The sequence below is a fragment of the Gymnogyps californianus genome, chromosome 10 (assembly GCF_018139145.2).
Source record: "Gymnogyps californianus isolate 813 chromosome 10, ASM1813914v2, whole genome shotgun sequence".
NCBI lineage: Eukaryota > Metazoa > Chordata > Aves > Accipitriformes > Cathartidae > Gymnogyps > Gymnogyps californianus.
Genome location: NC_059480.1, coordinates 6,249,779 through 6,393,957, shown reverse-complemented (window position 1 = coordinate 6,393,957; position 144,179 = coordinate 6,249,779). Strand labels below are relative to the sequence as shown.

At 40.0% G+C, this 144,179-nt stretch overlaps 1 protein-coding gene across 2 annotated transcripts; it reads left to right on the top strand.

The window, feature by feature from the left end:
• The first annotated feature begins 31,004 nt into the window (after nt 1–31,004).
• Nucleotides 31,005–116,629, top strand: PIK3CB (phosphatidylinositol-4,5-bisphosphate 3-kinase catalytic subunit beta). 2 transcript variants are annotated; one of them, XM_050902797.1, is made up of 24 exons: nt 31,005–31,068; nt 55,292–55,411; nt 70,662–70,847; nt 73,712–73,937; nt 75,554–75,777; nt 78,495–78,677; nt 78,940–79,110; nt 80,006–80,083; nt 84,016–84,267; nt 84,842–84,938; nt 85,855–85,985; nt 89,511–89,564; nt 91,573–91,761; nt 97,009–97,130; nt 99,203–99,346; nt 100,332–100,431; nt 102,898–103,076; nt 103,721–103,830; nt 104,148–104,226; nt 111,732–111,899; nt 112,385–112,508; nt 113,583–113,728; nt 115,305–115,437; nt 115,936–116,629. In XM_050902797.1, the coding sequence occupies exons 3-24, from the start codon at nt 70,695–70,697 to the stop codon at nt 116,071–116,073; spliced, it is 3,201 nt and encodes a 1,066-aa protein (XP_050758754.1). In that variant the 5' UTR covers nt 31,005–31,068; nt 55,292–55,411; nt 70,662–70,694; the 3' UTR covers nt 116,074–116,629. The 2 variants fall into 2 exon arrangements, with proteins under 2 accessions (XP_050758754.1, XP_050758755.1); XM_050902798.1 differs by lacking the exons at nt 31,005–31,068; nt 55,292–55,411 and adding an exon at nt 67,707–67,732.
• Nucleotides 116,630–144,179: the final 27,550 nt, after the last annotated feature.

Below are 144,179 nucleotides of genomic sequence, written 5' to 3'. Positions count from 1 at the left end.
TGCTGACATTCCAATGCTGTCTCACAAATGCTTGTGTAACTCACTGTCCAGTGTGTATTCTCCTGGCCCACGCTGAATGTTTCCCTTGTCGTTCAGCTGGAAGAGAGAGTCTGGGAGCAATCTCTTCCTGACAGCTACAAGGTAGAGTCTGGGCTCGAGCTTCACTGATAAATTCATGCAGGAGAAATAAGGAATCAAGACTGTGCCACATGGCGTGTAGAGTAGAGGACTAAGCTGAAGTTGTGTTGGTAACCTTTGTCCTGGCAATCTGTGGGGCTGGTTCTGTTTCTTCAGCATGCATGTAACATTGTACCTTACACATGATATTCTGGAATAGTCATAATCAAGCAAACAGTTTCATTCCATGACTGCTGTGTTAATCTGGAGTTAATGCTTGCTTTTTACCTCAAACCACAGTCAAGCCTGGTTGGCCAGACCACATTAGAGGCAGGTGCTCCTGTAGAAAAGTTGAGACCCCCATTCCCTTGTGTACTGTGCCTTAAGCATCACTGGCAGTGGCAGGATGTTGGAGTTGTTCTGACTGTGCCAGTGACTCAGCAAGGGCCTGATCTGTTTACTCCTACTCAAACAGGAGCCCAACTACTTAGCACAGTTACGACAGCAGTACAGTTAAGGGTAAACCACTGAGTTAGCCACTACCTTGGTCAAGCTACTTTACCTCTCGGTGACTTGGGTTACATGGGAGTATCGTCACTATGAACTTACTCTGTGGTGCTCGAGGATTTAACCAAACAGACTGAAATAGCTAAAGAAAAGCTGTGAAACAAAAGCTGCTTTAGTGATTTACGGTGTAATGTTGGGCATGGCACTCAGGCTAAGGTATTCAAACCAATATGTGATTGAGACATATTTTGCTTTTGGTGCCAAACAGGCACCTGTACTCCATTTCCAGAGATGCCAGGCACCTGCCATTCAGCAGTGGCTTCCTCGCATTATAAGGCAGATGGAGTTGTGGCCCTGTTTTTCTTGTGTATTTTTTTTTTCCACAGCCTCTCGAACAATAGGGATCTAGTCCTGATGGAGATATTTTAGGAGGCACCATGATAGAAATACTTCATGATGATACTGGGTTTTTTTTAATTTAAGAAATGTTAATTTAATTACCAACCGAAGTAATTAAATTAGGTCTAACCAAATGACTCTTGCATCATAAGAAGCAATAAGATTCCATACTGTGAGGATAAGAAGCAAACCAACCAACCCTGCCTTCCATGCAGAAGATGCTATCTGGCATTTGCATAGATATTGTATACGTAATTAAAGCCATCCTTAATGTGTAATGCTGCTATTACAGCCCTTGCTATTTTGCAGCAGTTGGTAGACCTTATAATGAACAAGTATAAAAATATCCCAGGGACTCTAGAAAGCATTACAGTGACTTTGCAGACAATGACTGTCTTAAAGTAAACCCCACAAGCATCCTTGCTTTTTCACAGGGAAACATCTTGTTAGCATCTGTCAGTATGAATGCCATTTTGCGTCAAGAAAATGCTGATCATGGAACAGTCTGGGTGCTGCGCACAGAAAGCTCACAGGTGAGTAAGCCGGCTGGCTCTTTCTGCAGTGCAAGTGCAGTGTGTTTTCAAATTCACAGTGCTGCTTGACTGAGTCTCGGGTCGTGGAGAGGTGAGCTGCCGCGCTAGACAGCCCTGTGTGAGCTGCCCTCCCAGAGGTGCCGCGCTCGGCTGCGTCGCGCAGCAGAATTGTGCAGCGGTAGGCGATCCTGTGTCGGACGTGCCGGAGGGTTGTCTTTCCACTTGAATGCAGCTACTTGCAAATGTTCTGCTGCTTCGTTCCTCTGCAGCCCTGCTTTCAGGATCATTTCAAGGTCAAGGCTGTTAACGGGGCTGTGAGTGCAATGCTTCCTCTCAGACTGCAAGGTCTGTGGTACAGGGGTGATTATTTACGATACACTTGTGCAGTACCTAGTGCACTGAAATGTTACTTTCCTCAGCACTTGCAACCTGCCTAGGAGCTGCACAGTTCATGTGCCTTTTGTGCATGTCAGCCCTGCTGCCTGTCCCCCAGGGTCCCTGAGTGGGCAGCTGGGCTACTCTAGCCTTTGGGGCTCTCACCCCAGATACTGTTCACAGGGAGCAGCTGGAGTGATTGATGCTGGGGATTAAAGCCAGCTTCTGGGGCATCCTTCAGCCAGCCCTTCCCTTTTGCATAGGAAACAGGCGAGCACCCACCTTCCAGCAGTGCCAGCACCCAGAAACACTTTTGGCAACCTTACCCATCCCCAAGGTCTCTCTGTCAGCACCTCTTTCTTCCTCATTTATTCCTTCGTCTCCTGCCCCTGTAGCAGAGGATGCCCCACCACTTTCTCAGCCCCCTTGCCCTGTTCTGTGGAGTTCTGTATTCCCTTTCCAGCACTAATTGAGTCAGGCACAGCAAGACGAAGGAACAGCTCAGTGATGTTTAGCTGAATAAAGTATCACACATAGAACTGCACAGAACTTGCACCATTTCCATCAGCAGCTTACCAGAATATGAATGAGTACGATTGTTCAAAAACCAAGTTAAGAAGGATTTTCACACGTAAGCATTTGGACAGAGATTTGGTATGGCGGCAGATGGATGTGTGGAGTCATGTGTTTTAGGCCTCTACTTTACCGTCTTCAAGGTACTGTATTAGTGTCAGGCTCATCTGGGTCGAGATGGTGGCATTTGCTCCTTGGCAGGAAGCTTGCCATCTGATTGCTCCCTGTATGGATGTTTTTTGTGCAAATGGTGTATCTGTAGTGCTTTAAAGTCAGTGTCGTGCCCAAACTGCACCTAGATAAGCCTTTTCAAAATTCAGGAAATATGTCCATAGCAGGATTTGATTTTAATCATTAAAAGAACCAAAAATTAATAGATACTCCTTTAATCTGCTTGCAACAGGCACTGCACCAGGTGAATGTCAGAGACAGGATGAGTGGGACTGTCGAGGACTGACAGGTGACTAACAAACTTTAGTTGACCAAATTGGTAGTTTTTATAAAGCAGGTGTGTTAGAGACATTTACTAAGTGCTAGGGCTCAAGAAGTGCTGTTAGTAAGATGAAACTTTGAATCATGTACTTTGAAAGTCACAACAGGTCGAGTATCTAATGAAAAATTAAAGAATGAAATTAGTGGGAACAGGAGAGTTCCCACCAGAGCAATAACCTGGTCCCTGAAAGCAGCCGGCAGCCTCTGCAGAGGCAGTTAGCATGCTCTTTTCTCACAGCTGCTTGCATCTTCTCCCGAGACTGTGGCTTGGCTTAGTTTTCATTTTGTTTGCTGTCAGCACAGGCTGATTTGAATATGGTCCAAGTAAAAACAGTTAAAATCTCAGGATCTGCCTCTGAGAGAGTTTCAGCTGTGTTTTCAGAAGTGGCCATTCACGTTGCTGACAGCAAATGGTTCTCCACTAGTAGTCAGTCATCTCATAGCCTAGTCTTACTTTCATACTTCTTAGCTATAGAGCAAGAAACACTCAGAAATCTGCTGCGTTCATCATGTGCAAAGATCAGTTACTGAAAGGGAAATGTTTGGAAGTAACATGCCGGTCTTCCCCTGCATTTCCCTACCCAGGACTTGTGGCTACCAGAAAGGACTGCAAACCAAGAGGGCCTGGGGAGCAGCGGGCAGCTCTGCCTCTCAGCCTGTCGCCTCCTTCCCTTTGCTCGGCCTGGATCGGCTCATGGTTTACACTTAACGCTTCCTACAGGGCTGCTCACTACCTGGGGATTGCTGCTCTGCTGCTGCTGTATGTGAACGCGCGGTTTTGGCTGCCTTCTCCTCTTCCCACAGAGAAAGCAAAATGCTGAGCACCCCCATTCCTCATTCACACAGTTACCCCATGCCGGGGCAGCAAGAGCTCTCGGTGGTATTGCCAGACACTACTCTTAGCACATCTTCTGCTGTGTGTGTGTGTACGTGAGGGGGGTGTTTTCTGGTTTTGGGTCTTCTTCTAAGATTCCAGATCTTTAAAGTTATGTTAATAAAAGAAAATGGCAACCTTAAACAAACAAACCCCACCAAAACCCCAATTGTAGTCCTTATAAAAAAGTAAAGAATTTAAATTAATAATATGTTATAAAATATAATTTTTGCCCTAATGGTTGCATGAAAAAAATTAGAAATGAGATGCAGCTGTAACCTAATAGTTCAGGCAGAAATTAACTGATAATTAATATGAAAAAGTCATACTTTTAAATTCATTTGCATGATTTTTAAATGATAAGTATTGGCAATATCATCTCTTTAATGGCTAAATTCAAGACTCCAATACTGCTTTTTCCTCCAAATAATGTTATAACAATATGTATAAGTATGTTTAATACTGTTAGTTGATTAGAATTGGCCAAGCATAGACAAGCAAGAACAATACAAAGCCAATTCCTTGCGGGCTTTACAGGACCATCAGGACATTCTCACTGCTTATCAGAAAATATGTAAATAGCTCCTGGCTCCCTTACTTGCTCAGATAGTGAGGCAAGATCTTTTTCCATAAGCCTTCTTCCAGGAAACTCACCCTCCTCCAGGTGTGTAATGAGAGACAACAGTGAAAAGAAAAAGCAAGAAGAATAAAAGGCAACACTAGATAATGACAAGAATACAAAGATCCTGGGAAGTGGTGAGGGAGAGGCATGAATTGTCAGGATCTGAAGAATACTAAATACACTGATAAGTGGCAACTAGATGAGATGAAACTGTGGTCAGCAGTATGTAAGTTAGGCCGGGCAGACAAGCTGTCTGCAGGCTGAAAAATCCAACTATGGTAGTGGACATTGAAAATAAGATTTCTTCACAGCAAGGGCAAGAAACTGAGCAAGTCAGGCTTGTCTCTGCAGCACCTTAGTGCTTATTTTTACCCTTTCGGGTGATGCTTAGGTGCCGCAGCTGTGTTCAGTGCATGGGGAACAGCCTTACTTGGAGAGCGTAATCTGTGCAGGGATGGCTGATGGATGGTGGAAGAAGTGAAGTATTAGCCATGCTCTGTGGGAGGAAATTGGAAGTTTGGATTAAGGGGCTGTCTTAGGGACACTCAGTGAAGAATTAGAACCAGCAGTGCCTTTGCTGCTGATTGTTCTCTGGGATTTTTAAGTTGACACATTAGCTCCCTTGGTGTAGGTGGTCATACCGGGGTGTTGAAAGGAAGTAGAGTCCTTTCAAAGTGTGGTTTAACCTACAGATGCCATAAAAGCTGCTGGTAAAGTGCTGTCAAAAGTCGGTCATGGAGAGCTATACCTCACTCAAAATCTGTCAATTCTGATGCAGATATAAACTCAAAAGCACTAGCAGTCTCTGAGACTTACTGGTGGAAAACACTTCATAAGGTCCTGACCAAACTTGTTTCTCCTAGTTGTTCCTTCTCAGCTGCTTACAGGTTTTTCATCACATCTACTGTTGATTTATATAGGTGTTAGGATAGGTGCCTGAATTTAGATTATTAAACGACCACTTCCAGATACCCAAGTGAGTACTGGCTCTTCCATGCTGAAAGAAAGCAACAGGATATATCCTTTTTCCTTTAAGAAGGCAGTTGTTAAGGAGAAGTCACAACTACATTGGGAAAAGAAGCAAAAAGCTCTATTTCAGCCTGGATTAGTTCACTCATCCTATTTGTCCGGTGTGAAAGAAGCTTGCAACAGTAGAAAGGAGGGGGTGATGCAGATAGCACCATGAGTGCGCAAGGGAAGGTGGTATCTTCTTGTGGTGTGGGTTTATGCCAGATAAAATTTTGACTGAACTCTGGCTTTACTCTTTCTGCGACTCCAGGTGGAAGCTGCATGTACAGAGTGCCCTGAAGCACTTCTCCATATGTGAGGGTGATGTTGCAGTATGGTAATATAACTGGTAGGCAGAGATGTTTGTTCAAGGGGAGGGGAACCAGCACCCTGCAAGAAATGCCAAGGAAGCTACTGCTAGCTGGATCTTGTTCTCTGTCGGTGGGGAGGGAGGGCTTTGCTCATTCCAGGGGACAGGGGGAGGGAAGAGCTCTGTCACTGGGGATCCGCAAAGCAAACCCATGAGCATAGGCTCCAGAGGAGCCTGGAAAAGGAAGCTCCAGGTGGAGGCTGCTTCTGTGACATAGGCTTTCCTGCCCTGCTCAGACCCCTATTTGTGACCGGCACAGCTGTAGGAGAGGGTTTGGAGTTGCTATTGTTCGTTGCAACCTATTGCCCGTACCAAGCATTAAAAGGATGTCAGGCTTCAAAAATATAATGTTGTCACATTTTTAGTGGATATTCCAACTTTGTAGGTTTGAAAATTCTCATTAAACCTTTCTGCAAGTACTAAAATTTACAAAAGACCATTAACTCAAGTTCCTCTGCTGACGAACACCATTCTTGCTGTTTATGACAGCCAATAAAACAGGAACATGAGGTTCAGCTTGCCCTGGGGGATGTTCCAGGCCTCCTGCTAGGGCATTTTTTGGATTCAGGCTTTTCTTAGAAGCCACGTTTGCCTTTGGTCCCAGTGACTGAGGCCACCCCTTCTGTGGGGGCTGCTTACTGTCCTCCTTTTAGCTCGAAGAATTGCCTCATGTCTCCTAGCAGACACCCCCTGGCCTTCCCACCAAATACAACCTGCAGCCCGCAGCAGCAGAGCTTTGTGCTCTAGCACCTGACACGTTGCCAAATGTGATGACTGGATTTGCACATCTGTGAACACTACACCTGAAGTTACGGGGTTTGACTTATTAAAACGCCATCTCCCAAGTGGTGGCCCAAAACCTGGTGGCTCTTTTGCTGGTGAAGGTTGGCACAAGATGCTACTGAAGTGCAGAAGAGAGTGCTTTGAGTGAACGTGTTTTGATGGCTAGAGGTTAGCAAGATGTCTGTATCGGCTGTGGGTAGCTGGTTTCTGCTGGTGCCTGAAAAATGTGCAGCAGTACTGTGCTGGCTCAGGCAGGCCAGAGTATCCCCTGGTCTTGCAGGAGGGTGCCTGCGGGATGGCGTGTGTCAGCCTGAGGGGCTGACAAGGGGCTTCTGCATGAGTTTCTGCGGGAGGCAGAGGCCTGTGGCATGCGTGACATTTGTGAGGAAGGCAGGCACCATGGGTGGGTGGCTAGATACACCACCACGAGACCTGGCTGGGAGGAGGAGGTGTGAGATGGCAAGGATGTGGTGCCCTCGGTTGGCTGTGGCAGACCTGGGCCCCGCATCCCCCATTGGTGTCACGTATTACCTGGTCCTTTCCAGCCAGTTCCTCTGGGGGAACTGGAGACTGGTGTGCAATGAACCAGCAGATCTTATTGCAATAATCACCTTTCCTGAGGGAAGGAGATAAAGGGGGAAAAGGCAAGGAATAGCTGGGTAGCATTTAGCGCGACTCAATATTTCACTACCAAGTGCAAAGTCATGGCTGAAAAAATCATGCTTATAAACTTTGGGGGCTGGCCTGCTCTCCTGCCCAGGGCGAAGGTAACTCGCCCTTCTGGAGCACCTGCAGGGCTGCGTATGGCAGTGGCATGCTGGCAGGCCTCTGCTGGGCTCCCTTTTGGCCAGGGGTGCCAGGCAGGCAGGCAGCGGTGCTTCCGAAAAGTGCTAATGCCTGGAGAAAAAAAAAAAAGGAGCTGGCCCGAAGCCCTTGAGGGGGAGCAGGGTGCCGGGAGCCCCGCTGCAGCCCGGGATACCCAGTGTCAAATAACCTTTAGGTCTAAATGTGCCTTTCCTCCGGGGCCGGGCCGAGGAAGAGGAGGAGGAAGAGGAGGCGGAGGCGGCCGCGGCCGGTCGGCCCCGGGGTGGGGCGGGCTGCCGGGCAGCCTGTGCCGGGGACGCCCTGTCGGTGCGAGTCTGCGGGAGACGGCGTCCCCTCCAGCACAGCCAGGTAGGACAGGGGGTCTTATTTCTTCTTTATTTCATTTTTTCCCCTCCCCCCGACCTCGTCCCAGGACTGAGAGCCCCGGGGCGGACTCGCCCGTTCCGGAGCCCGCCGGGCTTTGAGTGCCGGAGCGCGGCGGGCGGCTTTCCTTCCCGGCTGGGTTCTGTCCGCTGGCAGGGCGGGAGGGGGGTTGAACTTTGCTACCGAGCACTGCTCGGCAGAGGATCGCTGGGGCGGCGCTGCTCTGCGCCGAGATGCTGAGGAAGAGCCCGGGCTGAGGGACCAGGACAGCCTGGTCCTCTGCCGTGGCAGCGCCCGGCCGGGCATCGGCTTCTGCGGCGGGAGAGCTGAGCTCCTCCCTCCTCAAACTTACTAACAGCCGGCTCCTTGCTGGCTCCTGGCTGTGTGGACTCTGGTGTGGTCCCCTCCCTCTCGCTGGCGCCTGAGGCTTTTTCATTTTGTGAGAAGCTCCTCTGTCTCACTTTAGTGGATGCTGGTTGAGCGGCTTCCCAGCCCTTCCCGGTGGTGCATCCCCAGGAGGTGAATCCCCCCTCCCTGGAGGTGCTTCTGGGGTCCCTTCCCATTTTCGGAGGGGAGGGGATGAGAAGAGGGGTTGAGATTGAAAAAGATCAGATGCTGCTGCATCAAAAAGAAACCAGGAAAAAAAAAATTAAAGAAAAAGAAAAATCAAAACTGCCAAGGAGATGTGACTACAGAGGCTAATTTATGAGAAAGCAGTGGGAACAGGGCCTCCAGTAGGAAACTTTCAAACCCCGGAAGGTCTGGCAGCTGCTGGGAGTGGGGAAGTGTGGCTGGCAGCGTGTCTGAGGCTAACACCTCCTGCCTGCCAGCATGTGTCAAACAGTTTAGGATGTTAATGGGAAGAATTCACCAATTAAACAACATTTCATCTTTTTTTCCTTAAATGTTTTCCATGTGTGCTGTCCTGAACGGTAACCTCAAACTTTTTTAATGATGTAAAGCATTAAAGTTGTCTGTCTTCTGTAGTGAGGTGTTTTCCTTAGCTGTGATTAATCACCCTGTTTTTCTATTCCAATTAAGCTGCTCACTTGGAGCACTGAGACAAGCAGTGTCTCATCGTATGAGCTGGTCTCAGAATTATCAGCGAGTTTGTCCCTCAGATTGGATTCTTGGTAGACCAGGGGTATTTTCAGTTTCAGGCTATTGTATTTTACTGGCAATTGTAACATGCGGGAGGTTACTTGAGTCAATGACCTGTTAAAGGCATGAGCAGACTGGGAGGGGTCTGATAAGAGCAGAGCCTTGATTGCATATGCATACGTGCACTTGGATTTACTTCTTGGAGACATTACATCCTGTAAGAGAACTCAGACAACTACTGAGGCACTTTGGGCTATCTTGGATCAGAATCTATATTAAACGTTTGAATGCAATGTTCCAGTAATAGTTTTTGTACATTAAACACAAAGATCAGTGAGTTAATCTTTGACGTTGTCAGGGTGATGCATAACATTCCCTGGTGAGCTTAGTCCCTTTTGGCAATAAGAGTGGACAGGTACTGGAGCTGAGATGCTTGAAGAGGGGAAGAAATGGAGGAGGAACAGCTAACTACTTGCAATTCCCAAGCATGGGAAGAGTCTGGCAGTGCCGGACTATGGCTCCTGTTGTTGGGGCCTCCTGTGTCCTGGCGTAACTGGCTCCATCTTTAGCAGTGGCAGCTTCCAGGGTCCCCAGAAATGGTGAGGAACAGACCTGATCACCAAATATATTATTTTGCAGAAAATTTTAAAGCGAAGCATATTACTTTTGCCAACGCTTGTAGTATATTTTTTTAAAGTTTTGAATACTTTTGATTGACAGCTTTGACTCAACTGCAGACTGGCTTCCCTGGCTGGGCTTTATCTCCCCAGTTGTGTCATCATCTCGCCTTTGGGTGATCTCACACTGCCTCGTGGGAGGTGTGCTCTGGTGGGTGCGTCCAGGGTGACTGAACCACAGCTCCAGTGAGGCACTGCTTCAAAACCAAGTTTTTGTTGAAAAACAAAAGATAGTAGATCTTGTGTTTTTAGAAATAAAATACTAGACAGAGTGAGTGCTTTTAGTGGAAAACTTTTTTTTTCTCTGGAGAAAGCTGCAATTTTCAGTAGAAAAACATCATGAAGGGAGTTTTTTAAGCAGCCCCGGGCAGCAGTTATTAAGATCCAATATTAATGGAGGGATGAGAAATGAATGCAGTCAATCTTGTCCGTTTCTCGCCTCAACAGCATCCATGAGTGAAACACTGACTGCCACGTCATCCCGGTGTGGCACTTTCTTCCCTAAGAGTAGGTGGCCTGTATAAATCTTTACGCTTCACTCCAAAAGCCTGCGTGGTGTATGTAGTAATACTAGTCCCTTTCATGCCTTGGTGGATTTTGTACTGTTTGTACACTAGTTGCCTAGTTCCTAGGCTAACAGAGCAGTGAGTGGCCAGGTTTATTTTCCACGCTTTTGAGGCATATATGAAAGTTTTTAGGACCTGGGAGTTCTGCTGGGATGCTGTGTGCTGTACCAAGTGCTGTTTTCAGGGAAAAATGTCATGAGCAGGTTCTAAACTTTATGACTGTGGATGCCATGTTCCGAACAGCAGATCTTCTTTTCTGCCTTGCATAATATTTCTCTAACTTGGTGGTGAATTTTAGCAAAACTTTTCTGGCCTGTCCTGCAGGAATCACATTTAAGTCTGTCAAACAGTGTGGCTGGGAACCTTCCTCTGCAACATCTGGGTATGAGCAGTGCTGGAAACAGGATCCTTGGCAAAAATGAACCTTGTCTCTGAACCATTGTGGCTTTTCTAATGAGATCAGTTTGCCACCTGCATCTCTCTGGGGTGTGACTTTATACGTTTACAATATCTCTAAAATAAACAACCTTCTGACCTTCCTCACTTCCATCTTTTGCTTTATTCTCCATTTCCTTCTTTCTCTCTTCATCCTCTCTCACAGTCCTGTGTCCTTGCAGACGTTCCTTATTGCTGGCTTGAGACATGTTACCAATTGACCATTGTTTCACAGCTACTTCAGACAAGAGGAGGAAAGAGCTTGCACGGCGAGCCGGATAGCCTTCAGGATTTAATGAGCACCCCCTAAATACAACAATCAGCTAAGCTCTAATTTTTTTTTTTTGAAGGCATCACGGTACCCTGGTTCTCACCCTCTGACTCCTGAGCATTTGTGGTGGCTCAGCAGAGCTCAGTGGTGGAACCCCTACGTGTATACATTGAATCAGCTTCTCCATTTCATGAACAGAATGGACTTTAATAAACAGTTGTGAACAGTGAGACCAGAATTCCCCAGTGACACTGTGATTCAGGAACTCAATTACCCTTGACAGGGTAATGCTGTGAGAGGTAGGTTTATTATTATTTTTCATGGAAGTTTATCAGATACAAGGAATTTGTGTTCAAGGCCTGAATATTTGGGATTATATTTTTTATTAGTTGTAAGCAGTCAAAACAACATTGGCACTGAAGCTTCTGTGGGAAGGTTGTTTGTGAACTATTAATTATTTTCAGTCTACTTGGCATAATGTGAAGGATTATTAACATAACCAGTCTTGCAGGTGATGATAAATTCAACAAGCATTACTTCTACTTTTTAAAGAGGTTGGTTTTCATTATTATTAATCTTTCACATAGATGCCCTCTTCCAGCTGACACAAATTCCTTTTAGAGCTCACCTAAACCTTGTAATTTGCCAGGAATTTAGGATAGTTTTTTATTTAAAATACAATTTCCCTCCTTACTTAACATAGCGACCAAAACCAGGGCTTTAATTTCATCTTGTAGAAAGCAATACATCATGACATTATCTCAACATTGCAAAGCCACCTTACATTAAATTCTGTGTCTTACCAATCCATTTTAAGAGAAAGAACATGTCTGTCAAATCACAGGATAATTTTTGTCTTCTCCTTCAATTAAACACCTTCCCTCACCAATATGGCCAGAAGGAAAATTGTTTTCAATTGTTCCTATGTACTTACTTTCAATATTGAGTGTAGCAGCCTGAATCACAGAGGCCAGACTGAGAATGGACTTAATGTTGGTGAAGAGGATGTGTACATTTTGGACCAGCTTGCACTTCTGATCTACCTACAGCCTCCTTTGTCGGGTTACTCACAGCTCTGACATACTATTGTCAGCATATGTGTAAGCATTAAATTGCTTTTGTGGCTTTGATGGACATTTGTTTTGGTGAATATATATAGTTTCTTGCTGGAACTAGTATCGAGGTTGAACTGAAAGACCAGCTGTGTAATCTTACTCATTCTACTGCCTCCATTGCATGTATTGAGGTAATTTCCAAGCGTGTTTGCTGTGCGGTACCATACTGTATTGACTACTAAAGTGTCCTGTGGGTTCAATGGCTTTTGAAAATGGAGTAATAAAACATAAATTCATGAGAAAGTAACATAATAATGTGAATACCTATCTATTATATTGACTGAAATGTATGTGTGAGAAAAGTTAGCCTTCTAATAGTCTAAATAGAGAGCTACTTGTGTGTATCTGTAGGAAAGAAAAAAGTCATGCCCCTCACAGCATTATTTTTATTAATAGTAAATATCTTTATCTTTTCCCTCAGTGAGTGGGTGTGGTATATCTGTGGTTAAAGGAAATTAATCTGTTCTTGGTTTAGTTACTTGCTTGTTTGGGGGCATCAGATGAGTGAGGGTCACTTCATATGGTTAGAAGTACTCAGGTTGTTTTATAATGAGAGCATTACTCTTCTGATGAAAACATACCTTTCAGTATTCCACCCTTACAGCTCTTTTATCAGTGACTTACTGAACTTTCCCTCGTCTAAACAAAGCTTTGGTGTTGCTGTTTGTGTTAGTTGTTTTCATTGTAGACACAATTTTTTTTTAGTTCCACTGAAATCTGCCCTGCATTGTTCTTTTGATACAGATGGCTTTGTGGAGCTTGAAATAAGTGGTCATGAAAAATATTGTTTATCCTAAGCTGAACTTAAACACAGCCTTAGTGCTCAGAGCAGATAGTGCAGGGCATACCCTACAAGCAGTGATGACATGCGTCATCTCCACATGTCCCTAAGTCTTTTTGCTTCCAATTAGATAGACAGAAATGTGTAGCAATGTAAATAATTGCTTATATCCCTCTTTTCTACATGCCTCCACAATTAAAATGGTGCAGACAAGTAAATATTTAAAAGGAATGTCTGTTTCTTGACTTTTTACTCAAGTAACATGTCAATGGCAAAGAAATTTCTCTCCGGCCATTCATCTTTTGTGACGTGGTCCAGCGAGTAACAGTGTAAACTGTATTTAAAAATACCAACTGTAGAGAACAAAGGGATGGCCGAGAGAAGCTGGTATTGTCAGGACACGTTACAGGGCTCCTTCAGGAGTACAGGTGGCATCAGAAGTCAGCAAAGTGTCCTCTCAACTTTGTTTCCTAAAATACAGATTCAGATGAATTGCCTTTGCCCTATAACTAAGCTCTCAAAGTGATGGTAGCTTCCTCAGAAGGGCTCAAACCTTAGTTAATACTGTAGGGAACTTTCTTATGAATGACCTAAGTGACTTTTATAGTCCTCCTTTCAATTTTTTTACTTGCTTGCTTTTCAGATTTTTCAGCTGCATGTTTGACTTACAGTATTTGCACTCTGTTTTTGGTGAGCGAGATGGGAACACGGAAATCCCATTTTTCGTGTTCCCCAGCTGCACAGCCAGTGTATTATAGTTCCACCTGTGTTGGCAGGGATTTCCTGTTTTAGAAGATTAATTAGAGTTGAGTAACTCTGAGTTCCTCTAAAAGAAACGATTTTCCTTTCCTGTACGGCAAGGGAGAGTGCAATCTTCTGAGTCTGTAAATTTGTTCATACCTACCGATAAAGCAGTTGGTACCATTTAGAGATACCTAACTGTCTGGTTTCAGTTCTGTTCTGTTACATGGATGTAAATCTGAGTAGCTGCTGTGGCTTCCTTTACCTCTTTTAGAGGTTGTTGTCCTTGTAGCCAGAGTTTTTCATCCAGCTAGAAGTTTGCCTCTCGCTCTCATTATCTCTTCTTTCCAAGTCAAAAGTTGCTATCTGTATTTTACTACATCTCAGAAAATGACTGCCCTGGTCGACTTCAAAACTTTAATTCAGCAAGTGTGCAAAAGTAGTTTCTAACATAGCTGCCCAGTTTGGATGGCCCTAAGTATTCATGTGGAAAGTTTTCACTCGTTTTCTTTTTTTTTTCCTTTTCTTTTTTCTTCCCCCTCTGTTCAGCTGGTTGAATGGCTAGCACTTCTGCCTCACCCAGTTGGCTTGTCCTCGTCTAGTTCCAAAAGTCAGAGGGTGAGGAAATGGCCTTTTTCCTAGTGAATTTTGCCTCTGACAATTTTTCTCATTCATGTCTACTGCATTACATTGGCACATTTCATACCTTGTTATAAAGTATATTTGAACATAGCTTGCTTGGGAGAGCTAGATTCTGGCTTTGTACTAATTTTGCTGGGTATCCTTGGATGTGTAGTACCATTAGGTTTGAATATTGACATTTGGGCGCACCTGCACCGCTTGTCCTCATCCCCTAGAGATGCACTGTCAGAACTGCAGTACAGTTAGCCTTGCTGTACCAGCGTCTGAGGAAGCTGAAGGAGCTGGTAGTGACTGTGTTCCTGTAAGACTGTCTGCCTTTCATAGCGGGGTGAGGACCTAACATAGAAAGGCGGCAGCGCCAAAGCCTTCTGATCCAAAACAGGACCTAGCAGACAGATAAGACACCTGCAAAGTGAAGCAGCGGGGACATATGCTGGGCTTGTTTTCTGAAACATGTCATGGTGCTAAGTGAACCAGAAAGAAGACTCTTTCCACATGGTTCTGCCTGAAGCTCAGTTGTCTGCCTTTGCTAGCCTGAGCTTCACAGAGACGCTCGGCTTCTCAGGCAGCGGTCGGTGGCAGAGGTGCTGCGGACAGCCAGCGCTCAGGCTGCAGACCAAAAGTACTTTCTCTCTCTGAAGCTCTACAGATTTGTGAAACCACACTGTCGTAACAGAAGCACATGGCACACATGGGATGTCCTTATTTTCTTCACCTCTAAAATACAAACAAGTGTAAGTCCTATTATTGAATATTCTGTTACTACAGTTATTTTAAGGCAGTTATGGGGAGGCATAGGCAGGTTGATTAAGATAAAATAACTGAACCAGAACCTGCAGCAAGGCTGATGAGTTCAGATGTGCCCTGAGAAGGCAGCCCCATCCCTCGGGATTTCTGGCACAGTTGTGTAGTTATGGTTTCTGCGTACTTCCTAGAACTAAAATATTAAAAATAATCCTAGACAGGTTAAGCTGCATCTGTTACTGGCTTCTGCCAGTGTAGTTTGATCACTTTGCTTTAAACTGGGTGCTTTAAACTTAGGCCCAGCCAGCAACAAAGCACCACGCAGCCCCTCGCCCACTCCTCCCCCCTTGTTGGGATGGGGAGGAGAAAATACAACCAAAGGCTCGTGAGTCAAGACGAGGACAGGGAGGGATCGCTCACCAATTACGGTCACAGGCAAAACAGATTCGACTTGGGGAAAAAGAAATCAATTTAATTTGTTACCAATCAAATCAGAGTAGGATAATGAGAAATAGAACCGTATCTTAAAACCACACCTTCCTCCCACCCCTCCCTTCTTCCCGGGCTCAGCTTTGTTCCCAGTTCCTCTGCCTCCTCCACCCCCGGTGGCACAGGGGGACGGGGAATGGGGGTTGCGGTCAGTTCATCACACGCTGTTTCTGCCGCTCCTTCCTCCTCAGGGGGAGGACTCCTCACACTCTTCCCCTGCTCCAGCGTGGGGTCCCTCCCACGGGAGACAGTCCTCCACGAGCTTTTCCAACTCAAGTCCTTTCCACGAACCGCTCCAGTGTGGGCTTTCCTACGGAGTCACGGCCTTCTCCGGGCCCGGCCACCTGCTCCACTGTGGGGTCCTCCACGGGCTGCAGGGGAATCTCTGCTCCGGCACACCTCCTCCCTCTCCTTCTTCACTGACCTCAGTGTCTGCATGGTTGTTTCTCTCACATCCCACTCCTCTCTCTGCTGCAGGTTTTTCAGCAGTCTTTTCCCCCTTCTTAACTATGTTATCACAGAGGAATTACCACCATTGCTGATGGGCTCGGCCTTGGCCAGAGGCAGGTCCAACTTGGAGCTGGGGAAGCTTCTAGCAGGTTCTGACAGGAGCCACCCCTGTAGCACCTGCCCTGCTACACAAACCCCCGCCACACAAACCCAACACACTGGGAACACTGAGGACGGATAACACCATAATTTTAAGCAGTCTTAGGTTTTGCTGTTTGTTTTTGGTTTTTCCTCCTGTGCTTTTTATTAACGGCTTGTTTGGGGGCGGCAAGATGGGAAGGTCTTTTCATAGCTGGGAATTGCCAGATTTCCAAAATGCCAGAACTTGGTGCGTTGCATCTCTGAATCTGACACGTGGTTACAAGTGAACATGAAGTCAAGATGCAGTAGGATGGGAAGAGCAGAGAGACAAGGGACAAGAAGGGGTAAGAGGAAGAAAAAAAAAAATAAAGGGAGCAGTGTATCATCCAACGTGAATAGGAGAATGTAGACAGAAGAGGAGGAGTTCATGAGGGACATTGAGATTTTTAATCTTGTTTCTAATTTAGGCACAAGCTATAAAAACATATGTATTCATATATCTCTCATATGACTTGCTTTGAAGGCTAGTAAGATTTTCCATGGACAAAACTCTTTATTCCTCTCTCTGACCTGTCATACTCAATCTTTTAAAATAGTTACGATTTAGCAGCAACTGTAAGAATATATTTGAACTGGTCTCCTGATTCCACCCTAGCATCTGGAACCAACACAGCTTTAATAAAAGCTGTAAGAAACAAGCAACTTTGTCTGCATGTGCCATGGACGCATAACTTACTGGAGATGGCAGGGCAGCAGAATAAGATGTTGTCCTGTTATATTTTCAACAGATCTCATCAAGCGCAGATCTAGCATTGTTGATTTGAGACTACTGTTGATTTGAGATTAAGAAATAAAATAATTCTTAACAAACACTTGGAAAATACTGTTCAAGAGATGTAATTCCCCCCCTCCCCCCGCCCCTGCTCTATGTCAAGGTGGAATTTTGGCCACGAGCCAGACTTTTGTGTGTTTTTTCCACCATGTACTTAATTTGTCTCATGCAGTTTTAAGGAGTTAGACTAAAAGATGTCAGCTCAGCTAGAGAGCATTTTTTTGATCTGAAGTAACAAAAATCAGTCGATACCGATTTTAAAACTCGCACTGACAAAAATTGGAAAAATAACTTGACAAATGACAGGCCTCTGCCAAGTACCTTTGAAAAGGTCACACTCAGCCAGCCAGTTTGGAGAAACACTGTGGAAAGAAATTGAGTTAAGCTAGTTCTTTAATAAATTTCCCCTTAATATCATTGCAATGTACATCAGATAGGAAAAATTGAAAGGAAAAAGGTGAATTTGAAACCTTGGAAAATCATAGTCAACTAGATGGAAAGGCTATAAACAGATGGGATGAATTGGAAAAGGGCAAAATGTACAGAACCTGACATGCGCTGAGCACGGACTGGTTTGGAAAGATGATTGAACTCGGCAGGATTGCTCGCATGTGTAAGGTTACATGTGCGGGTATGTGGAATCGATCACTACAGACCCAGAGTGTGATACAAATCGTGATTTTCTGTGCATTAAAAAGGCAGATTGCTAATTAAGATACTCGGTATCTCAGTATCTGTCAAAGAACTTGAATGAAGCAACCGCAGTGATGCAGAACTGGCAATAAACTTGCTATACAGGCATTCATTTGTAGTCTTCTGACTTTAGTAGCCTTAAATCTAATCCTAATGCATTTGTGTGCCATCATTTGCTAAGTGCAAAGGACTTTGCCAATATGCAGATTAGTTGTTTGCTACTGAGTGAATCGGTCATGTGTATCAGCTGCAACAGCATGTTCCCATCAGTACGAAATGCAGGTAGAAGAGAAACTCATTTTTAGTGTAAAGACTGGGAGGAGCAATGTTATGATAGCGGAGGTTTCTGATAGTCTGCAGGCAATGCCACAGGCACACCCAGTATGCGGTAAACCTTGCATGTGCTCTCTGAATATGTGTGCTTGAATGTTATGTTAAGAGTTATCTTACTGGGGGTGTGATTTATTCAGAGTTTGCCCAGAAGGATTTATTTCAAAGTACTTTGTTTCAGGCAAGATGTGTAGCATGGGACACCAGTTTGTCCTTTTAAGCTACACTACAAAAGCGCCTTTCAGGTATATCTTAGCAGGGCGTGGAAAAACAGTATTACACTATTACAGTATTCAGCATGCTTACAGTGCTGGAAGGGGCAGGCCCCCGGAGGAGTTGTTACCGGCTGTAATGAGAAACACAAAACATCTTTTGTTGAGTCTCCCTACATTATTATTCTAATTCAGGCTTTACACAGTGCAACAGCCCCACTTCTTTATCAGATACTAATTAGGGTCTGTTCATATTTTTTCATCTTTTGGGGGAGGTTATCACCTGATCTCTAACAACTTGAAATAATCAGTTTTTTAATAGAGTTCATATGGCCAAGCCACTATAGAACTGCATGTCTATTCCCTCAGTTGTCGTGGGGGAAGGAGAGAAAACAACAAAAGAAAATCATGCTCAGTTTTTCAAGGCATGTTTATGGTAAATGATAATTTAGCTGAGCATCATCAATTCTTAGGTTTGCGTAAAATGATTAAGCCACAAAGTGTAATGGCATATTCTTTGATAGAAAACCTGACGTCCTGCAACAGGATCTCATTTTCCATATCTGTGTGTATTTCTTTTTAACATATATCTGTGAAAAATGGTAGTTTGAGATGTGACTAAGATTAGAAGAGAAGAGGTATGCATCTCTCTAGTACTTTACTCAAGACTTTTTCTCAAAGGAATATTTAACATTAGGGTCAGGATTTAAAGGTTAAGTATACATTTTTAAGTTAAATTATTAAAGGAAAGCACTAATGCTAAATTATGGTGTTTTAAGAGGTTATTTTGGATATGTTATATGAAGAAATTGGCATAGGATGGTTTTTAAGTTTACAGGTGATATTTCACGAATAGAGACTTTTTTTTCACTACAGTGTGGAGAAGATTTCTTTTTCTGTATTGTGCTGTTCTAGGTATTGGATCCATTTGTTGTTAATGGTGCTTGAGAACAAAGATGGTGTTTTTAAGGTGCATGAGAGCTGATACTTGATACTTTTTACTGTTGTGAAACACCCCTCTAGTCCACACTACAACTGATTGACTCTAACTGGAAGTTGTACTTGGCAAAAGAAATTTTAAACAGTTTAGTGACAAGGTAAGGATGTGTTTGAACTTTCAGTTTAAATGATTCTGTGTTTGTACCAGTTGTATGGCGGCATTAGAAATGCTGTTGGATTTGCGTGGGATAGTTAAAGGCAGTGTGCTCTCATTTAATGGCATTACATCACTGCTTTGCTTTAGCAGCTCACTGTAGTTTAAGATATGGATCACTGCAACTGAAATAGGCTTGCCAAAGTTCTCTGCTCGAAGCCGTGTGAGTTAGCGTACAGTAGTAAGGATACAGATCTATGGGTAGACACGTATGTAAACATTTCCATATGCCAAATGTGTACGGGCTCTCGTTACCATCCAGTCTTGGCCTTCCGTAGTCATCATTATCTGCCGGATAATGAGTCTGCTCCCAGCTCCCTGGTGGGATGTGGTATATAGGACTTGTGCAAAGAGGGCTAGGAGGCTGCGCTGCTGCACAGGGGCTGCTGTAGGCCTGCCAGGCGCTGCTTTATAACAACAAGGTTGTGGTGGGTGTCAGGCTGAGGTCTGTCGTTTCTTGTGTGTATTAAAAGATAGAAGGCCAAATTGCTGTGCAGTTGCAGGGAGGTGTGGATTATATACATCTATACGTGTGTGCAATGTGCACACCAATAAGCCCGCTCAGGAAAGCCCCTCTTCTCTCTCTCTGTGGTACTGTGTCCTCTTTTAACCCATGCACTGCTGGTGCAGAGGCTGTGGCAGACACCTGCCTCTTCCCCAGGGCCGTGTAGAGATGTCTCCGAGCAAGAGCTGGGGGACACACTTCTTGCTTGCAGATGGTGGTGGGTGGGTGGAGGGGAAAAAGGAGAGTGCAAATGCATTTCTTTTGCTGTCATCACATTCCTCCCTGTATAGGGAGTTTATACCTGAGCTTTGGTGCCCTCAGTGCCCTGGCTGAAAAATAAACAGCTTTTCAGTTGAATATAATTTCTTGAACAGTCTAGAAGCCACGGGTCTTTCTGAGAGTCCACTTAGCCCTGGCAGTAACATTCTTAGAAGTCTGGAAATCAGCAGTTTTGTTAGTCTTTCACCAAGAAAGATTATTTCACAGTATAAAGAAGAATTAAGAATGCAGTGAGTTACTCTTTCTTAGGAAAGCAGCAGTGGCTAGCCAAAGCTTTCTCCAAAGATGTTTGCAGATGGTTTGGTGTTTCCAATAGTTCCTCTTCTGTGGGGGAACTAAAAGCAGCAGGGAAGTAGCATTCAAAAACCTTTCTTCAAAACACTCCTTACTGAGCACTGGCATTCCTGTGATAGCTGTAATGCAATCACTAACTCATTGCTGCATTGCTGGAAACAATTTTCTGAGCAGGACAGGCTCATTCTGGCATGGTTTTTGCTTTGTGCCTGTCCTGATCAGCCCAGACATAAAAATTATGTTACTGAGGTGTGCACAATAGTTTTCATGGTATTGTGATCTGATTTTGCCACAGTGGCTGTAATTTCTGTTTCCCTATGCTTTATTTTCTTTGAATAGTCACTGATACTGGTGCTGCAGTGATCATACAGAGGTGGGAAGCCTACTAAGCGCTGGTGGCCTTGGGGTTGGGAGCTGTGATATTCAGTACCGCTAACCCATTACTTCTCATCCAGATGTGGGAGATCAGGCAAAAAAGGCTGCTGCTTTAAGCAGGGGGAAAGAGAGGGCTTGGAGGAGGTTGTTCTCTGGTATTTCTGCTTTCCATACATTGCCCAAACAGGAACACATTTCTTACTAGTTGCAGTTTGTCTCTGGGAGCAGTCTTGTTGCAACTCAATAATGAAGCCCAGGGAAACTAGTTTCACTTTAAGACAGTCTTCCAAAAAGTTGTGTTGGAGCCAAATGATCAGTAAGCATCAAAACAGATTATTTATCTCCTGTTTTTTGGATGTTATGTCTTGTTATGCCAGAAGACTCCATGTGCGCCATTGCTGATGAACTCCTGTCAAAACCACATTAAAACCTAGTGTTAGTTTGCCATACTTTCAGCTTGGAAGATCAGTTGAGCTTTTTCCTTTTCAAGCATCTTTGTGTACTGAGAAAGATTTTTCAGGATCAGTGAGACCCTTGGTTCTAAGTAATGTTTAGCGCTGCCAGTGTCATGTCCTCAGCTGGGCTGCAAGTTTGATTGCCAGGAAAACAATTCACTTACGCAAAGGAGAACAATCCAACTCGCCCCACAACTCAGCCCTGTGCAGCTAACAGACATTAAAAGAAATAATTTATACTTGGAAAAAGTTATAGAAAATGCGTGACTTTACCTTACTACTTAACAGCTCTGTTCAAAGTTTTTGCCCAAGCACTTTTCAGAGTGGAATTTGGTGTTGTTTCCTGGGGGTTCCTCAGATACTTGACCCTAGATCAGTCTCTCCTACAGAAGACCCGTTGGGAAAGTACAAATTCCAGTGGAAAATCCCAGAAATTTCCTTGAGCAGTTCTGCTTTGGGACTAATGGTTCTCAGTCTTATGGAGGTGATTTGAGAGCCCATCTTCATCCCAGTGATGTTTTAGCTTTTAAGCATGTCCCCTTTGGTTAGTTGGCTCAGAAGTGCATTTGCCCCTCTTGTGGAGTGTCACAGACAGTAAAGGAAAAGGAATTACTGGTATATGCTGTGCAAACAGTGTGCATGCCTAAAGCAATACTAAATTCCAAGGGGATTTCCTCTACCAGATTGAAAAGGACTGTGGCTTCCCGACACTGTGCTCTCACACCCTTGGGAAAAAATATGTGAAAATACATAATCTCAAAATGGGCGGGGGCGGGGAGGAGGAGGAATATTGTTGGACAATTCATGATGGGAAGCCAAGAGTTCATATAAAACATCCTTGGTGGCACGAGAAGAACCCAACTTGTTTCTGATTGGAATTTGTCATTTGTCCTTAAATGTATTACCAGAACTGTAATATTTTTGGGACATCAGGTTACCCCATTGCATAGGCTATAAGGCCAATCAGAGACTTTTAGAGAAGGACATCTCTGAGTAAGGCTTCATTAGGTAAGTTTTCAGGGATTTAAAAATCTATATTGGGAGATAGGGGAGGAGGAAGATTCCAGACAGTGATTGGTAGGAAATGCTTCATTAATATTAAGCTTTAGGTGCAGAAGAACTGAGGAAGTTGCTTTTCCATTATCACAGAGGGAAGCAAGACCAGTTAAGCCAAGGCCTGCAGCAGAAACATTTACTGGAAATGTTTACATGTTACTTAATACCTTGACATGCATTATTCAACTTGTGTAATGTCAGCTGGGGTGGAGCAGGGAGGAATGGCTTTGCAGAAGAATTTGTTTGCTCCCCATGGAATATTTTCCAGAACATAGCTACCTTCTTTGGCAATGAGGTACATTCCAGGAATAAAAAAAATGCTCTTCAGCCACATTCTTGTGAACTGCTGGAATGTGTTCTCTTGCAAAGGTGACCTAACCTTGTCCAGATGGCTAGCCCTTCTCTGAGTGGTGATATCCTGTGAGTCTTTCTTCATTGTAGAGCAGAATTGCAACAAAAGCCCCCTCTGAGCCCCCTCTAAGCAGCAGAGCTACACACTAAATGGTGGAGCCATTTAAACGGATGCGCTTCTCCTGTTGGAAATGAAACCCCACTTTCCCTTTCAGAGGTGTACGCAGCAAGTGCTCTCTCCTGAGCAAACCACTTAAGCATGTGCTTCAGTTTTCCTGCTGTGTCTAAAGGACTTTCTGAACTGCAGCCAAATGGGCTGCGTGTTGAGAAAAAGGCAAGAAGAGTTTGTCTGCTCATGTTAGCAATGTCACAGTGATACCGCGAAGGAGATGGGAAGGAGAAATAGATTGGGAAGCGTGAAGTTAAGCTGGCATCTCTCTGCTTCTCTCTGTGTTTTCTTAGCATCCACACAGACAGTAATTTCATGATTCACCTGCTGAATGATTTGTTTCGCTGACAAAGCTGTGATAAATAGAAACTTGGCATCATTTGCATAGTTGTTTAATCTAAAGGCGTATGAGTCATATAAATGAAGCTTTCAGACTTGTTGTGATAGATTGCCAGACAGAGTGGGTGAAACACACACATATTTTGACTTGGTTAATCAATACCTGGAAACATTGTTGTAAAAAGCGATTTAGCACAAAGCCTGGAGTTTCCAAAATAGTAAGGCAGGCTTAATTTGTTAGTTTTGAAAGTAATAATAATAATAATACACTTTTCCTCTTATGCGGCAACAATCTTTTTTTTTTTTTTTTTGATGGCATCTAGCCAGATTTAGTAACGTGAGCTATTGAGGACTAAAAATGAAGATGATGCATATGTAGCTCGAAGAAACTGTCTAAAATGTGATTCCTAGAAATAACATGAGTCTTCCTGATTCAGGATGACTGGATTGTCTAGCAACAAAAGGTTGTGTGGAGTATTGCTTCAAAAGATGTACTGGCATTTTAGGAGTATTCCCAGAATCTCTCCTGCATTGGTTGTGCAGTGCCCGTTAATAACACTTTGTGGGCTCTGTTCTGAAATGTGTCAGAGTGCTGGTTTTTCTGAGGGTGGGACTCATGGCTCCTGATCATGGGAAGTTAATAGAACTGTGAGCTGAGAGTGTTTCTGTTTGTTCCAGCAGAGCACTGAATATTCTTTGTTCTCACTGATTTCAGTGTGTCTTAGTGACTCTGTTTGCACTGATCTTAGTGTAGAAGAACAGTTTTATAGCAAATGAAACATTGATATGATTAGACGCTCATGAATTAGTATGAGAGAGGTTTCTAGACACTTGGAACATTCTTAATAAGAAATCTATACCTGCCTTTTGAATGCCTATCTGCTAGATATAGGTATTTTTGATAGTCCTTTAAAAAATAGAAACTCATAAGTAGTATTAAAATTGTAACACATTCACCAGAGGGAAGAAGTTCGAATCTGAGATTTTAAATAGGGATTCAAAATAATAGTCCATTTGTAGCTAAGAATTGATATTTTTAGAGGAATGATGTTGCATGTAGTATTTGTTAATTTTCTTGTGCTTACTGATTTTTAAAATTTCACATGAACTTTTTCAGTTTGCCCTGATATGTAGGTATAGATAGATACAGATGTACTAGCTTTCTAGTAGTGTGTAATAATCAATGAGATTAAAGTGATCATGTTTTTCCATGGGCTAGTGAAATGTTAATGCAGTACCTGTGTTTTATGGTAGCAGTAATATATCACATTTGCTTTTATCTCTTTCTTTGGTTTGCACGTGACATATAACTTGTGCGAGATAAAGAAAGATTTGTTTTTGAGCAAGTCTTTCACGGTTCGCAAATGGCACATGACCAAATTCAGAAGTGATGTTCACTGTGTACTGCAGGTCAGTAAATGTATTTGACTCAAAGGGTAACTACATTGGTGTAATTTAGGGGCTAAAGACTCTGTGTTTTCTGTCTTATGGCAGTTCTACACACAAAATGAAGTCTTGCTAACCCTGACTTACACCGTTGTGACTGGACAATGAGTTTCTCTAAGCAAACTTGACAAAACATCAGTTGAAAGTCTTCTGCAAGGCCAAACTCAGAAATAATATAGCATATTTCATATCCATAGTCATTAAACAGTGTGATAGACTCAATACTATTCATGATCATTATTCCTTTTCACAGTTGTTACATCTGTTCTGTTATCAGAATAGCCCTAACAAAAAGGCCAGCTAGAAAATAAATATGTAAAGAAGGTGGGAGAGATACGGGTTTCTTTAAACCATTTGTGTTCTAGTTCCCATAATGAATCTCTTCCTAGTCTTTGCCTCTGGCTGAGAATAGTAATATACCATTAACCCAAGAGATGCAAAACATGCTGCGCTGTGCTTGGAAGGGTGTCAGAAACTCCTCCTGTAAGGATGAGAAGGTTTATTATTGCCTTTTCAATTGTTGGACAGTCTAATCCTAGTAAGCATTTTAGCAAAATGGAACTACTAAAGTAATTGTGAAGCCTGCTGTTTGATTTTCATAATTAGTGTATTGCAAAGACGAACTGGTAATATAGCTGTATCAAGGCAGGTACAGCAGCTATTACACTTGAAGTGCTATCTAACACATTACAACCTGCTGGACATTGAAGCCTATTTTTAGTAAAAGAATAAATAAGCTGGCTGTGCCCTACTTTTTGTCAAAGTGTGTCATGGGATCTTTACATTTGATTAGAAAAGTCAGCAGAAATAACACAAGGGAACGCAGGGCCTCATCTAAAAAGTGGCAATTCTAACAATCCAGTGCTGCTTTTTATTACAAAAATATGTTAATTTTGGGTATGAGGTCAGACCCATAAAGTGGGCAGAGGAGATAATAGCTGGTGGGAGACTTGCCTGTGTGGTGTGTGAGGTTACATGTGGACAGAAGTCCTGGTTCCATTAGGCACTAGCTGTTCAAGATGCTTTTGATGAAAGAAGTTATTTTGTATCGATGAATGGAACTATTTTTGCAAAATCTGTGTTAGGAAACTGGAAAAATGAAAAACTATGTAGAGATATTTATATATAAAGAGAGAACGTAGCAGCAAATTCAGACAGCCGCTTCAGGATGCTGTTGATATTTGTAAAGACCTTACTCTTCCTAATTCAGAGCAATTTTTTTGATCTTCACTGGCTGATATAAGACGGATGTGCACACAGCTCATGAACAAGCTGTCTTGTAAAGTGCGGCCATACCCAGAAACCTCTGTTTGTCATGAGCAGATGCATAAAATAAGCACCTACATATACATTTGCTATAGTATAGAACTAGTGACAACTAAGTACTTTCAACCAGTTTCTCTACAGATAAGTGATTTAAAAAAATTGCTGCTTTATTACAATCGAATTGGCATAAGTTGATCAAGAAGGCCACCATTTAAAAGTATCTGCCTAAGAGCTCCCAGTCATGGAGTTTCTGTGATTTGGAATCAGTATGACGATGTGCCTTCTAGGCATGGATTTACAGGGTAGAGTAGGAGGGTTCCGCTCCCAACTCTTACTGGCACACTTGCAGCCTCAGTACGGAGGGACTCTCCTTTCCAATTCCCCCAGTCCATGGCCCAGATTTAGGGAGCCCGAGAGAAGCAGTTGTCCTCTGTGGGATCACAAGCAAAGCCAGTGCTCCAGAAGGAGAGCTTTGGTGGGTTAAGGCCTCTCTCCAGCTTGGACCTGCTGCTGCACGCCAGCTCACGCAGCTTGCCTAAGCGGGGAAAAGGGGAAGGAGCTGAGCCCACTCATTCACAGCAGGGCTCTGTCTGCCCTGACGGGTGAATCAGCTGACATGCTGGCACTTCTGGTGTGTTACAGCGGCCAGGGGAGGTCAGGGAGGTTGAGGAAGAGGCCCTCTATTTCAAGTGGCTTTACGTCATTTAAGTTAGGCTTAAAATTTTAAAACGAGAGGCCTCAGACACCGAATTCAGTAGGGGGAACAGAACAATGAAGTGCCAGGATGCTGAATATTTGGGTATCAGTGCTGCTGGCTATTTGAGGCAGTGCTGTAGATAACAGCGCGGTTTGCCTCTCTGGCTCCCATACATATGCTGTAAGTTCTCAGAGAACTTTTCCACTGAATTTTGCACATACTAAATAACTTGGTTTAGCAAAGCACTGTTAAAAGCTGCTTGTTCTTGCTGCAGGCTGTAGCTTCATTAGCCAAATTCAGCATCCGTTTTGTCTGACATCTGCATTTGCAGTCACTCAGTCCATTATTTGCTGCTGCCTCCCCCTTCACCGGAGTCAGTGTGAGAAACAAAGAGAAGCTTATTATACACACACACGCTGGTGCAAGTGCAGGAAAAAAAAACCAACGTACTGTACAGAACACCTTTGAGGGAATGTTATGCTTACAAAATTGAGCTAGCGTGTTACACTGAGTTTTTCACCATGCCATTAGCACTTTATTGGTGCACCCTGAGAGGCCCTAATGGCAATGGCCAGCTTTGATTTCACAGATTGGTCTAACATCTGCAGAGATGGAGAAGGTCCAGTCCAGCCGGCCAGCTTTTATTTATCAGCTGAGGCTGTTACAGGATCATGCTGTCTGCATACCATATCTTCTCTATCATATCATTTATATGTGTTATAGTAGTTTAACCTAGTGCATGAAATCATGTATAGACTTAGTAAACATACTTTTAACATACAAAATTCCTTGGGAAGCTCTTAGTATTTCCTTTTTAGGAGATTAAAGAGAGTCTTTGACAGTTAAACCTGATTCCTGTGATTTATTTTTTCTAAACACATGGCTTGAAATAGTCATGCCAAGATTATTCACTTGCTTATTAACACCTCTTAAATTTCAGTGACTAACGAGAGATTCTGTCCCCCAAATGGTAACAAGCTACTACCTTAGGCAACAAGGGACATTTTTTTTCTAGTATAGATGGAGGGACTTAAAATGGGAGATGAAAGTTTTGTTAATTCCAGATAAGCTATTTTTTGAATGTTATAATCCAAACTGGCTTTTCTCTAGTGACTACTTAGGACACAGTCATGTTATTTTTCATACACAAGATGTTCTAAAGCCTTTTATTTGGATGACAGTAGGCAGCACACAGACAAAGGAATGACCGTGTGGTGTAGAGTGACCATTATTCTCTCTACCATTGCTCACACAGTTTTGAATATAACTCTCTTTTCTTTTTTTTTTTTTTAAGAAAAGAAATACTCATGAGAGAGTCTCATGTTATTCTATATTCACCACAAAACACTCCTGTGCATTAACTACCCAAAGCTGATTTGGTTTGTAGATGTTGTCGTTGTATCACAGTATCAGACACTAGCAAGTTGCTATGAGCATTTAAGTTTTGTAATAAATTATTTCTAAGCATCTCCTGCCCAGTATTCAGCTGTATTCTGGATCATTGTCCTTTAGATTTACTAACTTGAATTTTTTTTAGACCAGCTTTTTCTACTTTAGGCCAACCGTCCTTCATGTGGCATTTCCACTTGCATTTTCTTTCTCCCGCTGTCCGGGTCTGCTGCCACAGTTCTGTGATGTCTGCAGATACACAGACAACTTGTGCATTAGTTCCTTTCTTCTGATCACTGCAGTGACACAGGGCTAAAATAATGTAAACCCAGAATGCTGAAAATGACACATTTTCAAGTGACCAGGAATGTGTCCTAGGTGTACAGCTGTTTCACATGCAAAGACATGACTCAGATACAGCCTTTTTAGACAAAACCCTTTTGTTATACTGGGAAAACATGTAACAATAGCCTGGGGGGGAGAATAATAGAACATTTGTTGTTTTGTGAAGGGGAGTGGGAAGAGAATCTAAAGATAAGGAAATTGAAAATTAAAATTATATTTAAAGTCTGGTTTTTTTCACTGCCACGTAGGGTATAAAAAAGTTTCTTTAAGAAGTTTCAAGACAAGTTCCTTATCCGTATTGCACACTGTCCATAACAACTCCGTGTGTGACAAGAACATGAATATCATGCAAGTTGATCAACTATAATCCAAAATATGTTGATAACTAGTGATTGAGATCTCTTTACTCCCATTGCTAAATACTGACGTTGTATTTGGAGGCGTTAAAACACAAAATGGAAAGGAAATTTGAAGTCAGGGATTACAGCCTTACAGAAAAACTCTGTGTGGGCAGATTTTATTGAAGTCTATTCATAGATAGAGCAGAAATTGTCTATACAAGACAATTTTTAAGTGCTTGGGGCTTTATGCATGACAGATACTTCAAGGCATCATTATTCAATTGAAAAGATGGCAGTGCAGTAAACAGATTTTGAAGTTCTGGATTGTAGCCCTCTGCTCAGTCTAGTAAATCACTCGCATCATAGTTGACTTACACTTTACAAAGACTGTGCTGGATCCTGTAGAACAACAACCTAATGTTGCAAGATCCAGAGTAAGTAGCTCTTTTCTAAAAAAACATTATCTAGCCTTTCCAGGCACAAAACCACTTGTCATCAGTGAGGCCAACTAGCGAGCCAAGGTTTGAATATCTAGGCCAAGACTATCTGGAATATTTAATGTCAAAACCACAAGTATTAGAATGGTTTGAAAAGTAACATCTCTGGGACTTTTTGCACTACTGGATTTCATTAATACCTTATTTTTCAGAAATATATTTCAGTAGCAATGTAAACTTTAAAAAAAAAGAGACCAGTGGCTCAATGTGCTGACCTAAACTTCATTATATAGGACACGATCCATAGAGATGATACTGTCTTTGTATGATCTGTACACTTGCCTGATAAACCAGTTAGTTTCATTTGAAATCTATTGGCTTTTTCTTTTTTCCAGGAAGAAGGGAAGTCAAGTGAAGTTACCACACTCCTGCGGTATGAAGAAGCATCATGATATTCAGAAACAATGCCCGTAGTACTGAGCGGCCTTAAAAGAACTGGTTAAAAGCAGGAAGGGAAACTACTAATTGATACACACAACAGATGGGCTGTGAAGGCAACTGACACATGGTAGGCAAGGTTTCTCATTAGCTTCTGCCCTTCCACTGAGATTTGCCTAGATGTTGCATTGCATGCTCACCGTTCATGCAAAAATCCCATTTGCTGAAATAAGTGGGAAGGTCATTGTCCTTCCCATAAATTTCCAGTCAATCGATGTTGTGGTTGGTTGGTTTCTTTGGAACAAACAACTAAACATCCCCTAGATGTTTTCTAATCCAAATTTAATGAATTTTTAGTGCCTTGAGAACTGGTGAGTGAAGTTAATGAGGAAGTACATCCATCCATCTATTTTCAAAACTGGAATAACTGGAAAAATGAACAGAGAAAATAGACAAGACTAATAATACAGCATGATTATTAGCACAGGGATGTTAAAATACGCATAATGTGATCATACTCTTTTTGAATGTGGACAAGGATATGCTATGCCTCGCCCTATTTTCATTAAAGGCAGTAGGAATGTTACTGCTGATTTCAGTGGGTGGGGACAGGGCTAGCTGCATGCAAAAGTAAGTTGTTTCATTACTGGTTACATTCTCCCTCGCTTTTCTTTGATTGCTTCTTTTAAGCCTTAGAAAACCACCAATTTTTTATACGTGCTAGTTTCAATGCAGTTATTCCTAACAGCTCAGGACCAAGACTCTTAAAATGAGGATGTATCACGGAAATCATTGGCAAGGCAATAAGCTGCTATAATGAGGTCTTCCCGGCTGATTTCCAAAAGCCACTTGGGGAAAGCTGCTCTTTGATGAGCCCTTTTCAGTGTGAACATAGACGACTGCCTCTTTCAGTCTTCTAAAACACGGCTGTAATTTTTAAGCCTGGCTGTAGGAAGAGGTGTACGGGCGTCTACGCCGTGCGCAGCAGCAGCAGCTTTACGGGGCGCCTGCCATGCTCGCGACTACGAATGAGAAACGCAGTCGGGGAGTGCCAAACAAGTGGGGGGAAATGAAACTATTCGTAAATAAGCGGGGCTGCGAGGCAGCGGTAGCTGGCGAGCCCTGCGGGACCGCGCAAATGGGGTTTTTGCGAGGGGCTCCGCGGCCCGGCCCTCACAGCGGAGCCCCGGCCCGGCCCGGCCCGGCCCGCGACGGGACGCCCGTCTCGCCTCGCCCCCACGCCCCCGGGGCGGGCGAGCAGGCGACTCCCCCTCACCGCCAGCCCCGCAGCACTGGCCGGCGCCGACCAGAGGCGCGGCTGCTCCCCGGGGCAGGGCGGTGAGACCCCTCGCCGCCGCCCCGCGGCCGACTCCGGCCCTCACGGGAAAATGGACCCGGGAGCGCCCAGAAGGGGCGGGGACGCGCTGCGCGATTGGCCGCCGCCTGCGGTTTGATACTGAAAGCTGCGCCCGGGTTGGCCGCGCGCGCCGAGGGGGCGGAGCGGGACCCGAGGGCGAAGCTATTGCCTAGGTAACCCCCGGCACCCCCTCCGTGCCCGCGGAGGACGCAGCAGCGCGCGGCGCGGCCGTTGCCGGTGGCGGCGTGAGGGAGCAGGCTGCCGCGCTGGCTGAGGGGCGGCGCAGGAAGACGGCGGCGGCCGCTGCCCGGGCAGGTGGGTGTGCGCGGGCAGGCGGGCGGGGAGTCTTGGGCGGCCAGAGCTGGCTGTGCCGTGGGGTGCGTGCCGCGCTCTGAGGGGGACGGGACGGGACAGACCGGTGGGGCACCCGCGGGCGGGCAGGTCTGCGTGGCGGTGAGGGGTGCGGCGGGGCTTCCCCTCGGCCGCCACCGCTGGCTCGTTTCGGTCCCTCCCCGCCCCGCGGCGCCGAGCTCCGCAGGAAGAGGGTACTTCTCGGCTGCCGCTCGTTGCGACACGGTAGTTGCTCAACCGAGCGGGAGGCTCTGCCCCCTCCGCGGCGCGGGGGAGGGTTTCGGCAGGCTGCGGCCGTTTGTCAGCGGAGAGGAGCGCGGGGCCGGCGTGGGGGGGCCCGGGCGGGCGGCGGCGGCCTCGCGCCGGTCACTGGCCGCCTCGGTGGAGCGGGCGGGAGCCTTTGTGCGCTGCCGTGCCGCGAGCCGGCGTTGCGCAAGAGCGCGCGGCGGTAACGGCCGCCGCAACAAGTGGCTCGCGCGCGCATCCTGCGCCCTCGGGACGGCGGGTCGTTGTGCAACCGGCCCGGGACTTGCTGCGCCGTCGCCGCACTTGCTCGGGGTCTGGCGCGGCCTCTCGGCTCCCGCGTGTCGGGCGCGGGCGGCGTGCCCTTGTTACACCTCCGGTGCGGGCCCCCTCGTGCCTCGGGGCGGCTGGGCAGCGGGGTGACGAGCGGCAGAGCCTGTGCGGCCCTTCCGCAGCCTCGGGGACTCAGAGCGGCGCTTGGAAGAGGCTCGGCGGTCCCTAGGTGCTCAGCGCCTTCTCCTCTGTGAGGTTTTGTCTGACAAGCTTGGTCTTTGCTTTATGCCTGGTGATGTTTTTTCTTTAATTTTTTTTTTCCCAGCTGAGAACTCTTAGTGATTGCTTTGTGATTTTTAAGTGACGCTTAGATTATTCGATACTCATGCCTGTTTTCATCTAAGTTTCTGAGCGCTGTTTTCCTTCTGAACCACAGGAATTTGTATGGAAAAGCGGTGTTTATGAAATGTATTTCCAGTCAGATGCTCCAGTTAGATGCTCATTCTCTTTGCAGCCCAGAGTGGGTAGTACACAGAATGATCACTTCGGTAGTGTGTTGTCATCATATACTCTCTTAACAGACAACTAAACTCTTCCACAGGTGAGGACCTGTTTCTGTGTAAGGCAGGAATAAATCTTCATTAGTCCCAAAGAGTTCCTGAAAGAGAAATGGAAAGCTTTCATGCCAGAACCGCTGGTTTGTCTAGCTCCAATGCATGTGTGCTTACAGACTGATGCTGGATACCTTCCAAAATCAAGAAAGCTTAGGGGTTTTTTTGCTAGAACTTTCTGCATTTACGGACTTGTCTTGTCACCAGATATGTTGATGAGTTTTGTTCATTTGGAATTGACAACTGTAGCCAAAGCAAATGTTATGTACGCTCTAAGTCAGTGCTGCTGTTATACTGTTGATATTGAACTTTATTCAGGCGTAGGAAGTTCTTGAAGCTGGACATTACTAGAAACCCCAGTAACACATTATTTATGTTTCAGTTTAGGGTTCGAAGTTGCGTGAATACATGAAGGATGTCATAGAAATTTGATCGACCTGTGGTTTGCAGTATTAGCTAGAGACTCCCACAAGTCTAGGTCTTCAAAGATTAATTAAAAGGTGAAATAAAACATTATAATACACTTGCTTTTAGGAAAAATTGCATATAAAGAAATACTGAACATCCATACACTTGTCAAAGGGTTGCGAAGTCTAGTGGAATGCATTAAGGTGGCTGGGGAATCAATCAGCAGGTCACTTGGAGACTTCGATCTAGAAGCTTCAGTTCAGACTGATGATGGTTTTCCAGGCTTCAGAAGTTTCCGAGCAAGCAGTGCTTTTCAGAAGAGTGAGAGAAAGAAAAGGATTATTGCACAAAAATTCTTTGGTAACTGTTTTTTTGGCCTTTTTTAAAAGAATATCAGGGATATTGGTAATATCAAGAATGTTTTGTTGTGGCTTGACTTGGAAACACGTTTGGGTGGGGTTTCAGCCTGTAATTAAACACTTTTTAAAAATTTTTTAAAAAGGAACTTCCTCCATATGTGGTCTTAATTTTTTTTTTTATGTCTATTTAAGTATCTGTTTTTCTTGAATAAAAATCACTTCCGTTAAGTCAGGTTTCACTTCCTTGGAATATCTGATGTCATAAATTTGCTAGTTCTCCAATTGTCTGTAGACTTTTGGCAGAACTCCAAATTCTAGTGTAGGAAAGCCTTCTTAAAAATAAAAAAATCTTTCTTTGATTCATGTGATATAGGAAAGAGAGAACGTATCCTGCCTCTTCTCCCCGATTTCACTACTTCACTACTCCTTTCCCTTTCTTGGAAGTTGAACATAGAGTCAATAGACTGCTGAAATGTTGCACACTTTTTTTTCAATGTGTCTGCAATATGCTCTGTTTCGCAAAAGTGAAATTTAAAACCAAAATCCAGTAAAAATACAAGCTGTCAGAACGCTATATATACAAGGAGGGTGCAGGAAAAATACTGTTATTATTTAGAAGTTGGGTGGAAATGCATGCTGGTGTTTTGGCTGTTTAGCTAGAAAGCTGGTATTGTGTTTCAGTGGCCAGAGGCACAGAGTTCAAGTAGCTTAAGTGCTTTTTCATAGATCTAGAGATACACATGGAAGCTTTGCCCTTGGTTCTCTAAAAGTTGCCACCAGTTAACTTATGTGAAAATAAATACGTGGGTTGTTGGGCTGTGGAATGTGGCATTGTATTTTATGCAAAGTCCATGGGGCTGCTTTGGTTTGAGGTGGACTTTCTGACTTGCCACACTTGGTAGCAGCAGACCGTTAAGTTATGAAGTTAACCCTTTTTCAGAACTGGCAGTTTCTGTGAAAGCAGTCCAGGAGAGAAAAATCTGAAATAAGCATCATTTACACAGTTACATAAGAAAGCTTGCTTGTTTGGGTTTTTTTAGTAAGTGTTTGTACTCAAACTGATACCCTTGGAGCATTGACACACATGATGTTACGTACTACATCTCAAATCTCAATTCACTTACTTCAGAATATGAGGATTTTGACTCACAGAGGGCTAAAAAAAAAAAAAAAAAATCAGTGTCTGAGTGCATTAAACAATTTATTTTGTGGCAGTGCTGTTGGTCTTCACACTCACCATGTGAAAGTTTCAGTGTGTTTTGTTTTGATAACAAAATTGGATCTGGTGGCAAAAATAATCTTGCATTAGAAATTTAACAATTTTTTAAAATTAATTTTTAGAAATCACAGTAGTAACTTGTAAGCAGGCGGTTTTGCTTTGGGTTGGTAAGGTATATACTTATGGTCCAGAATTAACAGCAGGTAACAAAGTGGTGGTTCTGTCAAAAAATCACAAATTGGAGATTCTGCAAGGTTAAGGTTACGTGTGTTTGTATAATGCCTGAAGTACCAGTTAGTTTATGTGCAACATTGGCCAATCTATTTTACAATCTGTCAAATTTACATGGGTAAATCTTTATATCTCAACCTTTGGTGGAAATAAATTCAGGAATGTGGTTCCATTTACATATATTAGAGTTGCAGAGCGAGGCCCTCGTGCAAATGCTTGTGGATATGTAGCTACCAAAATAATTGAATTTACATACTTGCTTCAGAAGGTTAAAGAAACAAATAGTGATACTCGTGTCAAAAAAAGCTTCCTTTGAGAAGTAGGATTGGAGCAATTATAGTGTCTTCCACTGATAATTTTTTTTTTTTTTGGCGGGGGGTGTGTGTGTGTGCACACATTGTTTATTTGTTTTGGTATGGGCAGTTTTAGGTAGCCAAAGTTTAACTGCTAGCGTGCTACAGAATACGGCCTTTTGTAATTTTGGTTGTACGCAAGTAAGAGGACCCAGACTGTCCTCAGGTACCATCTTTGCTACTTCTGCTTCACGGCTTTGGCTGTTGGCCATGGGGGGAAAAATGCCCCAAATCTTTTCAGTTGCATTAAAAAGGGGGAGGAAAAAAAAAAGGGAGGGGGGCAGCTGTGAGAACTTTGATTATTCAGTTTCTTACCTTAGATACTCGTGACTTAAAATTGTGAATTAATTGAACTCGAGTAATTTTGTGACTTTGGATCTAAATCTACATATGTAGAAATATTTTTTGTATTTACTTTAAAAAAAGCATAAGAATTATGAGTACTGTAGTTTTTCTCTTGATGCAAAATATACTTAATATAAATTTGCTACTCATAGTTTACTTTTGTTTCTTTCAAAATTGTCAAATTTGCATATTTTTGATGTTGCATTAAATTTTCATTATGAAATGGAATTGTAAAGGGTGCTCTTCTGTTTCCATAATATCTTGCTGCTATTTGCAATAGTTATTCTGATTTTTAGAATAGCTTTGTGAATTCTGCATCAAAATATCTTAAAGGAACTCCATCAGAGATATCAGTGCCTAGTTTTATGCTTGTGTAACTTAACTGTACGTGTTGCTGTAATGCTGAACAGTTTTATTTCCCATGTTAAGTTGATAAATGATCCCCAGATTTTTTACTACTTCGGTTTGGTTTGTTTTTTTTTTTAACAGAAAATTTGAACAAGTGAGGTATAGTTCCTTGAGGCAGGGGTGGAATGAGTTGACCTGATGGGATAGATCTGTCTCTAAAAATAAAGTACTTCTAAGAGATCATGAAGAATTGTGAATATTTCACATAAAATGACTGTATAAATACACTTCCCCCCCCCCGAAACTATGATGATTGTATGGGAAAGGTATGCCCTGTAATGGGGGAAAAAAAAAAAAAAAAAAAAAAAAAAATCTGTGTTGTGGGTTTAATTTTTGTGCCTGTATGTGATGGTATCTTTCTTCTTTGCATGAGTTTACTTGTAAGAGGGGAGGACGTGACAACCCTGTGATGTCTAATTTCTTTTTATGAGAACCAAGTAATCAGTGTGTTCTCATTACTATCTTTTGAAGTTCACTTTTGGGGACTACCAAAGGTTTAGACTGAAGAGTCTAAATATCTTTTCACAATGTTCTTCTGAGGCTTTTGTTCCCAGATTTCTTGTATCCAGAGCAGAAAGCAGAGGCTTTTGTTCATGCATTAATTTGGAACTGATGAAATTTTTAAGTGATGTGGAGCCCGTTAGGAGCTTGCACTGTTGGCTCTCTCTTTGGGTCATTCCTGTCTTCCCCTTGCCCCCGGGCACCATATATCCACTGGATTCAAAAAAACTATGAGAGGATTCAAAGATGAGTTAGATGATCTAAGTTTTGAGTTTGCATCAACTGGCAGCATGTGCACAATAGCTTGTTTGGATAGTAGAGGTAGATAAATAGTTTTGTGGAAGTCATGGGAGTGTTTGTGGTTTGTGTTGTCAATTAATAAGAGTACTAGTGTGTCTTTGGTTTTATGATACAGTATTATTATGAAGCATTTGCTTATTTTCAGTGTTTCTGAAAGCACGGAAGGTATCTTTAACAAAGCAATGAAGTATTTTAAAAATAAGCATAAGAATAGTCGTTTATGAAAGCTTTTGTGTGGAATGTGCAATAGCTGGCATTCTATAGGATCGACCTGACATTGTAAGATGCTCACAGTCCTGCTGTCAAGTGGTTTTGTGACAGATTTAATGTGGAAGACTTGTGCTTGTATGTAGCTACAAGGTACTAGAAGCAGTTTAAAAATCAGAGTAGGTAGATGGTTTGGAGAACATTGTAAAAAATTTCTAGAAAATAGAATAACCAGTAACATTTGTAGTGCTTGAGATTCTTGTGGTAGCTGTCTGTTGAGCAATGCCTTTTTTTATGTTTTGTAAATATGGTGCTTGAGAGATGGATTTTGATACATCATTTTATTTTCTAAGAATGAAAGGTGGTATTTTGAAATGTGCTATGTTATTTTCACTTAACAATTTGATGTTCATGAGTATAGAATGTTAATAACAGAAGAATACAAAGCATACCTGATTTTAAAAACTGATTACATTTGTGTCACTACAAACAACCCCCCAAAACGACTGCTTTCAAGTACTGCAGTATGATGGTTTTCTGTCAGTGATGTGAGTGTTGCTACTTAGTATTGGGTCCTCCAGAAGGCTGTAAGTTAGCCTGTGGTTTGTGTATACACACACACAGGTACAGACACACATACACACAGAGGAGAGCCAGGTAAACAAAGGTAAATGTTGTCAGTAGAAACTCAAAGCTAAGTACAAAGTTGATGTGGTAGAAAGCAGCACATAAAATGTTATTTAAAAATTGTATTGGGCACTGTATCCCCTTTCTGATTGGCTTCACACCTCAAATTCCTTCCTCTGTTTTTGAAAAACACTTTGGTCCTTATGCCTGTACTGTTTTCCACTTTATCCACCTTTCAGTATTCCTGGTTTTGTACTTTTTTTTTCTTCTTATAGTCTGTTGTTAAATTTACTACTCCTGCCTTATTCCTTCTCCCCAGATCCCCCATTATTTCCCACCCAACCCCCAAAGAAATTAAGGACCTGTGTGTTAACCATGTGTGAGTCTTCACTCTAAGTGTCTTGTCTTTTTAGACTGCTGGTTCTTGGAAGCATAGGCTAGCGTTCCTTACAGTGCCCTGTGGGGTCCTGTCATGAGGATGTGTATTAGAAATAATTTATGCTTTACAAAGTATAATATTCTGTAAAATGCAATCTGCAGAAGAAAGGACTCTCTGGTGACAGGTGTGGGAGGGAAGGAAACCAGTAGTCACAGCTGAGGTCCAGGCTAGGAAACGAGCGGACTGCCATGGTAAGGGCTCAGCAGGCTGGGACTAGAGGTACACCAGGGAGATGTGGGGGTTGGTGTCGTAGAAATCCTGACACTGGGAGGCCTGCTTTTGGATCCTGTGTGTTTCAGTGCTTGAAGATGGCTGGCAATATTGTTTGTTCTCTGGTGGTGTTGGGATGGTGGTTTTTTGTTTTTTGTTTTTTTTTTTTTTCCCCAGATCCCTTTTGGACGTAAATGGGTGTTGCTAAGGGAGGCAAAGCCTTTGGGATTCTCCATGGTGTGTGGTGTTCTGAAAATCATGTGGGCTTGGAGTATTTGAATACTAGCCTTTAGTGCTTAGTGTCTTCCTTTCGTTTCAGCTGATGCAGAGGAGGACCTCTGAGTTTACTATCTAGTTATCAACATGCCCTGCTAAGGATGCAATTCAAGATGTCAGTGAAGATATTTAAGGAGGATTGTCCGAGTCATAACCAGGGATCCTCTAGGCAAAGAAGGGTTAGTAGTTGGTATACAGACAGCAGTAAAACAGAGATAGTGCATACATATGTATGCAGTCCATATAGGCATATGGAATGGCCAAATGTCAATGAGACATAGTAGAATTTAAGTCCTGTTACTAATTTATGGAGATCTACAAGAACAAAACCCCCAATAATGAGTCCAAACCTAGTAGGAAATAAAATTTGAAATGTAGCTTTATAACTACCTGAAAGGAGGGTGTAGTGAGGTGGGCGTCAGTCTCTTTTCCCAGGAAACAAGTGATAGGACAAGAGGAAATGGCCTCAAGTTGCACCAGGGGAGGTTTAGATTGGATATTAGGAAAAATTTCTTCACTGAAAGGGTTGTCAAGCATTGGAACAGGCTGCCCAGGGAAGTGGTGGAGTCACCATCCCTGGAGGTATTTAAAAGACGTGTAGATGTGGTGCTTAGGAACACGGTTTAGTGGTAGGGTTGGCAGTGTTAGGTTAACGGTTGGACTCGATGATCTTAAGGGCCTTTTCCAACCTAAATGATTCTATTATTCTATTCTTTCAGTTTTCTTATGTCAGGTTTGAATGGAAGTTTCATGGGAGTCTTATGCACCATGACATTAGGATTGAATCATAGGATCAGGAGGTGAAGAACGTTTGTCTGAGTCTGCTGAAGTATTTTAAATTATTTACTCGTAGTAACAATTTAAGTGTGAGGAGGCGTGTGTATGTGTGTGGAGAAGAGCTGTCTTGTTTTTCCTTTCATGGGAGGACTGAAAGGGAGTAGATTTAGATTAGATGTAAGGAAGAAATTCTTTACTACTTTATGAGGCACTGGAACAGGTTGCACAGAGAGGTTGTGGATGCCCCCTCCCTGGAAGTGTTCAAGGCCAGGTTGGATGGGGCTTTGAGCAACCTGGTCTAGTGGAAGGTGTCCCTGCCCATGGGAGGGGGGTTGGAACTGGATGATCTTTAAGGTCACTTCCAACCCAAACCATTCTATGATTCTATGACTGTATTTGGGAATCTGTGATAAATGCTGACGGGAAAGTGAGTGGTAGTTTCTGAACCCTCTTGAGTGAAGAAAAGCATCATTAGTCTGGGAGACTGTCAGCAGCAAATGGTACATTAATTTTTGGCACAAAACTCTTGCTGGCAAAAAAAGAGACTTTCCTTTCTGTTGTTAACAATAAAAATGAAGAGGGACTGATTATCTGTTCTCAGCAGGCTGATATTGTTCAGCTTCTTTTTAACATCCATGTAAGACAGACGCAATGCTTTTGACAAAAGTCCTTTTATATTTATTAAAAATAAAATACTTTCTAGTATACTGATAATTGCATCCATCTACATAACTAATTTTTCTTAAAATAATAACTTTATTATGATTACAAACTATGTATAAACTATTGCAAAATTTCAAATGTTATGTGAAGATAAAGAGATACTACTGTGAAGATGTGTATTAAACTGTATGGAGTATGGTCAGTCTTCATCCTAGGCCAGTTTTACTTCCCCAGCACTTCAGAAGTACAGTTTTACATCTACTACTAGTGGTAGTAATATAAGGAAGTCATATGTTTTATTAGAAATGTTTATTTACACTTGAATTAGGTGATCTCTAGCTATGTTGAAAATTTTAGTAAGCTCAGCGTAATGATCTAACTTTATTTTTTACCTGAGTAATAATAAAAGCATTTTTCTTTACTGAATTGTTGCTTTAAGTGTTAGGGTACCATTTTTTAATACTCAATGTGATTCTGCCTAAGTTCTTAGAGTTCAGCTAACACAAGTACCTAAAAATTGTTTATTTTTATATGGCAGTCTGTTTTGATAACTATAGTAATTTCTGCTTCCTTTGGGTGCTGTAAATAAATCTGAAGTGTAAAGAGCTACAGTGATTAAGAATAGCAGAAAAGTACTGCATAAAAAGGAAAGGTTATTTAGTAGGAATTGAATTCCTCAGTAAAAACAAGATTTGCAAGAATGTGAAGACTTAACTTAAAAAGTTAGAAGTAATGTTAAGACCACAATCAAGTCTTTTCCTCATCATTTCTCATCTGAATTTGTAGTAGGTTCATCAAGATTTGCAGCAGCTCTGTATCTTTTGAAATGGAATGTGTGTATTGGGTGCTTTCATAATTTCTGTCACTGAAAATATGCTGGATTACAACTCGCTTTATATTCGGTTTGCTATTCACCACAAAATGACAGAAATCCTTATCTATTTCCACAAGAACTCATCTCTGTATTTTTTCCTTTACTCCATTTTGTTTAACTTCAAAGCTTCAACATTAATTTACTTGAGTGAGAAATACTATGGGTAGAGCACTGACTAGGGATTTGTAATAATTAGGTTCTGTTCCCAAGTGTGTCACACGGCTGCTGTTGGAGCTTAGAGAAGTTTGGTTATCGTGGTATGTTTTCATCTGTGCATTGGAGATGAGGTGGTTACTTTTTCTTTCTTCGGTGTCTTTGCTTGGTAAACTTTTCTTGTGTTTATGTACTTGAACATACATCACATCAGCTGTCATGGACCTTAAAGTATGTGAGATGCTACTTTAGGGTAAATGTAAATGCTTAATTGAAAAATACTTTGTAGCAGCTATGGTAGTTGAAATGAACAGCAAATAGGTTTTATGTGCATTACGTTAGAATGAAGAAAAGGTAAATGTATTTTTAAGCGGCCTCATTTAAAAAAAATCCATTTGAGTGGCCACATATAATCATCCCAGCTGATGCACAGCCTCACTTTGCCTAATATCTGTGAAAATGCTGTTGAAAGAAAATCTCCTCTATTATATTTGAAAAAAAAAAAAGGAGAAATTATTCATAAAAAGTAGGTAGAAGCAGACTGTAGTACAATAGCTAAAGTATTTTTAAAGCATCATATTAAGATTAAAAAGTTAGAATCTTTAGTATATTGTTGTCATGGGAATAGAAATTTGAATGATTAACCCCCTTCTATTTATAGCTGTTTTCTCTGAGTTAATATTCCTGTTCCAGTTAACTTCTAGGTAAATTTTATGAGAAGGCAGAGCAATTCTTGCATTAGTCTATCACTGCAGCTAATCATTTTAGTGTCCTCAAATTACTTTCTTTTTAATGTGAATTTCACAAATCATGTCGCTGTATTTTTAGATTTATTTGTACTTTGATAACTTGTCAACTTTTATTGCATGCAACTACAGGATTTAGAGGCCTTCAGCATTTGGTGGCTCCTTTTGTCTTCCCATCACTACTTGCTGCTTACTTAAAATACTGGTATACCACAGCTTAAGACTGATCTTCTGGGGTTATTGGCTCATGAGAAGGAGATGCAGGGTGTGTGTGCTATACTGATAAAGGTTGAAAGAGCCAGGCCTAATACCAGTTATTATGAAAATTTTCCACCCTCTTGATGCCAAAAGTTGCTTCTTAGTTGTTAATTTAATTGGGGCTTGTTGGCCAGGAAAGTAGCATGCTACTTCTACTGTGGTTTTTTTAACTCTATTTGTGGAGTAATAAAGGGTTTCTACCTATGTAATGGCAGTTTTCTTGAAAAACAGGCAGTGTGGTTGGTTAGACCCCTTACATAAGAAGGAGCCTTCAGAAACGGCAGCATTCCTGAAACTTTCAGCTCAAGCTTCTACGTTTTGGTGATTAACAGACCCAGTTCACCTGAAGAAAGATTTATTGGGGTGCGCTGGCAAATGAAATGGTGTAAGTGTTGTTTAATTTTCTGTTGTTCTGTGATGTACTTTTTTTCCCTGTGATTTACTTTTGAGAAGTAAAATAGGGTTATAGAGAGGCTTTGTTTTCATTCTGACTTATCATGGGAGAGAATTTGAAAGGAGTTAAGGCAAGTATTTTTCGAGTCTTTCCTCAAGACTTGCACCCCTTGGTAAATCACACTTTTGCTGTCAAGTGTGGTGGTGAGAAATTTTTATCGTGGTCAAATCATTATTGTTTGTGTGAAAACTGAAAAGCCTTTGCTTTCATTTGCAAGAGTTGCTTTTTTGATTTCTGATTTTATGGCATTGTCGTGGTTTAATCCCAGCTGGCAACTAAGGACCAAGCAACCGCTCACTCAGTCCCCTCGCCCAGTGGGATGGGGGAGAGAATTGGAAAAGAAAAAAAACTCATGGGCTGAGATAAAGACAGTTTAATAGGACAGAAAGGAAGGAGGATAATGATGATAATAAAATTACAATAATAATACTAAAAGAATTAGAATATACAAAACAAGGGATGCACAATGCAATTGCTCACCACTTGCCGACCGATGCCCAGTTAGTTCCCAAGCAGCGATCCACCCCTCCCAGCCAACTCCCCCCAGTTTATATACTGGGCATGATGTCATACAGTATGGAATATCCCTTTGGCCAGTTTGGGTCAGCTGTCCTGGCGGTGTCCCCTCCCAACTTCTTGTGCCCCTCCAGCCTTCTTGCTGGCTGGGCATGAGAAGCTGAAAAATGCTTGGATTAGTGTAAACACTACTTAGCAACAACTAAAAGCATCAGTGTGTTATCAACATTATTTTCCTACTAAATCCAAAACACTGCACTATACCAGCTACTAGGAAGAAAATTAACTCTATCCCAGCTGAAACCAGGACAGGCATATTTTAAGAATTGCTTTCTTAACTACAAATGCTGCTGCTCCAGTGCTCTTCTATGTACCCAGGTTTATATACCTTGTATACTACTACTACTGCTGTTGTTTGGAGGTGAAGCAACATGCTCTGGAACAGAAAGTTATTCTGACATAGTGAAGTGGTTGTCAAAAGAAAGTCTCTCTAGTGGTTTGCTCTTGTGGTGGGTTGACCCTGGCTGGATGCCAGGTGCCCACCAAAGCTGCTCTATCACTCCCCTCCTCAACTGGACAGGGGAGAGAAAATAAAACGAAACGCTCATGGGTCGAGATAAGGACAGGGAGATCACTCACCAGTTACCGTCACAGGCAAAACAGACTCGACTTGGGGAACAATTAGTTTAATTTATTGCTAGTCAAATTAGAGCAGGATAATGAGAAATAAAACCAAATCTTAAAACACCTTCCTCCTACCCCTCCCTTCTTCCCAGGCTTAACTTTACTCCTGATTTTCTCTACCTCCTCCCCCCCGAGCGGCGCAGGGGGACGGGGAATGGGGGTTTGGGTCAGTTCATCACATGTTGTTTCTGCCGCTCCTTCCTCCTCAGGGGAGGACTCCTCACACTCTTCCCCTGCTCCAGCGTGGGGTCCCTCCCACGGGAGACAGTCCTTCATGAACTTCTCCAACGTGAGTCCTTCCCACGGGCTACAGTTCTTCACGAACTGCTCCAGCATGGGTCCCATCCACGGGGTGCAGACCTTCAGGAACAGACTGTTCCAGCGTGGGTCCTTGCGGTGTCACAAGTCCTGCCAGCAAACCTGCTCCAGCGTGGGCTCCTCTCTCCATGGGGCCATGGGTCTGCAGGTCCTGCCAGGAGCCTGCTCCAGCACGGGCTTCCCACAGGGTCACAGTGTCCTTTGGGCATCCGCCTGCTCTGGCGTGGGGTCCTCCACAGGCTGCAGGTGGATATCTGCTCCACCGTGGACCTCCATGGGCTGCAGGGGGACAGCCTGCCTCACCATGGTCTTCCCCACGGGCTGCAGGGGAATCTCTGCTCCGGTGCCTGGAGCACCTCCTCCCCCTCCTTCTTCACTGACCTTGGTGTCTGCAGAGTTCTTTCTCTCGCATCTTCTCACTCCTCTCTCTCTGGCTGCAACTGCAGAGTTCTTTCTCTCGCATCTTCTCACTCCTCTCTCTCTGGCTGCAACTGCAACTCCCCTGTCACTTCTTTTGCCTTTCTTCAATATGTTATCCCCGAGGCGCTACCACTGTTGCTGATGGGCTCGGCCTTGGCCAGCGGCGGGTCCCTCTTGGAACCCGCTGGCACTGGCTCTGTCAGACATAGGGGAAGCTTCTAGCAGCTTCTCACAGAAGCCACCCCTGTAGCCGCCTCCCACTACCAAAACCTTGCCACGCAAACCCAATACAGAAGAAGGAGGAGCTCTTTCTCATTTATCGGAGAAAGAGCTTTTAGGTGCCTATTGCCAGAAACTGGTGTAAACATTGATCTCATAATTCAGTGGTAGCAGGAGGAGAAATACATTCTCCAGAATGCATCTGCTGCCTCCTCTCCTCAGTCCTTCCACACCTTGCCTGTGAAAATGTCAGAGAACGTATCGTCAGTCCAGCCTTTGTCAGGTTCCTCTTTAGTCTTGTGGTTTTTAGAGACGTTACACAGAAAGTTAAGAGGGTTGTATTTTATTCTTTCCATCTTGCTGTTCATGGTTCATCTCAGTGTCAGGAATTGCTTTGCAATTTGATCACATTGAATATAGAATTATTCTTCATCTGGTTAGAGCAGTTATATTCACCATAGGGTCTACGATACTAAGGGTAAGAAGTCGTTCACTGTGTTAGAGATCTGCCAAGCAGATTGCTCTCGTTATGGAGGAAGCTTATGCTCCAAGTATTTCTGTGCTCTGCCAATGCTGCTATCACACAGGGTCATAGCTGTTGCTACTCCTTGTGCAAAATTCACTGAGGGGAATACGCATGGCAATGTACTGAAAAGGGTACTTAGAGCAGGTTACAGCTCTAGTACTGCTATAGCTCTGTTCCTTCTCAGAATATAGAAGTAAATTTCTCACTGCAGTGTTCCCCGACACCAGAGAAAGCTTTTACTTCTGCCAGAAATAAGCCTGTAGAAAAGATAGTTCTCTACTGAAACCTTTTCATTAATGAAGGAAGCTGAAAAGTGCCATATAGTCTAAATTACTATGCTGAGCATTGCAGCTGATGAAAAGAGGGTTGTTTTTGTTTTGTTTTTTTGTTTACATCAAGTGTTATATATTTTTATGTGATATGTCTAAAAGCAGTGTAAAACATATGAATACTATTCAAATCTGACTTTTGGATTCAAATCTGACTTTTGGATCCAAATCCAGATTTGAACTGTTGATTTGATGAGAACGAGGGTTGTCTTATTTTGTTTTGTTGTGGTTTTTTTAAACCAAGCACTCCCCTGCTTCTAGCCTGGGAGTAGTGCAAATTTAGGGTTCTTAAATTATATAATATTATGAGTTGTCATGCTGAAATTATGCTTGATATTTTTACATTTTTTTTCTGAAAAAACCCGTCAAAATACCCACCCAAAACCCAACCAAACTTCCATGAGCAGAGCCTGGTAGCTGCGTACTTGTTGAGTTATTTTTCCTGGTTTTTGATATGTAGTAACTTTCATAAGGAAACCTGTTGAAGTTTATTAATATGGAGGGGAATTTTGTTATTTCAAAAAAATAAATTGTTGGTGATGCTAGGAATTATTTATCAGCTCTAGGAAGACAGAATCTTTGATAGCCACACACTTTTTCTTGTTAAATAATGGATGTACCAGATGATTGAGAAGATTATAGAACTTCTATGTAAAGAAGCGTTAAGGGAGACCATCTACCAATATATATTGCATTGCAGCTTTAATTATATTGAAGAAAAAATAGTTAATGAAAGGGATAAAATAATCTTGCTATAAATATAGATATTAATGGAAACGATTATATTAGAACCTGGGAATGTGATTGTTTAATTTTATATTAGAAAGTTTGGTCTCAAAATCACTCCCAGATATGTTATATATTGTAAACTGTGCACTGATTGCCATTGTACTGTCAATCTTAAATTCATACATAAAGGCTAGAAGGAATCGGATATCGTAAAGCGTCTGTCATTTCAATGTTTCAGAGGAAGTATGAGAATTAAACCAAAAGCCCAAACTTGTATTCAGGATTGCTGTTAGTTTTCTGTTCAGTTTTGCCTGTTTTTCCCCACCCCTTTAAATGCCTATCAGGTTTGCTGTTGAGCAGCTAATATGAGCAGGAGGATGGCTGTCCTTGCTTTTTTCAAACTCTGCTCATCTCACTTCCACGTTCCCCTAGTGATACTCTCCCTTTCTGTTTTGTAACACAGTTGAGGTTCTTGGAGAGTTTCCATACACACACTGAGAACCTGAATTTGTACATTCTGACGTATAACGTGCAACTCCTTTGATAACACTGTGAGTTTTCAGCACTGGAGCATGAGGCAATAGAAGTCTCACTAACTGAAAGAGGGGGGAGTGGGGAGCAAGAGCAAATTAAAATACACAGTGTTTCATTACCTAAAAGAGCTTAATAGATTTGCTTTTGAGTGCTGGATATAGCTGAAGGTAAACTGCATTTGTTAGATGCTTGAATTTTTCCTTCTTCAGCACAAGAAATATTCTTAGTGATTACTTTTAGTTTCAGATAGTACTTACTATATACATGATGTTAGTGATGAAATACTGTTGATATTTATCACGTGGTAATATTTGGAATCAAACAGCAAGTTGGACTGCAGCAGCATGTCTTTGAAGTACACATAGCTAGACACTACTGTGTTCGTTCATAATCTCTTGCAATCCACGCTTTGGAGTTTGTTTTAATCATAAAGAACAAAGCTTTTAAACTGGTATCTGGAGCAGAGTGGGAAGTAGCTTCACAAAATGGCTCATAACAATTACTGAAAAACTAATTGTTTAGTCTTGCTATTTAACTCTACTAATGTGTTCTCATTTATATAAAACTAAATATGCACACAACAAAAAGCAGAATTTGGGAAATAAATAGAAGTAAATTTGCATAGTTTCACCATATTAGGCATTTAACAGAATATAAATGGGAAGTGAAACATCAGCATGTGAAAGTAGTGAAGAGAGACTACACAGAAGAGATCACAAGAAACAGAAATCATGAGTAGTCCTATTAGTAATGTTTTAAGTAACTAAATAATTGTGATAAGATCTTTGCAGAGCCAAGATGAAGACTCACTGTTTTATTTCTCTGTTTAAAATGCAAGTAAATATTTATTCATTTAGTAACTTTTGGGTGGAACCAGTAGGGTTTTTTGCAGTGTTTTTACATCTATGACACATTGGTGAGTAGAAAATGCATCAACAATAAGAGCCATATTCAGGTATCCTGAATTCTGAGGAAATGCCTAGTCAGCGAGAGCTATGCACCTTAAGTCTTTCAGAGTTTAAGCCAATCAGAGGGAAATCATGGAGAAGGACTTCATAAACTTTAGAATGTCTGAAAATGACCTTGAGTTCATTAAATGAATATAAGATTTCTTTATCAAAAAATGATGGTGCAAAGGTAATTTTATTCCTTAACAAATCCTTGTGTTCTGTCTTATGCCCAATAATTAACTTAGCTTCAAAAGCAGGTTTTAAAACAAAAGTATGAGGCATAATTATGGTGTGATACAGGTCCAAAAGAGCCAGTGCTTCACTGCCATCTCACAGGTATAGGAATTGCTGTGCTGCTGGCAATTAATGCCCCCCTCCCCAAAACTTCTGTTTTCAAATACTGCGTTAGATGTAATGAAAATCCATGCAGAATCAAATTTTTTGTTATTGCTTGCAATCTATTTTAGTATTCAGGAAGATGAATTTTAGTAGTATGATTGCTGAGGGTGCACAGTGATTGCAGGCCAGTTGATTGGCAGTTCATTAACTCTTGCAAACATCTCTGTAGATGTCACAAGGGCTTGTGCAGGGTGGAAGATTTGTCTACACCTGCCTAAACTACTGCTCAGTGGTTAAGTTATCTCAGCCTCAAGCCTTTGAGCTTCACACCGTGTGTGTGTGCGCATGTGTGTGCACATATAGGTATGGATTTCTTGGAAGAGGAGCACTGCTCTGTGACCACAGCTTCTAATTCTTCACTTCTGTAAGCCAGATTTAGCGAACCAGATTTAGAAAAGCTGCAGCACTGGCCTGGAGGTGTAAGTGATCTGTGGGCTCTGGAAGGAGGTGGGGGAACTTACATCTTCACACGGATGAGTCTGTTCAATCTAAGCTATTCATTTCTTTGGCACCAGCTTTGGAGCTACTGAACCAATTGGGTAATCACTTGTGCTCTAAACTGGATTGGAACTGGAAATGAGCTGAAAAGTGTTACTCATTTGACTCTATGTTTATGAATCAATATAAAGCAAATCTAAGCACTTGTTTGCGAGTCATCTGAAATCATAAAAACACTGCTGTTTTTATAAAATGCTCACACGCAGCCTAGAACTTTGTGCTTTTTGAACTATAGAGTACCCTCAGATCTAGTACATTCTCCAGCACAGAATCTCTCCTAGAATGTTTTGGTGTTCTGCAGTTGTGACAAGTTATCAGCACTGGCAGCCAGCCCTGTCTAATACTGGGCGCATTTGCAGGGTCTCCCACTTACAGAGACTTTGCTAATCTTGATTTCGGCACACCGCTCTCAAATCAGAGAATGATTGGTTGCCTAACAGAATGAGAGAGGAAGAATTTGCATTCTACTAGAGTCTTTTTTTTGTTAAGCTTCGTTAACAATGATGTGTTCCCCTTTTGCTTTGCCCAGAGGCATTTCTTTTGAAGGTGGCAAAGCCGAAGAAAAACATTTAAATCGTTCTGGGAAAATAAAAAAAAAATATTTTTGTTTGTTGATCCTAAATCATGCAGGTAACGCCTTGCCATCTGGAAGTATCTGTTCTTTGCTCCTTTAGTTGCAGGTCCTTCATTTTCCAGTGCCAGTAAGAACCCTAAGTCTTTTGCTCTTTTGTTGAATTTGTTGTAAGGACAAAAGTTTGTCATTTGCCTCACAACTTCAGTCATGTTGAGTTCTAAACTACAGTGAGTAGGAAGATTACTGGGTTACTTAACCCTGAGCACCATCAGGATATACCACTGTGAAAGAGGGATCCCTCCCCCGCCCCCCCAATTAAATTCAAATGTCAGTAACTGACACCCTGTTAGAAATCAGTACTTAAAAAAAAAAAAGGGTTGATGAAAACTTGCAAGATCTTTTTAGTATTGTGTTACAGTTCTAAACTGAAAGGAATTCAGCAGCGTGTGTAACCAAGTTAAAAAAAAAATCTGATTTATTGTAAAGCATATTAGTATGTGCTTGTGTGAGTGTAAATTTCTTTTAAAAAAGCCTGTTGGACACTGAAGGGAATTTCACAGAGGTGAGCCATAGCTTAGTGAGGTTGGCTCTCTGGGTAGAGTGAACATGGCTTTGTTAGAGGGTGATTCATAGCAGTTGAGTGCAGAGCTCCTGCTCTCAATCACCCACTGGATAAATGTAATTATGATACCGAGTTCTTCTTAATGAAGACATGTGACTGAATTCAGCTTCAAATCATGTTTCTAACTGTTATCCATTTAACTTAAAGAATAACACTGACCCACATTTTTTAGTTAATCATGAAAATGCTTTGTGGTCTTTGTTTTGCCTGTCCTAAGGAAAAAGAAAGGCTGTAAACTGACTTGTAGTTCTGACATAGATCTCTTTTTGCAACTCATTTGTCTTAGAGCTTGGTATTCTGCAGTTTCTGTCTCTGCTTGGGTTTGGGGTTTTTTTATTTTCTGTGGGTATTTGTACGTGATGGGAGCTTATAACTCTATGCCTGTTTTGTTTTGGTTAAAAAGATTTTGTATGAGATAGGTGGGTTTCACAGAACAGTTGTGTTCTGCATTTTAAAGTGACACATTTCAGAAAAGGATGAGGCTTTTTCTTAGAGGATATTATTGTTTTTTGACCAACCACCACCACCTGTGAAAGTAGAACACAAGGAAGAACACTGCTGTGTGTGTAACAGTATGATGTCCATTATCAATAAAATACTTTGTCTCTATATTAGTGCAGAAATACGTGCCATCTTTAAAAGGTCAAAACTGGTCTCTGCCATTGAAGAGACTATGGGCACTGCATAACTAGGATGATGCTTATGTACGGTTCTACTGTTTGGATCAGTCTGCATGCAACACTATGCAATATATAGGAAATAATTTTTTCAGATTCAGGTTTTAACTTGCATTTTCAACATTTGCGCTAAGATGTGCAGTATGTGGAAGTCGGAAGTTGCTGTGATTTAGCTAAATGTGCACTGCTGCAAGTTATTCTTTTTCTCAGTTTTAATTCCTGAACTTGGGTTGTAATGGCTTAATTACTGATAGTGAAAGTTCTTGAAGAATTTTGTGCCTATTATTGTTGGAACTTAGGACTGAGGAAGGAGGGAAAAGAATGTTGCTTTACATTTCTCAGTATTTTTTTCATTTGAAGATATTTGGTGCATTTACTGATGGTTAATCTTGTCTCAGACTCAGTGAAATTGTGAGTTTCATTGCCGAGTGGATGCTACAGCAGCTAATTCAGCTTGACATTCACTTGTCCGATCTTCAGTGCTATTGAGAGCGTGAAATGCACGAGACAGCTTTGAGGTAGCTGAAGATGTGAACCAAAAGCTGTAAAATACCCTAGCTGTACGTTTCTCTATGTATCGCTGTCCAAAACATCTGCTAGTGCTCTTGGTGCTGGTCCTGATGCCTTCCTCAGTGCATTCTTCCAGAGTAGGAGATTTGCAGAGAGGAAGATACTCAAGAAACTGCTGTATCATGTCATTCAACCCACTCAGAGCTCCTTATCCTAAAGCGAACCCGGAGTATCCTCTCTGACAAATGGTTTCTTTGTGTGCTCCGGCAGAATTCACAGAGGAGCCTGTCTGGTGGGTCTAGAAATTGTTATAGAGTAGAAGACCATAGGGCCACAATTAGCCCAGTAATTTCTATGTGGCATCTTATATTGCTTATGAATGAATTTTTCTGTTTTTTTTTCTTTTTCTTTTTTTTTTTTTCCCCCTTTTTCTTTCTTTCTGAGTGGCCTACTTCCCTGGCTTATAATTGTTTCTGTTTTATATTAGATGCCCCACAGGAGTTTTAGGCAAAAGTTTCTTGTACATTTTCCCCCTTTCTTCCCTTGTGGTACAATTTTTTTTTTGTCATACATTCATAAGTGTTTCTGTGGACTTAAAGAAGTGTAGAGGGTAGCTACAGAACTGTAGGAAGTTTTTACTATATTGTCACAGGCATTTTGATTGCTATCGCACAATTTTATGACTCCTGAATTATTTCATAAGATTTTTAATGTTTTTTCTGAAACAGTTATAATTTGCATAAAACGAGTATCTATGTGATAAAGGTATAATGAAAGGATTCACAAAAACAATTATTTTGCAAAATACAACTTCTCATGCAGAAGTTGCAAGCTGAAATGGAATAGGATTTCTGTTAGGTCCCTGGTGGCACTTTCTGTAGAAGTGGTGTGGGTGTAGACCCAAGGGCAAATGCCCAAGGTGGTTTTGTGTTGTGTTTTTGGCTGAGCTCACACAGACCCATGAAGGAGACCCCACTGGTAATATCCAGGTGACAGTTCTATTTTTCCCACATTCCCCAGAAAGATGCAGTAGGGAAAAGGTGTGTGCTCATCATAAAGTCCAGTTTGTGTTCACCGCTTGAGGCAGTTGCTTCAAGTCTTTCTGATCTTTACTCTGTTCCCAGAGATTATGCTTGCACGTTTCTTATGTAGTTGGAGTTCTCACTAGCTGTTTATGGTAGTTAAAAGACCAGCAGGGTTTGTACCTTGGTCTGTTAGGTAATGTAGTCGCCAGCCTTCGAAAAACTTTCCACTCATGCTTTGGAGGTAGAAAGTGTACTGGCATATGAAGGGTTGACCATGATGTGATCTGCAGTTATACTGATAACCATCTCTCGTAACCTCTGTTCTGCTGGTCTGAAAAACAAGAAAGGTTGGTTAGCTAGAAAAATAAAGCTGCACACTGTCATCCTGTAATGAAGGATTTGTTTCTAATGCTTGAATATAGTAGTGGGTAGTTTGTATACATCAGAAATGTTTTAAGATCTGGAGGGCTAGCCATTGCCCTAGCTGTCCTCAGTGTACAGTTGGTTGCAGAGGACCAGTAGGAAGCCTATTGTCAATGTAATGTCTGAATTGCAACGGAGATGCAAACTGCTGTGAGAATAGAGGGGGAAAAAGGACAGAGAGCTGTAGGGAAGCAAGCAGAAATCTAGCAAGCAAGAGACTGTGGAGAACACAGGAACTGACAAACTGTGACAGGAGCTATTCACAATGTACTGGCTTGTTAAATGCGTACAATTTATGGACCCTAGATACTTTCTGGGCTTTATGCATGTGCCTAACCCTCAGATTGGATGCCAGTGCATTGACTACTGTGCTAATACATGTTTCTTTTATTTCTCACCAAATTCTGAATAAGGCATGAGGAGCATTAGCTCTCCTTGCCTCGCCAGTGTCCTAGAGATGAATACAGTACAGGAGGTTGACTCTGTCTAAGATAGGAATGATTTGAAGCATGATAGGAGCCTAGCAGCTGTCTCCTGTTCCAGGTCACAGTTTGCACTATGTGGTGTGAAGAGAAAGGAAAGAATGAGACAGAAGAAGGCTCAGAGCAGAAATTGCAGCACTAATATGACTGCCTGCTTTCTCTTCTGGTACTTGAGTTATTTTGCAAAGTGCATTTTATTTTTTTTTTCTAGTGCCAGCCTTGTTTGGTTTTCTTTTTTTTTTTTTTTTCAAATGCACTCTTAGTCAAGAAATCTGACAACACATCTGTGTTACACGTTGTTCCCCTTTATGAACTTAAAATAGGTAGATAGTATGGTATAGGGAAGGAATAAGGTCAGAGTTTTTTCCAGTGTATCAGTGCTGATATTAGAAAACTAGTATTGTGCTTTTTGCCTGTGATTCCCACGTTGCATTTGGGAGGCTTCTCTGTGGATTGCCAACCTCTATGGAAGCGGTTGTTGTTAGGATAAATTTAGATTGTGTATACCAGCAGTGGCATATATGCAATTTCAAAACACCATTCTTGGCTATGTTGGTGCTAGTAGGTTTCCTGTGAATTTAGAATGGTGTGTTAGACTCCCACCATCTGATTTGTCATCATGTGACTAGTTAGCCAGAGACCTCTAGAAGGTTGGGATATCCAATTTTTAGTTAAACTAACATCCTGCTTCTGCTCCAGGGTATGGTACTTCAGACATACACTGTGTCCCCCACTGGCCACAGATTGTGAAAGATTGCTTCCTCAGGTGGAAGTTGTGGAAGTAATGACTATTTATCTTGTATCTATAGTATGATGCATTTCACACCCCCTCCCAAGCTCCTGCCTTCTGGCCACTAGCTATTGATTCTGATTTTTCTGACTCCATAAACACAAATATTGACATGGCTGTAAAACATTAATGCCAGACTGGTACTTCAGCATTGGTTATAAGAGAATCATCCTGTTCCTTTGTCCTTGCAATTTCTAAATCGTGTAAGGGTGTTGTCGTGGTTTAACCCCAGCTGGCAACCAAGCACCACACAGCCACTCGCTCACTCCCCACTGCCGGTGGGATGGGGGAGAGAATCAGAAGAGTAAAAGTGAGAAAACTCATCGGTTGAGATAAAGACAGTTTAATAGGTAAAGCAAAAGCCTCATACACAAACAAAGCAAAACAAGGAATTCATTCACCGCTTCCCATCGGCAGGCAGGTGTTGAGCCGTCTCCGGGAAAGCAGGGCTCCATCACACATAACGGTTACTTGGGAAGGCAAACGCCATCACTCCGAACATCCCCCCTTCCTCCTTCTTCCCCCAGCTTTACATGCTGAGCATGACGTCATACGGGATGCAATATCCCTTTGGTCAGTTGGGGTCAGCTGTCCCGGCTGTGTCCCCTCCCAACTCCTTGTGCACCCCCAGTCTCCTCGCTGGTGGGGTGGGGTGAGAAGCAGAAAAGGCCTTGACTCTGTGTAAGCACTGCTCAGCAGTAACGAAAACATCCCTGTGTTATCAACACCGTTTCTAGCACAAATCCAAAACACAGCCCCATACTAGCTACTATGAAGAAAATTAACTTTATCCCAGCCAAAACCAGCACAGGTGCCTTCATTTTTCTCTAGTCTTCCTTTTTGAGTGTTGCCTGCTATAGGCTCCTAGGCTTTAACCATGAGAAGTTTCTGGACTAGTTCATACCTTTATGCACCACAAGGTTGTTTTCAAAAAAGTTGTGCATGGAGCAGTAACTTAATTTTTTCAGACTTAAGCAGATGGGGCAGCAACTATTTTTCCCTCAAAGCTGCTGAAGAAATCTAAGTTGCTTCACAGTGCTCAACATGCTGATCCCTAGAGAGGTTCTGCTCTTCATGGGACAGAGGGAATGACAGCCCTCGTTCCTGATCACTGTACTGCACTGAGTTCCTACAAGCACAGTGTGGACTACTTTAGTGTGGTTTAGAAAAAGAATTGTTTACGGGAGGAGGAGCGTTGTTACATGCTTTGTGTTTTGTGGCTTGGCCTGGCCTACAAACCTGTAGATAATACCAGTGCAAACTGATAGCACGGCTTTGTTCTCAAGCAGGGTTTAAATATTTTTTGTTTATTTCACTTTGCTGAGAGCCTGGTTTGCAAGGTAGAGCTAAATGGAGATGATGTCTTGGCTCTGTGGAGGTATTTTCTCCTGTACATCCGCAGGATGTTGGTAAGAGGAGACCTATTGAACCTTTCTCCTGCTGTTTCACAAGTTGAAATATGAATAGGAAGATGGGATCACTTGTGTCATCAACTCAAATTCTCCACAATAGAACTACAGATGATGTTACATTATTTAAAAAAAAAAAAAACCAAAAACAAACAAAAAAAGCAAAAACCACCTTACAGCCAAGCGTAAAAGAGAAGATGTGGTTAGGAGAGTGAAGGCAACTCAGGCAACTCTATTTCCCTTTCGTCTTTAATTGCAATGGATGTCTGTTGATCTGATCCAAATTGAGTGTACAAAAGTTTAAAAATATTTGTAGCAGCTAAAAAATGTTTTTGACTGTGTAATTCATTATTATGATACCTATATTGTTAGAATAAAGGGCATCTTCTACATATTTTTTCCTTTCCTTTTTTCTTTCTGGTAACCGAGCATTTGAGGATTTGACATTCATTTAATTGTTAGATTGTGTAATGTGAATATGGTACTGTAGTATTCGAAGAGAATGAAAATGTGTAGTTAATTAGATATTTCTGCACAAAAACTTTATGGAGCTATTAAACGAACTATAAATTGCTGATTTTCTCATTTGGTTAATTACATTGTATTTTGCTTTTTTAGGTCACATTTAGGTCATCTTGTGGAGCCTTCTGAGAAAACAAGGGTAATAGTAAGAAAACAATGTTTAATAGAAGTATCTTCACTACACAATCAGACTGAAACAGGAACAGGTTCTCTGGAGTAAGTATTACAGGTTTTGGTTTTTTAGTTTGTTTTGGGTTTTCTGCTTGTAAAGTCAGTAGCATGGTTATTAGGCTATTATTGTATTTCATGTTGTTATAGCCGCATTAAAAAAAAAAAAAAAAAATCAGTGACTCCGTACTCATTTCAGTTGATCAGCTGGTAATGGACACTCTTTTGGACTCTTACTGAAGCATCTCCCATCTTGGAAGCAGTTGTATCTTATGAAATTTAGATGGGCTTCAGATTTTTCTCATGGGTCCTGTGTATTCTGGGTATGGTTCTGAGCAGGAAGTGGCCTAGTATAGCTGTAATTACATATAAACCCCGATTTGCTGGCAAAAGTTAAACCCCTGCCTGTATCTTCCAGGGAATTTGAAAATATAATTGTTTTTTTGGCTGTAACTTTCCACTCCAGGCACTTTCTGTGAGATTTTGGTGTTTTTGTTGTCAGTATTTTAGTATTCGTCTTGTATTGCAGTTCCATCATCCATCAAACTAGCATAAGTCTTCAATTTATGGATCTCAGATATGTCTTTTCTTCACTTTTTCTAGTTAACTTCTAGCATTTGTGAATTCTGGGCTGAAACGTGTGTCTCATTTATGGTACAAGAAGCTTAGCTACCTAACTCAGGGACTGTGGATTGCACCTTTTGGTACTAGATACCTAAGCATTTATATACTGATACAGTATAATTCTTAATTTTTGTGTGCTTCACTTGCTCGAGATGGGAAATGTAATAATTTTTCTGTCACCTTGTTTGCATCAGATTGTAAGATGTTTAAACATATTCTTGTAGAGGTTAGAAACAGGGAAAAATTGCATAATTTTCTGTCTGATGCAGATTTTACTTGTGCTGTGTGATATGTGAATGTAATTCTGCAGGAGTCATTGGAAATACACTTGAATGCATAGTCAGGAATGACAAATATCTGGCCATTAGAACTGAAACGGGGTGGAAAATGGTTTTAGTTTACAGCAAGTACATTTTGGCATATTGCTTTATTGGTAAGAGGAAATGACTCTTCTTAGCTTCTTCTTTAAAAAGGGATGTGTACATGGTGTCATAATTTGGGTAGAAAAATGTCTGTGAAACGTACTCAGACAAGCTAAACTTTTCCTACTTGGTATTTTTTCCAAAGTGTTTTTAACTGGCAGAATAACACATTTGGATGGATGACTTCTTTTTTCAAGGCAGGAAATAAATTATTATAAAATTTCAATTAAACATGGATTTAAAGAGGTTGATGTGCGTGTTAGTTCCCTTTCTGTAAGTACTTGAAGCAAATGCTACAATTTTAAGTCAGCACATGTAAATTTGTATCAGTTCCTGATCTAGGCCATATGTCAAGTGGGTGGTAAACATACTTGTGAAAGGTTCTTGTAGCACCTGATACTTGAATTCTGACCTCTGAAGTTTTCGGAAACTGTGTTGTATGAAGTTACTTATCTTCTACTGACTTACTAGACAACACAGTAGAAATACAGGCACCTGTCACAATGTCCAAATAAAATAATACCTATTTGCTGCTTACACACTTACTTTGACAAGTTAATTCTTGACTCCAGTAATCAAATTACTGAAACAGATGGGCAATAAAGTTGAAACTGAGCTCTCCAAACAAATGAAATGAAAAATGTCCACTGGAGACAGCTTTAGTAATTTAAAATCATTGTATACAGGCTTATGCCAGGCACAAAACTCGCTCATGTGTTTAGTAGCTGGTAAACTTGTGTTTCCTGCCCCTCTCCCCTGCCCCCCCCCCTTTTTTTTTAAGGGACTTAGAGAATTCAGATGTTATAACCTAACATTGATTCTAATTTGTCTTTTTTGGGGAAATATTTTTGAACCCTTTTTGTTTGTTTTGATTTGGACATTTGTGTATGCTTGTACAGATTTCAGTCATCACAAAGTATTTTGCAATTGGAATCCTTCATTAAAGTACTAAAAACATTAAAATAAAGTCTGAGTAGTGTCTGTATTCACAGATAAAAAGCCAGGTGAAGTTCTCATGAAGTGTTAAAAGCAGATGCTGAATCTCACAGCTGGGGAAAAGTAACCCCACGCACCAGTCAGGCCCGGGACTGACTGCTAGAGGCAGGCAGCTACTACAGCCTCTAAAGGTAGCAGCTTTTCTGGGAGTCAGTAGGTTGAGTGTGAGTCAGCAATGCGCCCTTGCGGCGGCGAGGACTAACCACACACCGGGCTGCCTCGGCAGGAGTGCTGCCTGCTGGTCAAGGGAAGCGGTTATTCCCCTCCGCTCGGCACCTCTGAAGCTGCATCCAGAACACCGTCTCCAGTTCTGGGCTCTCAAGAACAAGAGAGATGCTCACAAACGGGAGAGTCCAGCGGAGGGCTGCTGCTGAGGTGATCAGGGGGCTGCAACATGTGACATTCGAGGTGGGGGGTGTGCATGACCTTTGTTTGGAGAAGACAAGGAGAGAAAGATCTTTACTAGAGTTTTCCACTGCCTGAAGGAGGATTATAGAGAAGACGTGGCCAGATATCTGAGAGGTGGAGGGAAAGACAGAATGCAAGTGGCAGAATGCACAAGTTGCCACAAAATAAATTCCAATTGAACATAAGGAAAAAATTTCAGTGTGAGGGTGGTTAAGCCCTGGAGCGGGTTGCTCCTGGAGACTGTGGAGCCTCCACCCATGGAGACTTTGACAATTAACTCTGCAAACTCTGCTTTAACTTCAGTGTTGAAACTAATCTTAGGACCAGGTGACTCCCAGAGGTCCCTTCCAACCTAAATTAGTCTGTGATTCTTAGATAATCTTAATTATTTTTGGTCCTTGTGATGAATGGCCAGGACTACTTTTGGCTTTATTACCATTAACTTCATTCCAAAAGTACTGATTATGTGCGATTTTTGGGATCATTCTTTTCTACCAAAGGGCATTATATTTCAAGTTGTCTTTATAAATGTCATGAAAAAGATGCATAAAATACATCTAAATATTTGCATTAGACTTGAATTGTTGGATTTCTTTCAATGCGTGTTCAGCATTGAACAGTCCTGTTCATATAACAAACAGCTGTGAACAGCCACCGCTGAATCTCTGCAGTGGGTGAGATTGAAGCTGGTGTTGGAAGAAAACTAACTGCAGAAATCCAGACCAGATTGCTCTATGTAAGAAACTGACCCGATCAGGAAGAACGTCTAGTCTGATGAAGCATGTAAAATTTTTTTTTTTTTCTTTCCTTAAAGGGCATCTTTCTAACTTTTAGTATCCATGGCATCTCTGTATATGAGACTTAAGCACAGTCTGCTTATGTGATAGCTCTGTGTTTGTGTGCCCTCCTTTTAGGAGAAAATTTCACTCCTAATTAATTTTCCACGGTTTTTAATTATTTCACTTTTTTACCTCTCTTTCTAGATGCATACGATCTGTCTGCTGGAGAATAACCCTCTTTCCTAGAGGTTTTGATTGAAATATCAGAAATAATTGAAAAGTGAATCTTTTAGTCCCTGTGTGAAGAGGTATCTATATATAGGAAAAACTCAATTTCTGCTCTTAACTTTTTTTATAGCAGAAAGTCATCTAGCTCATAATTTAGAGTCGTAACATTTTAATAGCTGAAGGGAACAGTTGGCTGCTGGTGAAATTTGATGGTCTAGGTCTCCTTTCCTCCATGCTTACAGTGGAACAAGTAATTACTCTGAGTGGTAGAACAGGCAAGAAAATACTAGAGAGCAGAACTAATACTGATTTAATATTTCCTAGTTTTTTTGTTAGACTATTAAGAATTCTTGTACAATTCTTGTATAGCAATGGGGGGACAGGGACCCTACAGTTTCCTTAGTACAATGAATCAATAAAAGCACAACTCCAGATTATTAATGCATCTTTTCAGATTCATGACAGACACATTACATAGTCTTTTTGAATAATAGCTTGGACTGTTATAAAGCCAGACCTTTAGGCTGTAGTTTTATCGACATTTTTAAAAATGAGCTTAAGAACTGTAAAGTGGTAAGCCAGCCCTGGGGCTGGAAGAAACTGTCACTCTTCCTCCACCACTCATCTTGCTTCTGTTTACATCTTCACTTTGCTGGCACAAGCAGTTATGCAGCTTTGTAGGAAACTGACTCACCTGTGTTAAAATGACATCTTTATTCTGGGTTAAGGTTCAGCTCTTTGTCCTCCTTTCCCCTTCAGGCGGACTGTCTAGTCCTCTTTCTTCCCTTGTGCCAGCTCCATTCACTTTTTTTGTTAAGTTTGAATTGGTTTTTTTTGTTTAAAATATCCATGTGAGCATCCCATCATTTAAATGTTTAGTAGAATCTTCTTCTAATATTAGAACTCGACATATCCTAATGTTTCATGGTAACCTTCCCCTAGCGCATAAAATATCTACAGTGATCTGCATTATCAAAAGCAAATTATCTAGGTTGTGAACTAACCAGGTCTAATCTTCTCCCAAATCTTTAGTCTCATCTTACTATCCTGGAGCATACTATACAGAATGCATTGGTCTTCATGTCAGGTCCCACTCCGCCTCCTGCTATTTAAAATTACCAAAATATCTGAGCGAGCTATTTACAAATTTTCCTAAAGGTGAATATACCAGCTATGTTCTCACAGCCCAATTGACATAGAATACTGAATTATTTGACCGGGCTTTTTGCTTTATTTGAGCTTTTCTCCTTCTTGTCTCCCTGACTCTCTTAGTTAAGGTGTCAAATTAACTGTTACTTACATGACAGTGCCTTTCTCATCTGCTGTTTTCTTCCATTTCTTTATATTCCCTCCCATCTTGAGCATGCAGAACCAGATTCCAGTGAACTGAAAGGGGATGTTTTCTTATAGTGGCCCCAGCTTCAGTGTGATCCAGTGATCAAATGCTTCTAAAGACAATTTCAGACAGTAGCATTTAAATGTGAAAGCAGTTTTTCTTCTCCCTGTAACTCACTTTAACTGTACAATACAAAAAGATGGCCTGAAACGCCTTATTTTTATATATATATATAAATGTATCTATATAGTAATTTCAGGATAGAGCAAAGGATAGTCATGAATTAGCTGTGAGAAGGTGTTATGTTACTTTTGTATTTTGTGTTCGTTATGAATGATGTGCTGCCTGTGAATTGTCTGAAGTCTATCAGAAGCCTGGGACTTAGTTTTATTCATTTGTTTGGTTCATCATGAATAATCTTTGGAGGGACCAGGAACTGTGTTCACTTCCCTGAGTAGAAAGTAATGAGGAGTAAGAATTTCCATTTATCCTCATTGTTCAAACCAGTTCTGATAAGTCTTCCAAGTCTGGAATGTCATTTTAATAGTGTTGTTCTCTACCTGTAGACTTGTTTTGCAGGAAGAATTTTATGAACACAATAATCTCATTGACAGCTAGTTTTAAAATAACACTTTCATTGAATCATAGAATAATTTCCATAACAACGGATGACCAGAGGTAATCTAATCTAACCATCTGTTCAAATCAAGTTGCTTAAAATTAAATTAAATTTTAATTTGAAACCAGTTAACATGTTTGCATTTTTTTTCATATCTCTAAGTCCCGTTGAAGCCAACTGCAAATTCAGGTGCTCAGCATTTCTTGAAAACTGGGCCACTTTTATTTGGAGGCATTAATATCAAAGTAGAAACTTCATTCATTGTGGTTTTAAAATCCTGGCTTCGGTTTTTAAAACTCAGTGCGTAATGCTATGGGTGCAGCAGAGGAATAAAGCTACAGAAGATGAACAGGCAAAATAATCAAGGACCATGGGGAAAAAAACTAACTAAATTCTCTTTGTTTGTGGAAAATGAGCTATATTTCATGAGGAGAATGAGAGAATCTAGACTTGAATAGCTGAGAGACCTCTCTTAGTACCAGTTCGAGCACTGTGAGGGAATGACATTTAAATAAGGCCTTTCGTGTTTTCTATACGTAGATATTTTTAGAGAACTAAATGGTGGTATTTTTATTCTGATTTCTGGAGGAATCCTGACTAAATGGACACTTAATTTTCCATTCCATAGGGCCAGCTCATGTGGCAGTTGAACTAAACTGCTGGGAAATATTTATAGTACCACATGATCTTTAAAAATAACTTACCAGGCTACGCTGTAGATGTCTTGAATTCTTAAAATCTTTGCTATTGTAGATAGATAACCATGACATTCCTGGAGTGGAAAAATCTTAGCTTTGCTGAGTTAGGCATTTGTATTTATAATCAAGTTGTTTGTATTTACTTTTTAAATTTGTAAGCAGTTTAGATTGAAATTCACCTGTGCAGCTGTAGAAGGCCAGAACCTTGAGTGGGTTCACTCTTTAGGGCAAAATAGGAATTTCAGTGGCATGGTATGAAGTAACATACAGAATAAACTTTAATTGTCAGTGCATTAGATCCCATCTTTAAAAGAGGGTCAGTATTGATCCTGTGTGAACTGTGAGGTCTAGTGAACAGAAAATACAGTTCTTAGTAGTACATGCATTCTTAGCATAGGTACTTTCTCTTGTCACCTTAGACCTTTAAACAAAACCTAGGTTGCAATTCCATGCTACACCTAATTTCATCCCTGTGACTACTGCTGGAGGGTAATGACAGTGTTCTCACCCCACCCTTGCTTCAGATATGGTGCCTGCTTGTCACAGGGTGAGGCAGGTTGTTCCCTGAGTTGATGGAAAACTAGTAATGTTTGTTTGTATTGTTTTTCTATTGTGTGGCTAGGGAGGTGGGGGACAGCCAAGAAAGGGGAAAAGCAGAACAGCGCTGCTTCTGACTGTAGACTGCCCTCAAAGTGAGCTACAGATAAGGTGAAACTGCATGCAGGAAACAGAGTGACTAGGAGAGTCAGGCTAGTGTCTGAAGGGATCCTGTTATAGTCAGTATAAATACAGGGGAAGTCAACAAAATGGGAGTCCCGTGCAACACTCTGAAACTGCTGCCAGTGTATTGACTGCAGAACAGTCGTCCTGGAACCTGTAAGCTCATAGGCTGTGGCAGCAGCTGTGAATTTGTTACAATTTTAGGAATAGAAGAGAATGTAGTTCTACAGAGCCATGAACTGGCACACTGATGTAATGTATATATTTGACTTCAGAGTCTTCAGAAGAAATCAAAATTCTTTCAAATATAAAGAAGGAGAAATTTTTCCTTTGATTTTTTTTTTTTTTTAAATGCCTCCTAAGTTTCATAGGGCATAAACCTTCCTGCATATCCTGACTTCTTTTCCGTCTTTGCTGCTAGATTTTTCTCCCTTATTTGTTCTCAGATATTTCCTTTATAGCTTGCTCATCTTTTTATAGTACGAGATGTTTACGTAGTTAGAAAAACGATTACAATGATTATATTGTGTAACTGCTTAGTGTTTCTCCTACTTAGACTATGTGATAAGCTGCTGCTGTTTCCTAGAAAATTACTGTGGTGAGATTGTCATCTAGTCTGTTCTGGACAGTAAGATACTGTTTAAACACTGTTCTTGTGTGTCTGCATAGGGTGGCCCGTTTCAACTGCTTTCACTGCTGCAAGGCTTTTTTTTTTAGCCCCTTGACTGCCACATGACAGAGCAAGCAGTAGATAAAAAGCTGCATTGATCACAGTGATGATCATCTTGAATGTGGTGCTTAACAGCTGTAATAACTTATTATATAAAGCAAAAATCTGGATAAGCAGAGTGGTCTTAATTTTTGCATAATCACACCAAGCTAGTTTCTGATATTTGTCCTTTATGTAAATATTCATGTTTTTAGTGAAAAGAAAAATAAATCCAGGTTTGTATTTAACCTGAAGAGCTGTAGATACTTACGGACCCTTAAAATGCACCCTTGTTTGAAAGAGGTGGTGTAAAAGAAACCTACTTCTTAAGGAAACTGACTTTTTCATACACGTGATTTCTTCTCCCCCCCCCCCCCCCCCCCCTTTGCCATCTATTTGGGATAGCATATTTATTTCATCCTGAGAGAACTGTGACCACATTTCAGGGATAGGTGACATCATTTCAGATGTACAATATCTCTTCTGAAGAATTGTCTGAAGACTAGATTTTCTTGGTGCTGTGAGGCAGCCCAGGAGAATAAATGCTATGAGAGATAACAAGGGCGTCAGAATTTTCCTCTAACACTTTATTATGTGGGTGTTTATATTTACCAGCTTCCTTGCAGCTTCTTTTACTTGTCTTTTATTAGTGTTCTTTCTGATTATGCTTCAGGATAATAGATTGAATGTTGCATTGGATTTTACATTGGTGTTCTTTTAGTAACAGAAAAATACACCTCAAAGGATGAGTGTTCAGGGATTTGTGGTGAGTTCACAAGTAAAGGAGAATTTCTAACTTAATGACATAGTGTGAAATTTCATAATTGGTGCATTCTTCAAAATGTTGGTTTTAGAGGAACTTACCTGACACAGATTAATGTTGGGTGTTGATAACAATCCATGTGGATTTGAGTACTTTTTAACGTCTAAGGCTTTTGCTGATCTGATAAATTATTTTCAAAGGAAAGTTCATTGCATTGTTACTCCATGTCTAGTTTTTTGCAGTGCCTCCAGACAGGCGCTCTCTCTCTGAGCATGCTCTTGTTCAGCTCTTAATTTCAGGATAACCTTACGAAATCTCTCCTGCACTTTGCTTTCTCCTTCGTATCTTCTTGGTTGGCACTGTTTTATGTCAGATATTTGCACCTCCTGGATTTAATTCCTTTACATGAGCAAGTTAACTACTCGACGCAGGTAAAACTGAGTTCACCAACTGTTACAGCAGTGGTGTGAAGCCTTTGCAGCTGAGTGGTCCTGGGCTCTCAGGGCTGTCTTGTCCTGAAGTAGTCACGATGGAATTGAGTTTGCCACAAAATGGTCTTGCCTGCCTTCTCAGCAAAATGGGTTTAGCTTCTGAGTGGCTGGCTTAGTAAGGGGACACAACCCCAACGTGTAACCACAGCTTCTGAAACCCTACTGATCCTTTAGTCTAAAAGATAAGTCTTGTAACTCTTGGGGATGTTCTGAATGCCTGGGTTTTGTTAATTGATATCATGTAATGTTCCAGTGGTTCTGCTGGTGACTGACACTTGCTGGAAGTGTTGCCTACATTGTTTTTACAGACTGCTTTTGTACCTGCACTGTATAGCCCGGGCACGCGTGGTTCTAGTTCTGTGTTTTGGTTAGAGAAAAAAAAATGAGAGGGCCACAATTCACAGAAAAACATATGGAGCTTACTTTTGACTGTCATCTTTCCTGAAACCCTTTTAGGAATCAATGAAGAAGCAGCCTGCTTCTGGTAGCCTTTTTGTTTGTTTGTTTGTGTTTTCCTTTTTTGCTTTCCTAGTGGTCTCTTTGGTTAGATGATGAGATATACTTTTGTTGGGGGGTGGGGGGGAAGCTACAAGGTCTCTTGGCTTCTGAAATAAGGCTGTTAGCACTAGAGCAAATTCTTCTGTCTGCCTAGAGATGGTAAGTCCTTTAAAAAACAAAACAACCCCCTCGCCCCAAACCTCACAACAAAACAAGAACGACAACGAAGAACACTGCGCCTGGAAACACATAGCTGTTCTCAGTAGCTGTTCAGGGACTGTGGTCTGTTGGCTGGTCTCTCCTGCTTAAAATGTCTGATTATCTTGTGATCAAGGTCACAATACAGAGGAAAGAGAAAATTAAATTCTGTAACTTTCACATTGATTTCACAGAGGAAAGTCTGACCCTCTGCAGGAATCCATAATGAAGACAAAAATAGCTTACATCGCTTCCATGGTGAAACAATCTGGTTTGTTGGTGAAGCAGTGTCAAGACAAGTGAATGTTTATGGAAGATATGATGAAAGTCTATGTAACTTACTGTATGGTTCACTAAATTCCTCCCTCCCCTTTTACCTAGCTGGAGCTGTGTTAGTGTGAAATATTCATTTTGCTTTAGGCATTTAAAATTTTAATTGTCTTTTACTTGGGAGTTCTTTCTCCCTGTTGAAAGCAAATGAAAGTGTTATTTCATGTGTTGCTTAAGTTGCTCCAAATCTGGGCTGCTGTCACAAGGGATGGTCCCGCCCTGTTCCCAGCTAAGTGTTACCACCACCTTCTTTCTGTATTCAGGCAGCGTGCCCGCTTAGAAAGCGGTTTTGACTGAGAACTAACTTTAAAGAAGAGAAATACCTAAAATCTCAGTTGGATCAGTGCTCTGATCTTGCTGACTGAAAGGGCAGTATGATCTTCTGTCAGTTTTAGCCAGGTGTAAAACCTGCATCTGGAGGCCGTAGTTAACCTGAAGCTCTATGACACAATCTGGAGGCTTGCTGCTGATGAAACAGGAAGATCCTGCTTCCATTCTTTTCCTTTCAGAGGCTCTGGAACTGTTTAGGTACTTCCTTCTGTGAATTGTTTCGACTAGGTAATGTGAAAGAAAATTACTTGTTGATTCCACCTGGATGATAAGCTGAAATGGTTCATGCGGAGACTTGACGTGTGCTGAAGCGGGTGCAAGGCAGGGGAACAGAACTGGACAGCCCAGAGTCAGGGGAGCAGGAGGGAGGATGTAGGCATTCCCCTCTAGCTATCAATGAGCCTGGCACTGTATCACACAGCTTCACTTGGAGTATATTATGAAAACCATGTTATGGCACAGTGTGGAGGCTTACAACCTAGATGTTAACAGCTTGTAGTGATAGTTGTTCCACTTCAGTCTTAATGCTTCGTGCACATACCAGATGTACAGATTTATAGATAGAAAACTCGCAGGCAGTTGCCTTTGTTTGAGAAATCTTGTTGTATGGCTTTGTGTTTGTGTACATTAAATAAGTAAATACAAAGATGAGCGTTACATTTTCTTTCTCTTTTTCTCGTTCTGCAGATGTTCTACTAACTGTGTTCCATTTCTTTCCATTAGTCTAAGCAGCTCTTTCAGAATTGCTGGTATATTAAAATACAAATTGCGTGGCTTTGAGATTAAGAGTGTGTGTGTCTATATATATATACATCTATATGAATCTGAAACGTGTAAGTCAAAGTTTAGAGAAAATTTACACTTTACATGGGAAGGTTTGAATGCTGTCTATCACTGCTATGTACCTGTGACTTAGAAAAGCATTTAGTATTGGGCTTTGCTGCTATTAAATTCACATAATCATTGATTAGATACTTGAGTAGCCAAGATTAAGTACTGTTTTAATTACTTCCTTCTTTTGTATGAGAAGTTGTTTTTACCGTGACGGTAGGCAAGAATAGCTATGAGGTTAACAGCCTGAAATAGCTTTTATTATTATTTTGATTGTTGTTTTCTTTTCCTTTAGCTGGAAGTTGTTTAAAATGTCTCTGGTGTTATTGCTCCCAATTCAGATGGCTTTCTGCCTTTGTTTCAGTTACTAGATGTGACATTGTTAGTTAGTCACTAGTGCCACCACACATTTTACAGTTTGGCCCATGACTCATTCTCACAGCCATCTTATGTTGGCAATCAGTGTTATTCTCAGTATAAATACTTGTTCTCTCTTGACCCCTGTGATGTCAGCTACTGGTGGAAACTGGGTGCTGGCTGTAAAAGACACTAACCTGTTCCCTTGAGGAAGGAAATATTAAGTAAGTGCCTGAAAGCAAGAATAGCTTCCCAGCATGCTCAAATTGGTGTGATGATTGCTCTTCCCTTTTTAATTGGAAATGGAATTTTAAAAGATTCTGATGTCTGTTGGAAGTCCGTAATAATAAACAAGTATCTTACAAGAACTTTGTAACTCTATGCATTGTGGTGCCTAGGATATAGAGTATGTAACAGCATTTTTAAGTCTTGCTTATTTGAACATTTTAAACTCTTGTTGATGCACTAAAGTGGTTTCAGCAATTGCAAATGTTGTGGAAAAAACATCCGAAAGAGGATGAAAATAGAAAAGAACTTTCCTGAATTAAAATAGAAATTATGAACAAAACAACTACATAGAACAGATTGATGTTTTCCTTGCTGCTGTACCAGTTAAAGTAATGCTTTGTAATGGCGATACCACTTTATTTTACCATGATGACCACAGAAAATAACTGAAAATGTGTGTGCGTCAAAGTATGAAAAATCTTTAGTTTTAGATAATTCGGATGATTTTTCTGTGACTACTGTTGTCAGTTACAACAAAATTGCAGCCAAGATTTTATGGGTAGAAGTAGCTGGATGGAGGAAAAGAAATAATATCCCATTTAAATAGTAGCTTGTTAAAGATATACTGATTGGTAATGAGGAACTACACATTTTCCCTAGATTTTTTGGGTACCTGCTGTGTTATTCTAATGACATGATGGGGTTAAATTTTATTTCTTTCCTTTAGACAATTTAAGAGATCACACATGGTGCTACACTTTCCACACCCACTGATGAGTGAAGGGATGGATTTGTAAAGATCTGGTAATTAAGATAAAATATTTTCATACCTGATTTGTTATTTTCACTAGGTCTACACCCCCACCTCCAGTTCTTTTTGTTTTGTTTCAGTCTGGTGCAGTGTAGTGGATTTTTGGGGGGAATGAGGACCTGATGGTGATAAACTGTTATTTGATAATGATGATGATAGGAGCTCCCTAATTGTTGCTTCTATTGAGGAAAAAATATTTTTCCTTATGTATTTATGCTTTTTGAAACTTAGAGGGTTTTTGTTTGCCTTTAATGAAAATTCTACCATATTTTTATCTAGTACAAGCAAAATACTAAGTGATCCACATATTTAGTGTGGTAACAAGATGCGTTGGCAGCAGTCATGCTTGTGTGGGTCCTCACAACTTTGCTAAGGCTGAATGGAAAGGTTTTGAAATGACTTGGGTCTCGTTATTCAGTGTATTTACATGGCAGTTAGAGGTGAGATTTAAGTGTGTTGTCTCATATCTAAGGCAGTTTTGAACTGGCAAGCTGATAGTAGCCCAGCTGCGGTACCAAATAGCTGCTTTGAGTATTTAGCGGGGCTCCATGCGGGTTTTGGACTTGCTATTCCACTGGTGACTGGTAAGCTTTAGGAGATTTCAGTTCTTTCTAGCCAACCCTCTTTCCCTGCTGGAGATCTTAATCTCCTGAATTTTTCCAAATGTCAGATGAGCAATTTTATATATTTACAGTAACAGGAGGGATAGAAACCAGTACTGAGGAATGAGGCAGAGATGGACTGTGAATATTTTAAAGCGGTGATTTAAATGGTACTATTTGCTTAACAATAATGGTCAGTAAAAGTTAGCACTGAGCAGCCCTCTCTAATACGTACAAAATATTAATAGTTTGTTTGTCAGGAAAAAGTTATGCTTCAGTAGTAGTTGATTTTTTGTGCTGCTGGCATATTCTGTTATCCATTGTAGGCACATTCAGCTTTCTCCTATGCTTGTTTGCTTGCTTATTTCATTGCAAGCTGTCTATATCGAGCAACGGATTACAAAGAGACTTTCTGAAGTACCACTTTTGCATTTCTCTTTTCAGTTAAGGATGATGATGCATATGACAATGAATTGTTTGATTTAAAAGCCTACCAATTTTAAAGAGTTGAATTTCTGTGAAATAGGAGTATCAAACAAATTTAACTCGCTATAAATGAAGTGTTAACTCCTGCATATCATAAAGTTTAGATTTAGTAGCTGGTGGTGTGACTTTTCCCAAACTAGGCTGTTTTATAAAGAAAAAAGATAAGCTGGAGAGGGAGGGGAATGGAACACCTTTGTATGGTGTAGTTGGTCTTCTGGAGTTTTGTGGCGGGTTCAACTATAGTGCGTTATAAAAAGATTTCCTGGTTGCTTGTTTTGGGGAGAAATGGTAATAAAGTGCTTCGGGATTGAAAAGCTGTATTCATAAATGCATATACATTTGGAAAGTTTGCACAGCATGATAATTATCTGTAATTCAATGGCATGACCAATTTAAGCAATCTTGTACTGTGTCTAGGTATACCTTTGTATGTTCAGCACCTGTAGAAAGGGTTACCTTTTGATAATGGATTTTGCCTAGTGTCTTAACAAAGGGGAAAATACTGTGTGTCAAACAGACTTTAGCAATGTAGTCAGCAGCAGTGACTGGATTTCAGAAGGCTGTTATGCTAATTTTTTTTTTTTCCTTTGCCGATGAGCTTGTTTGAACTGTGATGTATAAAGTTTGAACTGCTCTGTGATGTATGAAGAACAGCAGCCCAGTGTATTGGTTACATCCTGCTTTTTCTGTTGGTGCTGTAATAGGGGAAATACCTTCAGTTAAGCAGAACAGGCCTGATTTCAGAGCAGGGAAGGGATCTAGAAGAGAAGGGAAGGCGTGATAAAAGTAGTGGAAAGCTGTAATAGTAGTGACGTTGCACATTCTGGCTTTTTTTTTTTTTTTTTTTTTTTTTTTTTTTTTTTACAAATGGTGATTTCCCACATCTCATGATGTCCAACAAGAATTGGAAAGGTGTAGGGGTAACTTGCCTTTATTGGAGAAGTGCTTTACAATAGTGTTTTACAACACTTCCCATCCCTTTGTCAGCTGAAGAGCATTGTCTGGTTGAAGAGGAAGGTAAATACTTCAGTGAATAGCGATTGAAGGGAAAGCATCTTTAGAGAGTGGTAATCAAAAGATAAGACTTGGAAGGTCAGAAGAACTAGTGGTAGCACTTAAAAGTAAATAAAAATATCTTGAAATACGAAGGACAAGTAATCAGGAAGCCAGTGTAGTGAGTTGAAGTAGATCACACAAAGGGTTTCCCCCTACCCTGCAGTGGATGTAGTTTACACAGTGGGTTGAATTCATAGGAGATGATCTTTCTTTAAGGGTGAAAGCAAATTGAGATAAATATCTTTAAAGGAAAATGTCACTTTCTAATAGAGTTGAAGATGATTTTCCTGCTATTAATATAGACTTTCAAGTTGAATATGTCACTCCGGCCACATTTGTGGACAACTAACAGCATAATTTTGTTTTTGCAAACTTCAACTTGATCATGTGTTTTAATATTAAATATTGCCATGCTTCGTCCAAGAAGCTTGCTTTGATTGTATTTTGTGCAGGTAAATAGAAATTAATTTTAGATTTTCTCGAAAACTAACTTTGTTTTAGCCGACCTCTAATTAGTTAGTTTTTTATCTTATTACTTTGTCTTAATGATAGAAACATCTCAACAGTAGTGCTTTACCAGGCAAGTGCTTTTATTATACTAAATGGAATTAATGAGTAAAACTATGCTTATGTGTTTGCAGTACTGGCATTTGAGACCCCAGACTTGCAAGCTAAGCTGTACAAGCAGGCTTATGTAAACTTTCCAAAGGCTTTAAAATGTGTGTCTAATTATAGAAGGTTAAGTATACTGAATTTTATTTTTTTTTTTTCCCTTAAGGCCATGTGGTTATGATATTATTGAGATTCCATAATGCCTCCTGCCGTGACAGACAGCCTTGACATCTGGGCAGTGGACTCACAGATTGGTGCTGATGGCTCAATATCTGTGGACTTCCTGTTGCCCACTGGAATCTACATCAACCTGGATGTCCCTCGAGATGCCACCATATCTCATATTAAACAGGTAATACCAAATGGTCAATTAACTTAAAAGTTAACTTATATTTGGAGTGAGTGCTGTTTCTGATTTTTATGTGCCTTTTGGCAAATCAAGTAATGAATTTGAGTAGGCATAAAAAATAATGTATTGAAGGCGCATGCACAGCAGATTGATTAATAAAGATGTATTTGTGTCTGGGGGTTTGGAATGTTTTTGGGCAGATGGCAAAGCTTGTAGAAATTACGTCTTGCTAATGGTTACACTTCAGCAGAGATTATTCTAATAGCTCTAGATTAATACTGTATTGCTACATCTAAACCTTTTTATAACACATTGGTAATACGTTGTACATTGATTTAACATTTCTCTGATTAGTGTGCAAACAGTAGACGCTGTGTCTAGTTTGATTTTTAATGTAGAAGTCACAGATTGTGCTCCCACTTCTTTTGGTTGACACCAAAGATGGATGCTTTAAAACCTATGTATGCCACTTCTTAAAGGTTGTGTACAAGTGCCTTGTTAGGGCATCACTTAAAAAGTGAGGGAATACTCAAATCAAAGGAAGGGGAGCATGTAAGGAAATAACCACAGATATTAAAGAATAATCCACTGACCTTTTATCAGATAATGGCCATGTGAGGGCATTTAGACAAGTTACTGTGGAATTAGGTAGTGGGTGAATTACAACACCAGGTAATCTGCTCTTTAAGCATAATAAGCTTCTAAAAGAAAATAAAGAAGTGTGATTTCTCATTCCATTGCATTGCCTGGTAAATAAGTACATTGTTTTTCATTCCTGTTCAGTCTGACAGTATTCACTTCTTTATAGGAATTATTTTCTTTGTATCAGTAGTAGCTTCATATAATTTATTGTACTCCTAATTTGCAACTTTCTAGACACTGAAGTATTTTTTATGCAGTGGACTACTTAGTATTTTAGAAGAAATGAGAGTGCCACTAGAAATTGAAGTGATCCAAGAACTAAGTTTTGTGCTGTACTCAAATACTTGAAATAATTCTGACTGGAAAAATGTTGCTGTTTTAGTAAAAGGGTAATCTGGGAAACTACAGGTTAGTTGATGGGTAAGATAATGGAATAGCTGATAGTGATTTCAACTGATAAAGAATTTAAAAAACAAGTGTGTAAGTGACAACAATAACAGACTTGAACTAAGCTGTCTGATTTTGTTGATGGTTGTGACACATTGAAACTGAATGTGCTATAAACAGATACTCTTGATATTTAGCTGTTTTTCAAAGAAAAGGAATGTTGATAATAACTACAGAGGTCTTTCATGGAAATCACTGTATTTGAAAACAAAACAATAATGAAGAGTTTGACGGCATACTGGATTAGTATCTTTGCTCCCACCACATTGCTGTGACAAGCCCTAATTTGTGGACCCTTGGATGTATAAATAGAGGACTTGAGAGCACATGTAAGGAGTTTATCTTGTATGTGAAACTGTTAAGATTAAAATAAGAGAAAAGAAGAAAAATAGCCAATTATTTGAGGGCTGAAGAATTTTTCATTTCTGTAGACTTTATAATTCTACTAGGCCAGTACTTTGGGTGATGGCAAATGGCTGCTTTCGGTGGAAGTCAGTTTCAGAGACTTCATGGCTTTTTAAAATTTTACAATCATTAAAGGATATAATAAGTACCAGTAGCTGGAAACGGAAGTTAGACAGCTCGGGGGGGGAAGGTACAGATTTTTAATCAATATAATTAGCTATTGGAGAAGAACACAGAGGCAATAATAGATTTAGTCTTTTGATACCTTTGAAGTTGGAATTTTTGCTCTACACCAAAGGTAGTTGCTGGATTCAGCTCTCACTCAGCTAGGCAAAATATACTGGAATACATTTCTGGAAGGCAGACATTTCTGGAAGGCAGAATTCATTGCATAATTCTATGAAATATATGCAGGTATGTTCAGTTTGGCAAAAGGACTTCAGTTCAGCTTCAGTTGTTTGAGAAGAGGTTTTTGCCATTGCATTATTGATCCTGCAGTTCCTGTTTCAAAATAAGTTTCAGAAACAAATCCATAAAATGTAAAATTAGGACAAAAATATTCTCACAGATAAAGATCTGAATAGTATTTAGGTCGGGAGAGCTCTTTTTACTTCCAATTCTGATTTCTGCTAAGGATTTGATATATTTTATGTATTTGATACATTGGTGTTACTTAACATGTAATCTGCTACTTAAGTATTCAGTTCAGTAAAGCATTATTTAGTGTTCTGTGGGTGACTTGCATGTCTTAGTGGCCTGCCAGTAATTTACAAATAAATTTACTTCAAGCTTCTCCAGACAACAGGGAATTTTTTATTCAGGAATTAGTTCCATAGTGGGAACTTGTTGTCTATATATTACAATAATTACTGGAAAAAGAAAGTATAGATGTGTCTTGAGGGAGAAGGATTTTGGTAGGAAGCTATAGGAATGGACGGAGGAGAGTGACAGTTTGCTGGTCAGTGTTAAGAACATCTGCCTCCAAAATCAGTAAGTGCTTTGTTACTGTATCAACAGCCGCGATCCTGCAACTTTACTGCAAATAGGACTATATTTGGTCAATCCCAGGATAAGCGTCAGGATGAGGGTTAGTGCTGCCCTTCTCTCATCACCTTATAGTACTTGTCCCTATGTGTTTTTTACCACTGGGATATTTATGCACACAAGTTGCTGCTTAAAAATAACCTCAAGATAGAGCCTACAAACAAGACAAAGTAAATATATAATGATATATAGGGATAAAAATGAACCAAGTTAGCAAACGTTACTCTTATGTTCTTTTGGGAACATAAATGGAAATTAATGTTATCTTCAGTGCCATAAGACGTGTCCGTGCTTTCTTGTTTTGTTTCCTTTATTTATTTTCTTTGCAGCTGTTATGGAAGCAGGCACATGCCTATCCACTCTTTCATCTCCTCATGGAGATTGACTCTTACATGTTCTCATGCGTGAATCAGACTGCTGTACATGAAGAATTAGAGGATGAAACACGGAGACTTTGTGATGTTAGACCCTTTCTTCCTGTCCTTAAACTAGTGACAAGGAATTGTGATCCAGGAGAAAAGTTGGATTCCAAAATAGGTGTCCTTATAGGCAAAGGTAATTACATTTAATTTTTTTGAAAAATAAGGGTAAACTTTGTTTTGTATGAGGGTCTTAATTGGGCAGGTAACAGTGGGAAAAATTTAAAACAAAATATTAAAAATTAAGTATGACCCTGACAGAATTTCTCTTTCTCAAACTAATACTGATGTAGTTCAAAAGACTTTAAATACTCAAGATGAAACATTTCAAAGTTGTTGAAAGCTACTTTCTGTATTATGTTTTGGCACTGTATTGTATTACTACATCAATCAAGAGCAAATTTTATCTTACTAGATGAGGGGAAAAATCTATACTATTGTTACTAGGTGAAGGAAAGCATAATCCCTGAAAAGTGTTATCATAAAAAGCCTAATAGCAAACTGGATACACAGAAGGAACTAGAAATTATTGTGGTTTTGTTATACATGGTTTCTGAGTTGGTTAACAATATAATTCTTGGTTTTGCTCTCAGTTGTGGCGCTGATTTTCAGCAGACAATGAAAAGCTATTTTTAAAGGTTTCACAGTAACTTGTTCTTGATGTTATTTCAGAATTTTCAGCTTTTAAATCTACTCGGTTATACAACCAAGATTGACAGGGTCGTGTGAGGTCATACCTCTTGTTTTAAAACAATGAACCATTGTTAGCTCTTTTATAAAGACTGCAGGTTTTGTTTAGATTTCAGCAGTACACTGTCTGCCTATTTGTTAAAACTGACAATGGAAACAGTTAGCCAGTTTAACCATTCAGACATATTCTGACAGATTCTGAGAGATTCACATTCTTTGATTGACTATTTTGCTTATTATAGCTGTACCTTACCAGTGGAAAAAATATGTTCCTGTCTAAGCTTCTAAACTTAGTGTTTTGTTCTCAAAAGGTGTTCAGTGCTTTGTGTAATTTGGACAATGTCCTTCAAAGTTCAGGAGAAAAGAAAGAAGGAAACGCTTGCAGGCCCTGTACTTCCTGAAGTACCAAAGAATCACAGCTGTGTGGACTCTCCACTGTGTTTTCTCTCTTTACATATTTTAGAAAAAGAACTTTACAGGTCTTGGATTGGTTGAAATTTCAGTCCTGTCATTTTCACTTGAGTAGCAGATTTTAATCACAAGGAAAATTCAAGAATAAATTTATCTATTTATGGTCCCACTATCCTTCTTTTTTGACTTTTTATGCAAAATAAAAAAAGATGATGTCATCTTTCTGTGGGATTAAAAAAACCAGTTTGCAAACACTTCTTCCCCTCTATGGTCTTTATGATGCATTTGCTGTGCTTTCTTTGCATTTGCTCTTGTGAGGAGAGACTTAAAACTTTCCAAACTATCTTGAACTCAGGGTCAGGTTGACTTTTCCATTTAATAGTACCTAAGAGAGGCATTAGTTCTTGCTGTTTAAACTGAACTCTCATGCCAGGTTGCATGGGAATTGTCCAAGTAACTTTGGAAGTCCACTGATGTACAGGAACAAAGTAGAACCCAACTCACTTTTGAGCACTCATTTTGGATGGGATGTCTGAAGAAAACCACTTATGTAGCCTTAACTTAAAGATAATAAAGGTTTGAATGGGATGGTATATAGATGGGCAGTATTTGTACAGGTATGTATCCTTTTGCTTGCTTGAATTCTTTCAGGTCTCCATGAGTTCGATGCCTTACAAGATCCTGAAGTGAATGACTTCCGAGCTAAAATGCGGAGAATCAGTGAGGAAAAGATTCAGTCACTTGTGGGTCTCTCCTGGATGGACTGGTTAAAGCACACTTACCCACCAGAACAGGAACCTGTTATCCCAGAGAGCTTCCAAGATAAGCTCTATAGTGGAAATCTTGTAGTGGCTGTTCATTTTGATAACTGCCAGGTAGGAATGGTTCTTCATCACATTTCATGTACTGTTCTTGGTCCTGATCTGAATTAGCATGTGATTAGCATGATCAAGGATGTAAATGAAATAGAATACTAACATTATGGTATTTGCTTTAAAATGCAAATTCTTTCACCAGGGTCCTTGACTCTTGAAAGAAAGTGAGGACGCGAACCTACAGTTGTGAACTGAACTTCTAAAGTCAAATTACAGTTCTAAAGTCAAAATGTACAACTTGTATATTCTATATTATGTCACGTTTGTTTAAACATAAAACATAATTCAAAGTTGTCAGGACTTTTTTTTTGTCCAACTGTTACTGTGTTGCTTTACTAGTGTTCAATGTTAGGCTCGGGGGATGCTGGTGAATTGGGAGGCACCATATTCAACACACTACTCTGTGTGTGATTCATTGTTCAACATCTTTGGGGTTGATCTGCTAATTAGGTTGAGCAATACATTTAAAAAAAAAGAGGAATTAGTATTCCCTACGCTAGACATGCATGTAGACAAATAAAACACCAGCTGAGACTTAGAGTTACCTTTTTGTTTCAGCTAACAAATCAGTAGCTTATTTTTAAAATAACAACCCCTTTAGTTTCCACCTGAAATGATTTAGCTTCAGTTTTTTGATGTTGAAGTTTTGATGTTGATTCTACTTGAGTCCAGCATTCCCATTATTAATTTTTGCACTGTGTTCTTTTGGATAACAGTGAGGGATCATCCTTGGAAACCTTAAAAATCTCACAAGTGTGTAAATATATCAGGCTATATTTGGTGTCCATTTTGACCAAGGTGCTAGATACTGATTTTCTAATGATTCAGCTGATTTTATTTATAAAACTATATTATTTCTGATGGTATCTTTTTTAACTTAAAAAATCCAAAATGGTAAAATCATATCTGACTCTGGAAACACGAAGTGCAGAGGCGAATACCAGGTTTAGTCACCAGTAACACTAGCTGATGTTGGATGCATAGGTGTTTTTATGACAAAACCTTTTTCTAGTCCTCTTTGGCTTGGTAGAGGACTCGTAGTTGTCCAGGAGTGAGAATATCTCTGTGTTTGTCAGCTTTTGATTAAAATATTGTACATATATGCATATTATAACAGTACAAAAGCAGTGCAAAAGTTCATGCTGGTGCAGAATGTATTTGCCTGCCACTCTAATAGCTTAGGCTGCTGACATTTCAAATGTTTTGAATGCTTCTGCTGCCAGTTCTGACCTTCAAAGCTATTAACAGTTCAAATCTGAGCTGCTTTTTAAAGCAGTAAACTCTGTTCCAGACTTTACTACTTACACTGAGTACTAGAATCATCTCAGGAGAATTAAATAGGAAGGTATGGGGACTGTTGTGTTCTTTCAGTAGGAACGCTGCAAGATTGAGAGAAAGGAATGTTAAAATACTTTTTGTCTAGAATGCGTGGGTGAGCTGTAAATGCTACCTAGTTGTCTCTGGAGCAAGAGAGAGAGACTGATCCCCATTTCTGTGACATGCGTGTAAAGACCTACAATTTGGAAGTAAGGCAGCTGTCATAGAGCCCCCAGCTTCCTGGGAAGAAAAAGTGTCATTCCCTGTCTACCTGCTATCAGTTATGATAGGAGAAGAAAGCCTTCACAGTTTGGCAGCTTTCTGAAAGGGGGAAGCTGTTGTGAACCGTGCAGAAACTGAGAAAATACAGAATTAATTTTGCCTGACTTCACAGAGTTAGATTTTTTCCATTAGGGCAGCTTGGCTTCTTACCAGTAAACTTCTATATAAATAAAGCACAAGTCAAAAGAATGTAAGCCAGACAACACTTCACACTTGTAAAAAAACCGCTTTTAGAATGCTTACATCTTCAGGAGTGTGTGTGTAAATAAAAAAAATCAAAACAAAAACCCAGAACTCGCTGAATCAACCTTTGCAAATAAGCGTGTGCAGAGCATAATGTGGTAGATGAAAGATTTCACAGAAGACCTTTTACATTAGGAACTTTAAATGAATTTAAACCTTTTTTTTTTAAGTTTAAAAAAGAAAGTAACTTCTTACCTTTACCTTTTTAGAACGCATCAAAATTAGAGATACTTTGGAAATATGTAGATAGCCTCTAAAAGTTTGATTAAAAATTTTCTTTGAAAATGCACAGTCTTCCCATGTTGTATTCAGAATGCTACAGATATTGGCTGCTACCCCTCTTTTCTGCACCCCTCCAAATAAGATGGTGGTTTTGTACATAAATCGCACTAACAGTTTCTTCTGCTTTATTACGTGAAGCTTTCTTTTTCTTCTGAGTACAGTGGTACCTAGAAAGAAGATAACTTGCTAGTGGCCAGAAAGAAGAAAAATTAACACATCTATTACTGCTAAACACCTTGAAATGTATGCATGATTTATTGTCTCCCTCATTCACATTCTAAAATACGAGCTTCTAGGTTAATATCCTGATCTAGAAGTCTTTAAATCACTGCTGAATCAATTAGATGAAGTTCGGTGTTCTTAAAAGTACTTCTGATACTATAAAAGTTTGGAAATTGACCATTTTGCAGCTTCTAGGGTGACTATTGCTGTGATTGCACTGAAGATGTAGATGTTAACTGTAAGTGTTAAAATAGACTGGTTTTAACAGTTAAGTATTTTCTACCTATTTTATTGTGTATGCTATGATTTAAGCCTTGTACGTCTGACTATGACGAGTTTGACATTCAGTATTCCTATTTGTGTTTTGTTAGGATGTATTTAGTTTTCAGGTGTCTCCTAACATGAATCCCATCAAGCTGAATGAGCTGGCAATCCGAAAACGTTTGACTATCCATGGAAAAGAAGATGAGGAAGTTGATCCTGCTGACTATGTGCTGCAAGTTAGCGGAAGGCTAGAATATGTTTTTGGTGATCACCCATTAATTCAGTTTCAGGTACATAAAGCTCTTTGGAACTTACCGTAGCAGTTCTCTGGTGCCTTGGCCAAAATTTGACCTTGCTTCCTGTGCCATTGGATGGTCAGCTGTGCTGAACAGTAATACACTTCCTCCTCATGTCTGCAGCCCTCTCCAATTGTAAAATACATGTGCACCATTTCCTTTGTATCTTTGTAATATACTGTTTCTTTCTTTGCTTTGAAAGTTGCTGTAGAAATAGTCTGCTAGCTGATAACAACTGTTTTCCATGGGCTTTTAGTATATACGCAACTGTGTGATGAACAGGACTCTTCCTCAGCTGACTCTTGTTGAGTGTTGCACCATAAAGAAAATGTGCGAGCAGGAGATGATTGCCATAGAAGCTGCCATAAACCGAAAATCATCCAACCTTCCTCTTCCTCTGCCACCAAAAAAAACAAGAACAACAACTGTAAGTTGATACAGAGAATATCTTAATACCCAAAAGGAACAGTGGCTTGTGAAATTTAAATCATAATGCCTGGGATTTGTGCTACTACTACTGTTTTCCAGTGTAGGTCACCTGGGTCTGCTCGGAGCCTCCTGTTGCTTGCGAGAAGGTTTACATCAGAAATAGCAGACCTTGAGGCTTTTTGGAAACTTCTTACCTTCCCTTGCCTCGTCCATACTCCTTCTCCCCCCACCGTCTCCTTTCCATTGCTATTGATTCTACTTTTAATCACAACCCAGAAGACCGGGTAATAATCTGTTACTAACAACTGGAGAAGTTATTGCGGAGAACCTGGATTCTCCAGCTTCAATGCAATGTGTAGGCTCCGCTAGCTTGGGCAGTAGTGGTCTGTGATCTCTTGTATTAGCCCAGATGTCTTGCATGGTGTTGCCACTTCAGTGATGGCAGCTTTTGCCCTAACGTACATCTAACTTTTCTTTTAGTATGGTGCTTCCTTTATTGCTAAACTTATGGCCTTACAGCACAGTTATAATTTACGTACTGTCATTCTAAGAAATGTAGACAGATTTTGCTCTATTACACACTCTGTGTGTATTCAGAATGAACAATAAATTTGAAGGGTTATTCTGAATTGTCAGCAAGTAGTACTCAATGTATTTTCTCACCCCACTCCCCTTTCAACTGAGTGTTTTTTCTAACTTTTTTTCCCTTTAGGGTATCTTGTATGCTCTTGTAGTTATAACTGATATATTTTTTAAGATTTCAAATTTATATTTTTAAAAATGCATCTTTAGTTTGTATTTATGACTCTTGCTTAAAATGCTTAGCTTATAAAATAGGTCTCAATATGTTACATTGATTAAGAATGAACTTGTATCTTTGTTTCCCTTCTCAGAGTGTATGGGATATTTCTAACCCTTTCAAGATTATTCTGTTAAAGGGTAATAAACTAAATACAGAAGAAAATGCCAAAGTAAGTAACTATGCCTAGTGTCAGAAGACGTTCTGTTCATCGTTTTAATGATTTTCAATGTTTAGTGAACTCAAAATCCTACAGATTTCAGTTCAGCAGAAGTGTAAGCATTTTTAGTTATTCCCAGTTATATTGGTAGTATTGGTTAAAATCTTGCTCTATTGCTAAAGTATTGTTTTATTGTGTGAAGTTGGATATGTGCATTAGAACATTATCAATAATCATGGACAGTATGACACGAATGTTCATATGGCACTTGATTTTTTTTTTTTAAGATGGTATCTGTAAAGTGTGAAATAAGCTTATTCGAACTAAACTGTCATAAACATCTGACAAAGAGAAGTAGATTAAATATTAAACATTTTTCAGTGGAACGTAAGGTATTTTTGTAGTCCGGAATATATTCGATGTGTATCTAAGCATGGACTTCATGCTTATGTACAATCTGTCTTATTTTCTAAACATGCTGAACACAAAAAAAAGCTTAGTATCACTTCCTGTAAAAATGTACATGACTGGGCTACTGACTGTTTTACAGACCACGAGTTGTTAACACATGGGAATTTATTGCACAACTACTTTAAGACCTTACAAGACACTTGCCTGTGAGGTAGAACAACATTCATTTCCTTTATTTTGTTTGGCAATCAGTAAATTATGTAGCCAGTCATGTAGATTAGGAAGAAATTCAATTAGCCATTGAAGTTTGCTGTTCTGATGCTTTATTCAGGATACTCAGTGCGGTTTTTTTCTTTCAAAGCTATTGTTACAACCTCCTTGTATATTAGCAATACTACATTTTACTACATATCTAAATGAGCCATAGTTACAATTTTACTATCTGAGACACTGTGACTGTGGAAATGGATGTCTGCAAAAACAGATGTTTCCCTTTTCTTTGTCTAAACATTGTAATATTTTCTTAACTCTACATTCTGTAGACTCTTAAAGTTTTTAAAAGAAAAGGGAAGGGAAAAGAGAAGGTGGATTCCAGAAGCGACATAGCTATCAAGTTGGTTTGGGGTTTTTTGTTCCATACTTACAAAAAGTGAATTTTGATTAATTTCAGTATGCTTTTAGAGGAAAAAGAAAATACATTGATTTTAAGCTTGAGGAGAAACAGGAAAAATTGGTAGTTCTCTGGTATTGGTGCCTGTGGACGCTTATCTAAATATTATTTAGTATTTTGGATGCTTTTCAGTCTTGAAAACTTTAAAGTCCTGTAGTTACCCAAGAACAAGAATGCATGTAGTAACCTTGCAAGCTTATGCATGTTTCCCTGCATTGTCTGTCTACGCTATTATGGAATTGTCACTATTGAGAACGTATTTGTTTCCTAGTCCTGATTCTAAGGCTGTTTAATTCACTGCCATTGTTCTTTTAGTTTCATTGTGCTTTGGATCAAGCCAATATTCATCCATTTTTGCTGAAACCACCAACAGGGTTCATAAAAGCAGTGTTTGTAGTGGGAAACAAAACATTTGTCAGATGGATAGCACTCCACTAATGTGAGCTGGATTGCGTATTTTCACCTAGAGCACAAGTGACTTCATTCAGCTGCCTAACACCCAATTTTCCAAATACATGACATTTGAAATTGTTTTTCTTTTTGTCTTGCTCTTTGGCTGCACCATCGGTACATACCGTTTCGTTAGTAAAAGGGGAGTGTCAGAATGAAAAGAAGAAAATTAGGATCCGATCCCTTACATTAACAGGATTGGAAATCATAGAATTAAAACTAGCCAAAAGGCAAGCAAATTAGCAATGTGTTCCAACAGTACAATGCTTTGTTACTATCAAATTTTACTTGATCACTTATGCTTTTTATATTAATAAAGTAAAAGAAAAGTCAGGGAAATGTGGGGGCATATAAAGTTATCATATCAGACGATAGCAAGTCAAAGAACAATATTCAAAATTATGCAAATGTGAATTTAAACCCCTGGTTTAAAAAAAACCAAACAGGCAGATTTTAAAATATTTACTGTTGCTGGTGTTAAAGCACAAGCAGATAATACACTAGACGTAATCATGTTTCCATAAGATATCTTTAAGTCAGCAAAGGAACTTGATTATAAATTCAGTTGAACATACAATGAATCTCCAAATGAATTAATAAAGGACCATCTAGTGAATTGTTTCAAGAAGGTTATAAACCAACTGATTTTAATCAGTTCTCTGACGTCAGCCACAGTATTTCCTTTTTGAAGAATATAAGGCTGCAATCTCTAATTACAGAGACATAAAAAACCCTGTAAATGTAATCAACAAGAATTTTGATTGTATATGTGTGTGTATGCATATATTGTTACATACAGGTAGGTACACACACATGTAGTCTGTATACACTTAGATTTCCTGAAGTGAGATTACTTTCATGTGATCTGTTTCATGGATGTTCATGTTGCTGCTCTTAACTCACAGTGGTTCACAGTGGTGAAGCTGTGCATGCCAAAAATAGGTATAGTGGTTTTTATTAGCTTCGCTGGGACTCAAGTGAATGTAGTTTTCTAAACTGAACTTTTTCTTTCAGTGATTGACTGTAAGCTTGGAAATGAAATTGGGATTGTATATGTGTAAGTCAACGAGTCAGTTTAATAATGGATGTTCCTATGGCACCTGTGTCAAGAAGGAGTGTAACCCGTAACAGTGTGTTCTCCAAGGCCTAATACCTCTGCCAGTGCCTATGCTGTGACAGCAGTCTCTTGATCAGTGGTAGCAGTTGTTTCAGAGAAGTCCAGAATGATCAGAGTGGGTGTTATTTGGAGACCATCTGTTGGTGCTACTAATGCCTTCTCCAGGCATTATTCTGGGCTGAAGACAGATTTGCTCTCTAGCATGACCTCGTTTAAACTGTATTACAGTTTGCCAATGACTAGTTTATCTGGGCTAGTTTACGAATGGCGAACTTAGTACTGAGCAGTAGTTGGTGTAGCCAAAAAAGATACATCGAGATTGGGACTGCTTCGATGTTGATCACACTGTTGTGTGATCTGATATTTTGGAAGGTCACCTGAAAGAAGTTGACATATTTCTGTCTCCGTTGTTTGCTCAGGCAACAAAAATAAAGACCTCCTTGTCATTCTTGTTGAAACTATCCAAGAGTATGGATACTTGGAAACATGCAGTTTTCTGTGTACATATGTTGTTAAACAGAAATGCAGAAATGAGCCACATCTTAGCATTGACCTGTAATGTGTTTAATTTCAGTGCCAAAAGCTCCAGCTTCTTTCTCTTCTTGCCCTTCTCCTTTCCTGTTCCTTATTTTTATTGTTCAAGCTAGCTGGTTTTGTTGGTTTCTGGGTGCTAAAGACAAAAAAGAATTCCTGGGAATTATGTACATTGTTTTTATTATTATTATTACAGGTGATTTCTGATGTCAGGGTCAGCAGTGTTCCCTCTGTACATTTTTATAAACAGTTTAAGTAAAAAATGAATTTTTTCTTAAGCTGAAAAAACCCCAAACTTTTCTTAGTTAGAAACACAAATTGGTTCTACCTGGAGATTTGAATTTGTATTCAGAAAATTAGTCTTACCTTTTTCATTCTGCTTAGTTGTTTGTTTCCTACAATTTCCTTCTGTGTTAGGTATGTTAAGTTAGAATCATTTGTATATCCATATATTGTATTTGTTACTACAAATGAGTTGTTATTATTATTAGTCATATGTGGTAATATAAGTAATTCAGTACTGAAAAAATTGGTAGCCAACATTATTTAAACAAATATAATTTGTTTTGGCCAGCAACATGAATAGCAAAGTAAAAAGAATTTGTTCTCATGAATTGTCTGGTTCATTTTAAAACCTCAGAATTAGTATTTCTTTTAAGAGAAATGTTGATGAAATGCATATGTGTATGTTCTGTATAATATTCTATGTAGAATTCTGTAGGTTCTGTGGCAAGCTTAAAATTTCTCATTTCTTTATTGCAGGTTCATGTTAGGGCTGGTCTTTTCCATGGTACAGAGCTCCTTTGTAAAACTATTGTAAGCACAGAAATATCTGGGAGAAGTGACCATGTTTGGAGTGAAGTATTAGAGTTTGAAATAAATGTCTGCGATCTACCAAGAATGGCAAGGCTCTGCTTTGCAGTTTATGCTGTGATGGATAAGATGAAAACTAAAAAGTCAACCAAGGCAATGAATCCTTCCAAATACCAAACCATTAGGAAAGCAGGAAAAGTGGTAATTATTTCATTTGTTTTTCTTGAGTGTACTTCTGAATTATATTGAAATGAGTATTCAGAAATCTTTCGTTGTCCTCACTTTAGTGTTCAAGAATGCAAAATGAAAAAAAAAAATTTTTTTTTAAAAAGAGCATATGTGTTAAGAATTGCACATCCTGGTATGAAAAAAAACATTTCGTACTTCTCAGAGACTGAAAAAGGCGTTAAAATTTTGCTTGTAAGCCAGTTGGCAAATGGCTGTTTAAAGAATTGTATTTTAAAAGGTCAGTTTTGTTCTGAATTCTAGATGAGCTGTGATTGGGAAAACATAAAAAAGTTAGCATCTAGGCTCACATTCAGAGAAATGTGCATTTTTACACTGGCAGAGTGACACCCTTAAAATTAAGTCTTATTGTCCTCCGTGGTACTGGAGTACATACTGAAAACTATACATGTGTTTAACAGCTTTTTTTGAAAGATATCACCATTTAAAAAACCCCCACCCTCTCAATTTTACTTATATTGTAGTGCTTGCTGCATAGTAATGTTCACTGGCATCTTAGTTTCCATATAAAAATTCTTTCCTTTAACAGCATTATCCTGTAGCCTGGGTAAATACCATGGTATTTGATTATAAAGGACAGTTGAAGAATGGAGAACTGGTACTGCACAGCTGGTCATCATTTCCTGGTAAAGTTTAACTTTTAAGATTTGGACTTTAAATACTTATAAGACTAAAGAGTAGTAGTATCAAATAGTAGCATATTTACTATGTGCATGTCTAATTCTCCTGTCATAATCTCTTTACTAGTTATATTTTTTTATGTGGATAAATATATAACGTCTTATTCTCTTTCCTGAAAGTATTGTGTATCAGGAAAGAGGAAGGGCAAGAGTCTGCTTGGAAATAGTATTCTAAAACTTCTGTCTGTTATGGAAGGAAAATCACATAAAAATAGATGCGTGTTTATATCTAGTGTTACGTGTTTTTTAAGATGCAGTTTAGGTTTCGTTTGGTTCCCTGTGCTATGCATCCTAAACTAAATAGATAAGCTGTATTGTATGTGACAGTATTTGTGTCAGCAAAAAATGTGAATTAGAATTTTTTTTTAAGTCTTCCTTCCCTGACATTCAGATTGATTAGTAAGAGTGTCTGAAATCTCCATGTCACTCTTCGTTCCATCCTGAGAAACCCTGTATCAGCTTGGCTGTAGTGCTGAAAGAAAGCTGGCTTAAAACTCTCTTCTTTTTTTCATACTGTTTGATATAGAGGCAGTGTGTATACTTGTTTACGGAAGCTGCAGATCTTACTGGGATTTGGTTCAGTATAGGGATATCTCAGCTTCCCTTGACTGTTAGGTTTATTTGGTAAAGAGAAAATCAGTTTCTCATTGGGTGATAATCCAACATTTGTGAATGTAGGAGGTACGGGTAGTTTATGCTGGAAATGCGGCGCAGCAGCAGGTAGTAAAAGTGCTGCGCAGCAAAACATGCTTCTGTCCATCGTATACAGTAAGCAATTTCTTATTGTGTTTTTGCCTTTCAGATTTTTTAATTTTAATGCAAGCCTGGCCTATAATATTAATTGTTCTGTCTAATGTTTCAGATGAACTTGAAGAAATGTTGAATCCAATGGGAACTGTCCAGACTAACCCTTACACTGAAAATGCAACAGCTTTGCACATTAGATTTCAAGAATATTCAAAACAGCCTATTAATTACCCTCCCTTTGATAAGGTAAGGTATGATGTAGAAGCAGTCGTGAATGCTTATGTGTAAACAGCTATTTCGTCTTTCCTTTCAACGCTGCCTTTTCCACTGAATTCCCCGCTTCCTGCCTTTTAGTTAACATACTGCATTTTTTTAAACTTGCACTGCGTGAGAGCGCCAGTGCTCTGACTGCAGGGTCTTCAGATAGTATTTTGAAGACGTATACTTTTAAAAATACTCTGTACGTAGTCTCTTGAGGGTCAGAAGCATAATCAGTTTCCCATATCAATGATCTTATAAAAAGCGAAACTTATCTGCCATTCTGGAAACCTTCAAACTGTGCTTGCCTGTGATCTGTAAAGATCCGTTATTTCTGTGTACAAAGGTATGTTACCCACTCTTTGGGACACTTCGTTCCTCTATGAGCTAAAACCCTTGTAAGGATAAATAGACTCTTAATACTGTATGAAAAGGGACTTCTGAAGGTCTGCTCTTGAACTAAATCCACTTAAGTTGCCCTGCAGTTTTCTACAGATATGGATAAGAATGTCTGTCTAGAAAGGAAGAATATACTTGGAATACATGTGGTAATGTCTGTAGTGTGAATGCTAGATAGCAAGTTGTTCACAAACCAGCAAATAAAGCTAAGACCAGGAAACAAATAATAAAATAAGTGTTGAAACAGACAGCTAATGATGCATTGAAAAACCAAGGTTTAACTGATACATACATTAGTCTGAATTTTGTTTTTGGGAAGGTTGTTAACCACTTCGAGAACTGCCTTTTTTCTTTTTTTCTTTTTTGAGGGTTTTGCACCTTTGGGGGGCATGAACAAAAAGAAACGACCAAGCTTTGTCAGCTTGATCAAAGAGGGATTTTGGGTTTAAGTTTCATCAAAATGAAATCAAATAACAAGACGGGGGTTTTGTTTTGATTTTGGGTTGGTTTTTTTTTTCTTTCCCCCTCCTCGTCGGCACAGTACTCATTCTTGTATTAAAACAGCACTGGAAATGCCTTAAGAGCTAAAACAGTACTGACTAATTGCTGCCTTAATTATGGTTGACCAGTTTACTCTTCGTACTGGACATATTTTAGTCAGTTTTGTTATTGGTTTATTTGTAATGCTTTAAGTTTTTTGCTCATTACACTGTATGTATTTAATTTCTAAAGAAATTAATGTGCGTATAACATTAATGTTCTGTAAAAGTATGTTTCTTAAGTAATCACATATTTGTTCTAGCTCTCTTGCTCCTTTTATTTGTACCTGCGATACCAAGTTTTCAGTATGTTAAAATGCTGGGGTGAATACAGACAAAAGATTTTACTGAGTAAGTTACCTGACGTATTGGCATTAAGGTAGTGTCTGACGGTCTTCATCATCCCTTGTAACTTTCGTTTGGCTGCTGGCTTTTTTTGTTTTGTGGCTTTGCCCCCTTCTTGAACTGTACCTCAGAAATTCTGCCTATCAGATAGAGGAAAATCCCAGAGCATCTTTATAAAGTGATTGCAGAGCTGGTAATGAAACATTCATTGAAAGCATTCAAATTTGAGGAAATGCTACAAAATGTGCCTTTTTTTTTTTTAAGCAGTTCTTATTTTTTTTTTCCAGTAACTTGTGCTACTTGCAATTCCCTAGAGTTAAGAATCTGTTTTGCAGTATCACTGGGAAAATCTGAGCTCTAAACTCTTTGATAATTCATTCCATTTCTGTGGGTATACTGAAATTTCTCCCTCAGAAAAGAGAGTAAGATACCCAATCTCTGAAAGATTCTTTTGGTGAAGGTACTGTTGAATCAGGAGTAACATTGTAGCTGCTTGAATTATATCAGCTGAGAATCTGTTTTTCAAAATTGTCTAGGTGAGACTTGCTTGGTGTATGGCTACTTTAATTTTCCCAGTGTTGTTGCTTGTTTCTGCCAAGAAAAAGGAGAATTGGATGCCAAATCTTCATTTTAAGAAACGTAATGTGCAAAAATAGATAAATCTTTTTGATCATAGCATCAATCCACTTGCAGTGAAAGCTGTTTGGGGCTGAGTGATCAAAAGTACCTTGACAAGTGATAAGAAAACTGTTGTCTAATGCAGGAGCCGTAGATTGGGCTGGTTAATGATCAGTGCTGCTGACACGCCGAGGGGCTCGTAGTTCAGTTGAACAAAGTTGGACTTGCAGAAACTTTCAAAGTTTATTTGCAAACAGAGTAACTCTAAAAAGCACAAGGAGGCAAGCATCAAACATAGAATTAGGACATTGTGGGTTTGTTTATGCATGTTTTCACGCACAGCATGTAAACAAGCTTTGTAGCCAAGTAGCAGATGTAATATGTCATATTAATAAGCATTCCATACAGAGAAAGAAATAAAACAAGTTAGTATGCCTTTTTAAGGATTTTAGCTGCTGGGTATTTATGCTTTGATTATTGTAGTCTTTTGTTTTTTCTCATATTGCCTGAGTAAAGACAATACAAGTCTTGCTGAATCTGTGTCTGGGGGTTATGTTACATTCCTGGGTGATGGGAGAGGCAGACCTCTGAGGGAAAGCAGATGATGTAGTTCAGACTTCTTTCTTAATTGATATTTCATTTTATGAATTGTTCCTCAAAGCAGCAGCATCTGACAACTGTAGATATACCTACCTGACCAGTTCAGCTGGTCTAATTAGCTTAGGCAGTCACCATTCTAACACATCTCTGTTGGTTGCGGTAGTGTGCAGAATATAGTCTGAAGAACTGTATTTACGTCTATGCTTAACTACCCATCATGACTTATTACATGAACTTCAAAAACTAAGTAGAATGTTCAAAAGGCCAAAAAAAAGGAGCAAGAGTAACTCGGAGCTGAGCTTATGGGGAGATGTTGCTTTGCTGATAACAAAAGTAGCAGTCCTTGTTCCTGAGAGTGGCTGTATGTTAACTGATGCTGAGAGCTTGTTGGTGGAATATTCACTTTATCATTAAATGCGTTCTTGTTGGAAGCTGGTTGTTCATGACGTTACACAAGGGAAGATCCTAGACTTACAGAAGTAACTGGAAATGCTGATTGAGATCACATGGGTGATCTGAGAGGATGGTGAAAGGACTAAGTTTGTGGATTCGTACTGAAATAGAGGGCTGGAAGTGTGGACCTGTGCGTAACAGGTATGAGTCATGGAAGCAGTGCCCTTAAAAATGGCAGAAGTAGAGATGAGAAAGCAAAGGATAATGTAGAGTTGAGGAATTGGTTTGCTGCACTGAAAAATAAGGAGGAAATGCAAACAAAAACAGAAAACAGGACACTATAGGGAAGACTATTTAGCCCAGGAGTGGTGAAGAAGACGACGACGACAATGGAAGTAATTATGAGCACTCCTATTCCTGATCTCCATAGTCCTGTAGATTAGAAAAGGCACACAGCATAGAGGTCCATGTTATACCACTGTATATACAAAATAATAGTGTTGTAATTATCTAAAAGCTACTAAAATTTCCTTATCTGCTTCATTTCTATAATATTTATTCTTTCAGTGCAGTCAGATTTGTTTTTAAAACTAATGTATTTAAAAACATCTTTTTGCAGATACTTGAAAAGGCAGCTGAGATTGCAAGAAGCAGCGACAATGCTGCAATGGCGGTAAGCATCTGCTAAAGACTATTTTAAAATTTTCTGGGGTTTTTTGGTTTTTATCTTCTACATCAGTCTAGAAATAAATGAGTCAACTGCTCAAATAACGACAGTTCTGCTGGCTCTGTGTTCTTATGTAATTCACTTTGGTGAACTGCCTTAAAATTCAGGTATATATCCACTTTTTCCAATGTGTTTTGGACTTCTTGGCTGTTTTTTGTCAAAAAGCACAATTGCTTTACATACTCTATGGATTTGGAACACAGCTAAGATTTACATTAGATCTGGATCTGGAAAACATTCCTAGGCTACATAAAATATTGCTGGAAAATTGCTCAGTTTTATCAAGTATGATGATTTGCTTGATTGTCAGATGTTTTCAAATAAGCTCTCTCAAAAATGGTCATTGATCTGTAAGATGTTGTTTCTTAAATACGATGGTTATGTGCTCTGCTTGAGGAACTGGATAGTTCTAACTTGAGGACAAATTTTGAAAAGATCACCAAAACCTGAAGGTGTTTTCTTTGTATTATATACAAAAATACAGAAGATTGCAATTTACGATGGTGAAAGCACAGTCAGATCAACAGTAATAACAACTGCATTTTATATAAGAATAAAGCAGTTAATTGAAAAATGTGTCAGTTACAATACCAAGTGCCTAAAGTGCTCAGGAACAGTGAAAACTCACCGCTACTTTGCGTGCAAACAACTTAGTGTACAAATAATTGGAAACCTTAAATAGCAGCATGCCAACTTGACAGTATTGTGACTTTTAATTTGAAAGATTAACATTTTCAGATACAAGGAACACCTTATTGTCAAGACTGTTTACTTATTTTGATACAGAAACATTATTTTGATACAGTGTGTACTTAGTTTTACTAAACAAGCATTGCAATCCAGCTAGCTTTTTAAATTCTATTCACTCCTAAAGAATTTATACTTAGGTGGTACTTCTACATGAAAATATTTACTTAAAACATTTCAGCACAATACAAGGCACGTATTTCTAGAAGGAGCTAAACTTAATTTCTGTGTGCCGCAGATATTTTTTTTTTTTGGTCACGTGGGAAACCTGTGCAGAATGTTATTTGATGAGAGCTGTTTGTTTCTGCTGTGAATCTTAATTGATTTTGCCTACCATTTCTTCTGAACTTTCCTTTGTTTTCTTATTTTCCATTAATGTAAAGACCTTTGACCTACCTCTTAATTATGTAGAAACTTCTTCAGCTCTGTGAAGATAAAGTTGGCTTCGGTATTTAAAGCTTGCCATATTGTTTTTCAAAATATGTATTGAAACTAATTTATTCCCTTCAATGACTACCTCCTTACCCAGAAGCAGCAGTTTCTTTTGTCTCCCATTAATTTATGGGATGCTGTTGTTGCTGATATCATTGCTTTAATTTCTGCCCTTGCGGTTTGCATAAGGGCATGGCTGGGAACAGAAGGTATTAACTGAGCCAGTGTGAAGACTCATTCATACAAACTGATTAACATTAGTACCAATTCTGTGAATGTCCCAGGGATATAAAATCGAGCAAAATGTCTGGAAAAGACAAGTCTGGATTAGAAGACAAAAAAATATGTGTTTGTATACTTGGCAAATGTACTTCCCTTTGGTTATTGTTGGAAAAGTATTTTTTGGCTTTCAATTTGAAGAAAAAAACGTACATATATCTATTAAATTTGCTCACTTGAAAAACAAAAGGAGAAAGTATATGCATCCTAAATGAAAGTTCTCCATGTTAGAGTTGGAAAAAAGAAATATTGCCATCTAGTGTCATTAACTCTAAAGTTTAGTTACTTTTTCAGAAACTTCTGTACACTGAATTATGAATCTGTTAGTTACCGATCTTACAGCTTAAGAAATCTGAAAGGAAGGCATAGTAGTCATTCCCCTGTGTTTCATAAGTTTTATCTGGTGGTGGTCTTGGTGTAGGATTTCTAGTATTTGAGCTAAAATATAAGAATCTTACTGAAGATATCAAAACATTATAAATTTCTTATTTTCTAGGGTCGAGGTGGTAAGAAGTTTTATATTGTGCTGAAAGAAATAATGGAAAGAGATCCTTTGTGTCAACTCTGTGAAAATGAAATGGATCTTATTTGGACTTTGCGATATGACTGTCGTGAAAATTTTCCACAATCGCTGCCAAAACTGCTGCTCTCTTTAAAATGGAACAAACTTGAAGATGTTGCTCAGGTAAGGGAAAAGACAATGATGGTAGGGAAAAATGCTGGAGTCAAATCATGAGCAAATAGGGTTTCTTTCCCAAGCATAGACATTTTGAAATAATACTATTGTATAAACCAAAGTTCATTGTATACCTTCTGTGGCCTGGACACATAAGAAAGAACTTATTATCTTAAAAAAACAAAAACCAAAACCCAAAATGCATTTCAGAGGTCCTCTGAATGATGAGAAAAGCACAGCAATTATTTATACAGGCTAATTTTAAAGTCTTGTGATCAACTTTGATCTTAAATGCAAGGAATTTCACAGACCTCTTGAGATCATCTAGTCCAGCCCCTGTGCTGAAGCATGGTCAGCTAGAGCAGGACTATGTCCAGCTGAGTTTTGAATATCTCCACCGATGGAAACTCCACAATCTCTCTGGGCAACATGTGCCACCGTTTGACCACCCTCACAGTAAGAACTTCTTTTATAAGGTTATTTTAAAAAAAAAAAAGTTTTAAGTTTCTAAATCAAGATCTGAAATAAAGCTTCTTATAAAAATTGTTAAACTGCTCAAAGACTATAAAAATCCACATCTCTGACTGGGTAATTTAAACCTCATTGAGGCAGACAGATGATTTTTCAAAGAGGTATGATAACCACTAGTGGTACAAAATACTTCATTCTCATCATGTTGACTGTTGACCAAAGAGAGTCTCTTTAAAGTAACTGTAAGTAATTAAGGAGTTGAAGACTGGTGCTGTGATACAAGATTACATTTTCAGTAAAATTGTATCATTTGTTTGCTGTATAGATGTGCAAGGTTATTTCACTATACTGGAAAGAAGTTGGTGTAGCTGCCTTTTTCTGTATTTACCCAAATAGAATCCAACTCTTGTGACACTTTTTTGGGAATAGGTGGAACCTTGATACAGGAAAAATTATGCGAGTTTATAGTGAGACCATTCCTGCTTGATAGACTGACTTAAAAGTAATAAAATAACAGATTCCTGGATTTGTATTGAAACTTTTTAGTCTGATTGTGTACAGAGCAGGTTGGGCAAAACTCTGAAAGTCTTGGCCAGTGTTAATAAGCACAGTACTCGCTCTAAGGGGTGAACCCAGACGTTCATCTGCTTATCCTGACAGAATTGCACATTTAAATGATGCTCAACTTCTTGCAGACTGTTACACTGAAATAATAGATACGTCTTTCCACGAGCCCCATTTTTTTAAAAATTTTAAACTTTTTTTTTTATTTTAAAAAACTTTGAGCTAAAAAGCATTTGCTGTGAAGGATTATGATTGATAGTATAAATTTCTATTCTAGCTTAATATTCTGATCTTCGCCTGTTACAAACTAGGTGTTCTTGCAAGAAAGGGAAACCACTCCATGAAAACTCGACTTCCGTCTAGTCATCATGTGATTTTTGTGATTATCCAGTCAGTCAGAATCTTAGTTTGCCTCCAGCATAGTGTTTGTTTTCTGTTATATCCTTCCTACCAGCTAGATGTATATGTTCTGTGAACTTCTAAAAATAAATGGAATTTCATCCTAGCTCGTTGTCTGTGCCATGAACACGACACTAACAAAATGTAGCACCCACACATTCCTTGCTCACTCGTGTTCTTTCACGTGCAAGAATCCTTTGTTCCTTAGTAATTCCATTACATGCTTCTGAATTTATTGTTCGTTATTAAAAACTGTAGAAATATAAGCAGGTATTTGTTTACTCGTTAAAATATGTGAAGGAAAAGGCATTCTGATTGCTTGCTAGGGGCTTTGAAATATGGGCTTTGGTAGCAGAGTTTTGAAAAGTTATTTGGAGTATGGATATTAGCTGACAGCTCAAAGTCTTTAAATTTGGGAATATTGAAAAATATGTATAGAGCATTTTATTTAAACAGATCGCTGGAAATACATAGTTATCTTGCTTGTTACTGTGTACTTTCTGGATGGAATGTAGTATTTATGTTTGCTTACGTATAGACAATAGTGTGGTTTGTATTTTAATACTGTTTTTGGCAGAAAGAATAGTCTATCTGAAAAATGAGATCTTATCCTTAAACGTGCCAAATATTTCTGTAATACATAGACATGTAAGTATTCCCACTGACTTACCTTCTCAGGTAAGGCAAGACAGCCTCATGAATTTTATGAATTCCAAAATTAGCAGGACTCATAATTTACCTCTCATTAAAATTAAATGTATATAGTACTAGCTGTATGTTGCAGTATTTGTGCTGCTACAACATGCATGCCATGGTACTAAAAGTTTTTTTTAATGCCTATTGTTAGCTATAAGTATTTCAGGAAAAGTCTTGACACTTAAGGCAAAAGTTTAAAAAAACCAAACCCCAAAAACCAACTAAACATCAGCTCTTTATAAGAAAAATTAACTAAATAATTATATTCCTGTTTCTATTAATGCATCTCAAAAGTAGTAAGGTTTTTTAGAAATGGAGTATTATATTTGATTGTAGACCAATCTGTTGTTCAGTGGTCCATAAAGTAGTTGTACAATGGATTAAAGCAGTTTTCTTGTAGTATTTACCATATAGATTTCATTCAAGCTCTCATTGTATTGCAGTATTTTAGTAGAATAGTTGCACTGAAGGAATTCTGAAGGTGTTTACCCTCACTGTTGCCATAACCTCCTCGCTCACAGAGTAGTAGGGTGGCAGAACTTGTTAGCAGAATTCACAGGCAGTATTTATTCTCAAACCAGAACTTAGCCATTATTTAAAAAAAAAAATCCACCCATTTTCAGTGAAGTGACACTATCATTAATGAGAACTAGAGAAAGGACAGCTAATTTTTGAAATAATTGAAATAACTGGAATAAAAATATTGGCCTGTGCTTAATTGTATTGTCTCTTATAGTAAACTTGTCTTGTTAGGAAAGAAATTGTGGTTATTTCTTTATAGAAAAAATATTGATACACCAAGGCCAAATTTGAGTTTTCTCTAAACCTTTAGATTGTAGTTGAGAATTGACGTTCCTAGTTTCCTCGCAGCTTGTCAGGAGTTGGAAACCGTGTGAGAGAAGTACGCAATATTTCATGCGTGCAGCATTTTAACATGTTTGATATTGCAGAGAAATTTTAAGAACTTGAAACACATACTTTGAAATGTAAAATTTCTTTACAAATGAAATGTACTTGGAAGTTCTCAGAGTTACCTCTCTGTTGCCAAAGCAGATGAGGGCATTTCATGGTGCAAGTTTGTTTTGTCCAAATGCAACAAGTATTTCTGATATCCTTTCACCTGCGCTTTTGAGAAGCGTCCAATGCACCTGGGATGTGGAGCTAGTTGGACTGCACTTCGCTTCTCTCTTAATAAAAGCTCCAAGGTAGAGCGTGAACAGAGCAGTAGGTATTTGGGGAATTTTCTTGGCTGTTCCATAGGTCATTTAGATCTTGCTTCCTCTAAGCTCATATCACTTAACATTTTCTCATTGTAATAACCTCTGAAATAATTTCAGCAAAGTGAGGAGGTCTGTATCTTCAAATAAACTTCACAGTTAATGTACATGCTGTAGACCGTGACTTTCAAAATTCATTGCCTGATATATGAGGCATGTAAGGCCACTTTGACTCATCTTTTCAGACTGTATTTCAAGTTCTCCATTCATTTTGATCATTCATTATTAACAAAATGTTTCTGTATTTTTGTTGGTTCTGCACCTCATTTAAAGTAGGTTGTCTAGAAGTTCCGATATATTTGTTTCGAAGTTTCTTACGTGTGTCTGACAAGCATAGCTGCTGCTTGCATTTTCAACATCTGTTTTATGGTGTTAGTATTTCTTTCAGAATTTCAGTACAAGTATTCATGATATTTAAGTGTTGATGGCTGTAGTTAAGGACCGGTGTCGTTGACCCTTACTGTGCTATGGATGGAATACGTTTCTGCGTGTATATTTCTGTGGGATTATGACAACTATATTTAAAAACATCTTTAATTTTACATTATATCGTTATGAATCTTGCATGTATGTGTTCATACCGGTATTTGCCCGTGAAAGCAATTTAATTGATTCTTTCCTCCACTTCTGGAATTGTAGCTTGGGCACTGGCTTTGCATTGTGATTGATCTGTGCCCATTTCTTGTCTTCTGAATTTCACAAAACTGCCCAGATGAACCAGTTCAGCATCTGGCCTCCTAGGTGTTTGAATAGTGTTATGAACATGCCTGTTAAATGCAGGCTGAGACTATGAACTCGTACGTGTTTGTCATACTTGAACTGGAAGCATTAGTTGAACTATGACATAGTAGAAATAGAGATTTTTCTCTGTTGGTGTAGAAGGATTGCTAAATCAGAAGGAAAATAAGATCTTCCTAATCATTCAGATTTTATAAGTTGCTATTTAAATATGAAATACTTGTTATTACCTAATTTGTAGGAAAGGGTATTTTTATCATGAGTTATGACTCGTTCCTACAGAGAGGAAAAATCTTGTGCTGTTGATACATTGCATTTACACATTCAAGCTTGTTTATTTCGAGTAATACTGTACTGTTTCAGTCATACAACCATATACATACTATTAAAAATATACTCTCAGCAGGTAGCTTCATTAAAATGCAATAAAACTAGTTTATTTTGAGACCTCTAGATGTTGTTCTTCTTGGTAGTCCAAAATAATACACTAGTGTTTTCTGTAATTTTTTCCAGCACATCATTGTCTTCAGTATTGGGAAATTTTTTTTTTTTAATATCTAACCTGAGTCATTCTTTTTGCAATTTAAGCTTATTACCATTCATAGTGCATGTGGGAAAAGGCTCCATCAGTTGAGGTGGATAAATATTTTTGGTAAAGATCTCTCTCAACAAAAACCCTCTTTTTTTTTTTTTTTTTTTTAAATGGAAAACTTTTACCATTATCAAAATGTTTAAATATTTATGAAAGCATTTACAAAACATTATCTAAATTTTATTGAAACTCTGTTTCTAAAACATACATATCTGGGGTTACCTAATTTTTGTTTACTGTGAATTGTGTCTGTGTGTGAAGGAGATTTTTCAGACTAAGTATAAATGAGACCTGGTGCCAAAAAAATAATCTGGATCATTTTAAAGGGTAAGAAACTTAATCAGAAGTTGGCCTATTTTCCCAGAATTATTTCTTTCTCTCTCTCTCTCTTTTTTTTCCCCTCCAAACCAGTATGTAACCTCCTTCTGTTAGTGTGAATGCTTTTATGGGCAGTTATACCCATCTGTTTTCTTAAATAGTTACTTCACCTGTAACCTAATAGTCGTCTTTTTCAAACAGCTTCAGGCTCTCCTTCAGATATGGCCCAAGCTGCTGCCTAGAGAAGCATTAGAATTGTTGGATTTCAATTATCCAGACCAGTACGTCAGAGAATATGCAGTGGGTTGTTTAAAGCAAATGAGGTGAGTATATTGTATTACTTCAGCATGCAAGGACTTCTGGGGTGAAAAACTGCATTCTGTTTGTTCATAGGAAAAAAAGCACCCAAAGAAGAAAGATTTAAACACACTGCCTGCCATCAATAGATGGCCAAATAAAGCAGTCTGATTTCTAGATAAGCACATTGGCAGCCAAATAAAAACCTTCTTATTCTGACATCTTGTATTCGATGATTATTATTTCCTGTGTTGCTAAGAGAACACCAGTATACCTTTGTCCCATAGAGGGTTGTGTGTTCACCCCTCTCTTGGACAAAGGGAGAGCAAGACAGTGTGAGAACTTTTTAATAAGAAAGGAAGAAAGTATTTCTATAGTCGAATACTATAAAAACTGCCATCCAGCCGCCTCACGCTCTGTGTCAGGTATTGGCTGTATCATTTAATAGAAGTGTAAGCTGTAGCGTATAATAAAAAACCAGAGAATTACTGATTTGTTTGTTCTTCACAGTAGCCTTCACTATCTGCAGTTCTTCCTTTATTGCATATAGTTTTGCTCTTCACTGTAACCTAGGGCAAGATTTGTATAACATTGTCATTTGCAGCATTGCTGCATATTTCCTGTCCTTGAATTCTAAATTCTCTGTGGTGAATAGTTTAATGATTAATTTTTTTAATGGTCAAGGCTAGACTGTTGGGGTAAAAAAGAGAATATTTTGACTTCTTTCAAATGCAAACAAGCAATTTAGCTGCTGGGCTATCCTAATAATACTGAATTGTTACATCTGGAGTTATTTCCGGAATTCTTAGGTTCTGGCTCTGAAGCAAAACCATGTTCAGTTGGGTGTCAGAAATCAATTTTCAACTTCTTTAAAAAGTCTGATGAAGGCAGCTGGTAAAACTGTAACGTAAACGTGATCCTATTAGCTGAAATAAAAAAAAATAGGCAAAAATAAATACAACACAGCATAACTGAAAGTTTTTACCAAGTTACTGAAGTTTTTCAGAGTGAGATGGAGAGAATGAAAGAATTCAGTATTTGCATCTCTGAAGTCTTCAAGTGATGGACAGAAGAATTCCTACTGTTTTCCTTTCATCTTAAGCAGAGAATTTGAATTCTGCAGGCCTTTTATAAGAGAAAAGATACTCAAATGTAAAAAGTCACGGAATGTTCACATTTGTTCTAGAGTAACACAATGTCAAGTGTGAGAGGTTTTGGGGGGGGGAAGGGAATACAGGATTTTATAGAAAATTATTGGAATTATTTTTATTATGTCAGAATATTACTTAAGTAGTTAATTAGCATAGAGGCTTTTCAAAGGTATGTTTATGAACTGTGGCTAAATACTTAAATTTGCACTTCTGAAGTAGGAGTAATTTGGGCACTGTTTGGTTTCTCAAAGATGATGTACTTTTCCTTATCCTCTAAAAACCTTCATGGTGTTGGTATGATTTCAAACAAACAAACCACATTTTGGCGAAATGGATCACTTTGTAGGTGTATCTTAATAAATTAACACCTATTAACTGACAGGTAGTAACTTTTAAAGACACATTAATTGGATTGCTTTCAGTGGAATGAATACTATTCTCCCCCTTCTTTGTAAGCTGAGCCACTTTGACAGGTATATGCAATTATTCTCAGTTCTTGTTGGTGCCTGCTGCAGCTAACTGCTAGATTACAGTGGTTCTTTATGTGGTTCCAAAGGTCCAGCTCCTCAGCCAGAGCCTGAGTGGTCAAAGGGAGCCAATGTCCAGTCTGAAATAATTTGAAATAATGAATCTCCCAGATAGTTAGCCTAGCACTCAGGCTGAGATCTTGATCTTGCAAAAGCCCATGACAGAGCACTAGGTTTTTACTTACAGGTTTGAGGGCCTTAAGATTCTGTTAGAGGTATAACTTACTGATTAATTGATCAGTCTGGCAGTTGCAGTAATTTGCGTGTTATTGTCCTTCTCCATGCAACTGAAAAACTGGGCGACGCTCTTGCTATTGAAACAAATCTGTCATCATTGGATTTGTCATTTGCATCTGAATTTCTGGAATATCATTAATCTAGTTACTCTGTTATTAACTGCTTTTATGTACCTCATTCTAGTGATGAAGAGCTCTCTCAGTATCTTCTTCAACTTGTGCAAGTCCTGAAATATGAACCTTTTCTTGATTGTGCGCTCTCCAGATTTTTATTAGAGAGAGCACTCGCTAATAGGAGAATAGGACAGATGTTGTTTTGGCATCTAAGGTAGGAGTTTTTTCCTTACGTCTTTCTGAAACTATTGAGCCTGATTGCACTTTCAAATGTGATTTCTTGAGGATTTTTCTAAATGAGCCATTATCGTAGTCCCCTAAAAGTCCTCTTTATGTTTCTTTACCTTTGGCATTTATAGATCAGAGCAAGCCTATAATTAAAAATATATTACAGTGGTTTGTACTCTGCTGTTTGACAAAAGTATTCCAAACTGCATTCAGCTCCAATTATCTGATAAGTTAGGTTTGTGTATAACCTTACTGTTTGTTTTGTCTGTGTGTGCAGTAAAAGTACAATATTTATACCTCACAGCTGGGAAAAATTTATATTATTGTTGAGAGTCTTAACAGAAAATAAAAACAGTTCTATGTGTGGTTGCTACTTTTGATGACCGGTTCCATGAATGGCAGAAACCTTGCAGAGTGGACTACAGGTTGATTCTGTCTTCAAAGTACAATTTATTTTAATATTTCTAAATAAAAAGAGCAAGTACTACATGAAACTGTTTTGGAGGATGATTGGCTCTGGTGTAAGGTTCAGTGGTTTGTTTCAAAGTGTTTCCCCTCAGGCAAATTTTGGCTTTTCCCTTAAAGATTTGAGAACAGGTGGTTTAACATCAGCCCTGACTGTCAATATCATCTTCTATGACTTATCAGTACTACTTTCTTGAATAAAACGGGTTCCTCAAAACAAATATCCAGTCGCTACCTCGTAACATTACTGCCTCCAGCACAGTCCTAGACCTTGAAACAAGTGGCATACATTGAAACCAGCCAGTCCTCATAGTCTTCAGCACATAAGTGTTCTGTTATTTCTTAAGAAATCTGGCTTTTTGTTTTATCTGCGTGACCATGAGGTGTTTTGGTATTTGGTTTTTTTGTTGTTTTTTTTTTTTTTTTTTTTTTTTTTTAATTTTAATGACTTGAAGAATGCTAATCTGTAAATGCTGTGGTCTGATGAGAAGCTTTTCTTCTTATAGGTCAGAGGTTCACATACCTGCCGTTTCAGTACAGTTTGGTTTGATACTTGAAGCTTACTGCCGAGGAAGTGTTGCTCATATGAAAGTGCTTGCTAAACAGGTATAGACTTCCCTTCTCCTTTAAATCCTGACTTATCCTAGCTTGTAACTCAGATACTTACTCCATTGCTCCTATGGGGCATATTGGTTACCTTGACAAAGTCCATCTGTTGGGGAGCAGGAAGGAAGCATGGGTGAGAGAGAGAAATAAAAGGGCTAAATAGATGGATGATGGAGCAGTCCTCCCTGGCACAGAAAGCAGCTAGTGCTGTGGGGCCTCAGAGGTAGGGAGCTGTTTTTATAGTGTTCCGAGATGGGCAAGATACTTTCAGCAGTATGCGTATATTCTGGATAGAACAGGAGACTGACTGGATTAACAACTGAAGAAGGGTTTCTGTGCACTTGAAACTTGTGACCTTTTTCCCCCAGTAAGGGTGGCTTGTTCAATAGAAACTATTACCTTTCTATCTAAACTTTATCTAGATGACTCCAGGACTACTTCCTGCAGCTTTGGCTTTTGTTAAAAGGTGATGCAAAAACCCCTGAAGTTGTAGTATAATGTAGTACTCCCGGGAAACAGAGGTGTTGAAGTAAACCAAATACTCATTTTAGTGTTAATATAGATGTGCCGTTTACAGAAAAAAGAAATAAGAAGAGATATGTTTGCTTTTAAATACCCTAAAAAGTGTGAGAGGTTTGCTTTTAAATACATGAACAAGTGTATCAGCAGATCATTAAGAGGCACTCACAAATCATGTTTGAAGTCTCTAATGCAGTTTTAGCAAGTTAATTTAGATTGCGACCATAAAAACCTTTGAAAAATGATCTCTCTCTGGAATTAATGTATTTGCTGTACCAGGCCACAAAGACTAACTCAGTAGATACTTGTCTGATGAGTGTTATTTCTAACAGTTTTGATACCGTCTACATTGAAACTATACTTTGAGAGGCATATGGAACAGGAATGTACTGTTGTGCTCTTTATTACTGCAGTTCACAGGACATTGAAAAGACCATCTCTTACACATGTGTGCTTGTTAGTATTGTCAAAATCATAAAAAGATTAGGTGATGAAATGCTTTAAGCAATAGACCTAAGGTCAGTAAAGTTTTTGTGCACTTCACAGGAAACAAATGTCAGTACAATCAAAGAGGGGGCAAAAAAATTCCCAACTGTGCAAACACGGAAGAAATTCAAAGTAGAAATACTTCAAAAAGTTCCTGTTTGTACAACACAGGTTCCATTTTGTTCCCTCGTCACTGATGTTTGTACAGCTCCTAGAATAGTGGAGAAGCAGAGCGCTTTTGGTTTTGACAGATGGCTGACCTGGCAGGTCTCCATTGCCTCAGTTTTATAATCAAACTGCATACAATTTCCACAGCATCCTGCCTGACAGGGTTCAGTCTGTCTGTAGAAGTGGTAAGTTTTGACTCAGCACCGTCTAAGTTAGACTGAAGCTTCCTTGTATAGAAATCAGCTTTTGTAATTATTAAACTGATGCTGTTTGCTAGAGAATATGTGTATTACCGAGCATGTTAACTGTGGCTAGTGCAAATACAGCTGATTGTTATGGCAACTATTTTACATTCGGCTAACAAGTTGCTTAGATATAGATGCAATGCAGAAACTATATTTGTTGTATGTGCTATCTAGGTTTGTTACCAAAGGGCTTTTCTCTGTTAGTGTTACCTTCATTTACATCGCTAGTTTATTTGTTTTCTTAGAAATTATGTACAAGTAGAAAACTTTCTAGAACAGAAGAAGGGGAAAGAAGGGTTAAACCCACCTGTATTGGCTGCAAATAATTGCCTTGCCTTTTTACACATTTTTAAGGTAACAGTATTGCTTAGACGAGATAGTATGATTTGGAACACCTTAATTGGTTAGAGCATTTACCTTATGCCTAACTTCAGCAGGATTTTAATGAACAAACATTTAAGACTGCTCTGTAAAAGTTAAGTATGTGTAGTTATGTACATGAAAATTGTCTGCCAGTAGTCATATGGCCATATTGTATTGTATGCAACTAACTGAATGTGTACAATGAAGTATCTGCATCCATAGGTCATCTCAAGTACTGTTGGATTTTGTTAGAGGTATGAAGCACTCAGTATTTCTGTTAACTTCAGTATGGACAGAGGCACCTATGTTATGTGCTTTGTTGAATTAGTGGACGAAAATTGTATTTTGAAGAAGGATTTTGTGTAACTGTATCATACATTAAAGTACCTCATTCATTTTTTTGGAAATGTTAAGTCATGCTTTAAAAAGTGACTCGAAGCTTAGGAGCTTTCATCCCATCCATGTCTTCGTTACTTAGGAAAATGGGATTTCTGGGACATGAGTGACTTAGAAAAGGCTGTTCTCATATTTTTGGGGGAATGCCGCCTGAATTACCATCTATTATTTCCATTTTTAAAAAGTTGTAGAATTATTTAATACTTTGTTTTGTTTTGAAATGGGATTTTGCGTTGTATTATGTGTAAAATCAGAGCAATAACTTTTAAAGATAAAATATCTCTTTCAGGTGGAAGCCCTTAATAAAATGAAGACTTTAAATAGTCTAATTAAGCTGAATGCCATGAAGCAAAGCAAAGCAAAAGGAAAAGATGCAATGCATACGTGTTTGAAACAAAATGCTTACAGAGAAGCACTTTCTGACCTCCAGTCTCCTCTGAATCCTTCTGTTATACTTTCAGAACTGCAGTAAGTTAAGAATGAGTGAATAAAATTTCACTGTAGCTTTTGCACGGAAACAGTAAAGCAGAAACGCATACGTGCTTTAACTTCCTTTGGCTGTATTGTTCAGCAGATACGCTGTCATAGGGAACTTTTTCTATAGTGAGAGAAGGTCTGTTGGGAATCTTCCTAAGGTTAAGTTAGAAGATTTTTTGTGATCCAGCATGAAACTTAATACTCTCTTAGTCAATGCATTACCATAGCTGAATGTGTTTAAATGTAAGCCTAAAAGTGAATTAGACTGCATTCCTGGCTTCTTTTTATAACAACAAGCACAAAAGCCATTAAAACTTTTACCAGCACTTAAATATAAAGTCTAAAAATTGTTGGGAAAATATATAAAGAAAACTATTTTCTCCAAAAATGCGGATGCTTAATTTAAGCATTAGATATGTGTGTGCCAATCACAATATCTAATACATTCCATCTATAACAGATATGTTCATAACTTGGTAAGCGCTCATAGCATAGTAGCAGAATGAAAGCAGAGATAACAGTTAAGTACTTCCAAACTGGAAGTCGACGGGTTCTGTTGTGTTTCGAACAATGTTTAGACCTTTTCAGTTGAATTAGTCTTATTTGACTAAAACTTCTGTTGTATTTTCTTCTAGTGTTGAGAAGTGTAGATATATGGATTCTAAAATGAAGCCTTTATGGATAGTATACAACAATAAAATGTTTGGAGGAGACCTTGTAGGGATCATCTTTAAAAATGGTGATGGTAAGCAATGCTAAAATTTTTAAATTTTTCCTTTTTCTTCTTCATTCCCCCACTTGCACTTAAGCTGTGTTGCTCGGTATTGCCATAATATAAACGTGGTTTACTCTAACATCAGTAAACAAATTAAGCATCTTCTGACTGGGTTTCAAAGTATAGTCATTGTCAGTCATCATGATGTAATTATGGTTAATCCCACTTTAACCTTTAGGCTTGATGAGTATTTTTAGATACCTTTTTCTGAAGGCCTTATAAACATTAGAAAGTTTGTCTGCAACACACTGAGAAATTGAAGTAGCCCTTTCAACCTTTTGTTATAGATCTCCGACAGGACATGTTGACGCTCCAGATTTTGCGTTTGATGGACATACTTTGGAAAGAAGCTGGTCTGGATCTCCGGTAAGGATCTCTTGAGGGCTAGTTTATTTGGCTGGAGAGTCCACTTTTAGCAGTAAAGCTTTCCTGTTTTTTAAATACCATCCCTACTGTCCCCTTTCTAAACATCTATATCGATGCCCAAAGGTTTCAATTGTCACAGCCAAGGTGAACAGACTATAGAAAGAAGTTGCCTTAACTAATTAGATGGCTTCTCTTTGCATTTCATTGCCTAGATGGCCCACGTTACAAAGGAATTCAGCCATGAAAAAAAATAATGGAAGAAGTGGAGCGAAACTTTGGGATTTTTGTTTATTATCAAGCAGAATATTTTTCCTGGTGCACCATATCTCTTGTTGTTTATCTAAGTTGCCACGCTGATTATAAATTCCAACGTTCTCTTAGTTTACTGTTTTCATCCTTTGAAAATCATCTAGATAAAAAGTATTGTATAAGGTCAGGAAACAGTTCTTGAGTTAAGGGTCCAACAAGCAGGTTTTGTACCTTTGTTTGTTTGTGTCTGTGACCTTTCCAGACGGAAGTGTTTCATAAACTCCTCATGTAACAAACTTACCTATTAATGGTCACTGATTTTGCAGGCATATGCAAAAATGGGAACTTAGTGTGGGAATTAGAACTCTTAAGTTCTAATGCACACGCGCAAGTAAGGTACAAACATAGAACACAGATCTGCCGGCCAAAAGTTAGCTGCTGAGAATTGCATCTGGAATACACCATCAAGATTCTCTAATAGGTAGAACTAATAGGCAAAACCCTCTCTAGAAATTAGTCAGCTTTAAGTACTGATAATTTGGGGGCAGGGGAGTAGGAGGCTTGCGATTCTTTATCATAGAATTTCAGTATCTGGTTGAGATTTACCAGAATTGTAGAATGCACAAATACAGGTGGTTCTTCTTAACATTTTATTTCTCTTGGCCTTATTTCTTAAGGACATGTATGGTTTGTGCTGCTGTGGCCACAAATGAATGTATTACTGTCCAAATAAATTTTATACTTGTGATCTATTTCCTACAGAATTTAACAGGGGAATGTCCGACTTGTATTAATTACAAAACAGGCTTCATGAAGATGAGGGTCTTGGGAGAGGAGAAGTTAGTTGCTCTTCTAGGAGTGCCGCTGCACAAAGAAAATGATGATGATTGGGAACAGTCACTGTGGATTTACCAAGGGTAAACCATGCCTGACTAATCCAATTGCCGCCTTCGAGGGAGGGAAAGAGTAGTGGATGTCCTTACCTTGACTTTAGCAAGGCTTTTGAGTCTGACTCCCGTAATATTCTTGCCTCTTGAGTTAGGATGTTACAGGCTGGATGGGTGGACAACTACATACTCTGCCTGGAGGCTGATGACAAGTGGATTATCACTGGAGTCTATACGGGAATTTTTATATTCTTAGCCTTGTCAGTATCCTGCGGTGAAAGACTTCTATTATTTAAGTATGTATGTAAGAAAAAGTACTTCCATCTGTTTTATGCTTACCACCTGCTAATCTCAGTCACTGCATGTTTTCAATTGTATTTTTGAGTCATGATAAATAGTGGATAGTCATTCCAAAGTAAGATAATTCTATAGTAAATGAGGTTGACAGGAAAGGTAATATATTTAGAACTACTGCTATATTGGGGAAAAAAATATGTTGCAGTTTCCTTAAAATTTCACTTTTCAATGCCATTTCAATGAAGTAGTTCTAATCCAGCCATTATAAAGTCAGTGGAGAAAAAGCGTGATGTCCTAGTGCATTTGTACTGCAGTACTAAAGAGGTTTTTATGGTATTGAACTTGCCCATATTTCATGCTCAGGCTTCCATTTCTGCTTCCTTTGGACAGGTTTTGTGAGGTAGACTTACAGTAGAAATGAAACCTCATAATTTAAGTATTCTGTTAGGGCAGAAATACTCCCTTTGAAAAGAATCTTCTCATTTGCTCTGCTGCTCCTGCAAAGCCACATCTTTCAAAATGAAATAATAAACCTTTCCCAGATACCATGAGTACAGGAGTTTCCAGCATTTGGAAAACTTGTTTCAGAATGATGAGGAGGGTTGTGGGATTTTCATTTATTTACTAGTTCATTAGTCAAGTCTCTAGGACAATATCTCCTCCCATGTAAGCTGGTCACTTTTTAATCGGTTGTGTAAGTAGCAATGAACTCAACTATTTTTTTGTAGTAGCCACTTTTTCTTCCTGCTGTGAGCAGTCCTCTTATCGTTGTTTACACGGAGACTTACAGTCATTGTGAATATCTTCAACATACATTCTGAAGTCCCACTTTGCTTTCTTTTCTTGATGAAAACACTATTTGGATGTCAGAACGCATTTTTCAGATGAGAAATACCTTCATATCTTCCAAAGTCTCTTGCAAAGCAGCTTTCTTACCTTCATATGCTTGCGAAGATAAGCATGACTTCTTTGTAGGAATACTAGAGCATTCCAAAGAGAAACAGTATCAAGCATTGTTCAGTGGTACCATACAACCCCCTAGCACATAGGGAACTTTTCCAGCCAAATCTGTGCACCAGTTTTAGCTAATATAATTCTCAAATTCTAATATATTTTTAGAAAAATAGTTCTAAAGAAGATACTGGGTGTCACATTATTATAAACCATTTGGTGGCCATAAATTCAATTTTGTATGCCTGTGAAAGAGCTGTAATCCTTTGTGTTTAATTTTTAAGTGTTGTTTACAGGGCTAGAAGTACTTATTTAAATATTATTTGAAATACTTCATTTAGATTCTTTGAGCTCATTTCAAATTTTTTGTGGTTCAAGCATAATAGTGGAAGCTTCATAAGGCACATAACATCAGCCCGCACAGATCAGTAAACTTAAACTTATGCTGCTTATGGAAAGATTCCTTTGAGTGAAATATGGGATAAGGTAGGAATGTGAATAATAAATTGTTTCTGGAAGCGTATGTTTGTGATGAGGTGGCTGAGTGTGTGTTAAGTTGAACACTGATTTGAGGAAACTTTAGATAATTTATGTCATTATAAATAGACTGTGAGGAGGCTGATCCAGCAGTTAGGGGCAAGGACAACCTCTGGCAGCTCTGGAATCCCAGATGAAGCATTCTTTGGTTGCTGCCTTCCCAGAAGCTTAGTTTGTGGTTCCAGCCTGGGCCACACACCATGCCTAGCAAACAGGAATAGTGATTAGGAGTCATCAAATATGCTTTTCCTGACTAAGGCATTTTTTTAAACTCAACAAAGGAAGACCAAAAAGTGGCTCTGATGTCCAAGATTTTTCTTAAAACTCTCAGAAGAAAAAAAGTAGAAAGGGGAAGTTCCTAGTGAGAATTGAAGTTCTATAATTGGCCTCTTCCATTTATTTACTTAACTGGGAGCATCTTCCTTCCATTCATCCTCTCATAGTTATGATTCTAAAATAAAGTTCTGGGATTGAGGCAGGGTTACAATTCTGTGTCTTTCAAAGAGAAATTAAACAGGCAGTTGCCAAGGGAAGGCTCTGAAATGCCCCTAATTGAAAAGAGACTTGGACAAAACAGCACTCCGAACGCCTGGAGCATGAGGACGCAGCTAAGAGGGTAAGACTTTGTGATCTCCATGTTTACAGTCTACATGCCTCTCAAGAAGAGGCAACTCCAAAATCTGTGAATGAACAGCAGTGGTAATGAATTCTATTGCCTTGTTCATGAGTCAGGACTTGCTGCCTTGCTTCTTTTTGCTTGGGTAAGAGACATGGTGTCAGGTGAAGAAGTAGTGTCCAATAGATCTGCTTTCCTGAAAAATACAACTTCATATGTCCATACCAATGAGTGGAGTCTTTTTCTTCTTGCACTGTGTCATCCTTTGAGCCTTTAGTTTCCCTGAAGCTGTTCCTTCCCTTTTTCCTTTTGTGGATGTCTAACGGATTTTGCACTTTTCAACTTTTTTCCACTATAGAAAGTCTGATAACTCCATTCAAGTAAAAGCAGGGCTTCTCACTTGTTTCACCAGTGTAAGAACAGAGCACTTGCTGTTTGCCTCTCTCTTCCAATCAATAATATCTTGCCACAAGCCAATTGTACAGCTTCTATGTAATGTGGATCAAATGGCAACCAATGTGCTGCCATTGAGGAGTTTGGGATAGGATCAGTTTCCTTATAATTGCACTGCAATCCGCAGTCAGTTATTTAGTAGTAATTTAAAGTGAAATCTTAGCCCAGTCTGTGTCTAAAGCAAGCACGATATTCCCAGTGGGATTTCTCAGTTCTGCAGAGGAATACCAAATATATATTGGGTTTGAGATCTCCAAAGCTGAAGAAGGAGAAAGGTTGGTTGGTTTGTTTGTGTAACTGTCAACTAATTTGTCTCATGGGTACACTGGCCTCTTTCACACATGGTGTGTTTTGTTGTCTAGGTTCCCGTGTGTGCATTCTGACAAAATACCAGAACAAGACCAGGGTTTGTATCAGAAAAGGAAAGAGGTGTATGCAGGAGGATGCAACCGTGTACTCCAGTAGGCCCTTCATCCTGGGCTATCACTGGATGGACTGTGGAGTGCACAACTGAACAGAACTTCAGATGTAAATTGCATCTGCTTCTCAGTACAGACCCAGCCATTAGACAGCAAAGACCGTCACCCCAGACAAACACTGCTCTGTCGCTTAGAGAAGTCTGGCTCAGTGTCAGTTTACCTTAGACGTCGGTCCGTCAAGTACCAGAGAGAAATGAGAAAACCAAAGAAGCATATTCTTTAATTAATCCCCATACCTATTCATTTCTAAGACAAACTATACCTGAAAATTGAGCAGGAAATAGTTGGCCTAAGACATTAGTATGTGCAGCCAAACTTCCTCAGTTCTTTCTGTAGTTTATCTCTAGTTGGTTCTTGTACTTTAAATATGGGCAATTATGGAACAAACTTGTTAAATTAAACACTATTTATATTGAGGTTGCGTCTGCAGAGTGACAAAATGAGACTTCCAGAGGTTCAAACCCCCTGAAAAGTTAGAACTCTTCAAGTTGTTTTGCTTTAAAAAAAATTCTACGCCTGAAGTCATGTGTATGGGCATAGTCATAGTAGATTACATAACTTTATTATTTCTGTGAGGAATGTTTAAATACTACAAATACAGGAGTTTAAATACTCCTGTCACAGCAGAGGAGCATAACATCTGTCTTCCCAAGCATGCTGTGGGGTCTCCAGTGTTGTACCTCTTAGGAGAGTAATCCTTGCAAAAAGTATTTCCACTGCTTTACCTATATTACAGCATTGAAATTGTGTTAAGGGAGAAATTGGTAAAGTAACAGAACAACAAGTTTGAGGAGTTTAATCTATGTTGAGTGACCTTTGCTGTGGCACATTGTCACAGAAGTATTTAGTACTTCGTTACTTTTTGGACAGATAGAGGGAGTTCTCCAAACTACTTTTTCATTTCACTGCCTATTTATCGTGAGTTTTCATTTTCACCTCCATTAACGTGTGTGAAGTCTGATGTTAAGTGGCTGTGTATGAATGAAATCAGAGTTCACAAACATATTGAAAAATGTATTTGTTACAAGTCTAAAGAATGTCATTATTTTTAAACCATTGGACCTGAAGTTACAGAGGCTGCGTTGATAAATTACCAGAACTTGGTGTTGTATTTGGAAAGATACTGCTTTGGAGAATTAAACTCTTGAAATAAAGAACAGTACTAAATGAAGTGAAGAAGAAAATTTTCAGTCCTGCCCAGGATTGCTGGATTGATCTGTCCGTGGTCTTCACTGGCATTAAAAAGGAGGGGGCGTGTCCTGCTGACAGATGTTGAAGTGCGAAAGATCAGGATGAGATGGAAAGGGCCCAGAGGATTTGTCCCTAACTTGACTCCTGTCAAACTGTCTCTCTGACAAGGATGTTTTTTCCTCCAGTTGTAAGCACACAGTTCTCAAGGGGCTGAAGGCTTTCATCATTGCTTGCTTTTGAAGGGGAAGTTGTTGGACATGTGCCCAGTTAAGCTGCAAGTAGGGTGGGTTGAAATGCCGTGGAAGAAGGCCAGCGTGCACTTTAACCTGGCAATATTTGGCTTGCATTTGTTGTGTCGTGATAAGGATGGGCAGTGCTTCCTTGTGTCATGAATGCTGGTGTTCGGTAATTACAGGTACCCTTCTGTTCATTGTGAGAACCCTCTGGTCTAGAGAGTTGGGGTTTTTGACTGGGAAATAGATTAGAATAGAAACGGGAAGAAGGTTCCAAATCTGCACTGCTCTTTTTGTTTTGAAGTTGAGTGTTCTCTAAATACCCTGTTGAATCTGGTTTTCAGTTTGCTTTGTTGCCAGGAGAGAAGAATCCCCCACTATATAGTTATTACTACTTGTGCCGCTTCAGCTGTGTGTTATCACTGAGGCAGAGAAACTGTTCAGTTATCTAATAGCTATTACGCCAAAAAGTTCTGATTAATTTCATTTGGAATTTTATTTATTTTTCTTCTATGGCTTGGGATAATAGGCTGTGTCAGTTAAGAGATGTGGTTCTGCTTTGTAGCAATCAAACTTAATATCTGTTTTATATATAAATACTGATGAAAACTCCACCAGCAGTGCTTTTTCTTTATTTATATATGTGTATATACACACACAAATTTTAATATGTCCTGCAATTTTTTATACAGCTTTGGAAGTTCGTGAGGGCTAGTCTGTAGCTTGTGCACTGCAGTTAGATTTGCATGGGCATCCGTTCTTTTATACGTGGATCCACGACCAGAATTGAGATAATACGCGTGACCTGAGATGCCTAGCACGAGAGTGGACACCTCAATTTGTGATGCAATGCCTTTGAAGAGTTTGCTTTCAGTTTCCATTGCATGCATTTAGCTCCCATCTAAGTTGCCATTCTGTTCAGCATTTCAAGCATCTGGAGTGAGGAGACGTTTTGGAAAAATACACTTGCCTATTTAGACACATCTCTCCTTGATTCATATCTTTAACTGTGTCTTATTTTAATGCAATGATATTGTTGTAGATATTTTTACTAGGCACAGGAATATTCTTATATATCAGGCGGGTTAAAAGATGTATTCCTGTTTTTCATTAGGTTTCTGTGCTTAAAATTAGTAAGAGTTGGAAAACACTATTTTATGTTTATATTTAAAAGGGTTTCTAGCATTTTAAGTTGAAATAGGAAGGACGGGGGAAAAGGATAAGATCCTCATTTCCATTTACACAAGTAATTTAGTCTAGAATGAACATGAGCGTAACTTACTGTCTGTTTAGCCAATAAATTAACAAATGAAAACAAAGGACTCCCTCTATGGTTTCTCCTATAAAATTACAAGTAACTGTGTTCCCTAGTAAAAGGGGAAAAACTAGGATTGCTTATGATTTCTTTTTTTACATGGATGTATGTAATAGGAAAAACTAATGTTTTAAATGTATTGCTGGTATTTTAACTTTGCAAGCAATATCTGTATGTTAACCTTTGAGAGTTGAATGTTCAAGTTAGCGTGAGTATTCGGCCTGCTGAAAATATTGATACACTAAAGAAACATTCTTACTATTTTTGTTTTTAACATGAATCTGTGTTTTGTTTCAGGATATTGCCGTATGGCTGTTTAGCAACTGGAGATCACTCTGGCCTTATTGAGGCTGTTTCTAGTTCAGAAACCATTGCTGACATTCAGTTAAATAGTAGCAATGTTGCTGCTGCTGCTGCCTTCAACAAAGATGCTCTCTTAAACTGGCTGAAGGAATACAATTTAGGGTAATTTCTACAGTTATTTTCTCATCTATAGTGTAAGCTACAAAATTCCTGCAAGTTTCTATTTCAATATTGAGGAATGTGTGGCTCTTCTGGCAGGTTTGTTACTACTTATTTTTCTAGTATGTCAAATTCTGACTCAGATTCATGGTGCCCTTGGAATTCAAACAACGATCCAGCTGAAATTCTGGCATTTGCAGCATTTTGTCTGCATGTTGTTGAGTAAGTTATACTAGATTTGGCAAAACAAACAAACCAACCCAAGAAAACTACATGGGTCTCAAGTCTTGATGTTGTTGCCTTTCATAATATTTGCATTTCTCCTATTCTCCGTAGCTACTTTTTACAGTATTTTCTCTCAAATAAGTCTAGTTTTATAGCATCCTAATGGGCTTCTGGTTTAAACACGCAAAAATCTTTTTTGACGTCAAGGCGTGACATGAACTACCAGTAGTATGTACTAATATTGTTTGTCTTTGTGGCTACAGAGATGACTTGGATCGAGCCATTGAAGAATTTACTCTGTCTTGTGCTGGCTACTGTGTAGCTACTTATGTATTGGGAATTGGTGACAGACACAGTGACAACATCATGGTCAGAAAAAATGGTCAGGTAAAAATCTCTTCTGTAGGCAGAATAACTACAGTATCTCTGTTGTGCAAGAATTATCTTGAGAACTTTTAATTTCTTTAGTGTCTCAGTAAAATTAAATCCACACATTGTTAGAACTGATGTCTTTGTTTACTGAGAATTGGAGAGAGCTTCAAAGAAAGGAAATGTAAGACTAGTGGAAGGACCGACCGATGCCTGCGTAGTAAGCAATTCTGTATCAAGTGAGGCTGTTCTATAGAACTTTTTCAGAGCATCCAAAAGGCCTGTTGATGGTTCAGACTCATTGAATAAAAGTAGTCTTAGAGTATCTTGCAAAAGACCATCCTTAAAAATACATGAATTACGGTTTTGAGCTGTGTAGTTTTCCTGAAGTTAGTCTCTACAGTCCACCTGTGCAGAAATTGTCAATGTGGAACTCAGTACCAGCATAATGCTGTGATATAAGTCTCAAAACCTAGAACCTAGATAAACTCTTAAAATGTATTTTCCTGCTTAATTTTTACTTTCTACTGTAATGTGTCTGATTTAATTTAAATTATTCTGCCTATAAAACTAGCAAGTGTTATAAAAGTGAGAGTTTTATAGACATTTGCAGTATTCTTTTAAGTTTTTACCTACTAGAAGAAAGCCAAAATGCCCTTATCTTTGATTTGAAAGTGGGAGAACTGTCACAGGTTCCTTGAGATTAACTTAAGTTCTACTAGCTTTGCTCCGGACTTTATGTAGGAAGCCCTTGGATACGATGATGTTGAGCCTCATGGGCTCATCATTGGGCTCATTTTTCTGTCTGATATTACCAACAAGATGTCTGTTGGCAGACATTAGAAGCTTAAACCTGGGATAATCTTCTGCACGCTGATTTGTAGCAGTGGTCGCTCGTAAGAGCATGAAAGTTATCACTGACTTTAAATCTTGAAACGTTTTAAAACTAAATACTCCCAAAGGGTTGAAACCATGGGCTGTGGAGAGTAGCATTATGAGTTAACTGTTCTTGATACCAGCATCCTGTAGAGATACTAGAAAAGTGAAATATTTCACTGGAGAAATTAATTTTCACTTCTGGGTTTTTTTTAGCTTTTTCATATAGATTTTGGGCATATTCTTGGAAACTTCAAGTCTAAGTTTGGAATTAAAAGGGAACGGGTACCTTTCATACTCACCTACGATTTCATTCATGTTATTCAACAAGGAAAAACAGGGAATACTGAAAAATTTGGTCGGTGAGTATTATTTTGATCTCTTCCTTTTGTAACTGAGATGATCTCTGGTGATAATTTCCAGCACACCAGGAACCTATCTGGGTTTGGTTTCCTCATCTGTACTTGTTTGGAAGTGTGCTAACATGCATTTACAATACTATCTACTTCTCTACCTGAGCTAGAATATATATACAAATTACTTCATGCATCAGAAACTGCAGCTCTGCAGTGGAAGGGTACAGTTCCTTTTTATCTCCTCCAGCTGACAGATTCCAGCTCCTCCAGATGACGGATTCTTCTGGGCTCATCTTTTTTTACCTTCAGCAGCACTGGACACTGGGGAGAGATTCCACAGACTATTGTTCAAGCGAGATGAAGTACTGGACTTAGAAACAGGCTCCCTTCTGCCCTTTCTGTCCATCAACGCACATTCAGCGTGTGAATCAGTCCTGACCTTACTTAGATGCTTAGGCATATAGAGCCACGTGCTCTTAATCCAACACTTTTGCATGCCCCTTCCCATCTTGGGTTAGAGAGCTACAATGGAATGTGAAAGCACACGACAAAGGAAAACTACCCTCTGTGATCCTTCCTGTTGAGGCAGATTTTTCTTCTTCCCTTCTATATCATTCTCGCCAATTGATGGGAGGGGCATTCTGAATGTTTTGCTCTCGCTTTGCTATCAGTTTTCACAAGAAGAATTTATTGACAGAGATATGAAATTAGGTACTTGGGTATGGCTTGATAAATCTTATCACTACTTCTGGTGGAAGAAGCTGTACATACATTTGTAATGGTGTTTCTAGGAGGAATGGAAAACAACTGCCAGTGACCCATGTCTGTCCTGGACAGTAAGGAAATCAATCTGTAGCTCCATTTTTAAAGCCATGAAGTAAAGGCTGTTAGGTGACTGTGCTATTGCAAGTGCTGTGGAATATGGAGTACTTTAAATGGCAGTAGGATTCCACTTTCACTTGAAAAATGCCTCAGAAGAGAATTTATTCTTTGAAATATAACCTGTCATCTTAGTCTGAAGGGTTCTTCCCACTTCCTGTGGAAATTTACAGATTAGATGCTGGACAGTGGCAGATTCGGGGACACTGAGCAAGTTCTCAAGTGTCTGCGTGATGGGTCTTTATGCCAGATCTGGCAGTCGGTTCAGTTTTGACCATGTTTGCAGGAAGGAATTACCTTACAGAGACAGGCTGGATTGGTAGGGACTGCTATAGAGCTTTTGTTTTTCCACTGTAGGTCTGCTATACAGGATCATCAGGGCGTTTCACCTAGCAAATTCTCAGGGAGATGGGACACTGGCATTATCTTTGGCATTTTTTGCTCTTTCTGAAGAACAGTGGTTTTTTTGTAAAGCTTTGGTCTTTTGTACTGATGTTTTACGGGCTTGTTGGAGAGGCATGGGGTATTTTTGTGGAAAGGCATTGGAGGTTCTGTAGACATCTCTGTCCTTTCTGTTACTGTGTTCCTACAATATATGAGTTAGACCAGATAACAATTTTTGGAAATCTTTACATGTATTTGTCAACTGTGTAAGTTCTCATGTGTTGTCTTCATTGCATGTGCTTTGTGGTTGAACATGAAGGTTCCGCCAGTATTGTGAAGAAGCATACTTGATTCTGCGAAAACATGGAAACCTATTTATTACACTCTTTGCACTGATGTTAACTGCAGGGCTTCCAGAGCTAACCTCTGTCAAGGACATCCAGTATCTCAAGGTAAAGTAAGATTTACAGCTCAGCAGGACTTAGCATTTTTCCAGTATGTGAATTTTGATTCTAAGATGAATACATTTTAATTGTTTTCCATTTCTCTCAAAGATTTCCACATAGTTCTCAAAGCTTTCTTTTTCAGCTCTGTAGAACAAGGTCTGTAGTCAGTCCTAGCGGTCAAAGGAAACTACGAATATACGTTCCTCTCACCCATTCTATAGTGAGTTCAGCATCCCTGCATCTTACGTGTAGGCATTTCAGGGGTGTTTTACGTCTTGGCTCATGCACATGCGCAGACCTGTAAAGGTGAAAATTATTTGCTTAATTCTTCTTTAGTTTTATCTTTAAACCCAGAAAATACCACTGAGGTATTGCTCAATGAATAATAGGTGGAAAAGTGTCAAAACAGAAAAAAACCAGAACGTGGCTTGTGTTGAAGGGTGAAGGAGGCCTTAACTGTGGTTTTTAAAATTCCTAACAGTACTTGTTTTCCTGTCGTCTTAGGACTCTCTCGCCTTAGGGAAGAGTGAGGAAGAAGCACTAAAACAATTTAAGCAAAAGTTTGATGAAGCACTCCGGGAGAGTTGGACTACTAAAGTGAACTGGATGGCTCACACTGTTCGAAAAGATTACAGATCCTAGAAGATTTTTGTATTTGCACTAAGCTGAATGTTACCTTGATAAGTGTTTTTTAAAGAGGATTTGTAGTATGGACCAACAAAACTTCTTTTAAGAAAGAACACAAAACAACAACAAGAAGAAATGGGCTGAAATAATTCCTGAGTCTTTTGCACTCTGCTTCTGAATGCTTGATTCCAAGACTGTCTCTACAAATAGTGAACATCCTGGATAATCAGTTCCTGCTGACTTTGCACGCTGAGAGCTTCTAGCATTTTTAAAAATTCTTTGGTACTTTCTGGAGGTGTAAATATTTGTTTTTATACGTTAGGGTAATGTACTCTAACATACTCAGGAGGTGTGAAGACCTCTGACAACTGTTCTTTGTTTAAAGTTGGGACTTGAAGAGTAAATTTTTTTTTATATCCTAATCTGGCTAAAAATGACCATATTGTGTATATTTTTCATATGAACTCTGCCCTACTGGCACAGATGCATTAATTCTACTGTAAATAGCAACCACAGTATCATTGTACTACAGGGAGCTGCTTAATGTCTTATACTGCTGCCGAAAGAAGAGTAGATATTGGGGGGGGGGGGGGGGGGGGGGGGGGGGGGGGAGGGAGGGGGCAGAGACCTTTGACCATAATGCAGCGTCCATATGTTCAGGGTTGCACAATTTTGTTCCTCTGACATAACACACACAAAAGAAGCCCTTCAGTAAGAGGAAAGTTAGGCCAATTCCAAACGTCTTAGAATCCCTCATTGGTAATGGTCTCCCATTCGGCCTCTGCAGCTTTGTGTTCAGCTCCTTAAGAGGCACTTTTATTTCAGGTTCAGCAAGGAGCTCCTTACAGCCTTACATTGAAATTCATAGCTCAGATTAGTTGTGCCATGCAAATGTACTGACTTAGGTATGGAGAATTTTCCTTAAATATACTACATGTAGTGATTTTAGAGCATACATACCAAAAACCCCAAATGTTTGGAAAAGCAAGTGTTTATGGGAAAAGATCATTCCATAAAACACCAATGAGAAGTCATTAATCTTTTCTTTCTGTATTTATTAAAAGCTTGCAGCAATGTTGCTTTACCAAGATATATATGTTGAAGATGGTTGCTGAAGAAACTGGATTTGTTTTAATTTATTTAGTGAGGTACCAGGCTTTTAGGTGCTTAAATGGAGAGCAAATCTGTTACGTGCAATAGGGAACTGCTGGTTAAAAGATGTAATGTACTGTTTCTGAACATCAGCAAGATAGACTTTAACTACTGCTTGTTCTCCAAGGAACGCTGGTAGCTCTCGATTCTTGTTGACATTAAAAAGAGAATTAAACATATATATTTACTTTTGGACTAAACAGTTGTTTTGCATAGAAATGTTGTTTTATGTAGGAATTCAATTAAAGTGGTTTTACTTTGTTGAGAGTGATTTATTTTCTGTTGTTGTTGTTCTGGGGTTTTGTTGTTTCTTTTAAAGGTCAAGAACCTGTCTGGAGCCAGGATAGCATTTTACGTAGTGGTTTGATTCTCTTGTCCTCACCCTTGGGGCTAATCTGTCTGAAAAGACCTCTGCTTCTAGAATATTGTAAAAGTAACGGGGGGTTTGTGGTTTGGGGGGTTTGTGGTTTGGGGGGGTGGTTTGTGGTTTGGGGGGTTTGTGGTTTGGGGGGTTTTTTGGTTTTGGTTTTTTATAATATAGTAGCATTTAAGGTGTGCCATGTCCCCTTTTTTAAATTTTTCTTTATTTTTAAAGCAGATGGGAGGAAGGGTAAAAAGAAATGACTTTGCAGGTGGCAACTCTGAAAAAAGTACTTTCGTCCTCAGCTAATTCACAGCATATAGATTTGCATAAGTAACCATTCCTGGAGATGTTATATTTTTCTGTGAGACAGGGTACTCAGACATCTCTGGTACGTCCTCTTGTGGAGGGAGACATAACCTTTCCCAGAACTTGAGATAAAGTTGGCAAGTTCACCTTGGCTGCCTGGGGCTGGTGTGCAAGTTATGTGATAGGAGGGAGCATGACGGCATCTTTATATCCGTAGCTAAAAAGGCAAGTCAGTTCCATGTTCCACCCCAGACTTCTTGTGAGACTTTGAACAAGTCATTCAAGTCTGTGCCGTAGATTCCTGTCTGCAAATACGGAGGAAGTAGCATTGACCTCCAGATGCAGAAGCACCTTCCCTCAGTTACCACCGGGATATTGCACAGAGTAAAGATGTTTTGTGTTGTGAGATTTTTTTGGATGTGACTTTAATGCAGGTTACAAAAGTACTTGAGGTAGGCAATGTGATTTCCTCACCGTCATCTTTGAGATAGCTAGTATTTAGAGATGATTAGAAACTACTACTTCTGCTCAGTATGTGTATTGGTTAATAGCCCTTGAACGGACTATGTTGTATTTGGTTGTCTTTACCTTCGTTACGTTTACTCTTGGCAATCTGTTAGCCAGAATGGGGAAGGAAAGTTAGAGGCTTGTTAACTCGTGTATTTTCATGTTTGGCAGCAAAAGAAAATGATGCATTTTCCTCCTGTAAATTGAGTTTGCTTGGTCTTCAGCTAGCTGAGGGGATAGCACATCTCACAAGAATGCTTTTCCAGGTTGACCTCTCAGGGATGAACCTTACCTGAAGCAGGGTTTATAAGGTCACCAAGGTTAATTTTGTGATACTTCCATGTTAAGTTTTGAGTAGAGTACTGGTTTGCTGAATTGTTTTCGTAAATAGATCACCACTTTCCCTGGGTTGCCATCATCCATGCTACAGCTTGTGGCATACAGATTTTCATTCAGAAAATAAATAAATTAACTGCTTTGTGAAAAGTAGGAGGAGAGACTGTCTGTCCTCCACATCTTGTCATCCAAGAGGAGAATACTGGAATTTTGTCACATCAGTCCATTAATTATTTCTGTACTTACCTCCCAATATCCAGCTATAGTGTTAAAATGGTAGGTTAATTTGGGCTGAGTGGGATCCTACTGTTTTTTCTTCTTCTGAGCCATTACTTTAGACCGTTTGCAGAATTCAGAAGGCATCAAATGGTCAGATTATTATATGAGAGTTTAAAGATTTTGTTTGTAACAGTGAGTAGAAACGTAACCTTTTTAAAAGTGGAAGCTTTGGAAAGGATGTAGCTTTATGCAGCTGTAGAAGAGAAACGTAAGCCACGACTTTGGTATAAAACACCTTCGGTTCAGATGGTCTCATGTTTTGTTAATTACGTTTCTCCAAGTCTCCTTCTAATCTGGTCTGCACATTTCCACTGGAAAAATGACTTTTCTTAAACTAATTTTGCTTCTCAAGGCCTTCATTGTATCTGACAGGGGGAAAAGATACCTAGACTACTTTAAAAACAACTGAAATGGGGTGTATGTAGTGTGTATATTGTATAAATTTGTTCTGTTTTTCTTTTGATTGCACGATTACTTGATGGGTTTGCTTTCTTTACCTTGTATCGTTTGATTTGTGACAAATGGTGACAGCTGCTGCTTTTACACTCCTGCTTGTCCTGTATTTGATTTCCAAGGAAGGAGCGCCCATGGATTTGCCCCTCACCAGTGGAGTTGCTTCCTTTCCCTTTTATGCTTGTATCGGTTTTATTGACAGGGGTGTGTTGATTAAGTCATTGATGTTAAGTCATAAGTTCTAGCGAATGTCTTTGCCAGAGCCTGTTCATATATTTAATATAATAGAGTCCAATATTCCTCTTTAATTTCCTAGAGCTATTGAAATCAGATAATTAAATAGTGCAGGCTCTTAATAATTAATATGTCAGGCTATGATCATAGCTTTATTCTTTAGAAATTATTTCAAGCCTAAATCTTTTAAGTATGTAATCAGTATTTCTATTATTATTCTTTCACAATATATTGTATTAATATAATCGTGTCTGAGCTGGCTTTAAAATCTAAAACTGAAATCCTCAGCTCACATAATGCATTCCAGTTTTTGGCAAATTTTCTTAAACTAATTTTAAAAATAACTTGTCTGGCATAACACTGCTGAGAGATGAGGGAGTAGAGCTGTCTTGATGGAAAGCAAGTTTTATTAGGCGCTGCCGTACGAGATGGCAGTGCTGCATTGCTGTTGGACCTCACAGTTTACATATGGCTGTGGGGTTTTTTATGCACAAATGTGCCTCATTCTGGCTTGGCTCACGAGATAAAAGTCAGAGTAAAGCTCAAGGTGGTGGTTTTATTGCCTGACCACAATACCACACGGACTGCTATTTCCAGTGCAAAACTGTTTTGTTTGAAGCACATCTGTCTGCCACTGACTGTTGGTGGATATAGTCTGGGCATAAGGTTAGTAGTGAAATTATTTCTGTAACTGGAATATCTTTGCAAGTCAGTCACAGTAAGATTATAATCATAAAATCTCAAGTGATTAAATGGACATAGGAACTGCTGATCTTTCATATTTTGGCATGTCAGTTCAGAAAACTAGCTTTGCCTTTCCTTAGCAAATGTGTTTAGATGGCGTGGATGTGAAAGCTTCCTCTGACGTCCTCTGTGGGAACAGCATGCATAACCTCATGCCCACGTGGGTCACTTACGCAGGGAGCACAGCTAAATATCCGTTAGTTCAGGGGCTGGGGAGTCAGCAGAGCTGGATTTTCTGATGTTTCCATGGGGACATTGGGGAGTTTTTCGTATAAAGCTGAGCACGCGGAAGGAACAAACGTGGTCTCAGGAATACACAGTACCAAGCAGATTCTGAAGCAGATTTCAGTAGCCAATCCAGGAAAGGTGCAGTAATTTTAACAGCTAGTGCTACTGAGAAAACTTGAGTACCGTGCTGCTCGTGCTACCTCAATGCATAATAAAAATCTTGTAGTTATTCTTTCCAAGCATGACTTCATGACTGATCAAGAAGAGGGTATGTGCTTCTGCCAGTGCTGACCAGGGAATTTATTTACCCTGCTCACATTACTAGCTGTTCTTCAAGCTGCGCAGCAAAATAGCATTAACTGTTGGTGAAGTGAGGAGAAGAGAAAGCTTTTTCCTTTAATGAGCTGGGTTTGCATGCTACTATGACTTGGATGCCTTTCCAACCTAATAGCCCACATGAGGAACTTGCTGTCAGTCCTCTAGCAAACCGCAAGGGAAAATTCTACCAGTCAGATGCTGATAGAACTTACTTGTTAACGTCACCTCTAGAACACTTGGCTAAAAGCCGGCTCAACTACGTAACCTATTTTAACAGGTTTTACTGTAGTGGACTGTCAGATTTAAAATAATGCTGCTGTGATGAGCTAGTCCTTCATCCTTTCAGTCTGTCACCTTGCTTTTCCTCAGGTGATTATCTGGAGAAGTTTCCCCTGGGATTGCTTGATGAAGAGGGATGGGGATGAATATATATTTGTTAAGTAATGGCATGCCTTATTCTTGGGAAACCTGTAAAGGATCGCAGTTTAAGAATAGCAGTCACAGAGATGTAAAAGGTTAATTCTGATTCGCCAGGCATCGTTTGGCTTTTATGAAGCAAATGAGCAGAAGCAACAATCAAGCACCATGGAAACATGGTTTCTGAGGGATTACAACCCTTGTAGTGCAAGGATGTTTGTAAGATCTAATTTTTGGCTTTACAAGTCCACGTTTGGGCAGGAAGTCTGGGCACTTGCTGGGAGTGCCCAGCACCACTAAAGTCTGGGTAGAAGTGAGGAACCTGAGAGTGGTTCACTCCGATTTGTGAATCCTGCCTAAGGTTTTTTCCGTGTCTTACCTAACGGGCTTTGCCCTGTGAGCATTCTCTGGATGTGCGTTCGTGATCTGACCACCTGTATGACATGGGCAAAGCAGCTCATTCTAGTTTCTGAAATTGTCTCTTTACCTCCTTTGCATCGGGAGCATTGAGTGTTCGTTTGACATACCACAAAGGGAGCTGAGCAGTATTGCTCAGGATACTCTGGGGTGTGGGAATGTTGTATACAGGGCTCTGAATTCCTCCTGTTGAAACTGTTTTCATGGGGGGGGGGGAGGGGCAGGAACCAACACAAGAATGGATGATGTAGCTCAGTTAAAGTACTCCCTAGGGATAGGAAAAAAAAATCTGGATTCCAGTCCCCTTACCAAACATTCACTGGAACAAAAATGGAACAGCTCAAAAAGGGGAGCGGGAAGGACAGAGAGAGGGACTCCTTTCCACTATGGACTAGTGGCTTGGGAACTTAGTAAGAGGAGTGATGAAACAGAGGTCCAAACTTCCCAGCCCTTGTTCTGCTTGGCTAAATAAAAGAACCCTGTTAAGGGAGAAGCCCCTGCCTGAGCACTCTCACACCAATCGAGTCACACACACGCCACCTGAGACTTTAACTGCTCGGACTGGAGTCCCTTTGCAGCAGGCAACTCCAGTGAGCTGACGAGTGCCCCTTTTGACTACTCACACACACACACACACTCACTCACTCACTCACTCACCCTTGGGCGCTTCGTCTTCCCTTGGGCTCAACCCTAGGTTCCCCGAAGCAGAATCTCTAACCAAGGCCTTCAAAATAAAAGGCATAACTTACTCTATCTGTGGTGCACAAATTACACAGCTCGAGCCGGGTGCCTCTGGAGAGGGACCCCAAACGCTAAAATCCCTGGGCAATTACACCCTTACAATCTAAATTCCTGCCCCTCACACCACAGTCTGGTCCAATAGTGATACTTGGGTCTGGGGTTGTCTTCTCTCTCATTGGGTCCTTCTCATCTCTAGGCTGGTTCTTTCTCTTCCCTGTTTTTTAGGCTAGTGGTTACTGTGTCTCCTTTTTCTGGCTCAAACTGGCTCCGGGGCTTTCTGAATCTTCTAATTCCTCCAATCAGGGAATAGGTCAGGGTTAAACAAAAGCATTAAGCAAGCTATGAGTTCTGCTTTATCATGAACGACTACTTTTAAGCAGCTGAACAAAGTCCTTAAAGCCCTCCAAAACATATTAGCAGCCTCTATAACTTATATACATTCCCGCGCTATTATAGCCTCACAATCTTATCCCATTATTGCCACGCGCTGTTTACCTCTTGTTCAGGTGTGGTCCGCATGCTCATGTAGCTCAGCTTTGCCACCTTCCACAACAAACCCTTAATATTAACGGCTATGTGAGATGAATTCTGTTTAGCCCGTTCCCTACCAAATAGCAAGGAATTCATTCTGCATATAGAGTTGTGCCAGTTGGCAGGCATGGGAGGAAAAGATGCATGCTGCTAGGCTTGGGGTAACCTGCTCCAGAAGCTACTTCCACCCTTAACCTGTATTTATGAATTCCATAAAGGTAAATAGTCTTGTGCATGCCTGGACCTTAATGCCACCCACTGCCTGCCATTGTGTATTGGCTTATTGGCTAGTCACCGCGCTGCCCTCCTGATTGTAAAAGTTCAGAAATTCTAGAAGGGAATTTGAATGTGATCTGCAATTTTTGTGGCCAGGATAGCCTTTAGAAGCCCCCTTCCCCCAATCAAATTGCATACCCATGCTACTTAATTTAAAAATAAATAAAAAGTTTAATATTCCAGACCACAAACAACACTGAGACATACCTAGGCATTACAAATAAGTGTAATGCATCCAGTGGTTCTGCATTTAATAGTCACTTTCTCTTTTGCAGCTCAATGGGATACTATTGTTTCCTTGGAAGGAAAAAGAAAACTCTTTGGAAATGTTTCTGAAATGATTCCCTGTTCTTAGTAGCTGAGAAACTTTTAGCTCCTACTTACAAATCTTTGTTTGCAGAGTTTATGCTAGTTAAATTAGTGAATGTGCATCTGCTACGTATAGTAAGTATGAACTACAATAGTTGTAATTACTGATGCTGCATACGGATTGCGCAGACCGAAGATCTAGTCAGCCTGAATGGATCCAAGCTTTAGCATTTTGGATGTAGTCAGGTACCAACAAGGCACCCACACCAAATCTTTAATCACCTCTACGTACTTGACTTTCTGCAATCAACGTACTAGAGCTAGCGTCTCCTCCTCTGTCGTAGTGATCGAGCAGGCTGTGGGCAATGAAGCTGCTTTCTGAATGCAGTGTCTCACATTTTTGGCAGATGAGGATTTCACATTTTGGACACATTTTCCCGGAGTGCGGCTGCCTTAAAGAACATATTTCCTCCTGCGCTGGCTTCAGCCTTTTGGAACCTTTCCTGTGTAAACATCTTCTCTTGTCTTCAAAAAGCTGACTTCTTCCCTGAGGGCTAGAACAGTCAGAAAGAAAGGTAACAAGTTTAACCTATACACTTCCTAGATGAATGAGATCAGCAGAAGCAATTAGTGTGTGATTTTTTTTTTAACCCTTCCTGAGGCTTTACCTATGACACACTAGGAGCAGGTGCAATGTGTGGTCACCTGCAGAAAACAGGAATGGACAGAAAAAGGGGAGTCTGGCTCTGGTGCAGTGATAGCAGTGACAAGCCATTAGTTTTAGAACACAGAATTATTAAAAGGATTGTCACCGTTTAAACAAAAACGTAAAAAAAATCGTAAGTCAACTAGCTAGGTAGGAGCTTTCTACTCAGTTCTTTAACATGCAATTTTTCTGTGGGTGATTGTGGCACGAGCCTCATGTGTTTGCATGAAGACAAATTTCGTACAGCTCTGTATCTAAATTACAGGCTTCTGACCTAGTAGACCTCACCTATACTATCATAAAGGTTCTTTTTCCACTTGCATGCACTAATAATTATGCTGGCTAGTAGATAAGCCCTATAGTGCACTATCCTTGAATAGAAATGGAAGGGCTGAAAGAAAAGCACTCTTGATCGAATTATATACCATTATATTTTATATAAAAGAGTACTTCAAAATCAAGGTGCTAACCTACATAATCCCTTACAAGAGCTCGCAAATGAGTGCTGAACTGTAGAGATGGTCTGATTTGGCTACACCACTGTGGAAGTCTGTAGGCCCTGATGACTTGAATGTTTTTAAAAACCACTACCATGCGATGTGTCTGTAGAAACATATCCAGTAAAGTCTAAAGACTGACTGTCTTTCCATTAATGTGAGAGTACCATGGAAGGAGGTTGCTACACTACTGTTTTGGGGTTTTTTTAGATCAAACTGGGGAAAATCCATATTCATCACTTACAAATAAGGATCGAGGCCTGGAAAGCATGAATTTACTGCTTCAATTGCACTTGCCTGCCTCCCGAGTGCATGCTTCAGTGAAATTATGGACAACGGAGAAAATTCACCGCTGTAATTCACTAACTCCTTGGATGTTTGACTATGTTTCCAGTCCAGTTCCTCAGCAGTGCTGCAAGATAAATCCCAAAGCAAAGCCCTTGGTATTAGTTGTTCTGCAACTGGATCAGTCTGAGAGAAGAATCTGACTCTCAGGATCATTTCTGGCTAGTGTATTTTAATCTTATGTCGAGCTTGTAACCAGCTGCTGGGGCTATCAAGCTTAATGTAGTTAGGTGAGTAATTGCTGAGACTTGCACGCACTTCCTGCTAAGACGGTAATTTCATGATCATTACCAAAGACAGACTCTTTTTAGGAGATCTGTATAGAAAACAGCTCTTGTAATGGATGAGAAAAGACACTTTTTGGAAACTACTACTGATCTTAGCATGATGCATACACTAAGTTTAGCTCATGTTAAGGAAGAATGATATCAAGTACAAAGACCCAAGAAGAGAATTTCAAACCCCATAAGAATGATGACGATAACTCAAAGCTAATACATGTACAAAGCAGTAAGCTCAAACTCATTTTTGCCTCTTTGCTTACTTTGCTTAAAAAAGGAATAGTTTTGCATTGCTTGTCTCTTTTTCTTTCTTTTTTTTTTCTTCTGTCTGAAAAGTAGTAAGCATAAAGGCACTATTATAGCAACGTAAGCAATAATTATGCTCTGATGCAAGAAACTTAGTAGCACTAACTTTGTTGAACAGTGATTTTGGCTGCTGCCCATATGTTGCTACTGTCCGTTACACCCTGGAGCTAGGGATATTGGCGCAACAAAAACTGCAGCGATGTTATTCCTAGAAACGGTGTCCTGGGTTGTCACAACTGGCAGCGCTTGTGTGTATGCGGAGAAATAGAGATGCTGCCCCTCCAAATCTCTCTTGCTGGGTGGGAGGAAGCATAGGGAAATGGTTATAAGATAAACATACAGACACACAAGGTTTGGAGACCTTAATTTCATACCTACTTCTGCCAGTGGCTTGCTAGTATTTAGGTCCAGTTGTTTAATTAGCCTGTAACTGTTTCCTTGTTTGTGAAACAGTTAATACAGCAGAGGTAACAAAGGTGTCTGTGGCTCTTTGAAAGGTGGTCTGGAAATACTTACAAAATTTCTCAGCTAAAAATGTATACAAAATATAATCTTGGATGCACTTACAGTTTATTCTTAGGAGACCCGAAGAGGCTCAATCCAGAAAATCTCTTCTTAAATAGTCGCTCTCGCTTTTTTCGGCTGTGCTTCCCATCTCCTATGCTTTCTTCTGTGAGTTCCTTCTTTCCTTTGTGCCAGCTCATTTTATCTGTCGTAACAACAGCACCTGCTTAGATGAAAACAGAAGTCTGAGTAGCTTTTAGAAAGTCTCTTTCTTACGGCATTGCACCTGGTGAAGTCTGGATCTGTTACTCTACAAACCTGTAAGCGTCCTGGTTATGCAGAAGGTTTAGTGGAGATCAGTGAGCAGCTGCTTTCCCTCAGATGGAGCAAATACCTGCTTTGAAAAATCCTGCAGACACAAGGCGACTCCGGATATTCTTACTCAACCACTATTCCACGTAATTATGGAAAGTAGGCTTGGACATTAAACGTAACAAATATTTCCCTCTACCTGCTCTCTTTCATGATTAGGCTAGTTGCTGAAAACCAAGGGAGGAGGCGGCTTGTTTGATAAAAGCGAAGAACGAGGCACTAATGAAACAGTTTTGTGCAGAGAACAGAAGCAGTGAAACAAATCTGAGATGGAACAAACACTGCAAAGCAAAAACCAGAACGCTGAAAAGATGAAGAACCAACTGGGGATTTTAGTTAAGGCTTGGAAATCGTTTCCTTTTTCTTTTGATGAAGCAGTTGATTAGTCTGCATTTCCGCGTTGCATTGCTTTGTCTCCAAGAATTATCCCTCTGGCCTCTCTGATTGAATTAGTCTCTCTGCTCTACATTTAATACTTAGCAATTGCATTAACTTTTGGTTGCTTGACTTGGAGGGTCGCGTTCACCCCCTCCTAATGACTGGAAGCACTTGTCTGTTCCTACCTGTTCAAAATATTTTCCACAAATCATCTAAAACCAGTCACACAAAGTTTGTAGGCTTAAAAACAAAATTGACAAACATTTTGAACTATGCGCTTTTCTGATTTTACTCTTCATCTCTTCCCCCACTGTGGGCCCCCCCATCCAAATCAGCCTTTTAAGGACAGTTCTCCTTAACCACTTCTTACAGTAGGATATGCACAGGCAGTAGGGACTCACTGTGGAAAAGCTTTCCAGGATCACACCCTGAAACAGTTTTTCATTGTGTTATAATTATTTACCAAAATCATATTTTGACACACATTAACAAGAAACTATAAATACCTCAAAGGAAGAAAGAGTGACACATCTTGCTACTCACACTTGGTAATGTGACACCCAGCTTTTCAGCAGAACCTGGGTAAGTTGGACCCATTTCTCCAACAGAAATGGCAGAAAAGACTATTTATGAAAGAAATTACAAACAGTCCATTAACCTGTAAAAGGAAACTGTAACTAAAGAATTAGTATGCTATTAAGGAATGAATAAAAGTTGTGAATGAAAGAAAATTACACACCTCACAATTATAGACTTCCCTTCAGTTTTTAATTTGTGGCAAAATAATCTGCAAGTTCAAGACCCATTTTAGGCATACAGTGGCACTGAGGTGAAGCTTTGCGGAACAGACCAATTCGTGACTAATAAAATCAGCAACCGGGGAGGCAGGAATCTACCTTACCTCTGAGAAGTGAGCTTCAAAGGCTTCTCACTGCAGGATCTTTCAGTACTAATTCCACTTGTCTAGAAGATCAAGAGGGGAAAATGTAACATTGAAAGTACAGATGTAAGTATGTGGAAATTGCTGACAAAGAATCAAAGATACACAGAAGGAGTCTTTTCTAAAGCCTTTTAGTCAATAATTTTTAAAAAATTGTACTTTGGACATATATTGTATAGTATTTAGTTTCTCTTCTTTTAAAGATGACATCTGGCTATGTTGAGTTTCAAGTGTAATTAATTCTAATGATGTAGGGGGAATTCCTCCTGTACTTTAACTACATGTTTAAATATGTTGCCAGGTCAGAAGATTTGAATACCCAGGATTTGAGTAATTGATTTCTTTGCCTTGCTTTTCTTCTCTGCTTAAATCTTGTGAAACTTGAGTACCATTGCTTTCAATATACCTATTAATTGCCCTCACCTTTCTCACTTAGCAACAACAGTGGTTTTTTGTTTTGTGAGCCAAAGTAACCAATAATAGTGTTACTGCAGCTAGCCCTGAGATTTACTTTATTATGCGGTCAGTCTGTAAACCTATAGATTACATAATGACTCTTTAAAATGGGAATCCTATTTGTAGATCTGGGAGAAAATACATTTCCTTCAGATGGAGATCACGTAACAGCAGTGGACAGCATTTTCAGGAACCTCAGTGTTGTATCTGTAGGTTGTCTCTAGTTAATTATAAGCAAGTTCTAGTACCTTCAAGACTTCAGATGTCAAAACTGATTTGCACTGATGCTTGCTGTTGACTGCTTTCATTCCTGGACTGCCTGAGCAGCATATTGGTGCCTCTGTAACTGCCTTCATGTTTATAAATATGATTTCAGGACAAAGTGTGAATTATGGATGGGGTAAAAAAACCAACCCAACGATTTACAAACAAGACTGATAGTTTTCCCTACCCAGGTCTGGCAGGCTAAAGATGCAGGAAACTATTTTCCAGAAACAGAGCATTTCCACAGCCATCCCTCCAATTGCAGCAGCACACAGCAGCCCTGACCCAGCTGATATCCCCTGGGGTAAAACAACCGAACAGAACAAGAGGTAAAATCTGTGGCAGGGACTGTCATGCAAACACACAGGACAAAAGATGCCAGACAGGAAAGGAGGTCTGGAGAGAGGAAATTACATGACTAGCAACTTGGGAAAGATTTCTCTGTGTCCCCAGGATGCAGATTTTCTGATCCAGTTCCATCTTAATTAAATAAAATTTAAGCTGTTTGAACTAATTGTGATCATATTGTTTTTGCCACCACAGGGTGTCTCTGTATCTCTTCTTACACCAAAGGCTCTGGTAGCCTTTAATGGCAAGCTGCAATCTCAAGGGAATGTAGGGCTAAAGGAAAATGTTGCCCAGTTTACTTGTAGGTTTTCTTCAGGATCATGAGCCTTCTTGGATTGGAATGGTGATGCCTTCATTAGCTGGTAGGAAATTCTTCTTTAGCAAGTAAGGCCATAGTCCAATGATGTTATATAATTTAGTTTTGAGAGCCCTCCCATATCAGATCAAAGCAAGCTGTGGCCACGTGATGTGGTACACCGATCTAGCTTAAGCTCATTCTGCACTATGTTCACAATGTTTGAAGCATTATCCCTGTACTGGCACACTTCTGCTAAAGCAGGCAATGTCTGTCTGCCATTTTACCTTTATGCTTATGTGGGTATTTTCTGTTCTCCTTCAGTCAGGATAAAGCTGGCATGAAGTCAGCATAAACACTGTATCGTGTGCTCTGGACAGTTTGTATATTAAAACTGTTTCATGTTGGGGTTGGGGTTTTCCAGGATTTTTTTTGAGTCTTATGAGCTTTGGTCTAGCATCAATAGTTACTTTTTCCACCCTCCATATAGTAGGAACATGAATTGATACCACCGAAAGGGCAGGAAGGTCTTGATAGCGGGTCCTTCTGTCCCAGGAGCTCCTGACCATACTTAACCATGCATGACTTCTCACTTCCTCAGTATTCAAATGCGTTTTGGGTTTGAGGACTAAGAAGGTAACGTACCCGGTACCAGGTGGTCCCAATATTGGGCTTAAGTCTATGTGTGGGTGTTGGTGTGGCTGTATGCTATAGGGGTATCATATAAACATACCTTTGTCTAAGATATCTGAAAAGTAAACTCTCCTCAGGAGGAAAGAGTTATGGAGGAATTCCAGATGGGAAGTGCTGAGCTAAGTGGTCTGTGGATGGATAAAGCTTAAAGCTAGTCAGGAGTCTTCTGATTGTCATCAGGGCATGTCAATTGGTTGAAACTCCAGCTTTTCATAGAGAAAATCCAGTTTGAAGTGCTTTTTACTTCCATCAGGAAAAGTTTCCCAGGGCCAGGCTGTTATGAGTGCAATGTGTGAGCAAACCCTTAGTGATGTGGTCAAATGTAGAAAACTAAGGCTCAAAGTGCTGCCCTAAGTGATATTTATTTATTCATGCAAATAATTAGCTTCAGTAGAAGAGACAGAATCACCCTCCAGTGGCAGTAGGTATGATGAGTCTTTAACGCAGTGAGCAAGCTCTCAGGCAGCGGAGGGGGGAGGAAGAGAGGTTCCTGTGACTAAGTCGCTCTGAGGTGCTCCACTGTTCCCAAGGGGCTGGTTCCCCTTCAGAGCTGACAGCTGGGGGCTTGCATCTGAATCAGGATGTGATAGCATCTGAGCCTGGATTTAAGCACTAACTGAGTGTCCTAATGTCTGGGCTGTGTGCCACTGCTGTGGGTGTTGTCACATTCCCTGGTTACTTTTTTTCTCCATGAAAATATTCAACTAGTTGATATCAAGTTTAGAAATTGGGACTGATGGGTTGCTCACCCCTAATACCTATACGTTTGCCTGTTGCTTCGAGGAACAACGCATCTTTTCTTTGGCTTCCACATGCAGAAAACACAGATTTGATCTGATGAAACTGATGTACTTTATCCCCAACAGGCACCCCAAGATCTGAGGTCTAGATACTTGTAAAGGCTCCGTGTTCTGGGTAAGCCCTTGCCTTACTTGGGTAGATACCCCGTGTTAAAGGCTTGTGCTAGCTGTCACTGAAATTGATGGAAATTTAGTGAAGGCACTGACTGGTGGAGTATCTTTTTACAAGTAAAATGGAACAAGGTGTCATTGGGGACAGCAATGTCAAGTTCCCACTTCTTGAAAAAATGACTGTGTAGACTTTCTTCTTCCTCGGCCTCTGTTTAGAGTATGTGATGGCCTTGGTTTGAGTGCAAAGGAGCACGTTCTGCTTCAGAAGTTTTGTTCTGTACAGGGGTGGGGTGTGTGCAAGAGAAGTGCTAACGATAATGAAGGGGATTCAAGGGGGAGATTAGATGCCTGGACCTAGGTTGAATGCATGGTGAAGGCTGCAAGAAGTCAAAGCCAGGAGCATAGAGAATTGGCAATGGTTGTATTTCATCTGAGACAAAAAATCATTTAAGAAGCAATGGTTGATCTAGTAGCTTATCTGCCTCTGGTTTTGCTTATGTTATGGGTAGGAATTACAATCCTGACAACTCGCTTTTTTTCATTCACAAGTACTCACCCATGACAGCACAGATTGAACTGCAATACCTCTCGTGATTTTCTTTTTTTTTTTTTTCCTCCTTTTTTCTTTCTAGAGAGGAGAGGGAGAAAGAAGGTGGTTACAGAAACACACAAAGGTTTTCATCTAAATAACAGCCCCAAGCCTCCTGGCTGGAATGAGCCCAGCTCTGATAACCACACCCCAGCGAGACATTTCCTGCTCCGCACGGGGAGGAGGCGGGATGCGGGCAGGAGCGAGAGGCTCCGGTTGCGTTAGTCGCTCTAGGACTTTCTCCTGCCTGGCATGAGGGTGGGGAGGGGTACCTCCGTGCCTTGCCTCTACTTCCTACTCTGTGATGCGAGGCACAGGCATGCTCAGTAGCCGGTGCCTACCCCTCCTATCTCAGCAACAGTGCCTACAATACTAGGAGACTGCTTGCAGCAGGAGCAGAGCCGGAAAGCCATCTTTGCTGGAGCGGGAGGCAGCAGACCCTGAGCCGCTCGGCACCCGCACGGCTGCACGCCATGTGAGTACTCGGGCAGCCCTACCGGCGGGGCGGCGCCGGGCGCCCTACCCGGCCCGGCCCGGCCCGGCCCGGCCCGGCGCCGCAGCCCCGCGCAGCCGGGGGCGCCTTCCTCTGCCCGGCCCACGCCCCTGTCCCACGGCCGGCTGCGCTGCGGGCTGTCCTGCGAAGAAACGCGCGCGGAAAGTTGTCAGCCGCCGTGGGGGCAGGAGAGTTGCTCTGCGGACTTCGGGGAGATAGCTGGGTGTCACCCTGTTGCTTCCGCAGCCGAGGGGGGATTAACTTTTGCGATCCGGCGTCGGTTTGGTGTCTGTGGGCTGTGCGGCGTGGTGAGCGGGGTGGGGTGAAGGGATGGAAACGGGAATAAAATGTCTGAAGCTGCCGTAGCCCGTGTGAATGGCATCCGTGCAGTCGCAGGCTCTGAGGAAGGATTTCCAGGGCGTGGGGCTTGGCATGTCTAATTCAGCCAGCCGGAGTCTGTAGCAAGCAGCATCAAAGTCTAATCTATCTGCTACTGCTATTAACCTGTGAGCACTTAGATGGGGCTCTCACTGCTGTTTATCCAGCTGCCAGGCAGCAGCGGAGAGGATTATTGACACGTTTCTAACTCAGATTAATACTCAAAAGGAAATCCTTGGCCAAGATCCTCAACAGGTTCGAGTGAGGATTGTTTGATAGCCTGAGTCACTCAGTGCTGCTGATCCCCAGCTAATGGGTCCTGTTTATTTTCACTGTTTAATGAAACGTTCTCTCTCAAATACTAGCTGTCTGATCAATTCAGCTGCACCATCTCCAGTGCCAATGGCTTCCTGTCAGCAGCGCTTGATAATAATCTGTTCCTTCTTGTTTGCATCTCTTCAAATATCTCTTCCAAGTCTTTACATTCAGCATTAATGAAAGCATTAACGTTCTCTGCTAGGCAGTGATGAAACCCCCAAAGCCAATTCTGAAACCAGAAGTGTGCTGAGGTAAGTAGGAATTGATCAGACCCCTGTTCATTCACAAAAGAATTCAGGTAGCTAAATGCATCATTTTACTATCGTCTCAATTCATTGCTCATTCCCAGTGACTCCTAAGGGACAGCCAGAGAAGATGTCTAAAACAAACGTCACTCACATGTGGTGTATGGGACCAAATATCTGCTGGTATTGGGCGGTCTTGGAAGAAGTGGAGCTTGGTTGATTCAGACAAGATGCGGAGTGGAAACAGTCCTGGCGATCTGTGATTAAATTACTTTTAAAATATTTCCAATAACCAGCTGTTCTTCATGAGGGGTTTTCAAAATAGAGTCTACAGTCACATATTCTGAAATGTTGGCTTTTTTCTTTAATGCTATTTCCTATATAATATCTCGGACAATAAGCTTTTGTCCATGTTGTCTAAAATGTTTCCAAAGCAAGGAACTCTTTGGAAGTAAAAAAAATCGCTATCTAAAAGAAGATTCCTTATGTAAACACTGAACTCCATCTAGCAAAAGCCAGTTTACTGTAAGCTGCTGTTGCCTAGTTATGTTTACATCAAGAGCCAGATGATGACATCAAATACTTTTATTTGTATGTGAGCTGTTCTTCAATGATTAATACAAGAGTTTGCTGCTGCAGTATTATACAATCTGAGCTGTTTAGACACAAAGCAATAGCTCGGATAATGTTTAACTTAACCTGTGTATATTTCAGTCTTGGTGTATATAGGCGTTCATGAGAGCATTTGTAAATAAAGCAGAAAGGGTGGTGCTAATGTTACTCGGTCATACTTCTTCTGTAGGGGACTTGCATCAGACTTTGACAAAAATTAGAAGAAAAAGGGAAAGCAGTTTTTGTCTATTTTGGCAATATAGACGTTCAGTTTGGTAATCGAAACAAAGCCAAGACAAATAAGCAGCTTGTCATTGGCAGTGTCAGTTGGCTTCTGTTTCATTGCCAGATACTGTAATGAAAACTTCTTTTTGAACAGCTGCATTAATATCATGTCCCAGTAGCTTCTGAGTTACTGATGAACAACAGATAAATGTGTATTAGCTACTGACTTGTAGCAGCAGCTACAGTTGTAGTTCACTGGACTATAAAAGCTAATTGCTAGTGAGCACCAAATACTCTGTAGAGGTTACTTCTCCTGCTGTTACACCTATAAAGTATTGCAAAAATGGACTCTTCTCATGTGCGTATACAGACATACAGGTGAGACACGATGCTGTGCCTTCAGCTGGTGTCAACTAGTGTCAATAAAGAATTCCTTCACTGGGTCAAATGACAGCTCCATCTATCCTGGTGTGCTGTCCCCTAAAGCAGCCTGCAGGGAGGGCTCAGGGAAGAGTACAAGAAAACAGTGCATATGCAGTGGTATTCCCAGAATACTTTCCCAGTTTCCAGCAATTTAAGGCTCAGGGAGTGTCTGAATCTGAGAGTTCTTTGTATTTCATGACTCCCAATGGGTTTTGTTGTTCTTTCAGGAAGGTGTCCAGTTGCTCCATTCGCAGTGTCGTGTGGCAAGGAGCTCCACAGCTGGACCAGGCAGGGTGTGAAAGCTGCTTCCTGTTGTTTTTGAGCTAGCAGATAGCAGGTTCTGTCTGATCGTACTTTGTATTGGAAGTCAGAGAACAGTGTTCCTTATTCACCATCTTCTCTGTGATTCATGATTGTGTATCACCCCAGCAGACCTGCACTGATTTACATCAGGTGGGAATCTGTCCCTATGGTCTCTATTGCAGTGAGTACAATCCAGGGCAGATGAGATACATTTGGGTAACAGACATCTTTCACCTTGGTGCAGGCAGAGGAGAGGAAGCTGTGACATAAAAAGATTTAATGAAAGGCGAAGGATATACGAGGGATCTAAAGCAAGAACAGAGAAGGGCTGGACCATGCCAGTGCAGCTGGGAAGATTGTTTCAGGTGTAAGCGAGAGCACACAAACTTATTTGGAGGAGATATGAGGAGCAGTGAAGGGAGACGAGGAGAAGAAAATGGCGCTCAAAGCTGAGGCACTTATAGGCTTTGTTCCTCTCTGGAAAATAGACTAACAGCAGCAGGTGAAGTATATGGTTTTGTTTCTCTTACAATGGTTACATCTCAGTAGGTAATTGCATATAATAGAAGCTCATGGCATCATGTCATCTGTTGTTTACAGATAGGTCAGTGACCAGACAGCAGGGTGCCTTTGATTACATTAATCCAATACAAATGTGCTCTATTGCAGGGTACAACTTTTGTGAGACAAGCAGCAAAGTAAAGCACCTGGCTCTCCCTGGGGCAGAGTGGCCTTGCTGTATCTCATTCCTCAGGCAGCAGTTAGAGCTTTCTTAAAAAAAATTCCTTCTGCCTGTTTTAGAGCAGCAAGGAGTACATCCTGGAGGGGATGGATGGGATTAAAATGGTTCCACCAATTGTCATGGGTCTGTTCTGGTTGAATGTCTATTCAGTTTCTCTGAAAAGAATGGCGTGGCTATGGTCTCCTGCTGTTAGCAGAGCAGTACTTAGCCCTCCTTTTGCGGGCATAATTTTATGAAACTCAGCAAAATCTCCCTACCCTGCCCTTTTCTTGTACTGATCAGCAGAGACAAACCGATTTAGTACTGTTCTCTACACAATACTGATCCACTGCTTTTAGGGAGTTTAGTGGCTTACAAAAGTGCGTACAGCCAGCGCATGTCCTAGGAAAGTAACCAGCATGAAATGGAAGGGTAAATTTTCTAAGTGGTGCAGCTGTTCCATGCTGGTAAGTGTCTGTGTTCCCTTAGAAATACATTCCAAAAGAACTCTGGAAATCCATGGTGGGAGGAAGATTTGAGTCTACTGGAGCTCTCCATGGTTTTACATCTGGTGGCCAGCTGCCTCAGACCCAGAGAAGCTAGATTCAGTCTTAACATTTTCTGACTTCCCCCCACCCCACCCCCCCACCCTACAGTCAGCCAGAGGGACCGATGGTTTGAGGGTCTTGTAGTGTTGGTTCACACAAGTGTAGCTATGAAGGAGTAGGTTGATCTTCTCATTTAAGGGATGTAATGGAGCTTGTAGTGAAAATAACCAGGCCGTACTCAGTGGAGCAGGGCTGTGTACATGAGAAGAGGATGCTGAGAAGGGGAAAGGACCCCATTTTCAGCATGGCTCTATTCTGACCCTTGTTTGCTGGTTCTAAGGCTCACAGCTCTGAGTAAGAGCCTTGAAGTAAGGGCGTTAGGAATAGGAGCTGTTGTTTAGTCTGCTGCTGTGAGACATCAACAGAGTGATGTATGTGTTTTGTTCATTGTTTGCTTCCCTTGACTTGCTCTTTTGTGGCATCATGCAGACAGGGATCTTCTTCATGTGTTGCATTAGAAATAAATGCTTCCAGCTCCCATTGTTATTCCTGATACACTCACTTGCCATTTGAAATAAGGGTGGCCCAAGTAGGTCATAAATCTTTTGGGTATTTGGGTGATGAGTGTTTGAAAGTGTGGAGATCAAACAATGATTTCTTGAGGACCTCAGCGAAGAAAATAATCCGAGAACTGGAGCAACTGGAAATTATATGTGACAAGTACAGACAAAGTGAATGTGTGTCACAATAAACATTCTTCAAAACAGGCTAATACGAGGTAGATGAAACCCAAATATATTTAGTTCGGTGGTCCCTTTCTTTGTGACTTAGCGGTCATTCATTCTGCTATGCATTGGCCATAACTTGTTCCTGTTGACTTCCAGGCATTTTGCACAGATAGTTCCAGCTGTGGAGTGACTTACATGACACTTGAAGGGGCTGTAGTGGAAGCTGAATCGGTCTGCCAAAGGAGCATTTCCCCTTTTTAGATGCTATTTACATAATTAATGTATTCCTGAAAAATCAATAATTAGGCTGTAGAGCACCAGGCAAACCCATGTTTGTGTGCATGTGTGTGTACAGAATGCTCCTGGGCTGAACAGGCATGGTTGAAGAAAGGAGAGCAACGTATTAAACCTGTTCTCCCCTTCCTTCCACTGTCCTTCTGCCACTATTTGTAGGATGCAGAAAGCATGGAAGATTCTCACTGACAGCTTTAGCCAATGTTTATGGTGTCCTGGAAGGGGCAGTACAGACTGTCCCAAGTAAGTTCAAATTGACTGAACTGCTCATTTTAAGCAATTATGACTTAGAGAGAGAATATCCTCTCACCTACATCGTTCAGTACTCTCTACTGTCATTATTCGCAGCCATTACCAGCAATTAACTAGGCTGGTGTTTTTTAATGATGCAATTCCTTTTTCCCTGATGTCTGTACTTGAGCCCTCTGAACTCTTTTCCGTTATCCACTGAACAACCACCAAATAATTGCAAGGTGGTTTTTTTTTTTAACTGCTCAGTTATGACAACCTTATGTTTTTCTGTGTAAAGCAGTAACTCATTGAAATAGATCTGTCTGTACATTTCCAAGTAAGTGTTTTGTCAGTTGCAATTACATTGTAGCTTCTGTACTGGGTGAAATAATTAGAATGGAAGTTCCTGACCAAATGATCTGAATTACCTGATCAAGTTCCTTGATCTCTTCAGATGCAAAATGTAATGAGAAATATGCAGACAAATGAAAGTATTTCTATTTCAGAGTAAATGAGAAATAAATTTAATTTATCAGGTGTTAACTTACACCTGCTCGACTTAGTATCACAGGGTCAAAAGAGAACTTCTAGAAAATAGAGATTCTCCTATGATGACCTTTTAGAAGATCAAAACCACATTGTTTCAGGGATTGCGGGGGGGGGTGTTTGGTGGTTTTTTTTGTTTGTTTTGGTTTTTTTAAAGTACATTCTTATCTATTGCAGTGCTCTCTAAATGTAAACCGGTAAATGTATTGGAATCAAGTACTGTCACCGCATATTTATACATTAGAGCTGTAGTTTGTTTGTGTTTTGGAAGCACCAAATAGCTGACAGTTTGTGTTTGTGAGAAGTCAGTGCTGTGAACTTCACTGGAGTTTTTATTATTATGAAACCTGTCAATACCATGCAGAATTGAGACAGCCTTTGCAAGAAGCTGGAGACAGAAACAGAACTGATGGGCGGTGGGAATACACCAGAGGCTGTGATGTGTCCTGCTTCATCGAATGGTGTCCTTATGCTGGAGTCTTAGTAGGAAAGGAAGTGTCCACAGAGTTTACAAAACTCCTTACGTGGTCTAGAAAAGAGTTGAAGAGAGGAAATACCCATGGTAAGTGTTGTACTGAACTCGTTAGTGCCTGATACTGGAGAGATGCTGATTTTCTTTTAAGATGCTCACACCAGATCCAGATGGGAATTTATATTTTGAACTTTTAAAATTTTAATTGGAAAATGAAATTGAAAAATCGAACAGTATTAAAAATGCAGTCATTGTAGGGAAAAGGTTTTTCTTATTTCCCATTCTGGATGTGGGAAAATGTGTTATGTTACAAAATTATCGAAAGACTTATTTGCATTCTTTGAAATGAAGTTGCAAAATTTGGTTTTAAATAACTTCTTAAAGGACTGTAGTGCACATGATCAGGAGAGATGTTTTGCAAACTGTTTTTGGAGATATTAAAAAATCTGACTGGACGGTGTCCTAAGCAACTTCGTCTAGTGGGCCCTGCTTTGAGCAGAGGGTTGGACTAGATGATCTCTAGAGGTTCCTTCCAACCTCAGCGCCTCTGTGATTCTGTTAGAAAAGGTCAGTCAAAATTGAATATGTTGAAGTTAATTAAACTAATATTTGGCTGTTTCCCAAACATTCGAGATTTTGACTTTTCATCCATGGTAACTTGGTGGCACTTTCATCTCCAACCCATTGGTAGTGGATGCTGCAGAAATACCTGTAATAGAAGGGGAAAACATATGGTATTCGGGAAGGAAGGAAATATGGGAGTTTAAAAAAAAAAAAAAAAAAAAGGGCAGATCACTGGAATGCATTATTAAATTTGGCTTGAATGCAAAAGTTCATATTCTTCCCACAGAGAACAAAACCCAGGTTCCCTGCAAGCGAGCTTTCTCATCTTTCATATTCAATGCAATCGTCTCTAGCTTGGTGTCTGCTCCCATCTCTCTACACCATGTCTTGCAATTGCTTGGTAGTTTGGAAAAAGCTATCGTTCTGTTTCCCTGTAAATGCTGTTGCAGTAGTGCAGAGTGCACATTTTAATAAAATCACATGTGCTTATATCAAGTTAGGGTCCAGATCCATAACAGAGAAGAAGCAAATCGCACTGTCACATGCAGCAGACTGGAAGAGATAGGAATTGCTGGTAGTAGGCAAGGTTACCAAGGAGTGGTGTGCTGACCAAGACAGGAGTTGTGACCCACTGCTACAGAGCTGTGGCTTTTGCAGCTCGGTTTGTAATTTCTGGAAATGGTGAGTTTAATCCCTGCTTTATCTAGCAAGATGGTGGCTGTTGAATTAGCACAAAGGACTGTGTTGCTTCAGGGCATGGCTGCAGAGGTGGATCCTTCATCTGTGGAGCCATACAGGAGCTCTATGGGCACACTTGGCAGAGAGTGCTCCTTATATCCATGCTGGTAGCAGGTACCTCTTGGTTTTGGGCTGTCAGAAACAGGACAGATCCTTAGCCCAGCATCTTTCCTGCCTCTCCAGATCTCCTTCCTCAGTCTAGATTTCATGTATCTCTGGAGAAGAGGTGAGGAGCGAGCAGTTCACAAGGCTCACTGGGAAAGCAATTCTTGCTGGAATCAATCTCTGAACCTTCAAAGTGAGCAATGCACCCAAGTACTCAGCTCTACTGAAACACGGTTGCCTATATAAGAGCAAGTGTGGATCTGTGAAGGAAAGGCTCCACAGGCTTCTCAGCATCTCCTCTGCACCCACAGAAAGGCTGGGGTGCTGGCTCTGCGAGGTGGGGGGTGTTGTAATGCACTAGTTGCCCTTTTAGACACTGAGGTCCTGAGTGAGGCAATGTACCAGCATTTTAGAAATATATGGGTCCTGGTAAAGCTTTCCTAGAAACCATGAAAATCATTAATTATCCCTAAGCCTACTTGTTATCTGCTTCAGGAGGTTAATGGTTAGAAATTACATTTGTTCATTTGAATTCACATATAAAAATAGCTCCTCTATCATGCTAGTGAATCTGGCCCTACTCAGGGCCTTAATTACAGTGTGCTGCAGTAAGGCAAAGGGCACTGCTGCTTGAAAACATAAACCTGATCTGCTGTTATCCACCAGCTGTTGGCACAGACTATCACATGGGATAGTGTTTTGTATGTTATTTTGGAGTTTAGAGGGGAATTCTAAGACCGGACATTTCTTATTGCTCTCTGATCCTGAACAACATTGGAAAAAAAGAGACACAAATATCTCATCGTCTCTCTCTCTCTCTCTCTCTCTCTCTCTCACACGCTTTTTTAGGTTGATCTGTGCGAAAGCTTCCTGAACTCCAGCTAGGTTTGCCAATAGCTCTGATAGAGAATGGTTCCCCCTTCTCTTTCCTTCATGTATCCGTTTCCAGTGCATGCTCGGAGAGCATAGCTGCACCTAACAGCTGTCACCCATGGTGACAATTCAGATGGGGAAATGGGAAGGGAAGCAAAGAAACAAAGAGCTTTAAATCAACAGCAGCAAAAACAAAGTTGTCATCTAACCCTGAAAGACATAGAACACTTTGTTCTATCACCGAGCAGCTAAACTAACTGGCATGGCACTTTGTGCTGCCGAACATCCTGAGTGGGATCAAATCTTACAAAACAGTTACCACAAAATAATTGGACTTGCCTATTGGTAAAAATGCAAAGATTCCTAAATAGGCATCAGATCGAGCATCAATAAGCAAAACTCTGGCAGAATGACCTTGCATCCCTTGTACAGGGTGAGAGTGGTGGATGCTGCAGGCCTGATTTGCTGGACTGGTTCTGGCCAAGTACTCATATTTGCAGGGGACAGTTGTGCACAAATATACCTTTGTTTGTTTTCCATCCCAAGTGCACTGAGTGACGAAACAGTCCTTCCAGAAGGCTTTGGCTATCTGGTTGTTTCCTACACTTCAAAAGCTGACTGAGATTTGATGATGACTTATAGCCCATCAACTTATCTGAGAATTTCAAGGCAGAATTCTCTGAGCTGGTGTCAGTGCTGCAGTTGAGAGCCTTTCTGCTGATTGGGATCCGGGGAGAGCTCAGCTTGAGACTGGGTACTGCCAGGATGAATCAGCAGATATCTTCCTGGAAGCAATCTACAGTCTGGATATCCCAAGTGTTTAGCAGAGATCCCACCAGGCTATAAAAGTCTGCTTCTGAAATGTTTGACTTCTTCTTTCCAGCAAGGAGCTGTACAGTCATTCCCTGACAGCTGTGATATTGTCTCCCACACATATATGAAATCACACAGTGACATTTTTCAGCAACTTTGTTTACTAGATGATATAAATACAAAAATATTTCAAGTCACTTACTATTTTGATGCTTTTCTCTTTGCATGGAACATTTTAGGGAGACTAGGAGAAGGGAATGGAAAGGCAGAATATGCCCCATGTGTCTTGGCATGTAGACACTGACCTGTACATTTTTCGTCAGTTTTCAATTGCTTCATGTACAGGAAGGAACATGGTCTCTTGTATTTCATCTTCATAATTGATACATGGCTACAGCAGCAATGATAAAGCAAAGACCTTTGCATTAGCATGTTCATTGCCCTTGTTGTGACAACCAGTTTTATGCAGTTAACTCTAGGGAGAATGAGCAGATTTGATTTTAAGTTCTGTGCAGAGACTGAAATGTTTTAGCAGTAGGATGATCTCCTAACAGATATCACAGCTGGCAGGTGCTTTTCTTGTTTAACCCCCACCTGGCAAAGCCAGTTACAAACTACACAAGTTCATATTCTTCTTGTTGCTGACTCCTGGATAGCCGTTTGCTGAGGATCTCCTTCACTGCCACAGTTTTAGAAATAAAGCCTGTTTTCAGTCCTGAGCCCCCTCTCCCAGCCCTTCCTATTTTATGAGCAGTCTGGATGGTGAAACTTGTCATGCGGAAAGAAGGCACTTTGACTTAGACTAAAACATAGCAATTACAGAATCAAACACTCTCTATATTTGGGCAGAGGAAACAGCTTAACAAGTCAGATAGTATGTGTGGATGAATCAAGAGGGGGCCTGCACTTTGGGAAAGGGAGCATCCTCTCTCAGAAACACCCTCGTTCCTGTGCACTGTCAGTGAACGAGAGATACCAAGATTCCTGAGTAACTTGCTGTAGTCTTGGAGGAATCTGTAGTTCTCGTAGCAAGTAAAAGAACTCCAGAAACCTTAAGTTTGATTGCACTGAATGGTTGCTAGTATTGAAGTCCCTTAGAAGATTAAGTGTTACCCAGCAAAGGGAAAAGGAGTCCAAGAGGTCATATCTGTTTAGGAAGTTAAATCCAAAATCCTCAGAGGCAACATGGCTACTGACTCTAGATCAGGCTCAGCTCAGAGCTAAATCATTCTGTACAAGGTACTTTCACTCTGAGATGCTGCAGTAGCATTGCATTACTTGAAGGAAAACATTAGAAAAAGTAGAAAAAATGTAGTTCAGAAGGTAACTCCCAATGAATTAAGCATTACATACTTTGCTGAGTGAACCTGAAAAATCCCCAAATATTGTAAAACATTTAATAGAACTTAACCAGTGATTAGCCGAAGGTTCATTTAATTTAAAACTGCAGCTTTTGTTTTGTTTGTTTGTTTGGTTGGTTGGTTATTGTGCTTGTCTCTGGGTTTGTTCTAGCATTGCTAGTCTATAGGACTGAACCTGGTTTACAGCAAAGGCAGCTGTTCACCCAACCTGGACCACAGTAGTTGTGCTTCAGTGTTTAGACATATGCAATGATTTGCAAAACTCCTCTAGTTGAAAGGATTTTCCTCAAAGGCTTATGTTTATTTCTATAATCTTTGTTTTGCTTTGAAAGTGATTGTGCAGGTTGTTTATGGGATTATGCATGTAAATAGCAAAGGAAGGTACTCGATAAAGATTTCTTCATATCTTTAAAAAAATTGTCATCTGGGATTTAGGATAAAAAATGAGGAACTCCTCTTATTTGAAGGGTGGTGGTGAAGTATTGTGAGTAACAGACAGGGGATAGCAACTTGGTGAGCGTATGAGGAAGAGGAGACAAATATAGGTGTTTACACTTGCAGCTTGCTGCACTGAGCCAACATTCAGTCTCTTGACAGCACAGTCACATAACAGCCTCCAGCAGCCAGGTGTCTTAGGCGGTGACTCATACGCTGAATACAGTTTTCTGTTGTTTTCACTGTGGTCCCTTGTTAACCTGCAGATGGTCTATCTTGAAATCTGCCTTCCCTTGCAACTTCCCAGTGGTGAATGTGACTTGTCCGCCTGTATTTGAGACTTTTCCCTTCCTGAGGTGGCTTGACTGCAGATTGATTATAGATTCACCAAGCAGCAAGCATCAACTACAGCTCCAAGTGACAGAGGGCTCCTAGCCTAACTTCCTGTGGAAATGGCCTTCCTTTGAATCTGTACTGGGATGGTAGCATGCGTTTCAGGGCTCTAACAGCAGAAGCATATCAAACAGGCTGTCAGTGGTGACAGGAGACAGGATTGCAGTAATTCCCTTGTGTTGTCAAATAAACAAAGGGAATCCCTCTGCTCTGAGCTACAATTTCCTTTAATTTGGTCAAAGTAGAATAATCTGCATTTATTCTTCTTGGCTGTCTCTTTGAGAGAATAAACTAGGCAAACTTGGCTTCATTCTTTCATAACAGAAAAGACTGGTTGTAGGCTGAGGTCAGAAGAAAATTAATTTAGAATATGTGAGGAATTAAGGTGAGGGCCTTGACTCTTTCTTAAGCCAAACAGAACTTTTGAATTTCCAAAAAGCCTTTGCCTTTTCTGTTCTGCCAAGATCCAACCTTGTAAATCCTTCTCTCAGTAGCAGTACAGAAAAATGAGAATTGTCAGGATGGAGAAGGCTTCTTTTACTGTAATCTTACATCTTAAACAGCAGCATCGTGGATGCCTCAGCATTTGCAAAAATACTAGGCACATGAGAGATGGTGTGACCTCTGAACAGACCAAACAGCCTAATACTGTCTCGTAATGGAGACGTGAAATTTCAAGCAAAGCTTTCTCTCTCCCAAACTCTTTTAATTAGCTAGCAGAACTCTAGGTATTCTTGCTATGTATATGCAGAGGTAGAGAGGTGGTCACGTTAAGCCATCCTTTCCCTGTTTCCAGTTAAAAGCG

Excerpts from the sequence above, each read along its gene's own strand:
- PIK3CB (XM_050902797.1), top strand. The coding sequence starts at position 70,695 with ATGCCTCCTGCCGTGACAGACAGCCTTGACATCTGGGCAGTGGACTCA. Across the intron at positions 73,938-75,553 it reads AGGTGTCCTTATAGGCAAAG|GTCTCCATGAGTTCGATGCC; the intron begins GTAATTACATTT and ends GAATTCTTTCAG. Across the intron at positions 112,509-113,582 it reads TGGTCAGAAAAAATGGTCAG|CTTTTTCATATAGATTTTGG; the intron begins GTAAAAATCTCT and ends GGTTTTTTTTAG.